A 144,179-nucleotide genomic window follows, 5' to 3' on the forward strand; every position below is an offset into this window, starting at 1 on the left:
AGATTTCATAGCCTGAGGGGTTGGTGGGGGCAGAAACCATTGTTGAACTTGAAAGCACCTTGCAGAGTTGTGGCCCAAAGAACAAAGGGTGGGATGAACCTTGAAAAAGGAGTGAAATATGAAAGTCCGCAGAGGCTGTGATTGTAATAAAAACACCAAAATACTGGGGGAATTCAGCAAGTCTCTCAGCATCCACAGGAGGTAAAAATATATAACCGACATTTCGGGCCTGAGCCCTTCTTCAAGATGTAAGGAAAAAGCAGGCAGGCATCTGAATTAAAAGGTCAGTGAGAAGGAAAGAAAGAGCAGGGGGAGGAATACAGACCAACAGATAAAGGGTGATAGTTGGATGTGGATCAATGGACAGGAGAGGAAAGGTGAGAAAGCTTTTCTACAGCGTAGGAACATGGACCTAGAAGATTGTTGACGATTGGCTAAAACAAGTGCTTTCTGTGCTGTAAATCTGTGTCATTTTCTGCTTCACATTTCCTCCTCATCTTGTGTGCTTTGATAATATCCGATTCTCTAATTTATCATCCATAGAGCTGTCAGCTCTCTTCCTTGGCATCATGCTAAGGCCCTCTAAGGCAGTCATCTCATTCTTAAACAGCAGTGCCTAAAGTTAGTAGACAAACCTCCAGCAGGAGGCAAACTCTTATTTTAAGAGATAAAAATTTCCAAAATTTCTTGTCTTTTCTACTGTGTGGCTCTATTATAATGCACTTTAGTGACTGTTTGTGAACAAGCACCCTACATCTTTATTTTCTTGCACTGCCTTTACAACGAGATGATTTAACACGTGTTCCTACTAAAATGTATTCCCCTACTGCATTGAGTTAAACATTCCTGTCTCCTTTCCTCACCACCCCTTCCCCTTCTAATCCTATCAGAGAGCTGGCCTCTCCCCATCACTCCTCAGCCTTTTTCTCATCTGTCTTCTCACCTGTATCTACCTATGACCTCTTATCTCTTAGCCTATGTTCCTCTCCCTGCCCCTTCCTCCCTCGTCTCCTTCCCCCCCCCCCCCCCCACCATACTCAGGAGCCTGCCTGTTGTTACTTGTACCTGATGAAGGACCCAGGTTTGAAACGTTGGATACCCTTTATGGATGCTGCGTGACCAGCTGTGTCTCTCCAGCACTTCTGCGTATTTTACCTCAATGCACTAAATTTGATTTGTCACTCACACCAACAACTGGCCTTTGTTGTCATGGGAATTTATTACTATCTTTGTCTAACTTTCCTCCCAAATCTCACATCAGCAGAAAATTCCAGAGCAGTGTTAAGCAGGTCAGAATGATTGGACATTGTTAAAAAGAGCAGCTGTAATGGCATTCGATCTAGTACAACCCACTAGCCATTAAACAGCATAGAAATACATCATTCAGCCCATCAAGTGCCTGCCTGAAAGAACTTTCTGCTTAATGCCCCTTCCTTTCTCCCTTGCCTTCCAAATGTTTCCATTTCAAGTTTATTTTCAAAGTACTTTTGAAGAGTCTGCCTTTTCAGGCAGTACATTCCAGATCATAAGGAACATAATAAAAGCTTTCATTATAAAGTTTGAAAAAGTTGATGATTGGAGTCTTTCTGCATTCCTTAGGTTGAAATATGGACCTTGTATCACCTAGCACAGCAATGTTCTCTACTGGAGGATTGATTAGTCCAGCACTTCTCCCAGAAAGGGAGGTGCACCTATAGACAGTGCACAGTAAATATTTAAAGTGAACGTGGTTTAGACAGATGCTTTAGTTCATCCACATGTAATCCCTGGAGAAATTAGCTGAAATGAGCAAAAAAACACATAAGATCAGTAGCAACAAGTTTGTTATTTTTATATTTGAACATCCCACTGCTTTGTGCTGCAGTGCCTCTACTTTCTCAGGAGTATGTGGAGGTTCGGTACGACACTGGAAGCCCTGCTAAAGCTAATGGACACAGCCCAAGACATCGCAGGCAAAATCCCTCCCCACCATCAAGAACATCTATAGAGAACGCATTTGTTGGAATGCTGCTGTGATCCAGGATTTGATTTTATGGAGTGTTGTATTCCAGGTCGAAGAAGCACACTGAGTGGATTACTCTCCTCTCTAGTGAAATCCTCATTGTGTACAGAGATCGCCAAGTTCCCTTATTGCTTTAAGAAGAAAAAGAGACAGTAAACCAGAAAGATCTAAACATCCAGCATTTGACTGATAAATGACTGGGAAGCCCTGACTTGAGCCAGTCACAGTCATAAGGGATAAAACAGACTAAGATTTATGGAGGGGTATGTCCACATCTGCTGCAGGCTTGTTGGTGACTGACAAGTCCGATGCGGGACAGGCAGGCATGGTTGCAGCGGTTGCAAGGGAAAATTGGTGGGTTGGGGTTGGGTGTTGGGTTTTTCCTCCTTTGTCTTTTGTCAGTGAGGTGGGCTCTGCGGTCTTCTTCAAAAGAGGTTGCTGCCTGCCGAACTGTGAGGCACCAAGATGCACGGTTGGAGGCGATATCGGCCCACTGGCGGTGGTCAATGTGGCAGGCACCAAGAGATTTCTTTAATCAGTCCTTGTACCTCTTCTTTGGTGCACCTCTGTCTCGGTGGACGTGGACATACCCCTCCATAAATCTTCGTCCGCGAAGCCAAGCCAAAGAAAAGAAAGTCAGTCTAGTTAATATATTCATCTTGATTTTTCTTTTGAGTGAAGAAAACCCTTTGCACCTATTGGAGAAGCAAAAACAACTCCTTTTGGTATTTGTTTTAGGTGTGTTTAAAATAAAACTTTCTGGCGAGTGTGATTGATGGGAGGCAGCTGTTGGTGGGTGGACCAGTGCTTGTTTGAGAGCACAGTTAAAGAAGGGGATTTGGCATTGGTCGAAGCTGGAGCATTCCATTCCCTTGGTCTCCAAAGGGGCTCAACAAAGCCCCTTGTTGATTTAAAGCAGGAGTTTTCAAACTGCCCCCCAAAACTCACATTTCACCTTAAGCAATCCCTATGTCAGAAATGCTCTGTGACTAGTAAGGGAGTGAGTACTTAAAGTAGGATGTGAGTGAGAAGGGAAGGTTGAGAACCACTGCCTTAGACCCAATTGTTACTAAAATATTTTGCTGAGAAAAATTGTCATTGGCCCATTTCCTTTGGAGTTGTGAAACTGCATGTAGTGAGTCAATTAGGTATGATTAAAACAGTGGTTTTCAACCTTTTTCTATCCACTCACATACCACCTTACGTAATCCCTTACTAACCACAGAGCACCTATGGCATAGGCAATACTTAAGATTGTATGTGAGTGGAAAGAAAACGTTTGAAAACCACTGGTTTAAAGCCACATTTACAAGGGGAGAAACACATGGAGAGTTTTACCGGCTGGAGTAGTCATAAAGCAATCAAATCTGGAGGTGCTATGAACAGGCACATTCTTGTTATCCATGTTGATGACTTCAGACTCCATAAAACAAGAGATTTAGTTCCTAAGGGACCAGTTGAGTCATTTGTCTGGCTTGTGGGCTGCTTCTAATCCCACATCCACAGCCCATTGTCCTTCTCTAGATGCTTCTTTTACAAGAGCAATTCTCTTTATTTTTAACTTGGCCTTCTCAATAAGTAACAAGAACATCCACAACTACTTTTGGACAGCACCGTTCCTTTTCACTTTTAATAAATCTGTCAAGTCTCTTGACTTTGAGCAATGATGTGATAACTAGTTCTCTCCTGGTCCTAGTGGATGAAGTTGGTCCTTGATGGGAGAATCAGGAGTGAAGCAATTTAGGCACAAAAATATCTAAGATTCTGATCAGATTTTAGATCTATTGTAAGAGTACATATAACACTGATATTCTTTTTACCTGTGAGGCAGAATTATCACTTATTGGGCATGGGGAAAAAAACTGTACTCAATGTATACATGTAAATAAAGAAAGAAATGTAAACAAACTGCTATACAGAGAGAAAATATCAATAAAGTGGAAAAGTAAGATTCCTTAAATTAATTCCTAATTGAGTTTGTTGTTGAAGGGGGGGGGTAGTACCTGGTGGTACAAGTCTTGTGGCACCTATACCTCCTTCCTGATGGCAGCAACGAGAACAAAGCGTGTGCTAGGTGGTGTGGATCCTTGATGATTGCTGCTGCTCTCTGACAGCAGCGTTCCCTGAAGATGTTCTCGACGGTGGGAAAGATTTTTACCCGCAATATCCTGGGCTATGTCCACTATATTTTGCAGGGTTTTACACTCAGGAGTATTGGTGTCCCCATACCAGGCCATGATGAAGCTGGTCAGCACACTTTCCACCACACAGCAGCAAAAATTTGCCAGAGTTTCTGATGTCATACAAAACCTCTGCAAACTCCTGAGGAAATGAAAGACCTGCATCACAAAGCAGATGCATGTTGAAATATAAAAATAATAAGTTTGTTGTTACTGATCCAAAGTTACCGCATCCTGGATCCTTGATGAAGGGCTCAAGACGGAAATGTTGGTTATGCGTCCTTATCTTTACTATATCAAATGCACTGTTTGACCTGCTGAGTTTCTCCAGCATCATGTTCTTACTTCACAGTGTTTGGAGATTTTTGTGTTTTACTCACATCCTGTATATTCAGGATTAGAATTTATTGTCATCATACTTGCTCATTCATTTTATACCATCCTACTACATCACTAAGAAAAGAAAATAATAGTCCTCCAGAAGTAAGACGGTGTCTTTGGTTCATAAAATTGTTTATTCAGGAATCTGATGGCTGCAGGGAAGAAGCTGTCCTTGTGCCATTGAGTGCTCGTCTTCAGGCTCCTGGACCTTTTTCCCCGATGGTAGCAAATTAGAGGGCGTGGCCTGGATTATGGGGGTCTTTGAGGATAGAGGCTGATTTTTTAAGACACCTCCTTGTGCAGATGTCCTCGAAGGAATGAAGTCTGGTACCAGTGATATCGAAGGCCGCGTTAAGAACACTCTGCAGTTGATTCTCGTCTTGAGAGTTGGCTGTGATGCAATTGGTCAAAATACTCTCCACTGTACACCTGTAGAAGTTTACAAATTTCCGGTGACATGCCAAATCGCCTCAGATGCCTAACAAAGTAAAGCTGCTGGCGAGCCTTCTTTGTGATTGCATCAACGTGATTTTGAGCCCTCAATTATTATTGTAGTGACCAAAACTGCACACAATACTCCAAATGTGGCCTAAAGTTTCATACTTGAATTGCCAACTTTTACACTAAATACACCTAACAGTGAAGGCAAGCATTTTGCACTCCTTCTTTACCACCTTATCGATTCATTTTACCACTTCGAGGTGCTATGGAATTCCATCTCAAGTTCTATCTGGACATCCCAAATGCATCATTTCACTTGTCTGGATTAAACTTCATCTTCCATTTCTCTGCCCAAATGATAAAAAATATTTTATGATGAGGAAGACATCCTATTTAATTTACAAAACATACAATGTACAACAGTCTTTCTTTACAGCTGGAGAGAATATGGAGAGAATAGGCAATGTGCAGCAATGTTTGGCAACAGTAAATGGATTGGGATAGTTTGCCACACAATTAAATTTGCTGGAACACATGCAGATTTGGCAAACCCATCCATTCCATCTTTAGAATTAAGCTACACATTATTTACTCTTTTTTCCAATTCACATTATATCTACAATGGCAACAATTTGGATTATAGGCGCACTACTTTGGGTTCTTGATAAAATGAGAGGGCTGCCAGATGCAGCAGAATGAAACCAATTCAATTCCATGATATTTATTAAATAATCTTTATTTCATGAACAAGACATTCTGCATTGAATTACATGTACCATATGATCTATGACAAAATACCGCTTTCTTAATGAACTTAACCATAGAATATCTACAGCCATGAACAATGGTATGCTGACTGCATTCCACAATCATTTACACTTTATCAACACAAACAAAAATAAAACACATGCTGTGTAAACTCCAGGGAAAGTTTAACTAGCAAGATTGTAAAGCGAATAGGAAGGAACATCAAGAAGACAGTATAATTTGAATTGTACTGCAATGTAATCCTGTACTGACATTATAGGTTTAAAAAACTCACAGAAAATGTATTGGACAATACAATAAAAAAAGGAGCAGGTTATCCTCCCTGAAGTTCAATGCTTAAAATATCCGTTCCACTTCTACTATGGTGACAACATTTACAAATGCAAATTAGAGTCAATATCCACAAGAGGACAATTGGCAATCAGGAACCGGAGTCTTCATCCATTAACCCAGTTGGAGAAAGCCAGAAGGAAATATGGTAAGAATGAAAGTGCAGAAAAGAACCATTTTGCCAGTTTGATTATGGAAACCAACAGGCTGCTTGATTAACTGTGCAATCTGTAAATGGGTAATAGCATAATTAAAATTGATTTGACCTAAGGACTTTTTTTTTGGGTTAATATTGAGATGGCTTCATCTTCTACAGGCGAGTTAAAAACAAATGCTGCAAATACAAGTACTGTAATAAACAGAATAGTTCACCGACACAGATTGTGGCATGTAATAAGGGCTGCTCAGTACCTTTATCAACAAATTTAACTGTATAGATTGAACTAAAACAATGGTCCCGAGATTCAGTAGCTTTGGGGTGCAAAGGGTCAGCAAACCCGATCATATGCATTTTGTAGAAGTTTCTGCAAGGGGTAAAATACACAATGTGGGGAATATTTGTTTCCTTGTGTCACCCAAGTTAGTATCAACTTGACAAATTCAGATCATACTTGCATGAGCTAACGTGGATATCTTCAAAATTCTCCCAACAAATTTAGAAGATAGGTGTTTGTGGATAACTGAAGATTTTATTAATTAGCAGTAATCCATTCAATGTGCAGAATTGAAAAAAAATTGAAATGAACAGAAGGTCAGTGACATCCAAGAGCAAAGTGTGTTTTTCTAATGGAATTCCCCAACAAATCCACTTATCCCATTTCTTTTTGGTGGTCTGGGCTTAGATTTCAGGTTTTCAACATTTACAGACTAATGTAATCTACACCCTTTGATATCAAAGACCCCATTGTTATTGCTTTGAAAAAAGTTGAGTAATTATTGAATTTATACAGCATTTGCAACCTTCAAAAGATAGCTTATTGGTATTGATGATCACATTAGTGTTGGGTGCTTTAATGATATTGTTACCGTTGACATATGGCAATTTCTGGCACCACGGTGTTCCCTTTTGCTATTAAAAACTTTCCAACACCAAACTGATTAAAACTTGCAAACATCCAAACTAATAAAAGAATAAAGCAGCTGTGTTTCACTGTGAAAAACAAGTTCCTTCTCAATGAAATAGAAAGTCTTGCCTTTGAATATTTTTTAGTCGCATGAAAAACAAGTACAAAAACCTGTGCATGAAACATTCACTCAGACAAATATGGTGCAGAGGACAGACTTCAATTAAAAATAGTTGAGACAACGCAAAACAGCTCTACAACGATGTGTGAAGTACCATAACAAGCAGAATAGTTTAATAGTGATCCAAAGATGAAAAACAGCTGTTATCATCTATTATTTAAGCCTATTTCCAGGGGAACAACCTTTTCTTTTAAATCATAAAAACTAATTTAATACTGACAGGAAAATACCAAGTTAAAGCTCAGACTGTGCCGCCACAGAGAGCTTTTACACAAATGTGTAATAATCATGTAACATTTATCTAATGTTACAACAATTATCTAAACACTGAAAATCTAGGTTGAACAGACCCGTGACTGTAACACTGACTGTAAGTTCCTTGAGACGTGTGCATCCACTATCATTTCCCAAAGGATAAAATGAAAGTTTGAACAATTACTGGTGCCATCCTGAGCCTCACTCCAAAGATTCGGGGCTTTGCATTTTCTTCATAAAAATCAAGCAGAGACAGAAATATATTGAAGTCAAAAAAGATCTGCATGATGTTGAGAGAAATCTGCAATGTCAAGGTAATCCAGGGAGCATTTTGGCTACTACAACAGCTCAATTTAGGATGATGCAGCTTCAGAAATACACAAGAATAAACAATCCGTGGACTCAAACAAGATATCCTTACCTACTGGGACAGATTTAAGAAGTATTCCCAACTAAGAGTAATAATTAAAACCCGGAAAATTTATCTTACAAAGAGGACAGATGAAAATTTCCAGCAAATCACTGTTGCAACCTGCACAAGGCAACTCTTTTTATTTTACTGAACACAACTGTAATAATATTTTAAACTTTCCTTTAATTGTGATCTTAATTCTTCATGAAACAGCTTCCTTACTAGTTCAGTGGTTCTCTACTTTTTTCTTTCCACTCACAAACCACTTTAAGTAATCCCTATGCCATTGGTGCTCTGTGATTAATAAGGGATTGCTTAAGGTGGGATGTAAGTGGGAAGGGAAGGTTAAGAATCACTGCTCTAAGACCCAATTGTCACTGAAATATTTTGCTTGAGAAGCATTGCCATTGGCCCATTTTCTTTGGAGTTATGAAGCAGTGCAAATAATGAGTCAATTAGGTACGATTAAAAGAATGGTTTCCAAACTTTTTCTTTCTACCCACATACCACCTTAAGCAATCTCTTACTAATCACAGAGAACCTAATGGCATAGGGAATATTAAAGTGGTAATGTGAGTGGAAAGAGAAAGGTTGAGAGCCACTGCAGATTCCTTCATTGACAATGAGGTGTGTTACTACAAGCAAAAATAACTTTAGTTCTTGTTTGCAGGCAGGCTATCTGTTGGATGCCAAGACTTGTGCAGCTGAATGCTTATTCCACTTCCCTAGTGTTTAAATGCCTCCAGCTCTCCTCCTCCCATATCATTTGACATATCATTTACTCATCAATAAAGTTGGTTTAGTTTAATGCACTAAATGGGCATTCAAAGAAACCAACATTCATCCAAGAAAAATGTTCCAGACACTGGATATAAAGTATTCTGCCTCATCAAAAGGAATTGTCAAAATTAAAGCAAATAAATTATGTCAAAACATGTAGGTACCTCCACCAACACAACATCAAGAACTTACCTTATGCCAGGAAACATTCCCCGAGTCCCTTAGCAATAGCTTCCCTATTATATTTCGAAGGCTGGGTTGCGGCTTCCTCTCCAGCCCTTGAATGACAAATCTACTAGCAGCTTGTTAATGTGGATTTAAATCAGCCAAGCTTCGATGATGTACATTTGCCAATCATCTGCTTTGCTGTTTTCCTATCAGAGATGAAAATAAAAGCTTCGCAAGAAATGATGATTCTATAAACTAAATTTGTAAAAGAAAAACAAGATGACCAAGGCAATTGGTCAGTTGCTTTCATAAATTTAGATAATTTCTGGTTCGACTTGGGTTACAGGAAGTTTTGGAAAATTGTAACCACAGTACTTTTTAGTCTAGATTTATTGGCTCCATAAAAAGCCTGATTCTCACACCAACCCAACCTGAAACCCTCATCTGTCTTGTACCCCACAGATTAAATAAGTGCAGAGTAATAATTCACCAGGGCTTTGAGCATCCAAAAAGGAAGAGAGAGAAATAATTTTTGGGTTGTGTGGCAAAAATAAATATGTAAGTGTACAATGCACTTTAAAGAGCAAAAAAAAACCAGTAGAATTAGAAACATGGAGGACAATTGTTCATCTACATGAACTGTAGAGGAAAGGAAAACAAGTTTTGAAAAGAAACATTAAATTAGGATGAGAGAAAGCAGCCAACGATTATGATTTTATTTTGCAGCTTCTAGCAAAGAAAAGGGCATGTCCCACAAGAGTTATTATCATACATTAGTCCCTGCAGTTTGCAGCACACTGCATTCAGATAGCACAAAATCATGTATTGCAGCAACATTCACAGAACACGTACAGTATTTATAAAAGGATCCTGAAAATTCAGGTAGTGAACTGGAGATACATTACTCCAAAGTTGCTTCTCTGTTCATGGCTAAAATTGTGAATAGTGGAGAATTTGGTCAGAAACAATTAATTATTATCATCAAATAAGAAATGGTCCATCTGTTTCCTTCCTTTGTGCTTGGAGACAATTTCATTTCTTCTTTGAATTGACATTTTTGCAGACCCAATTCATTCCATCCTAGAATAGAAATGCAAGATGTAAAAAAAAATCCTCAGGGACAAGGAAGTTCAATAATCTACCTGGAAAAAAGGCATCACTAGCCTGCGAAAATAAATCTTTTTTTTTAAGTATTAAAACGTGCACCTCAATAAAGCAAATTTTTTTTAAATTAAAAAAAATCAATGGCAACACACCTGTACACCTTCTCCTGTGAGTGCCGAACAAGACTGGATTTGCCAGACTCGGTCACGAATTGTATGCAGGTTCAATCCCTCAGCTATCTCAGACGCTGGAGCAGCTGTCAGCAAATCTTGTTTGTTGGCAAAAACAAGAACAGCGACACCACTCAGTTTCTCTTCATCCAACAGTTCAGCAAGCTCCTGAATGCAAATGTATATGTTATATGAAAGCCAGAATATTTTTCAAACAATATTCCAAAGTGACAAGAGTCCCATTCCAATTCAATCTTTGAAACCAAGTCATCTATATAAACAAAGGGGTTGGCATTTTATCCTGAAGACCCAGCACTGTTAGGTTCAAGAACAGTTTTTTTTTCCCTCAAGTAGCTAACAGGCTCTTGAACTTCCCCTTAATTCACCTTACATTAATCAGACTGTCTGACACAAATAAAAGACCATCTACACTATTGTCATGCCACTGATGTGGCATTATAGTCATTGTGAATATTAACAATCTATCTTTTATATTTATTATCCATTTTTAATTTAATGCATAATATAACCATATAGTCTTTTTTTTCCCTCCATGAAACACCTGTTCAGCTGCAGCAAGAATTTCAGTGCCTATATACATTGTACAATGTATATGCCAATAAACTCACTATCATTATCTTTTGAATAAATATTTACATGAATATTTGCCCTGAAGTGTTTCATTACTCAGTAAAAAAGGAATTCTAAAAGCCATAATTAGAAAGAGGTTGGAGTTAGGTTAATTTTGAATATTTTGGTTATGGAATGCAGCTGTACATTAGAAGCTTAATTTCTTTTTTGGATGTGATATAAAAATTTAGTCTTACAATGTGATAAATTAGTCTTTCATCTTTACCCTCCACTGCTACTGAAGATTCTTCTACTATTCTTTCCACGTTTCTTTCTCCTCGGTCATGCTGAAATCCTCATCCTTCAATCATAGTGCATTCTTTGTTATCACCATTAAAGTGGAAAATAATCGCAAGATACTTTAAAGATCTTTTATATTTGGTGTATTTCAGAAACATAAAAAAAGATAGGAGCAACAACGAGCCATTTAGCCATTCAATATAATTTTTCCAGATCATCTAACCTATCACACTTCTTCCCATCCTCCTTCATGCTGTTTTTGTACAGAAATTCACCAACAAATTAGCCTCTCCAGTCTTTCCACGTTAGTAAATTCCAAATGTTCACCACCTTCAGAAGTGTAGAAATTTCTCCTCACCTCAGCATACAACCTTCTGTCCTGAAACCTTTAGTTATTCCAACAAGATAAAACATCCATCCCATGTTTAGCCCTACCAGAATTTCCCAAGTTTCAATTAGAACCCCTCTGTTCTTTTGAAGTTTAGTGGATTTAATCTCCCTTTGTACTGCAACTTCACCATCCCAGGAACAAGTAGGATAAAGAACTACAAAATCTAACCCGTTTCATTGGTGAATTAGCTATGAAGATTGAAGCTGACTTTGGAATAGGTTTCTTGGCACTGGAATACTGGAAGTACAACTCCCATTTAAGAATGAAAATACTGCATTAATACAGATCAATAATTATCAAAGAGAATCAGAAATTTCTTTGTGACTGATTACTATCGTATTTGCAGCAATCTAGTTTTGTGGAACAGATAGAGTAGTGCATAAGAATTTCAGGTGAATAATTAAGCCATTTACCTGCCCCGTTTCTTCAAACCTTTTTCGATCTGCACTATCGATAACATAGATCTGCAAGAACGATGCAATTAGTAAAATTAAAAACCTGCACTTAAATAGCACATCAAAGACTCTTATCAAAATATTACAAATCCATTAAAAGATAGCAAAGTACTTTCGATATGAAATCTCTATTGTAAGTAGGAATCAAGCATACAGTGAGCTTTGGTTTAATGTGACTTGTTTAATATTTCACCATCACCTTAGATCCACATGGAAGCGCCAGTCTGGTTTATTTTTGCACTCAAATCTGCGGTGTGGCAGTCTCTTCAATCTGAGGCGCCTGCAAGCTCACACCAAGACACAAGAGAAACTTGTCCGTGAACTACTCTTTGCAGATGATGCCGCTTTAGTTGCCCATTCAGAGCCAGCTCTTCAGCGCTTGACGTCCTGCTTTGCGGAAACTGCCAAAATGTTTGGCCTGGAAGTCAGCCTGAAGAAAACTGAGGTCCTCCATCAGCCAGCTCCCCACCATGACTACCAGCCCCCCCACATCTCCATCGGGCACACAAAACTCAAAACGGTCAACCAGTTTACCTATCTCGGCTGCACCATTTCATCAGATGCAAGGATCGACAATGAGATAGACAACAGACTCGCCAAGGCAAATAGCGCCTTTGGAAGACTACACAAAAGAGTCTGGAAAAACAACCAACTGAAAAACCTCACAAAGATAAGCGTATACAGAGCCGTTGTCATACCCACACTCCTGTTCGGCTCCGAATCATGGGTCCTCTACCGGCACCACCTACGGCTCCTAGAACGCTTCCACCAGCGTTGTCTCCGCTCCATCCTCAACATCCATTGGAGCGCTCACACCCCTAACGTCGAGGTACTCGAGATGGCAGAGGTCGACAGCATCGAGTCCACGCTGCTGAAGATCCAGCTGCGCTGGATGGGTCACGTCTCCAGAATGGAGGACCATCGCCTTCCCAAGATCGTATTATATGGCGAGCTCTCCACTGGCCACCGTGACAGAGGTGCACCAAAGAAAAGGTACAAGGACTGCCTAAAGAAATCTCTTGGTGCCTGCCACATTGACCACCGCCAGTGGGCTGATAACGCCTCAAACCGTGCATCTTGGCGCCTCACAGTTTGGCGGGCAGCAGCCTCCTTTGAAGAAGACCGCAGAGCCCACCTCACTGACAAAAGGCAAAGGAGGAAAAACCCAACACCCAACCCCAACCAACCAATTTTCCCTTGCAACCGCTGCAATCGTGTCTGCCTGTCCCGCATCGGACTGGTCAGCCACAAACGAGCCTGCAGCTGACGTGGACTTTTTTACCCCCTCCATAAATCTTCGTCCGCGAAGCCAAGCCAAAGAAAAGAAAAGAAAGAATATTTCACCATCACCTTAGATCCACATGGAAGCGCCAGTCTGGTTTATTTTTGCACTCAAATCTGCGGTGTGGCATTCGAAACCACAACCAAGTTGCTCATTGAAACACAGCAACCATTTTATTCAGATTTTAAAAAGATATTATGAGGCAAGACGATGATAGATGGAATGTATGTGACAAAATTGGAGGTTATTTTCTCTGGTAGAAAGTGTTGCAGAAATTGGTTATGGGCATGGTTTAATTCTATTATGCCCAGTCTCACACAAAGAACACTACCGCACAGAAACAGGCCATTTGGCCCATCTAGTCCACTAATCCCATCACCCTGCACCCAGACCATAGCCCTACAGTCCCCACCATTAATTTAACAGTCTCAGTGGAGAAGTTCACCTTTTTGTCTCACAAAACGTCACTGGAAAAAGCTTGCTTGCATTTACCCTATTTATACCCCTTATAATTACAGAATGTATATCAAATCTCCCCTCATTCTCTGGTGTTCCAGGGAGTAAAGTCCTAACCTATTCCACCTTTCCCTGCAAACTTGGCTCTTCAAGTCCCTACGACATCCAGGAAAATTTTCTCTGCATTCTTTCATTCTTATTGATATCTTTCTTGTATGTAAGTGACCAAATCTTCACCCAGTACTCCAAATGAACCTCACAATGTCTTTTCCAACTTCAATGTAATATCCCAACACCTGTTCTCAATACTTTGATTTACAGTCTAAAGGACAATGTTCCAAAAGTTTTCTTTACAACCCTATCTGACTGTGGTGCCACTTTCTATATTCCCAGATCCCTCTGTTCTGCCATACTCTGCTCTTCCCTACAGTTTACGCCTCACATTCGTCTCTGCATTAAATTCCATCTACCATTTTACAGCTCATTTCCCCAGCTGGTCCACATCCCACTGCAAAATTTGAGAGTCTTCCTCACGGTCCACTCACTCCCAATCTTAGTATCATCTACAAATTTGCTGATCTATTTCACTACATTGTGGGGGACAAATTGTAAATGATGGCACATGGAACAGAAGCTCATTTACCCAAATGCACAAAATTATCAAATTTCTCTCACTTCATTTAGTGAGAGAGGCAATTTATGCTCTTCGTTCGTCATCCAATAACATTAAGGGATTGATCACATTTGTGCGCATTAACAAGAAAAATGGTAGTTCTACTGAATAGGAGTACGTCAAGAGACAGTAGGGCCAAGTGTTATTGTAAACAAGTAAATAAGTAATACTCACCAGAACATCCGTATTCTCAAAGTAGTTCCTCCAATACGGTCTAATTTTTCTCTGTCCTCCAATGTCCCACACATTTAATTTGAAACCTTGAGACTGCACACTTTTGATATTAAAACCCTGGGAAAGAAAAAATGGATTGTATTTTTGAAGACTGTTCCGGTGCAGTTTTAAGTGCACAATATACACTTCCTAAAAAAGAAACATTCTGCAATTATATGGGATTTTTTTTAAAAACAGAAGAAAACCTAAACCCTCTTCTCTGACATGCAAGAAACAAATTGGGATGCTGAGTCAAAAGAGATAATAGAAGACATGGTTTAACAAGCTGCTTAATGAAAAAAAAGATTAAGAAGGTGGTCAGTACGCAGAGGAAAACCACAATTCTTGTGTGTCCAAGCTATGTGAAAGTAAAGTCACCGGCAGAGTGAAAAGTGGAGAACAAACAGGTAGTGTGGATGAGGAGGGCACAAGAGGCAGGAGGAAAAGGAATGCAAGAATCAGAAAGAGGACAAGGGATAGGGCAAGAACAGAAAGCAAAAGAAAGTGAAAACAAAAATTATAATTTTGAATGACTAGATGCAGGTGGCAAAACAAGAGTCAACAGAAATAGCAGTAAGTACATTATAGATATAGAACATTGCACCACAGTACAGGCTCTTCAGCTCATCATATGCCAACCCATTTATAATCGATCAAAGACAAAAATAAACCTCCCTATCTCACAACCCTCTGTAAGGATAGAGAAAACACCTATTTTGAACAAACATGAAAAAGGGAGAATAAAGATGGTGAACACAGGCAAACGAGGGGGTAAAAAGTGTAAAAGATTCAAAGGGATGTTGAAAGAATAAATGTTTGGACCATCATAAAGTGATTTGGTGTCATCACCAGAGTGGACAGCCATGCAAGGACAATGCAGTCAAAATCATCCAGTGGAGAAACAGCCCATCGTGTCTATAATCAATCAGCCTTATCTAAACTAATCCCATTGATCAGCACTTTGTTCTTAACCATGGTAAAGAACTTGGATACTTCTAATGTAAAGCAAACACCACTTCTTGCTATTTCTCCATGTACCAAAATGTAATCGCTTTCTCTGGATCGTTGCAGTGAAAATCCATGATATGCAACTTCAAACAGGAGACAAAAGCCCATCAAATCATCCCTCAGTCTGTACTTATTCCCAGGACTCATCTAGTTCTACCAAAATAGCTGTGCAGGCTATAAGGAGGCATGTCTTGGAAATGGGGCTACCAATTATCAAACTTGAGTTGTCATGTAAATCTAACATTAGACCCTGTTTGGTTTAACAAGATTTGTTTGGTCTTGAAAGCATTTGATTAATAATGAAAATTACAAGGAAGTCTGAAAAAGTATCAAAAATTAAAAGCTTCTAAAATAACCAGGATGAATGTCCAAATCTGAGCAACTCACAAAGGCTTCAAAATACTGGATTCAATTGCTACCTAGATTTTAAAAATAATATTTAGGTGGTTACCAAATAACAGCTTTCCAGAAAGGCTATAATTACTCATGCTTGTGAATGAAGTTCAAGAATGGAAAACACCACAAATGACCTTCAGAATATAAAAGTCAAATGGACCAGCAAATCACATTGTCATTGTGCCAGTTTTTTGTTAGTTGAGAATTTAATTAATTTGCTTTGAACAGCGCCTATTTGGAAATGCAAAGTTGCAGTATTGCACCAGCATTCTCAGAAAATACTAAAATCCCAAAAGTGGTATTATGTAGTTGAGGAAGTAACACTAGAAAAGTAAATACAATTTTCTGACTCCTAATGGGAGGGTAGATTATCCAAAATCTGGCATACAATGAAACTACCTTTCTACCACCATTATAAATTTTCATTATACATGTCAACTTTTAAATTAGTATCCATAAAGATGCACTCACCAGATTCATCAACAGTTTACAATATACCTTTCTTTCTTTCAGTTTTTATACAGTTTTTCTTGTGTTGCAGGTTGAGAGGTGTTGCAGGTTGAGAGGTAGTGAAGAAGGCAAATGCAATGTTGGCATTCATTTCAAGAGGAATAGAATACAAGATCAGGGAGGTAATATTGAGGCTATACAAGGCACTGGTGAGACCTCACTTGGAGAATTGTGAGCAGTTTTGGGCTCCTCATTTAAAAAACGATGTACTGACATTGGAGAGGGTTCAAAGGAGGTTCACTCGGATTTTTCTGTGAATGAAAGGATTATCATACAAGAAGCGTTTGACAGCTCATGACTTGAATTTGTTGAAATTTAGGAGGATTAATGGGGGAGGTGGGGGGAAATCTCATTGAATCATTTTGAATGTTGAAAGGCATGGACAAACATAGAAAGGTTGTTTCCCGTAGTGGGAGAGTCTAGGACAAGAAGGCACTATTTCAGGATTAATGGGCATCCGCTTAGAACAGAGAGGCACAAGAGTTTACCATCTGCACAAGAAGATGGTAAATCTCTGCAATGTGTTGCCACAGGCAGTTGTGGAGGCAGGTTATTGCGGGTATTTAAGGGAGAGATTGATAGTTTCATGTTTAGCCAGGGCATCAAAGGTTATGGGGAGAAGGCCGGGCAGTGGGGATGAGTGGGAAAATGGATCAGATCATGATTGAATGGCGGGGCAGACTTGAGTGGCTGAATTCCCTATTTCTGCTCCTATGTCTTATGGTCATATGGTCTCATGGCATTATGCTTCAATGAGAGGCTCCCTCATTCTTCTAAATTCCAATGAGTACAGGGCAAGAGCCATCAAATGTTCTTCATGTGATAATCCTTACATTCCCACAATCATACTTGTGAATCCCCTCTGAACCCTGTCTAATGTCAGTTCATCCTTCTTAAATGAGGAGCCTGTGGTGTATTGTGCGTGAGTGCAGTGAAAAAACTGAAACAGGCTGTGAGCTCATTTAGCATAACTGATTTACTTTGAAATTCGCACTGCAGCCTTCAAGACCGTCCTCAGCCCACCCCTCTCATTCCTGAACTTATGTCACTTTGACGTAAGCGCGCATGCGCTCTTCCAGTCTGCACTGGAAGAGAAGGACCCGCAACGCCATCTTTGCCACAACTGCCTTGCTGACCATGCGTGACAGGCAGGGCTGGTTCGCCACTACAATTACGTGCATCACCACAAGCCCATAATTGCTCACAATACTCACCAGGGCCTCATAAAGCCTCAACATCACATTCCAGATTACTTTCTATTCCCATGAACACAATATAGATGCCAGTAGCACTTAAACAATACTTCCATGTCAGAAAATACCTTCAAATTATATATTTAATATTTTTTGAAATTGACCTCTGCAAGGTGAAACATATTGTTTTTACAGTCATTCCCATCAGTTTGATTTCATCCACAGGTTATGTATAATATGATTTGATCACAAGTAAAGCTGCAAACATTCTGCCTTAATAATACCAAAAGACTTTGATTCCTTTATCTGTCTTTCCACAACTACTACTTATGTGGTTTCCCTAATGAAGCAGCTTCCACTGAAATGAAGCAATTATCTGCAGTAGGCCCTGTGTTGTTGAGCTCAATCAAGGTGGATAAAATTGATCCATGCTAGACCTTCCATCTATCTCTCAGAAAGAAATTTCTATTCGTCAATCTGGGCTAAATTTTAATCCAGGTTCCAGAAATGTCAGTGCCCAAACCTTTATAACATTTAGTATGCTCTTTTCAAAAAAATTTGTAACGAAAGCTATGAAATTTGTAGCAGTGCAATAATGAACATTACCTGTGTAGGTGTGATGTGACTAATGTCTTCGGAAGCCAACTGTTTGAGTAATGTTGTTTTCCCTGCATTGTCCAATCCGAGAAGGAGAATTCGAACCTCCTGATCAGGGGCACTCTTCAATTTGCGCAGTATTGACAGCAAACCCTAAAAAGGAATGAAAAAAAGCATTGATTCTCAGCTGTACCTATAGATATAGATTTCCACCACTGATGTTTACCAACCCATGGTTTTTCTCTCCATTAACAAAGTTCACAATTATATTTTGCTGAGTAAATGGCTAACTTTTTAAAAAAAAAGTTGCTGAATAGTCTCACATTATTCTATTAGCTGCACATAAGGCAAATGTGAAGGAAAAACAATGACACTCTGGAAAAATAAATTCACACTTGCTTTTCCATAAAGTTAACGTTACAATGAACACCATCTCCTGCAGTCCCCCAATCATTCTTAAAAACCCCAAGTAACACCTTATCCCTTGACTTTTTTTTTGCCAATTAAAAACTATTATCATTTAAGGCTAAGTTTCCCATATTTGGCTTCTCAATGTTTAAGTTCCTTATTTTAGAACATTTACAAAAAAATTCCCTCAGTAAAGAGGCAACAGCCAAGTATCATGCTGTTAAAGTATGGGGAGAAGGATTTCCGCAGGCTTGATAACTTTTTTCAGCCACAGAATGCCAAGGACTTGGACTCTTTATCCCAAAATGGCAGTAGATGTAGAAATTCTTAATGTTCAGTCATGCAGAGAAGATTAATACCTTCAGTTTCTGGGAGTCTACATATCAGTGGACCTCTCCTGGACCCAGCACAAAGAACAACCATAGAGAAGGCACACCAATGCCTCTATTTTTGAAAAGTCTGAGATTAGGTATGTCATTGAACACTCCGTTGAACTTATACAAGTGTATTGTGGAAAGCATACAGACTGGTTGCCAGGTTTGGAAACTTGAGTTCCCAGGAACACAAAAAAATGGCAGAAAATGGCAAACCTAGCCAAGTCCATCACAGGCGCAAATCTTCACAATTAAAGCATTTTCATGAGACACTGTCTCAAAAGGGCTTCTAATATTTCAGAAGACCACCTCCCCCCCCCACCCCCACCATCACCCTGGTCACAATCTCTTGTCACTACTCCCTTCAGTTTAAAGTCCTGTGCCTCCATGTTCGAGGATAGTTTTTTTTATCCAATAGTCATCAGGCTCTTGAACCTCCATGTAATTCTCCAACTCTAATCATAAACTACCCCTGGACTGCCATAAGATCTGTCTGCACTACTGAAACATCACGTTTTATTTCTTGCACTCACTGCAACTGTCCTGAAGTCCAAAATGTTCTGCATCATCCACTGAGCTTCTCCAGCACTTTAGCTGATATTTATCCATCATTTGATATTTATTTTCTCTTTTTCTGTCTTGTCTCTCATACCTGGTGTTTCTTATGTACCTATTTGATTGTAGCAAGTAAGAATTTTGGTGCATCTGGACATGACAATTAATTCACATAGCCATGCAATTAACTTTATTGCCCAAGATTAGAAAGAAGGACAAGGTTTAAAATTTTCTTTTGGCCAGCACAGACACATTAAAATGAAAAGTTTCTCAATTTTTTTTGTCGTGAAGAATTTTGGCCCATGTAGTTTTCTCCCATTTTATCTCAAAAATGATGAAATTTCATGTACAGTGCAATAAATGTTTTAAATATCAAACCCTTTCAAAATCTTAAATTTATATCAAATGTTCTTATTATCATCTTTTCTTGACATCAAGTTTAGAGAATTCAGCTTTTTGATAGAAGTCAGACCACAATTAAATGATACTTTAGATGTGACCACAGGCACAGCTGATGCATTTTTTAAATTATGGTTTTTGCTTATGTTTCGATCTTTGCATTTCATACCAATAATTTAATTGATCAAAGGTTCCAGGTAGTGCCTTCTTGGGACCACCTGCAAGCCTCGGACTATTGGAAACAGTGAAATGCACACCAATATCATAGATGCTCTCACCTGCTCGGATACATTCAGAGTAAATTCTCATTAAATCTCATTTTCTTTTAGCAAAATTTAACTGCATCTACCTCTATCAGTCAGTTAACCGAACACCTAAAAATTATTTACAATATGCATCATTTGTCACTGAAAACATTTTGTTGTCATTTGTAGCTTTAGATAATTACTTAAAGTCAAAAGCTAATTATATTACTTGTATAAATACACAACACTAATTACTGTGATTGGCTGTAGCCAGAACACTGAATCTCAAAATCTCATGGGAAAATCTGTTAACATTATGCTATTGTTCTATGCTTCAAGTTTCATTCATTTATGCCTAATCTTTACCACATTAATTACCAATCCACCATCTGCAACATTTTCTTACATCTGTAAATTTTGTCTCATTCATTGTACTCATAGCTGCTTAATGATGAGCTTTACTGGCACAAGCAATATGTTTAATGCAAATGACACACAACATTCATGTAGAGTATCTTCGATGTTAAATAGAAATATTAGTAGCTGGACTTCTGGATTGTAACTGTGCAAAAGAGCTTTTTCCATTGGCAGATTATAAACTTGAAAATTGGAAACGGAGTAATCAAGTGCTAACCGAGGATTGCTGCATACATACTGAACAATTGGGACAAAGCTCGAAGGAAAACATGGACTATCCGAGATTATCCGAGTCAAGGATTTCAAATCCACCAAGAAAATCCAAATATTCAAATTGAGCTGGGTAAGAACTAAAGAATGTAGCAAAGCAACAATTACCCAAAATATTTGTTGCAAGCCCACCTGTTGACACAGAAATTAGAAGCAGAGATTAGAATCAGTGGCATACCATCTAATATATATTTGTGCATGCTTGTCTGTTTGTTTGTCTGTTCTTCAAGCAAATCAGTGAGGAGCACTCTAGAAATGTCCAAGGAAGTTCAGTAGGGATAACATTTGATGTTAAGTGTCATGACCACATTGAATTTAACCTTTAAGGTCATACGAAGTTCCAAAAAACAAATTGAACTTGCACCAGGGACACCTCAATTAGTTACAGTGTTGTGCATCAATTTACATTCAGAATAAAAACAAGTGGCCAAACCCAGTATGCCCCATTTTATTGAGGTGGCAATACTTTCTGGATGTAGCAAAGGAAAAGCTGTACTAATTCAGAGAATTCCCATCATTCCCACTGATATGCTGTTTGAGTTCAAGAGACTTCAATTTCCCATATGCCTGAGCTTCGCCATGTCCATCAACAAATCTTAATGTCAGACGATGAAGGTAGCTGGACTTTAATTGGAAGAGCCCTGCTTTCCCCATGGGTAGCTCTATGTTGGATGTTCATGTGTTGGAAGCCTGAAGTCTTTATGTAAATCCTCCAGGTGAGAAAAACTAAGAACATTGTTTAAACTAAGAACACCCTTTAACTGAATATGGTTTGTCTATGTTTTGCTAGAAGTCAACTTTGTTTGAACCGTGTATTTCTGTTACAAAGAATATAAATGTTGTATTTGAAAAAAATATATTTATGCAGAATTATCATAAAGTTTTTTGGGTATTTTGTTTCAACCATGTAGTCAACTGGTATTTTATTTCCCAGGCAACGCAGGGTATCCTGCTCGTCTGCAATAAAATGACATCCTACTGTGTGGTGCTGCAACTGTTCCAAGATCTAGCTACCTGAAACAGAGTTGCCAGGAGGTACTGTGAGCTATTAGATGGTGATGATACAGTTCTGGTAAACTCATTACACAGTACAACATTCCATTTTTGATTATCATTAAACCAAGAAATTACAGGTAATCTTGGTTCAAAGTGAAAACAAAAGATCTTTCCAGGTTGTATATCAATGATATCTTGCAACAAAGACTGAACTAGTGTTGCAACTACACAGAGTATTGAATGTGAAACCTTGAAACAATTGTACACAAATAGAATAGTACTGATGGTACACTATATTTTAACTAATAGATCACAAAGCTCTACAGTCCTCCAGCTGAGAATTATGTTAAACAACTCAGAAGGATAAGATTCCCAAACATTCGAGTGGATCACAGCAAGTACTTGAGACACGAACAAAGAATGTACAAACTCCTTCAATCAAATGAATTATCTGGCAATCTTCCTTTACTTTCATTCTGAGTTTTTTTTTGCAGAAATTATTTCAGAGAAAAAAAAACAAAAACTGCAAGTCAAAAAACTCCATGCTGTAAAGATGAATTTCACTCCATCGGTTGCTCAGAAATTCCAGCAACTCCGACCTCAAAGCCACAATATCAGTCCAGGTGTGGCGATAACATCAAGCAGAAACAAGGAAGAACCCAATACGGCCCTAGCTGCTTTCATCAAGATACCAAGGCCAAAATTTTCAAACCGAAACATTGACAATCCCCAACCCCACACCAGAGAGGACACTCAACATGCTCAGTTCCTCCAGTACATTGGATTGTTTTTGCTCCAGATTCCAGCATCTGCAGTAATTTAACATCAAGTTATCAATCATGTAAAGGAAGGTGCCATCATGTTCCACTTCCACTTGGATCCATGATGACAGCAGAGGGAAACACTCAACTACAGCACATAGTCCTTAATGAGTACAAGAAGAATTCATCATTCAAGTTTAATTTAATGAACATCACTGTTAGAATGAGACCAATTTTTAAAAAAACCATTTTGTTGCTATTATCCTAAATATTGGTAATCCAATAAATATTTTATAGACTTATTTTAAAAAGTAAGAGTCCACCAAAATTTACTCTTCATTTGTATATAAAATGTTTAATGTAAAACTTTTGTTCATTAATGAATGCAAAGAATGGTTTCAAACATTAATGTTTATCTACTTCAATCATCAGATTCTCATAAATGAAAATTTTAAATCATTTAGTGTATGGATTGATGAAGACAGGACAGTGGTGGACATTGTATATCTGGACTTTAGCAAAGCTTTTGACAATGTTCTGCATGGCAGGCTAGTCAGAGGATAGTAGAGGAAGCATGTCTTTCTGATGGGAAGCCTTTGATCAGTTTTGGTGGGTATTCTGGTTTCTTCCCACCTTTCAAAGTGCACATGGGTTGCACGTTTGTTGGGGTATTTGGGTGGCACAGGCTCATGGCTGGAAGGTCCTGTATCACGCTGTAAGTCTTTTAATTTAATTTCAAGTGAAATCCAATTATATTACATTCCAACGATAGAGCAGCAACAATAACACTGGACAAGGAAGAATTTGCTTCCTGAACACTTTTGAGTGCATTTTGGGCTGCTGATCGCGAAAATCATTTTAAAATTTTCCCACCACCCATCATTTTTGGATACATTTATGTGATTTCCTGACATTTTAAGTCTACAACTATATTGCCCACAATTCAAGCTGTTTTGATCAGTCCAAGCATGCCTAGTTTAGGTGCTATGAAAATTTAGTCTTAGGACTGGGCATGATTAGTCAGGATAGATGTAGACCATTAAAGCAGCTCAGATATACAGATGCTGTGCATTACATTGTTTATAGATTGAATGCATATTGCAATAGCATAGTAACTTAACAATAGCATTTATTGTCTTCAGGAAGATTCATAGAGCAGAAATATTTAGTCACGTGGTGAAGCTTTCACCAGGACATTGTGACCATGGAAAAGCAGTATCAGGGCAACTGGAATCCATTAATGCTGGCCGACTGTTCTTGGACACTGACACAAGAGGCATCAGAAGCTGAGGACAAAGGAAAATCAGCAACAAAACATTTTTACATCAGTTGACTGAATATGCAGCAAGGTCAGGACAATAAACTGTATAATTCTTCAGAAGATAGATGTTCAGCATGAGAAGAGTCAGCAGAGGCAGCTTTTAGATGCTGCAACCAACCATAAATTCAAAAGAGTTGAGAAGCCAAATCACATGTGGTAGCTGCAAAAAAAATGCTGCAGCCAATTAAGCTCAACATGGACAAGATGTACAGATAATTTCTACACACCTGAGTTCTCCTTTGGCTTGGCTTCGCAGACGAAGATTTATGGAGGGGTATGTCCACGTCAGCTGCAGGCTCGTTGGTGACTGACAAGTCCGATGCGGGACAGGCAGGCACGGTTGCAGCGGTTGCAAGGGAAAATTGGTGGGTTGGGGTTGGGTGTTGGGTTTTTTTTGTCAGTGAGGTGGGCTCTGCAGTCTTCTTCAAAGGAGGTTGCAGCCCGCCGAACTGTGAGGTGCCAAGATGCACGGTTGGAGGCGATATCAGCCCACTGGCAGTGGTCAGTGTGGCAGGCACCAAGAGATTTCTTTAATCTCCGAATCATGGGTCCTCTACCGGCATCACCTACGGCTCCTAGAACGCTTCCATCAGCGCTGTCTCCGCTCCATCCTCAACATTCATTGGAATGACTTCATCACCAACATCGAAGTACTCGAGCTGGCAGAGTCCGCAAGCATCGAATCCACGCTGCTGAAGACCCAAATGCGCTGGGTGGGTCACGTCTCCAGAATGGAGGACCATCACCTTCCCAAGATTGTGTTATATGGCGAGCTCTCCACTGGGCACCGAGACAGAGGTGCACCAAAGAAGAGGTACAAGGACACCTGTGTACTGCCAAACATTTATACTCACTGAATCAGTCTACTTCTCTTCCAATTAACTCCATAACTTTAAAGGCCAAGCTATGTGGATTTTGAGATTCCCTTGTTTATTCTCCCCAGTCATCTTAATGCATACTTGGCAAAAAAATTAAAATCTAATACAATAGAAAATAATGGAAGATTTTCCCTACAGATGCACCCCAACCTGTGAGCATTTTTGGCATTCCCCATATTTATTGTGTAAAAAATAATTCAATAATCTCTTTGTTAAAAAAAATTAATCTTCACATTTCATTTAATTTACTTTCAAATAATTATCTTGTCTAAAAAAATTAAGATATCTACATTGGCCAAAACAGATTCATCAACATGTGTTACTATACTACGAGCAAAGGACTTATTCCAGTACACTGACTAATACTCTCCTTGCCCAAAATCATTCAAAAATATAAATCACTAGGTTGTCATCTGTGGCCATTCTGTAGACAATGTGGCTATTGTATCAAACTAAACAAGTTACTTAAAAATAATTGTTTACGTATTAAGATGCTTAATGATAGCCTTTCAAAGATTTAGTGCAACATGATCAGGCAAAATAAGATGAAATTAAGCTCTTCTGTTCAACCCACATCATCATAAATTTAATTTCAATACTGATGAAAAATTAGTAGGTGCTGTTTCCGTTTTCACTGATAGTGTAGAAGACATGAGACATTGTAAATGCTGGAATCCAGAGCAAAAAAAAAAGCTAGAACTCAGCAAGTCAACCAGAATCAATAATGGGAAAGATACTCAGCCTTTTGCATCAAGGACCTTCATCAGCTTATTCTGTTTTAGATTTGTCATTTATTCTTGCCAACTCTTGGAAAGTGTGAGTTTCAAATCAAGACATATACACAAACAAAAATTCCAATTGAGTGAGCAGCCATACCTGTGGTCCAGTTAATTCTATTTTCCCTCAGATCACATAACCTGAGTGAACTGGGATGAACGTTAGACTGACTGTTTCTACCCATGATCGTAGCTCACCCTCAGAGTTCAAGTCAAGTCTATTGTCATCTGATTGCACAAGTATAACCAGATGAAACAGTGTTCTTTGCCCTTGGTACAAAATACTCATGTAACATACAGAGGAATATGGTTGGCATAGAGGTTAGCGTAATGCCAGCGATCAGGACTCAGGTTCAAATCCCGTGCTGTCTGTTCTCCATGTGTCTGCGTAGATTTTCCCCAGGAGCTCTGGATTCCTCCCACTATTCAAAATGTACCGGGTGGTGGGGGCGGGGGGGGGGGGGGGTGTAGGTTAAATGGTGACTTGTGGGCCAAAATGACCTGTTACCCTGCTGCATGTCTAAATTTTAAAAAAATTAAATATGCAGGACAAATATTCATAAATAAATATTGTTTCATGAGTATGAGAGTCTCAGATGGTTAGTGTGAACAGTTCCTTTGGTTATTCAGCATTCCCACTGTCTGTGGGAAGATGATGCTGGCTCTTATGCTCCTGCACCTCTTTCCTTATGGGAGCATCTGAAAGATGCTCTGTGTGAGGCGGAAGGGTCATCAATGATTTTGTATGCCCCCTTCAGACAATGATCCCAGTAGATCATGTTGATTTTGCAGGTGGGGGGGGGGGGGAAGGAAAGAAAGGGAGATACCAGTGAACACAAGAACAAGAAATAGGAGCAGGAGTAAGCCATCTGGCCCGTCAAGCCTGTTCCTCCATTCAAAGTAATCATGGCTGAACTGATGATAGGCTCCTCTCCAATTACCTGCCTTTTCCCCATATCCCTTAATTCCCTTACTATGTAAAAATCTATCCAAACTTGTCTTAAATATATTTACTGAGGTCACCTCAGTAAATATAAAAATATTTACTCACCTTCAAAGGCCAGTGAATTCTAAAGATTCACCACCCCCTGGGAAAAACAGTTCCTCATCATCTCCATCCTAAATCTACTACACTGAATCTTGAGACTATGTCCCCTTATTCTAGTCTCCCCCACCAATGGAAACAACTTATGTACCTCTATCTTATCTAAGCCTTTCATAATTTTATACATTTCTATAAGATCCCCTCTCCTTCTTCTAAATTCCAATGAATAGTCCCAGACAACTCAATCTCTCCTCAGAGGCCAGCACCTTCACCCCTGGAATCAACCTGGTGAACCTCCTCTGCACCACCTCCAAAGCCTTCCTCAAGTAAGGAGACCAGAACTACACACAGTAATACTCCAGATGCACTCTTACCAGTACCTTGTTCAGTTGCAGTATAACCTCCCTGCTTTTAAATTCAATCCCTCTAACAATAAAGGCCAACATTCCCCTTGCCTTCTTGACAGCCTGCTGCACCTGCAACCTCGGAATCTTCTGCGCGCAGTCGTTGGCCATTTAAACAATATTCTGATCTTCCATTTTTCCATCCAAAGTGGGTCACCTCACAATTGCCAACAATATGCTCCATCTGCCAGACCACTTAACCTGTCCATGATCTCTCTGCAGACAATTTACAGTTGATCCTCTCTCTGGCCCTGTGGATGGACCTCCAGTCCATTTCTCTGCAGGCACCTCCAGCAAGTTCCCAGCTTTGTGTTTGTCTAGGCAATGACCACATTTGTTGTGGAACTGTTCGGAACACGGAATGAATCACTCAGCTCCGACCATGAACACAATGCGAGTGATTTTTTTTGTTGCAGTGTGCATGTCTTAAATTTGAAATTAATATTTAGAATGCAAACTGCGCTGTTTGATCTAACCACTGGGGAGAGGGAGGTGGAAAGAAAGAGGGATTACATGGTGTAAACCGCTGGCTAATCCCCGGCCTTTCTCCACACGTTGCAGTTTGATCCCCACGGCCATGGTGTCACGGCAACCGGGAACTCCACAGTAACTCGCTGGAGGGAGGGGCGCTCAACGTTTCTCTCCCTCCCGATCTACCCCTCCCCGCCCCCCTCCCTTTTTGGTGGGGCGGCGAGCAAGATGACCCCGCTCTCGGCATCCCCTTCCCTATCCCTCACTCACTCACTCACCATCTTCTCCTCACGGCGCCGGGTAACTAGGGGCAGCGGCGTCACCTCGCAACCTACGTCCGGAAGCGTGCGCCCTGGGCGCGAGCTCGCTCCGTCTGTGTGTGTGTGTTTGTGTGTGTCTGTCTCTCTCTCTCTCTCTCTCTCTCTCCCCCCCCCCCCCCCCCGCCGGCAACGGCAGTCTGCGCATGCGTTCCAACCCCTCTTTTTAAAAAAATGTCGTTGGAGCCATCGACGCACCTTTTCCTGACGTCACTACAAGAGGAGCCCCGGAATGATGACGTTTAGGGGGTGGTGGCGGCGGTGGGGAGCGATCTGCGTGCCCTGATTGGACGGAAGCATTTCTTTCAGAGGGAAAAGCAACGACGTTGATACTTGAAGTAAAGCGTAAACTTGTAAACAGTCAGGTATGTTAGTAACTGCGCTGCCATTTCCTGCCTGGTGAGTTATTTCGGACCTGCGCTCTAATTTCCTTGGGGAGATTGTGGGCCTGACGGAGCGAGCGCCCGGGTGAGCTGTCATTCAGGGCTCAGTCATGTTGTACTCGTGTCAGAGCACCTCGATTACTTTTAATTTGATTTAATGCACTTCAATGGCTTGGTTTCTGATGTAATCCATTCTAGACGTTCCCAATCATTCCTGGAGTTTCTGCATCTATTTGGTTTGCTATGTCTCAACTGGACCTTGACTTGTATTTGGAGGATGGTATTGTGAAACGCTGGGGGGGGGGGGGGGACACACACACACACAGCAGGTTAAACATTATATAGCAAAGATAGAAACCTTGGTTAAAGGTTTGGGGCTTGTGCCCTTCATCCAGGTATGGAAAAATGTCGGCAGGCGCCCAAACAAAATGATGGGGGGGGGGGTGGTAGGGAGAGGAAGGAGCACTGTCCCAAAGGCAAGAGGTAGCTTGACAGCAGCCAGCAGGGACTACAGATGGGGATGCAGTGAGAGAGAATCCCACAGATAAAATCTGCAGCCTTATAGTATTGTGAAAGATTGCACCTTTTGATTCTTCTTTGAACCTGTGTGGTTCATTTCTACCTTCTGCGGTATATTTTTCCTTCAATTAACCAGCCTACAATATTTTTTTCTATTTCAAAGCCTGCTTGAAATTTGTCAATATACAAGTGCAAGCTTATTGAAATTTTGACCTCCCAGGAAACCATGAAAAATGAAACCAACATGTTGCATTTCAATTAATCTTTGCACAAGTTTGATGGCAGCTTGATGTGTGGGTGAAAGGCAAGATCAGTTGTAAAATCTTAATATATACCATTCTGATCTTTTTAAAGGGTAGGTGTAAATTTCCATTGATCTTGCAGATTATTTTTCAATTTAATCTACACAAGTGTGAGGTGCTACACTTTGGGAAGTCATAATGGGAGCATATAGAGTCAATGGTAGGACTCTTGAAAGCATTGTTGTGCAGAGGTAGGTTGAAGATGTGTGGAATGTTTGCCTTCATTGGCTGGAACTGAGGATAAAAGTAAGGAGATAATTTCGTACCTGTATAAAAACTCCGGTGAGGTCGCACTTGGAGTATTGTGTTCAATTCTAGTTGCTCCCACGTGGAGACTTTGAAAAGGGTACAGAAGAGGTTTTTAACACACTTTATACACTTGAAATGGAACTTGGAATGCCTGGATCGGGCTTGAGGAGCAATGGTGGAAGCCACATAGTGCTTAAGAGGCTTCCAGGTAGACACATGAATATCATGTGCAAGCAGAAGAGTTTTAGTTTAACTTTGATACCAATCCAGTACCAGCCATATCTTCGCCTTTTCGTATGCATCTGGCTCTCTGAGGCTCCCTGGTCCGCAATCACAAATATGTAAAACTTGCCCCTACATTTCCCCCCTACTCACCTCTATCCGGGGCCAGAAAAAAACCTTCAAGATGAAGAAGGGTTTTACATAAGATGTGAGCTCCCACGATGTGCACCTAGAAACAGACTTAAATTGATAAACTGCCTTATGAGACAAGTGTTCAAATCAAATAAACCATTATCTACATTTCTGTGGCACACAAAATCAAGTAGAAAATAATGATGTGGAGGTGTATCTTCATCACAAGTTTAAAAGTTCATACAAGTCAGACCCTTAATTTTTAACCAATGCCTTGCATCCCTAACAATGTACATGCCACATATAATCCATTTTAAGAGGGGCAAAGTACTTGTCCTGTCTGAAACATAAATGCTAATGCACAGTTGGCAGAATGATGCATACCAATCTCTAGTGATGTTAATAAAGTATTTAATAGGCAATCACAACTGCTTGATTGAATTACTCTGTGCAACATGAAACCAACCATCTGTTAAGCTTCAAGTGTCCTTATAATGTTCTTCGGAGCTGTTGGTAAACTTGCAATTTTTATTTCTGAAAATTACATTTTCTCTTTTTAGAGTCATTGTGTTGTACAGTACAGAATTGAGCCCCTCTGCCCATGACATTCATTCTAACCTTTTTATCCATCCACACTACCCGATTTGAGACAGAATAGACCTGACTTTTTTGTCTTTTAAATGCTCTCTCGCACACTTTTCATAGGCAATTAGGAATGAGAAATAAATACTAATCTTGGTACCAATGGCCAGATACTGAGAAACAAATATATTTTTAAAATAAATCTTACAAGAAATAAAAGCCCTTCTTATCAAGATAAAGCCAGACATATCTTCAACAAATGGAATTGATTCAAGATTCAATTTGTTGTCATAATAATAAAACAGTGTCATATTTCTTTTGGCCTGCTGCAAATCAGGCAGATTTGCCACCAGGTTAAGCATCTCCTACAGTCTGACTTATATGTTTAGGATGCTAAGAATCCGAATTAGAATTTATTGCCATGAACAAGTCATGAAATTTAGTGTTTTGTGCCAGCACCACAGTGCAAACATTCATTTTATAACCATCTTGCAACATTTCTACAGGTATAAAAAAATAAAAACAATAATGCATGAAAAGTAAGGCAGGGTCTATGCTTCATTGATTATTCAGGAATCTGATGGCAGTGGGGAAGAAGCTGTCCTTGTGCCACTGAGTGCTCATTTTTAGGCTCCTGTACCTTTTTCTTAATGGTAGCAGAGTGAAGAAGGCATGGCCTGGCTAGTGGGGGCGGTCTTTGAAGATAGAGGCTGCTTTTTTAAGACACTACCTCATGTAGATGTCCTCGATGGAGTGAAATCTGGTGCCTGTGATGTCACAGGCCGAGTTAACAACCCTCTGAAGTTTATTCTTGTCCTAAGAGTTGGCGCCTCCATATCAAGCAATGATGCAACCGGCCAGAATGCTCTCCACAGTACACCTGTAGAAGCTTACGAGAGTCTTCGGTGACATATCGAATCTTCTCAGACACTCCCAAAGTATAGCGGCAAGCAAACCCTCTGGTCCGGCCCTATTTCGGATAACGATATTTTTGGATCACTGGTCATTTTTCAAAAGCTTCCTAGTAGCAACTGCAAATGACTTGTAGCAGTATTTAAATAACAACAAACAACAAGGGAAGACTTTTAAAGCATGGAATAATGTTTAATTCTCACCAAAAAATATCATGAACAAAATTAGATAAATCCAACACCAAAAACTTAAAATTCTACTCAGAAGTTTTGCCAAAATTCCAATATTTTTTCACCTGTGACATCATTTTGGCTCTGAAAAAAATTCAGATAACTGAGAAACTGATTGTTTCAGATATCCTCATGTATCAGAAAATTTTTGGAGGTGAAATGACATCATTTCAGCTTCGAAATTTTTCCAATAAATGAGGATTTCTGATTTTTCTGAAATCCTCAATTATCCAGAAAAAATTTCAGAGCCGAACAGATGTCACTTCTAGGTCCAAAAACTAAGGATTTTGGATAATCGGAGTTGTATTGTATTTTAATGTTATTTGGAATGAGAACATCAAGATTCAAGATTCCTTTATTGTCATGTGATATTACAGGTACACGATTCTTTATCCAGAATCCTTGGGGAACAGTGTGTTCCGAATTTCAAATTTTTCCGGATTTCGGAAAGCTCACCCGAATTGTGCTGCCGTATCCACCCTCACCCCCTTCCAGTCACCCGGCCGTCTCCCCCAACCGCGGTCCCTCGGTCGCCCAGCTGCCTCCCCTGACCGCTGGTCCCTCGGCCGCCTCCCCCGACTGCGGTCCCTTGGCAGTCTCGCCTGGCAGAATCCCCCGGCTGCCGGTCCCTCGGCCACCCCCCCCCGACCGCCGGTCCCCACTTGCCGGATTTTGGAGCTTTCCGGATTTTAGATGTCCGGATAAAGGATCGTGTACCTGTACACGAAATTGCCTTCTGTCTGCCTTATGGCAGACAAAGAGTTGTCAATAGTATCGCCCGGCACCCCTTACAGTAAGAGACAAAGAGAAGCGAAAGAGAGTCCCTTCGATGTCACTGAGTATTCATGGATTCGCCTCCAGGCTCTGCGGCTGCACAGACTCCTACTTGATCTATTGGCAGCTTGAGCTCCAGATCCAAATCTGTAACCTAATCAGGGTTCAGCACCCTAGGACGTTCCGGAGCCGTTCTTGCTTTCAACACCATCTAAAATCCCAGTTCCGAAACCTGGTTTCCATGAGCCAGTCTCCAGCAGCCCGCAGCCCATGTGGATCCTCCAACCACAAGTCACCCATAGCCTGTGTGGGTCCCTCAGCCACTGGGGCTTTCAGTGGCTTGCAGCGGTGGTCACCTTCCTGTAGGGTCAACTCCTTTGCTTCTCCTTCTCAAAAGGGGGCACTCTCCCTGTATCTAGTGCTCCCTGGAGTCTGCAACCCCTCGAGGCCTCTGCCAGCACAGGCACCACCATCTTGGGCACAGACCCCAAGTTTGCAGGATTTTAGTTTAAAAACACTGTTGACTCTTCTATTAGGCTGTTTCATGCCTGAACAGAGCTGCTGGACTTAGGACTGGGTGATTGAACCATTCAGAGAAACGCTGTGTCTGTGTCTCTCCAGCAGCTCCAGTAGTACCGCCAGTTTTATGGCAGAGCAAAAATGATTAGGCATTGGAAGAAGTTAGCATTTGTTTTTGCATTTTAGGGATTGGGATTCAAATTTAGTGCAAACTTTAAGTAAATTCCTTTTTAAGTTCCTCTGGGTTAAACTTCTCCAATGACTTGCCCTAGCCCATCCATGTCAATGCAATGGCCAAGAAGGCCACCAGAGCATCTGCTTAGCAGTCTGAGAACATATGTCACCAGCATTTCTTAACTTCTACAGACAAGTCAAGTTTATTATTTGGTTGCACAAGTTCAACCTGACGAAACAGCGTTCTCCAGTCATCGATGCAAAACATGCAGACAATGCAACCAGATATAACACACATACAGCCAAACAATATACATGCGGGACAAGTATTCATATATACAAATAAATAAATATTGCTTTGTGAATATGAAAGTCTCAGATGGTTTGTGTGAGCAGTTCCTTTAGTCATTCAGCATTCTCACTACCTGTGGGAAGAAGCTGTTTCTCAGTCTGATACCCCTGTATTTATTTCCTGTGGGGAGCAGTTGAAAGATGCTATGTGCAGGGTGGAAGGGGTCCTCAATGATTTTGCGTGTCTTATTCAGGCAACCATCTTGGTAGATCATGTTGATGGTGGGGAGGGAGACTCCAGTCATCATGATATTGGCTAGTCGCTTTGTCCTCTTCAGTCTCTCAGGAAGTGCAGTCACTGTTACACCTTTCTAACAAGGGAGGAGATGTATGTCCACAATAGGTCACTAGTTAAGTAGACTCCAAGGAAGTTGGTGTTCTCTACTCTCTCCACTACAGAGTTATGGATGTGTAGTGGAGGGGGGGTCATTCCTGGTCCTTCTGAAGTCTACAATCATCTCCTTCATCTTGTCTACGTTGAGACTCATGTTGTTACTATCTCACTATTTCACAAGATATTCCACCTCTTCTCTGTACAGGTGCACCATTGAAAGCACCATCAGAGTGTATCACTGGATGGGATGGGAAGTTTCTACCCGATACTGCAGAAAACTGCAGAGGCTTGTGAGTCTATCAGACATACCCCAACTCCTCCAAAATATCAAAATTATGTTGCCTTTCCTACGTATCAACTGAACTCTCTGTAACTGAACTTTTGTATGATATCTTCATTGTTGTACTATGTATGAGATAGCTGCTGTCTGCCAGCAAAAAGCTTCTATCACTGCATTTTCGACACATGACATTAAACTTGAACTAATAAAATGTATATCTGGCTAGAAGGTGATGGGAATATTTGAATATGGTAGTTAACCTTGTGTGAACCCATGGCAAAAATAAGCAGGTCTCAAAGAGAGGCAATGATGTTGATAGTGGGGGAAATATATATTTGCTTTCGGGTTAGGGAATAAGATTTGCATTCCTTATGCATGATTAGGATTAAGCAGAAGTAGCTTTGTCATCTTCCAAATTCAGCAGTAGCTGGGATTTGTAGTTGCTGCCATTGGGTCATGTCATGGCACTGAAGATGCTTGTACTGCTCAGCCAATTAAAAATAACAGCCAAAAAAGAATTGCTGCTATATTTCCCACAATTATGAGTACTGTCAATGTGCTTTTGAAGTGTAGAGGACTTTAGCACATCCTGAGCTTGCAAAGGGCATATGATAAAGGGGAGTATTTCCATTCCTTCCATCTTGGAGGCAGTCTCCTCAGTAATAAGTATTAATGGATTATAATTATGATGATGAGTTTATTGTCCATATACACAAGCACAATGTACAAATCCACTGAAATTCTTGCTTTCTGCAGCTCCAGGGTATGTAAAATACTTAATCAAATAATAAGTACAAAGTAAATTTCAGCGCAAGAAAAATTAAGATAAATGTAAAAGGCTAATTCAATATTCAGTTGTAGTTAGTGTAACAAGTGTTCTTTTTGCTTTAAAGAAAAGTTGACAACTTGGCAAAAACTCACTGATCATCAAAGATTATAGATTCTTCTCCCATTTCCCCACCACCCTGCATCTTTGGAGGTCTGAGATTCTAACTACAAAAAGTTTGGAACGTGCTGGGGAGGGAAGGGGGGGGGCACTTTGGAGAGTACTCAGCACCTCTGCTGTGATAGTGGTCTACACGTTAGCTGACGACCTGTCTGGGCTGCTAGCATTGGAACCAAAGGTACAGATGTGTAGTTGATTTCTACAGTATTTTCTAGCACTCGGGTCCTGAAATTCACCCTGAATCACTTGTTACTGGCACTGGGAAATGATGCACCTCTAGATGTACACTGTGACATTCATCTGGATGAATGACAGTCTATACCTTCCTGTCCACAGAGATTTAAAAATCCTCACAGCTTGGTGTTTGGTCAACTGGAAACATTACAGACCTGTGTATAGCACGACCAATGCAACATGGAGGAAAGCTCAGAAGAAAGTCAACATCTGGAATAAATATCCAATTTCCAACCCAACAAGAAAGTGTCGTGGTCTTGACCTTGTCCAAAAGATGCATTAGGCAGAATGTGACTGCAGGAAACCTGACCAAAACATGAATTTAACTGACATTTTAAACATGCATTCCCTTTCCACAGGAGCATTGGACTGGTTACTAACCATAACACTGTAGCTCCAAGTTAGCCACATGGAATGAAAGGTGCCAGAGGCAAATAACAGCCCATATGGACCTGATATCATCCTTGGGTGATCTGGTAAAATGGGTTGAGGCTGTAGGATATAGTCACTGAGTTGCTAGACTGGAATTGAAACTTATTCAAAACTTCAGAGACACAAGTTTGAATCGTACTATAGTTCCTAGGAAGTGTAAATTCAAGTAATCATAAACAAAACTCCAGTAATCAGTATGGTGCAATCACTGGCTTAAAGTGAGAACTCCTCTAATTCATTCAAGCCCCTCCGATAAAGGAAGTTGCCACTTTTACCTGGTCTGGTCGACATTTGACACGAGGCCCACCAATGCAGCAGACTGTAAAGTGGCCCAGCAGACACCGGTCATGATGGTAGATAAATGTTGGCCGAGTTAGCAACATTTGAATAAGCTTAAGAGTATATAAATAAAACTTGGGACACTGCTGGTGTCCTTACCAAGTGAATCTTCAACGTTAGCTTGATCTGTGAATGTCATGAGAGGAAAGACAATTAAAATCATTCTGCTATTTCAGACATTTCAAATGTAATTTTGGGAAAGGACGGCTTTTTCTAAAATCAATGCCTAATTTAATTGAAATAAAATACTTAGGAAAACATTTTCTCTTCCAGATTTTGAAAGATGGCAGGAAACACAGTGGATCTGACAAAATTTAACATTGATGCTCCGCAATGGGATCAGAGCACTTTCATGGGCCGGTTAAAGCACTTTTTCAAAATCACAGACCCACGCACAGTGATAGTATCCAATTCAAACCTCGATAAAGCCAAGGACCTTGTCGTCAGATGCAGGTACACAACTTCTTATTCCAGCAGAGGAATGCAGGTACATTGAGATTAGCATGGAGACGCGAGGTGGCAGATACTGGAATCTGGAGCAAAATGAACAATCTGCTGCAGGAGCTTGAGTTAAACAAGACAGTCTGAAAATGCTGGGGTGGTGTGTAATACACAAATGAAGAGCACTGACCCAAAACCTTGTTACCAGGCACTGATTAGCCTGTTGCTGTTGCGAGACCTGCTGAGGTTCTGCGGAACATTTGTTTATTGCGTTGGAGGACCTCTGTGAGTTGAGCAGCACTAGTGGGAGGAAGGAAATTGACTCAAACATTGACCATTCCTTTTCCCCTCACTGATGCTGCGTTCACTCCTAATCAAGGAGGCAAACAGGATGTTGGTATTCATTGCGAGAGGGATTGAATTTAAGAGCGGGGTGGGGGGGTGGGTAGTGTTCTTCTGCAACTGTCTAAGATACTGATGATGCTGCATCTGGAGTGCTCTGCATTTCTGGTTTCTTTACTTGAGAATTTTGTTTACTGACTTTGGAGGTGGCGAGAGGAGGCTCACCGGGTTGATTCTGGAAAATGGGATGTTAGCTTATGAGGAGTTCTGGGACTGTCCTCACTGGAGTTAAGGATGAAGGGGGAATCTTATGGAAACATTTAAAGTTGTGAAAGGAATGAAGGAGACAGAAGAAGGGAGATTGTTTCTACTGGCAGATGAGACTAGAACAAAAGATATAACTACAATATTCAGGGAAGTAGATGTAAGAGAGAGATGAGGAGGAACTGCTTCTCTCAGGATTTGTGAATCTGCAGAATTCTCTGCCCAGTGAAGCAGTAGAAGTTGGAGTGAAACACGAAGGTCTGCAGACCCTGTGATTGTAGCAAAAACACACAGAAATGCTGCAGGAACTCAGCTGGTCTTTTCATCGTCCATAGGAAGTAAAGCTATATTACCGACGTTTTGGGCCTGAGCCCTTCTTCAAAGTATGAAGCAGTAGAAGCTGCCTCTTTAAATATATCAAAGACACATATTAAAAATGTGCAAGGAAATATGCTGAGGAAAAATTTTCTGACCTTTTTTTTCCTTGGCATCTTTCATATCAAGAGTAGTGTCCTATGAAGAAAAATTAATTAAAGCACAATCCTCAAGAATGAGGATGATAGTTTTGTGGGTTAATAAAGCTGAGGCATTGCTAACAAATGAGGATAAAATGATAAGTGGGAAACCATGGATGTCTAGTTCCAAGAAACAATGAATAAATGCATCACAGTTCTATGAAGAAACCTTGGAGGTCAGGCAGCTCACTTTACACTTGTGTGTATAAAACAAGGTGGTGGGGTTGATTTCAAAGGAGATGTGTGGGGAATATATTTTTATACAGAGAATTGTAGGTGGCTGGAACAGGCTACTAGAGGAGGTGGCGGCAGCAGATAACGATAGTAGTGTTTAAAAGACCTCTGACGTTTTAGTTGGAAATTGGAAGTGGGCTTTTATTGTACAAATCTCTCGAAGGCAAAATCTTGCAAATTTGCATTGCTGTATATAAACATTGCTATCATGACCTCATCCTTTCCTCCGGGAGAGAGAGACTAACTTGTTTCCCACACTGTACCAGAAAATAAATTTAAAAAGCTGAAGATGAGTCAATTCCAGTCAGACTTAAAGGCTGTTGAAGTACCAAAAACATTTGATAAGGATGCAAAACAGACACCACAATCACCAAGGATATGTCTGAATCCCTCAAGGTTGTTGAGCCAATAAAATGTACATCAAGGATAGGAAAAAAGTGACTTTGTCGCAAAACCACTAAAATATTCTCGCACAGAAATTTTAGGAGGTAGGAGGGCCTTCGGCCCCTCAAGTCTGTGCTGTTGATACACTGGAGACTGCAGACACTGGAATCGAGAGCAACAAACAATCTGCTAGAGGAATTCAGTGGGTCAAGCAGCAGTGTTTTAAGAAGGACCCCTTCATCAAGATTAAGTGTGTAGAGTATTTAATCACCTTTTTACTGTTTCACTTAACTCTGTGAACATGACCAACACGGTACAGGGGTCATTTTCATCCCAGTACTTATCTGCCAAGGTAGGTAGTATCCGAGCTTTTCTTGGTTCAGTATGGACTCTCCAATCTGTCCCGTCCCGGCTTTAAACACAGGTCGTTGACATGCCAATTTACTGGGATCTCAGTGTGAAAGCACCTAATGACTCTATAACTGTCTTAGTCCTAGTCTCAGAACTTCATTCTTTGAACTTTCCTAACATTATTTTCTCTTTGTAATGACTTGCCACTTTTTGTCCAAGCTTGCCCTAATAGTTCCTCCTTTAATATAATTTTTTTTGTTTAATTATACGTTAGTAAAGTGTCTAGAAATGTTTTACTGCCACACAGGCATGATGAAATTGCTGTGTCTTCAGAGTTGGGAATTGAAGCAAGGTTTGTAGAGCTATCCATTCATTTGAATAGCCTGACAATAAAAAAAAATATCTGATAGAGAACTATGTGCTGTTTTATTTTCCAGAGCTGGCACTTTACCTCCTGGAACAACCAGGGAGCAGTTGCTTTATGCAAAGCAACTCTATGACTCTGCATTTCACCCAGACAGTGGAGAGAGGATGAACCTGATTGGGCGGATGTCATTTCAGGTCCCCGGAGGAATGGCAATCACTGGCTTCATGCTGCAGTTTTACAGGTACAGCTGTAGGATCTGGTCCTGGAATACAATTTCTCTTTAAGGCAATCCCTGTGCTGGGGGTTGGGGAGGAGGTAAGACATAACTTGCTTTCACTCCTGTTATCTGCACTTTGAAATGCCCAGTATGAGATCCACAAAGTCTGCCACTCCAATTCCTGATGGGACAGGTGAGCTCAGGGCATCTGTAGACGAGGTTCTCCAAGCTAACCCAAATACTCCTTCTGCACCTTGAGTCATCGTGGTCGTAGGATTCCCATGAGTCGGAGAGAATGCTACGTGTTTCACAGAGGCGTCAAGAACATTCTTGAGTTTTTTCTTTTGTTCAATGAACTCTTGCCTCGTCAGGGTTTGGAGCCGAGTGTCTGTTTCTGGGAAACTGGTGTTGAGAATATGAATATCTGGACTGACCAGAAGGCAATTTCCTCTTCTTTTTTTTTTTTTAACACCTTCTTAATTTTTTATTTTTCACACCATAAATCACAATAGCCATGATATACACTTTTTCTTTTCCACACATTTACAGTGACTTTTTCTCTCCCCCCCCGCCCTCCCTCCTCCCAAGCCACCCCCCCACCCCCCCCTCTCATCCATTTTAGGTATACAATCTAGGTTGCATTAATTCAGTCAGACAATGTTGTCATTCAACAAAAATACACCAGAAATTCTACTGAGTCCATTCTTTTCTTTTCTTCTCCTTCCATCAACTTAGGTAATGTTTGTTCCCGGTAGGTTTTCGCTATTGTATTTAATGTAAGGCTCCCATACTTGTTCGAATATTTCAATATTATTTCTTAAACTATATGTTATTTTTTCTAATGGAATACATTTATTCATTTCTATATACCATTGTTGTATTTTCAAATTATCTTCCAATTTCCAGGTTGACATAATACATTTTTTTGCTACGGCTAGGGCTATCTTGACAAATCTTTTTTGTGCATCTTCCAAGTCAATTCCAAATTCTTTATTTTTTATGTTACTTAGGAGAAAGATCTCTGGATTCTTTGGTATATTGTTTTCTGTTATTTTATTTAATATCTGATTGAGATCATCCCAAAATTTTTCTACTCTCTCACATGTCCAGATTGCATGAATTGTTGTTCCCCTTTCTTTTTTACATCGAAAACATCTATCAGATACTGTTGGGTCCCATTTATTTAACTTTTGCGGTGTAATGTATAGTCTGCTGGATGGGTCACGTCTCCAGAATGGAGGACCATCGCCTTCCCAAGATCGTATTATATGGCGAGCTCTCCACTGGCCACCGTGACAGAGGTGCACCAAAGAAAAGGTACAAGGACTGCCTAAAGAAATCTCTTGGTGCCTGCCACATTGACCACCGCCAGTGGGCTGATAACGCCTCAAACCGTGCATCTTGGCGCCTCACAGTTTGGCGGGCAGCAGCCTCCTTTGAAGAAGACCGCAGAGCCCACCTCACTGACAAAAGGCAAAGGAGGAAAAACCCAACACCCAACCCCAACCAACCAATTTTCCCTTGCAACCGCTGCAATCGTGTCTGCCTGTCCCGCATCGGACTGGTCAGCCACAAACGAGCCTGCAGCTGACGTGGACTTTTTACCCCCTCCATAAATCTTCGTCCGCGAAGCCAAGCCAAAGAAAAGAGAAGAGTAACCAATTATATTGTATCATACGCAGCCTCGTATTTATTGTATTTCTCGTCGTTCCAGAACATAATTTCTCCCATGTTTCCTTTTTTATCTTATATTTAAATCTTGTTCCCATTTTTGTTTAGTTTTACCATTTGTTTCCTCATTCTCCTTTTCTTGCAGTTTGATATACATATTTGTTATAAATCTTTTGATTAACATTGTATCTGTAATCACATATTCAAGGTTACTTCCCTCTGGTAAACTCAAATTGCTTCCTAATTTATCTTTCAAGTAGGATCTCAGTTGGTAATATGCCAGCGCTGTATCTCCAGTTATATTGTACTTATCTCTCATTTGTTCAAAGGATAAGAATCTACTTCCTGAAAAACAATTTTCTATTCTTTTAATCCCTTTTTTTTCCCATTTTCTAAAGGAAAGGTTGTCTATTGTAAAAGGGAGTAGCTTATTTTGCGTCAATATTAGTTTTGGTATTTGATAATTTATTTTATTTCTTTCTACATGAATCTTCTTCCATATATTGAGGAGATGGTGTAATACTGGAGAAGTTCTATGTTGTACCAATTTTTCGTCCCATTTATATAATATGTGTTCAGGTATCTTTTCCCCTATTTTATCTAATTCTAGTCTCGTCCAGTCTGGTTTTTCCCTTGTTTGATAAAAATCTGATAGGTACCTTAATTGTGCGGCTCTATAATAATTTTTGAAGTTTGGCAATTGTAAGCCTCCTTGTTTATACCATTCTGTTAATTTATCTAGTGCTATCCTCGGTTTCCCCCCTCTCCATAAAAATCTCCTTATTATTTTCTTTAACTCTTTGAAGAATTTTTCTGTCAGTTGTATTGGCAATGCCTGAAATAAGTATAGTATCCTTGGAAAAATGTTCATTTTAATACAGTTTATCCTTCCTATCAGTGTTAGTGGTAGCTCTTTCCAATGCTCTAAATCGTCCTGTAATTTTTTCATTAGTGGATTGTAATTGAGTTTATATAATTGGCCTAGATTTTTGTTTATTTGCACACCTAGGTATCTTATTGCCTGCATTTGCCATCTGAATGGGGATTCCTCCTTAAATTTTGAGAAATCCGCGTTATTCATAGGCATTGCTTCACTTTTATTTACGTTTATCTTGTATCCCGACACTTCTCCATATTCCTTCAATTTCTTATATAGTTCTTTTATTGATAGTTCTGGTTCTGTTAAGTACACTATCACATCATCCGCAAATAGACTGATTTTATATTCCCTGTCTTTTATTTTTATTCCTTTTATATTATTATCTATTCTTATCAATTCTGCTAGTGGTTCTATAGCTAGCGCAAACAATAATGGTGATAGTGGGCATCCCTGCCGCGTTGACCTGCTTAAGTTAAATTGCTTTGATACATGTCCATTTACTGTCACTTTCGCTAACGGTCCCTCATATAATGCTTTAATCCAATTAATATACTTCTCCGGTAAACTGAATTTTTGCAATACTTTGAACAAGTAATTCCATTCTACTCTGTCGAAGGCCTTCTCTGCGTCTAAAGCAACTGCTACTGCCGGTGCTTTATTTCCTTCTACTGCATGAATTAAGTTAATAAATTTACAAATATTGTCTGTTGTGCGTCTTTTTTTGATAAATCCAGTTTGGTCTAAATTTACCATTTTCGGTACCTGTTCTGCTAATCTGTTTGCTAATAGTTTAGCTATGATCTTATAATCTGTGTTTAGCAGAGATATTGGTCTATATGACGCTGGTGAGAGTGGATCTTTCCCTTGTTTTAGTATCACTGTAATTATTGCTGTTTTACATGAATCTGGTAAGTTTTGTGTCTCATCAATCTGGTTGATTACATCCAGGAGGGGCGGTATTATTAGATCTTTAAATGTTTTGTAGAATTCTATTGGGAGTCCATCCTTTCCTGGTGTCTTATTATTTGGTAAATTTTTTATTATCTCTTGTATTTCTACTGTTCCAAATGGTTCTGTTAATTTATTTTGTTCCTCTATTTGTAGTTTTGGTAGTTCAATTTTAGTCAAAAATTCATCTATTTTCCCTTCTTTCCCTTCGTTTTCAGTTCGGTATAATTGTTCATAGAATTCTCTGAAGTTTTCCTTAATTTCTTTCGGATTATATGTAACTTGTTTGTCTTTTTTCCTTGTTGCCAATACCATTTTCTTAGTTTGCTCTGTCTTAAGCTGCCATGCTAAGATTTTGTGTGTTTTTTCACCTAGTTCATAATATTTCTGTTTTGTCTTCATTATATTCTTCTCCACCTTATATGTTTGTAATGTTTCATATTTTATTTTTTTATCCGCCAATTCTCTTCTTTTGGTTGTATCTTCCTTTATTGCTAATTTTTTTTCTATGTTTATTATTTCCCTTTCCAACTGCTCTGTTTCCTGATTATAGTCCTTCTTCATCTTGGTTGCATAACTTATTATTTGTCCTCTAATGAATGCTTTCATTGCGTCCCATAGTATAAACTTATCTTCCACTGATTCCGTATTTACTTCAAAGTACATTTTTAATTGTTTTTCAATAAATTCTCTAAAATCCTGTCTTTTAAGTAGCATGGGGTTTAATCTCCATCTATACATTCTTGGAGGGATGTCCTCTAGCTCTATTGCCAATAACAGGGGTGAGTGGTCCGATAATAGTCTAGCTTTATATTCCGTTTTCCTAACTCTCCCTTGAATGTGGGCTGATAACAGGAATAGGTCTATCCTTGAGTATGTTTTATGTCTAGTCGAGTAGTATGAGTATTCCTTTTCTTTTGGGTTTTGTTTCCTCCATATGTCCACAAGTTTCATTTCTTGCATTGATTTAATTATAAATTTGGTTACTTTGTTCTTCCTGTTAATTTTTTTCCCCGTTTTATCCATATTTGGATCCAAATTCAGATTGAAATCCCCTCCTATTAGTATGTTCCCTTGCGTATTAGCTACCTTCAAAAAGATATCTTGCATAAACTTTTGATCTTCTTCGTTAGGTGAATATATATTAAGTAGATTCCAAAGCTCCGAATATATCTGACATTTTATCATAACATATCTCCCTGCTGGATCTATTATTTCCTCTTCTATTTTAAATGGCACATTTTTGCTAATTAATATAGCCACTCCTCTTGCTTTTGAATTATACGATGCTGCTGTTACATGTCCTACCCAATCTCTCTTTAATTTCTTGTGCTCCAATTCAGTTAAGTGTGTTTCTTGGACAAATGCTATATCTATTTTTTCCTTTTTCAGTAAATTTAGTAGTTTCTTCCTTTTAATTTGGTTATGTATTCCATTAATATTTAGAGTCATATAGTTCAGCGTAGCCATTTTATATTTTGTTTATCTTCTCTTTCCGTTTTTCCATCATTACCTTTCCTCCTTTTCCATTTCTGTTTTCTTATTTTCAACTCTTTACCAGACAACATTCCTACAACATCCAACATTTTCCTTATTCTCCTATTTCTATCTTCTTTATCCCCAATCTCCCCTTCCCCTCCTGAGTTGTCCTTTATCCCTTGTCGGACAACCACATCTCCCCTCTCCATTTGGATTTGCGAATCCACTCGCAAGCGTCAACTGATTTTGCAGTGACCGCTCTTTTCCCCCACCCAGCCCCCCCCAGAAAAGATTTCACTTTTTATATGTCACAAAGGTCACTCTTTTAATTCCCTCCTTATTCTCTCTATTCCATTACCTTCCCTTATTAATTCTTGTCTATACTATGTATGTTTTCCTCTAATTACAGATACTTTCACGTATGCCCATTGTCTCTATTCACTCTTATACCTCTTTACCCGCATACATATCAATCGTGGTCATTTTTACCCTCATTACCCGTCTTCATCCCTCAGTCTATTTTTGTCTTTACCCACATACATATCAATCGTGATCATTTTTGCTCTCATTACCCGTCTTCATCCCTCAGTCTATTTTTGTAATTGTTCTGCAAATTTTCGTGCTTCTTCTGGATCCGAGAACAGTCTGTTTTGTTGTCCTGGAATAAATATTTTCAATACCGCAGGATGCTTCAGTGTAAATTTATATCCTTTCTTCCATAAAATCGCTTTTGCTGTATTGAACTCTTTTCTCTTCTTTAGGAGTTCAAAGCTTATATCTGGATAAATGAAGATTTTTTGCCCTTTATACTCCAGTGGTTTGTTGCCCTCTCTTACTTTTTCCATTGTCTTCTCCAGTACCTTTTCTCTTGTAGTATATCTTAGGAATTTTACTACAATAGATCTTGGTTTTTGTTGTGGTTGTGGTTTAGGGGCCAATGCTCTATGTGCCCTTTCTATTTCCATTTCTTGCTGTAGTTCTGGACATCCTAGGGCCTTAGGGATCCATTCTTTTATAAACTCCCTCATATTCTTGCCTTCTTCATCTTCCTTAAGGCCCACTATCTTTATGTTATTTCTTCTGTTATAATTTTCCATTATATCTATTTTTTGGGCTAGTAATTCTTGTGTCTCTTTAGTTTTTTTATTAGATTCCTCCAATTTCTTTTTTAAGTCTTCTACCTCCATTTCTGCTGCTATTGCCCGTTCTTCCATCTTGTCCATTTTTTTCCCCATTTCTGTTAAGGTCATATCCATTTTATTTATTTTCTTTTCTGTGTTGTTTATTCTTCTTCTTAAATCATTGAATTCCTGTGTTTGCCATTCTTTAAATGACTCCATGTATCCTCTAACAAGAGCAAGTATATCCTTTACCTTGCCTTTCCCTTTATCTATTTCACTGTATTCTTCCTCTTCTTCTTCCTCTGGGTTGGCCATCTGTTGTTTCTTTGATGCCCTTTCCTCCTCTTCTTTCTTGTTTCCATTGTCTTCTGTGGTCTCTTCTTGCTGCAGGTGTTCTGCAGCTGTCGTTGCCGGCTGTGTAGATCGACTCCCCAGCTGGTCCCCCCTCCCGTCGGTGTGTTTTTTTTCATGCGCATCGCGCATGCGCGAGGAGTCGCGCATGCGCGGTTGCGCACTTTTACTCGGCTCTGTGAGCCATTGTTGTAGTTCTTTTTCTACCGACCTGAGGTAGTGGGGTCCTCTCTCCACAGCGGGCCTCTTCGGACAGGTAAGGCCTTCACCTTTTTCCTCCGTTGTCTTCTCTTCCTCTCTTCTTTCCGTTGATTTTGATTTTTCTCCTTTTGTCTCCATCTTCTTTCCACCTTTATACTCACTTTTCTTTAACTTGTATTTCTGTGCCTTTGTATTTTCTCTTGTTTTTCCCGACTTTTCTGGAGAGGGCTGGAGTTCACCGTCCGGCCACTACTCCATCACGTGACTCCTCCCAAGGCAATTTCCTCTTCGAAGCCTTTTGTCTTAGGAGAGGACATTGAATATGAATCAGAGCTCGATCACAAGAGTTTTTGTTCAACAGCTGTCGGGGTCTTGAACCTTCCCAAACTTCGGGGCCACACACTCCAATGTTGCTGCGATCCCTGTCCCCTGCATTTTCCCCACCTCCCACTGCCTTCTTCTCATGCTCGCCTTTAATCCAACTGCTCATAGATGTCAAGAAAATAATTCTATTAAGATCTGCTACCCTTCCCAGTGATCCACTGCTCTCAATGGGAACTCAATGAGAATTCTGGTTGCAAGCCACCACTGTTCTCAAAATAGTAAAAACACAATGATGGAGAAACTCAGAAGGTCAAACAATGTACTTTATATAGCAAAGATAATGATAAATAACCAATATTTCAAGCTTGAGTCCTTTATCAAGGTATGAGCAGGTGCCTGAACAAATGATATGGAGGGGAGGGGCACAGGCAGGAGGTAATAGATAAGGGAGAGAGGGCACACCAACAAACAGAGACAAGGGGGATGCCTCTGAATGGAGAGGGAATGGGGTGGAGAGCTTGAGGAAAAAAGACAGAGATAGGGAAGAGAGGGAGAATGGGGAGTGGGCGAGCAGGAACCAGAGAGGTCGATGTTAATGCCATCTGGTTGGAGAGCATCCAGTTAGAATATTAGGTATTGCTCCTCAAATTTAAGGCCCTCCCTCTCTAATCATCTATTACCTCCTACCTGTGGGAATCATCAAAGACCAGCACACACTTTGTCCTTGCTGCTGCCATCAGGAAAGAGATATAGGTTCCACAAAACTCGCACCACCAGGTTCAGGAATGGTTGCAACCCTCTTCACCATCAGACTCTTCAAAAACAAACTCAAACAGGGACTCATTTGAGGACTCTTGTGTACTTTATTGATTTAAAAAATTCTCTCTGTATTGCACAGTCAGTTTGTTTACATTCATTATCTGTTTACAGTTCTTCATTTGTTCTTCATGTGTACATTATGTACAGTTTTATTTTTGCCCAACCAGTAAGTGGTAATTCTGCCTCGCCCACAGGAAAAAGTATCTCAGGGTTGTATGTGATGTCATGCATGTACTTTGACAATAAATCTGTATTCACCTCCTCACCCTGCCCCTCCCTCCCTCATATTCTGTTTGGGCGCCTGCCTACATTTTGCTCAGACCTTGATGAAGGACTCAAGCCCATAATGTTGTTTGACCTGCTGAATTTCTCCAGCATTGTGTTTTTACTTCAGTCATGGTGTCTGCAGACTTTTGTATTTTACGACTGTTCTCAACATTTTTTTTGCCAATTTCATGATTTTTCTGGGAGATCCTCGGGAATTATTGCTTCAACACAGGGAAAAAAGTGTTGATCCAAAACTTGGCAAGTGTAGCCCTTGTTGTACAAGCTCCCAATGGGGGAAATGGCCAGGTAAGTTATTTTGTGGATAAATATTAAACATTGTCAAAGGGGAAGGTACATGAGAAATAGTGATGCACAACTGTGCTTGCGATTACTTAATGGAAACTATTAGTAGATTTATCCATTGAAGCTGCTACATTTGTGTTGTGCTGTGAACCTGCTCTTGTTCAATTGCCATGTTCACCCTCCAACTTTAACAAAACCATTTCAGTCAATTAAACATTCCACTTTATGCCCTTGGATTTGCTCATGGATAACCAGTGGGTCAAAGCACAGTTACTTAGCCTGGAATCCATGCACATCCCTGACACCTCACTCTGTAATCAATGGTGCAGAAATCATTAAGCAAGTACTAACACAACTATTCTGAGCTAGTTCAGGGGGAGATAAAGAAAGATCACTTCCATTGGCCAGCAACCATTAACTTTGGGACCTAACCTTAATGTTAATATGAAAATTGTGAAGATGAGAAGGACTTCTTTGCACAAAAGATCATTAGTATTACCATGTACTCTACCACTAGTGACTATTAAAGCCAAATCGACCGCAGATGTGGGAGACGAGGGAGATAAAACATTAAAAGAGCAGGTCCTGGACCAGAGGTTTGTGACCCTTTTTCTTTTTGGGCAATTTAAGTTTGTAGACCAGTGCCTTGAAGGTCAAATATGAAATCTAAATCTATACCCCTGGGAATCTCATACAATACAGGCTGGTGATGCTAATGGATTTTGGGCTAATGAGGCAATAGTTCTTTCTAAATCTCCAGACTTGCACAATTGAATCATGAAATCATACTGCACAGCAAGAGGCTATTCAATCCATCATGTCGACTCTGACCCTGTGAGTTACCAATTAGTCCAAATATTCAGTTTCCCCCAGCCTTTCAACTTTTTTCACTTGATTTGCATTTATTTTCAAAAGTTAATATCGAATCTTGCTTCATTGTCCTTTTTAGCAGTGTGTTTCAGTCCGAAGCATCTTTAGGTGTAAAATTATTTGTTTTCCCTCTCTCTCATCTTCTCTCTGCTGAAAAATAAACCAAGAGATGGGGTGGCTAGCACAACACTATTACAGCACCTGCAACCTGGGTTAGGATCTGCCACTGTCTATAAGGAACTTGTACATTCTCCCTCTGTGTGCTCTGGTTTCCACCCATGTTTCAAAGACGTAGTGGGTTAGTAGGTTAATTGGATATGTGGGTCTAATGGGATGGTGTGGGCTCGTGGGCTGGAAAGACCTGTTACCATGCTGTATCACTAAATTATAAAATAAATTTTCTGCCCAGTGAAGCAATAGAGGCTGCCTGATTAAATGTATTTAAGGCACAATTAGGTATTTGAAGAATAGGAGAATTAAGAGTTGTAGGGAACAGGTGGGTAAGTGAGCAGAGTCCATGGCCAGAGCAACTGTAAGTTTGTAGAATGCTGGAGCAGGCTCGATGGGCCAGATGGCCAACTCCTATATGAAGACCAGAGAGAAGGGGTTGATGTTACAGAGGGAATATGATAAAGGGGGAAGGAAGCTGGGGAGAGGCCCCTGAGGTAAAAGGACTGAAGGTGTGAAGGTGGAGAGGCTGCCCTTAAATATACCTGGACTGCTTCTGACACCCCTCTTCCCTTCCTTGGCCTCTCTGTCTCCATTTAAGGAGACAAACTATTCATAAACATCTTTTACAAATCCACTGACTTTTCATTCAGCCCCTTGGAAGAATGCCATTCCTTTTTCACAATTCCTCCACAACATCTGTTCCCAGGATGAAGAGCTGGAGGTCTTCCACTTCAAGACATCTGAAATATTCTCTTTCTTTAATAAACATGGATTCCCCCTTACTGTCATTAATAAAGCCTACATCCATAATCTCCACTATTTCTCGTATTCCTGCCCTTACCCCAAGGCAGAATGAGGACATTGCCTCTGGTCCTTACTTTCCACCCCACCAACCTCTGCATCCATCACATTATCCTCAGATACTTCTGCTAACTTCAGTGTGACCCCACCACCAGCAACATCTTTTCTTCTCATCTCATCTGCTTTTTGCAGGGTTAAGTAGCTCTTATGTGTGAAAATCATAAGGTAGTGATCATGGGAGATTTTAACTTCCCACACATTGATTGGGATACCCATACGGTTAGAGGGCTGAATGGGCTGGAGTTCGTTAAATGTGCTCAGGATTGTTTTCTATATCAGTTAGTAGAAGAACTGACTCGGGACGGTGTAATACTGGATCTCCTGTTAGGGAACGAGTAAGGTCAGGTAGCGGACATTAATACTGGAGAACCAATTGGGTCTAGTGATCATAATTCTGTTAGTTTTAGGGTAGTTTTAGGGAAGAGCAAGGAGAGGCCTAAAGTTGAGGTTCTGGATTGGAAAAGAGCAAATTTCGAAGGAATAAGAAGGGATTTGGGGAGTATTGAGTGGGACAGGATATTTTCAGGTAAGGATGTTAATGAAAAATGGAGGATATTCAAAAAAGAAATTTTGAGGGTACAGAGTAGTTATGTCCCAGTGTGGATCAAAGGAAAGGCTGGAAGTCATAGGGAGGCTTGGTTTTCGAGGAATATTGGAAATTTGGTTAGGAGAAAAAGGGATGTGTAAAAGAGGTATAAAGAGCAGGGAGCTGAGAAGTTGAAGGAGGACTACAAGGAGTGTAGAAGGAATCTTAAGAAAGAAATTAGAAAGGCCAAAAAAAGGCATGAAGAGGCTTTGGCTGACAGAGTAAAAATAAATCCAAAGGGTTTCTAAAAGTACATTAAAAGTAAAAGATTAGTGAGAGATAAAATTGGACCCCTTGTAGATAGCGAGGGTTGGCTGAGTGAGAAGTCTGAGGAAATGGGGGAAATTTTGAATGATTTCTTTGCCTTGGTATTCACTAGGGAAAAAAATGTTGAACCAGTTGAAGTAAAGAAAAATAGTGGGGAGGTCATGAAGCATATAAGGATAACCGAGGAGGTAGTGATGGCTGTGTTAAAAAAGATAAAGGTGGATAAATCTCCCGGACCGGACAAAATATTCCCTAGGACACTCAGGGAGGCTAGTGGACAGTTAGTGGGGCCATTAACAGAGATATTTAGGATGTCACTGGCCACAGGGGTGGTGCCAAAGGATTGGAGGGTGGAGCCTTTCCTCTGTTTAAGAAAGGGTCCAAATGCAAACCTTGGAATTATAGGCTGTAAGTCTGACGTCTGTGGTGGGCAAGTTGATGGAAAGTGTTCTGAGGGATGCTATTTACAAATTTTTGGAGGTACAGGGATTGATAGGGAGTAATCAGCATGGTTTTGTCAGGGGTAGATCATGCTTAACAAACCTGATTGAGTTCTTCGAGGGGGTTACAAAAAAGGTTGATGAAGGGAAAGCTGTGGATGTTGTCTATTTGGACTTTAGTAAAGCTTTTAACAAAGTTCCCCACAGGAGGTTAGGAAAAAAGGTGGAGGCATTAGGTATAAATAAAGAGGTAGTGAAATGGATTTAGCAGTGGTTGGATGGGAGGTGTCAGAGAGTAGTGGTAGAAAATTGTTTGTCCAATTGGAGGCCGGTGACTAGTGGAGTTCCTCAGGGTTCGGTCCTGGGTCCACTATTATTTGTTATATATATTAACGATCTAGATGTAGGGGTGTAGAATTGGATAAGCAAGTTTGCGGATGACACAAAGATTGGTGGTGTTGTGGACAGTGAGGTAGATTTTACCGTAGATTAAAAGGTGATTTAGGAAGGCTGGAGGTGTGGGCTGAGAAATGGCTGATGGAATTTAATACAGATAAATGTGAGATGCTACATTTTGGAAAGGCAAATTTAAATAGGTCATATACATTGAATGGTAGACAATTGAGGAGTGCAGAGCAACAAAAGGATTTAGGAGTTATGGTAAATGGTACCCTCAAGGAAGGTGGGGATTTGCTACGGCATGGACTAGTAGGGCCGAACTGGCCTGTTCTGTAAGTGGTTATATGGTTATATGGAGTCTCCTTAGTCAGCTCTTCCCTCCCCACCCACCCTTCCACCCTTTTAGGCACTTCCCTCTGTAACTGCAGACCATGAAAAACATGACCCTACCTCCCCCTCCCCCTCCCCCCTCTCCTCCATCCAGGGCTATAAATAGACCTTTTAGGTGAGGTAGAGCTTTTCATACACATTGTCTGGCCTGACCTGATCAGTGTGGTCTCCTGTATTTAGGTGAGACCAAACACAGATTGGGTGATTGCTTTGTTGAACACCTGCATTCTCTCTATGGGTTTAAACTTGATCTTACTGTAGCCAACCATTTCATCTCCACCAACCATTCCTACAACAACGTGCCTGTTCTTGGCCTCATCCATTGTCAGGGTGAGGTCAAATGTAAATTTGAGGAAGGCATGAACATTGATTTTTCTAATTTAAAATTACCCCTACCTGCATCTGGTTTCTTTGTTTCCATCTCTTATTTCCCTATTCTTGTACATATTTTTACCCCTCTTTTCTTGTCCACTCTCCCCCTTTGGAATGGTCTCATGTTCTACCTGTCTCTCCACCTCTTACATCTCTATCCTATCACCTCTGGGCCTATTCTCCCAGCTATTTTACTCCTTTATATATGTAACATCACCCTTCCCTTTTGTGTTCATAAGGATCCTGACCCGAAACATCGACTGACTATTTCTACTCTTGGAAACTGTCTGAACTGCTGAGTTTCTCCATCAGTTCTTTGTTTATTCTCCTCACATTTGCTTGTGGTATGCAAAACTGTCAAGTGTCTTTAGGTAAGTAACAGCAATCATTCTGTTTTAACCCATCACCAAATTCTGTATTGTATACAGTATATTTTGAGATATCGCTGATGTCCTTTTGCAGGGCATGAAGCCACAAATATCTGAGTTTATGCACAGCTCCAGTCTGCTGTTTCGTGTTGAACTCGCAGCTTTGCAGAGTTGCAAATCAAATTGTTCCTCCAGATGTTGTGGGCTACTTGCATGGCCTTACTTTGTCACTGTTACATTGTCTCTACATTATGTTGCTTCTCCTCTGTATTGGAGAGACTGGACGCAGATTGGGTGATTGCTTTGTTCAGCATTTCCGCTCTGTTGGCAGTCATAATTAGGATATCCCACTAGCAACCAATTTCAATTTCCTCCCCCAGTCCCATGCTGACATGTCTGTCTATGGTCTTATGCACTGACAGACTGAGACCTCCCATAATTGGAGGAACAATGCCTCTTGTTCTGTCTGGGCACCCTCCAACCAGATGACATTAGCACTGACTTTTCTGATTTTTTTTAGCCCTCCTCCTGTCTCTCCTCTTCCCCATCCCTACTTCTCCTTTCCTCTGTCTGTCTCTTTCTTTCTCTTTCCCTCTATCTCTTCATTCACAGAGCCACCTCCTCCCCTGATCAATTCTCGCCTTCATTCTCCTGTCCTCTCATCCATATCCAATTATTGTCTTTTGTCTGTTGGCCTGTGCTCCTCCATCCCTCTTTTGCCAATTCCTTCCTTCTCCCCAGCCTCTTTATTCAAGCACCTGCTCATACCTCATGAAAGGACTCAGACCTAAAACGTCAGTTATATATCTTTACCTCCAATGGACGCTGTGAGACCTGCTGAGATCCTCCAGCATTTCTGAGTTTTTATTACAATCGCAGCATCTGCAGGCTTTTGTGCTTCACTTCTCATTCTTATGTTGTTCCTTCATTAATTTCAGAACTGTTCCAGCTGTTGTGTTTTGGCAATGGGTGAATCAGTCCTTCAACGCCTTGGTCAACTACACCAATAGGAATGCTGCATCGCCGATAAGTGCAAAGTAAGTGTTTTAGTTCTTCTTGTGTACAAAATCTGTAGTTTAAGTTGGTGTAACTTATTCCCTCTTTGTTAATTCTCAAGCAGCCAGCAAAATAGTTAATTTTATTCATTGAAAATAGGACATTTTGTGCCGCTATTATTGAAACTGGCAACCCTGTTTGATTATGGCGGTGCTGCTGGCATGTTCCTTGTTGAAGTGGAAGAGTTTTCCAATTTGTTTCTTCCTTTCCTACTTCTTGGGTGAAAGCACAGAAATACTGGAGGAACTCAGCAGGTCTTGCAGTGACCATACGAAGTAAAGATGTATAACCCACGTTTTGGGCTTGAGCACTTCTTCAAGGTAGACCAGCTGAGTTCCTCCAGTATTTATGTGTACTATAATCACAGTGTCTGCAGTCCTCTGTTGGGTGACCTTATAAATGTGGTCATGAGATATCAGATTCCTTGGCCACTTGGTCATTCCTCATTTTGAGGCGACAAGGTGAATGGGCTCTTTGACAAAGGAAGTGTTGCAAGGAAAATCCTATACTCTTCTCTGAAAATCCCCACCCCTCCCCTTCATCAACCCTACTCCAAAATAGTATCCAAGCTCAATATTGAAAATGCTGTACAGTATGAGAGGAACATGAGGCATTGCAAGAATGCCAATAACCTGGGTCAGTATGAATATAAAGGAATATAAGAGGAGCAAGAGGAGAGAAGAATTTTAACCATTGACTTCCTATGAAAGGGAAGAGGATTCAAATTCTAGAGGGAAGTATTTTTGGAAAGGAAAAATGCAGAGACAGTGGATCTATATGTAAGCCAATGGTCATCTCCTGGGTCTCATGATCTTGGATGTCAATTGAGGATCATTAAAAAGCATTCAGAGAGGGGGAATGCTGTGTTGTTTTCCTTTCTCCGGTTGGGAGTGGAGGGTTGTGATATACCCTTCCACAATCCATGTTGGCAAAAACCAACTTACAGACTGGTATGCAGACCTGGATCTGTTCCAGTACTGCTCTCCCTTTACTGACCTTGACATTATGTGGCTAATAGTTAAATATTTTTAAAGAATTTTGTGCTTTTTATAGAAGGTGTACTTTCATCTGGATTAATGCATCAATAATAGGGCAGCACGGTTAGTGTAGAGGGTGGCACAGGTATTGTAGATGGCGGCTTGGTTAGCGTAGGTTACAGCGCCAGCAACCCGGGTTTGAAGTTTGAACGTCTGTAAGAAGTTTGAACGTTCTTCCCATGTCTTTGTGGGTTTCTTCCATGTGCGCCTCTTCCCTCTCACCCTTCCAAAAACATCCCAGGGGTTGTAGATCAATTTGGTGTAATTGGGCAGCACAGAATCATGGGCCCAAAGGGCCTGTTACCATTCTGTTTGTCTAAATAAAAATTAAAATGAAAAAAATTAATTTAAAATTGTGCTTTATTTTACTTGTATTTTTGGCTTGTCATCACTGTATTCATTTGCGAAGTTTGAAAATAAACAGATTAAAGGGATAGAATACTTCGGTACCTCTTTTGGTGTTCCTGGGTTTCTGAGGTGCCCCAGACTTAATAGAGTTCTGCAAAATTAAGAAGCATAGATAAGGTGGACAGACAGCACCTTTATCCTGGGGCAAGAGTAGCAAACACCAGAGGATATCTGTACAAGGTAAGGGGAGAAAAGTTTAGGGGAGACATCTATGTTTTTACATAGAGAATATTGGGTGCTTGAAATGCATTGCCAGGGGTGGTGGTGGAGGCTGGTACAATCGGTACATATAAAAAGGCAGATGGATACAAGAACAAAAGCAGGTTATGTTGTGAAGGTTTAGATTGTTGAGTAGGATTATGTAGGTTGACACACATCATGGGCCAAGGGCTGTAATGTTCTATGAATCTATGGACCTTAGGTATTATGTACAACCTGTTCATGTTTGTATGACAAAACCAAGGTATAGGCATGGAAGATGAAATATTTGCATTTTATTTGGTTTTAAATAAAGTAAACTTTTGAACAAGCTTTCTTTCTTCTTCATTGTTTAGACAACTAGGAGTCGCATACTTGACTGCAACTAGCACTGCACTGGCAACTGCAGTTGGATTGAACCTCTACACAAAGGTACAGTGATAAGCTGTTTTAAATTTTTAAATTTAGACATACAGCGTGGTAACAGGCCCATGAGCCCATGCTTCCCAATTACACCCAATTGACCTACAACCCCCAGAAGGTTTTGAATGGTGGGAGGAAACTGGAGCACCTGGAGGAAACCCATGCAGACATGGGGAGAACATACAAATTCCTTACAGACAGCGTGGGATTCTACCCTGGTGCTGATTGCTGGAGTTGTAGCAGCATTGCGCTAACCTCTACTCTTACCGTGCTGCCTGTTGTTTGTAGAAATTTGCCTCAAGGTTTCAAAGAATTGTAGTTTTTTCATTTTTCCTCCCCTACCAACACAGTATAAATAGAATAACAACATGGTTTTGCAGAAGTGGCAATGGTGTAAATAAAAATGAATACATCAACATAGTGATGAAAATGTATGGATACAAAACTAAGGGTGGGAAGAGACTTCGAACGGTTTTCCTTTTGAGAATTGAATTGAATTTCAGATTTATTGTGAGAGTGCATACATTATATCACATATAACCCTGAGGTTCTTTTTACTGTGGGCGAGGCAGAATTATCTGACAGGTAGTGCAAAAAAAACTGTGCACAATATACACGTAAACAAATAAAGGAATGCAAAAAAACTGCAATACAGAGAGGGAAAAAAAAAATAATAAAATGCAAAAGTAAGAGCCCTTAAATGAGTCCTTGATTGAGTTAATGTTGAGGAGTCTGATGGTGGATGAGGAACAACTGTTCCCGAATGGATATTGTGGAACCTATACCTCTTTCCTGAAGCAGCAGCAAGAACAGAGCATATGCTGGGTGGTGTGGATGATTGCTCCGACGGCAGCGTTCCTTGTAGACGTTCTCAATGGTGGGGAGGGTTTTGCCTGTCATATCCTGGGCTGTGTCCACTACCTTTTGGAGGGCTTTATGCTCGGTGGTATTGGTGTCCCCATACCAGACCATGATGCAGCTGGTGAGCACATAGTAAATAATATATTGTGAATAAAGTTTATTTTTGGTTTTAAAAAAAAGTAGAAATAGAAATTATTCTAGTGCAGTGGAATGTTGTTGTTGGGTGTAGCTGTGGACTTGGATTTTTTTCTGCAGTGTCTTTTTGAACATAGAACAGTACAGTGCAGGAACAGGAGTTAAATAAGGTAATCTGCAGATGGTGGGGTTGAGTACAATACACAAACCTGCTGGAGAAACTCAGCAGGTCACACAACATCCATGGGAAGTAAAGGGAAACCAACGATTCGGGCATAGGAACACCCCCTTTGGCCCATGTGACTGTGCTGATCATCGTGCAAAAGTTAGGCTAAAACTTGTTTACTGAACATAATGTCCAAGTTAAACTAAAAATTGAGCCGAAACGTTCTCTGAAATGGGGGCACAGAAGACTTGAAGGATTGTTGTGGTATATCTTCAAACTTACGTTACAGAATGGTGAGAGCAAGATAGTCTGGATTAAAACATACCTTGATGAAGGGCTCAAGCCCAAAACTTTGCTTATGTATCTTTGCCTCCTTTGGATGCTGAGTGACCTGCTGAGTTTCTCCAGCACTTTTGTGTATTTAACTAGATTAAAATTTCTTTCCCAATCATTCAACTCCTCTGCTTTACTGTTCTTAAGACCTTGCACACCAAGTAAATGGTGTTTATGCACTGGTTTCCATGTAATTTATTTACAAATCTACAAACCAGGAACAGACTACTCAACTCCTTGAGCCTGCTCTGCCATTCAATTGTATTGCGGCTAGTTTGATAGTAATTTCTACTCCTCATTCCCATTTATCCCTCTGTAACCTTTTAAATCTTGCTTCTTAACAATCTATACTCTAAATCTAATTTATTGCTGAAGTATATTCTAATGTTCTATTATGGTTAATTGGTTGCTTAACTCTCATACCAGCTCATATATATCCATTTTAGGACTCTTCTGATGAATTGTAGGGAATGGTGCGTTTGTCAGTTTTTTTCCCCATTTCTATTTGAATCACTGGTCAACAAGTTGATTGGGCTCCTAATGCTATAATAGTTTAATGTTTACTGACCAAACTAGACATTCAAAACCTGAATAACTGATCCTTAGAAGATTTCAATCTGACCATGCAAGCTTCAGAACTGAAGTCCATTTAATTAAATAAAATCAGAATATATCAGTTATTGTCTATAATGTGACTATTGAATAACTGAATTATCCGATTCATCAATGACCTTTTAGGGTGGTGATACACACTATCAATGACTCTAAAGACTGAGCGAGGAATGATAGGCTTTAATACACATTAGATTTCAACTGGCCCAACTCCATGTGCTCGAATGAATGGAAGGGGGCAGGGAGGTTGACCTCTATGGCCAGGTCACAGGGGGAGGGGTTACATGGGGTCGAGTCATCAGTGGGCGGGCCAGCCACTTATGTACAGAGCAGCAGCAGTATATACATACATACATACATATCACTACAGGTGGGAAATCAGTTTTCTTGCCAAATTGGGTTCTTTACCACTCCAGAACCTCTGAAACAAGCAATTAGGGGCTTATCCGCTGTACAAAAAAAAACTTCATAAGTGGCAGTGAGCTTCACTGTTTGTAAAGACTTCACTGAAACATTTGATGAAGAGCTATGGAAATGCAAGTTCCGATTTTGCCTAGTGGTTTCCCGTTCAGAAATGGCCTTCCTTTATGCAGCTAAAACACCTGTAAGGGTTTCACTGGAGTTTTGTCAGGAAAAAGCTGCCATTAAGGATCCTATTAAACAATAAAGTTTGCAGATGTTGTGATTGTAGTTCAATACACAAAAGTGCTGGAGAAACTCAGCAGGTTACGCAGCATTCTTTTTTGAATATTTTATTTTTCATTTTCCATAAATACATTCACACAATCTTTAAACTTTTATACAGGCAAATATATAAAATATATTCAAAATTCACGCCCCCCTCCCTTCCCCCTCCCCCCCACAAATACAAAAATATAATTTCAAGTACCGTCAGAGTTCTCATTTTTCATAATTCTTTTTTAGGGATATCATATCATTACATTCATTGGAAGGTCAAATTTATAATCGGATCCCTACATTATACAAATTCAGTTGCCAGAAATTAATGAATGTGTCATATTTATTCAAGTTGTAAGTAATTTTCCCTATGGGTATACAACCACGTAACTCCACGGCCCATCAAGTAATAAGAAGGGGAGAGTTGGATTTCCAAGTGATTGCTAATTTGAAATTTAGTCAGTTTATGGCTCACGTCCATAAGGTTTTCCAAAAGGTACAGCTCTGGGTTGCTTGGGAAAGTCATTCCTGATACTCTTATTAGTGTTTCAGCAATATCATTCCAGAATGGTCTTAACTTTGTACACGACCAGGTAGAATGTAAAAAGGTTCCAATTTTAACACCACATCTGAAACACATTTTGGATATTTCAGATTTTGACTTATGTCCTTTTTGTGGCGTGAGCAATAATGGATGTAAAAATTTGTATTGATCCAGTCCATATCTCACATTGATTGTTGATGTCATACTATCCAAACACCAATCAGACTAACACACCTCTGGTATTATAACAGCCAGGTCTGACTCCCGCCTCTCTCTCGTCCTTTGTAGGCCTGGCTTCGCACTTTTGCCTTGGAGAAAAAAATATATCCTATAGTTATAAATTTAGGTGTATTTCCCAGCCTAAGCATCTCTTCCACTTCATTACTTGAAGGTGGGACCATTGTGGGACCCCATCTTTCTTGCAAGAAGGACCTTAATTGAAGAAAGCAGTGGAATGTTCTCTTTGACAAGTCATATTTCTGCTTTAGTTGTTCAAGGACACAAGTAGCCCTTCCTCATAAGAATCTTCAATATGCCTAATTCCCTTGTCATACCAGTATTTAGAATTTTATTACTCAAATTCATGGGCAGTAATTCATTCTGGCACAGTGGTGCTTTTGGTGGTATCTCCACTTTCTTTTTCAATACATTCATTAATCTCATACCAAATCTTAATCATATGTATTAAAATGGGGTTTTATAAAAATTAATTTAACATTCCATTTGTAAATCCTTTATTGCCATCTCCCTCACTGTATATAATCCTATTTAGATCCCTGAGGAGGGCTCTCCTCTTTAAAAAAGGATGAAAGGAATCTCACCTGGGCTCCTAGATAATATTTTTTAAAAATCTGGCAATTTAATCCCCCCCCAATTAATATTTCTATGTCAATTTCTCCATGGAGATCCTAGGCACTTTATTATTCCAAATAAATTGTCTTAAATGACCATTGAATACCTTAAAAAAAATTCTGAGGCAAAGGAACAGGCATCGACTGGAAGAGGGGTTGAAGTCTCGGCATTACTTTCATTTTCGCACAATTAACCTATCCAACTAAACTAATAGGCAAGTTTTTCCATCTTTGTAGATCGTCTTCTAGCTTTCCGAGCATTGGGAGATAATTAAATCTTTATAAATTTTGTAAGTTATTATCTAATATTATCCCTAAATGTTTAATTCCTTCCAATTTCCATTTAAACCCACTTCCTTTTTGGTATCTTTCATGATCAAAATTTGTTAATGGCATAATTTTGCTTTTTCTCCAGATTAATTTTGTAACCAGAAACTCTTCCATATTTCTCCAGTGTGGTCTGCAGTTTGGCCAAAGACTCATCAGGGTCTGATAAATACAACAGCACATGGTCTTCCTAGTCAATTTTGAATCCCTTTATGTCTGGATCCTTCCTTTTAACCTCTAATGGTTCTATTGCCAAAACAAAGAGACCTGGTGACAGTGGGCACCCTGCCTGTTGGACCTACTCAAAGGAAAGATCAACAACATTTGACCATTAGTTATAATTTTGGCCCATAGTTTGTGATGAAAGGTTTTTATCCAGTTAAAAAATATTCGGTCCATTCCAAGCTTTTCTAATACTTTGAATAGAAACAGCCACTCTAACCGATCAAATGCCTTTTCTGCATCCAAAGATACAGTTATACTAAGGTTCACTTTATTTTTTTAATATTTAATTTTTTTTTACCAAACAGAGATAACGACAAAGTTAAAAATACAAGTACAAAGGTACATTCAGTATTTACTTCATGTTGGCATTAACCCAACCCCCACCCCCCAAAAAAAGAACCCCAAAGTCAATGAAAAAAAAGGAAAATACAGAAAAGTAAGAAAAAGTTAGTAAAGAAAGAAAAAGAAAACAGATTGGACTCCTGAAAAGTGACACACTTCACCAATCACAAATTCATATTCTATTTAATTTTTCTTTGGAGAAGATCAATGCTGGTCTTAGGGTTGGGAAGAACTTATCTAATTTTACCTGAATTTTGTAAATATGGTTGCGAAATTTGTAAGTAATCTTCTCCAGGGGAATACATCTATGTATCTCTGCGTTCCAACGAGCCAGACCTAGATGTGAATCAGACTTCTATGCAACAGCTACACGTTTTCTGATCACAGCCACCACAATATTAACAAATTGTATTTGATATATGGACAGTTTCAATTTGTGTCTTATCCCTGTAATGTTCCCAAGTAAAAATAATTCTGGATTTTGTGGAAATTGAATTCCTATAATTTCCTAAATCTACCCAAAAAGGTCTTAGTTTAGAACATGACCAAGTTAAATGTAAAAAAATTCCTATCTCCTCACCACACCTAAAACATCGATGTAAAAGATTTGGATTTAATTTGTGTTGTATGAGATATAATTGATGCAAAAAAATTATATTGTACTAATCTATATCTTACATTGATCGTATTGGTTAAATCGAGTGCTAACACCACAAAAAGAGCAGTGTTAAAATCTGGAGGAACTCAGTGGGTCAGGCAGCATCTGTGGAGGTCAATATTTTGGGCCTTGATGCCTTGTCTCAACCTGAAAGTGTCTTTCCCACCTGCCTGATCTGCTGAGTTCCTCCAGCAGTGTGTTCTGTGTTCCAGATTGCAGAGTCTGCAGTCTCCTGTGCCTCCCACTTTTAAAGATATGACAGAAATCCAGCTGACTTGCTTCCACTTTGAAAGCAAGAGCTCAACTTCAAAGCAATGTGGGAAGAATTTAAAGTGATGGGTGGTTGGGCTGCAGTGAGATGATAAAAGTTTTCGCCAGACTTTTCAGTTTAATGTGCTGAATATGTCTCTTTTCTCTTTGGCTTGGCTTCGCGGATGAAGATTTATGGAGGGGTAATGTCCACGTCAGCTGCAGGCTCGTTTGTGGCTGACAAGTCCGATGCGGGACAGGCAGACACGGTTGCAGCGGTTGCAGGGGAAAATTGGTTGGTTGGGGTTGGGTGTTGGGTCTTTCCTCCTTTGTCTTTTGTCAGTGAGGTGGGCTCTGCGGTTTTCTTTAAAGGAAGTTGCTGCCCGCCGAACTGTGAGGCGCCAAGATGCACGGTTTGAGGCAATATCAGCCCACTGGCGGTGGTCAATGTGGCAGGCACCAAGAGATTTCTTTAGGCAGTCGTTGTACCTCTTCTTTGGTGCACCTCTGGACAGATTAAAGATTAAAGCAATGTACCCATAAATGGATTAATAAGGCAAAACAAATTGAAATAAGGAAGAAAAGCAAACTTAACAAAGCCTTGAAGAAAAATGTGAGGTAAACCATTGGAATGTTGGAAAAACTTGTCAAAAAATGGTAGTGAAAGGCGCTTTATTGTTGAGCAGTAAAGGGGTTCTGTAAGTCTTTCTGAGTTATTGTGGCATTAAATATACATTAAGTAGTAGTGCAAGCAAATTCAGTTGTAAAATTCAGAATAGAAATGGATGAATCTTTAAAAGGAGGAAAAATATAGGGTTATGGGATATGTATTAACTTTACAACTGAGCATATACGATGTGGTGATGCCTTTCTGCACTTTATTCTATGAAGGGTTTAGGAAGTAAGAGGGCTATGTACTATAGGTAATTTTTCCACTGAGGTTATGTGAGACAAGATCTAGAGGACATGGGTGAAGGATGAAAGGAGAAATGTTTAAAGGGAACATTAGGGAGAACATCTTCACTCAGTGGATGGTGAGGCTGCCAGCTGATGTGATGAATGTGTGCTCGATTTTGACATTGAAGAGAAATTTGGATAGGTTTGTCAATGGTAGTGGTATGAAGAGCTATGGTCCAGGTTCAGGTCAATGGGACTAGACAGCACCAATTAGATGGGCCAAAGGGCCTGTTTCTGTGCAGTTATTGTTCTAAATGGGATAAGCTTTAATTGAGTAACAGTCTAAATGATTACTTCATGCAATTATTCACAAAAATAGGCAATGGCTGCATGAAAAAAATAGAAAGTTCTGCAGCTTAATTAATTTATATTATTAACAAGAAGAATGATAAAACACATCCAAGTAATTACAGATGTATTTGCTTTTCCTCAGTAATTAGTGGAACTGGTTATTAGGAACATAGTTGAGAATCTAAATCAAAGCAGGTTAATAGCCAACATCAAGGAAGTAACCAGATCTCGTGTTGCCAATTTTGAGGTTGTGAGATCTGAACTGATTGATGAGAAAACCCCCTCAGGTTAACTTCCGCCAATTCTTTATGTTCTGTTTGAAAAATAACCTTAAGGCAATGATTATCCCAGATAAAATTTGGCAGCTGAGGAATTAACTGCAAAAGGAGAAAGCAAAACATTTTTTATTGTGATAAATTATGCTGTTTGTGACTTTTCGACTCTTATTCTCCTTCAGTGGGTAAGTCACAGCCAAATTAACTTTTGCTTCTGTTTCAAGTATCTACCTCTGGCAGACTGAATAACCCAAGTTATTTATTAATTGGAGTAACTTTAGAGAAGGAAAGTCACCAGTTAATGTGCACCAGCACTTTTGATGCAGAAACATAACCTTTTCCAGAGAAGTGATAGTATAAACTGCCCAAATGACAGCTGTGATTTGAAGTTAATATACAGCATTTACTTAGCACATCAAGTAAAGTGTGTGATTAAAGAAATTGAGATTAATGTGATGAATTGTACCTGTGCCTTCTTTCTCCTCCGACTGTCAATGTGACCTTCTTCCACCATGTGGCACCTAAGGATGAAATCAAGAGTTCCATGGGGAGCAAGTAGGCCTCAAGCAGTGGACCTTGAGACTTATGCCACTACTTCCCTGAAAGGGTTTAGCTTCTGCATCAAAAGGACTGGTGCACAAATTGTACACCTCTTTCAGTATTGATGATTATCTCTGACATAGTGAATATATTTGTTTAAAGCAATAAACAACACTTTAAAAGCAAGTAGATTCATCAAGCATTTCATATGTGTTTATAAATGCAAGAAATAGAAACCCCTCTTTGCTTCTCTTGGTTTTTCAATGAAGCAGTCAACCCCATCCATGCAGCATGGAGCAGAGGGGCCAGATGCAAAGTGCATCCAGCCCCTTGGCTCAGTCGCTTCAGGACCTGCCCCTGGAGCCTGTTCTGAGCATTCCATTCTTTTGCTGCAGAAATTCAGATGATCCAATTCACTCTTTCGCCTCGTGGCTTTTCACCAGAACCGAGACAAATGAGCTCATTGTTTCTCTGGACAAATAACTGGAGAGATTCCAGCTTGATTTTTGATTTTCTTTCCCCAGAGAGCTCCACCCTTATTGGCCCGCTGGGTCCCTTTTGTTGCCGTGGCAGCTGCCAACTGTGTAAATATTCCAATGATGAGACAGCAGTAAGTCTAATTCTTTTCCTTTCATTGGCTGGGTTTTTTTTGTCATTAAATGTTGGCTTTTTTATAATATATTTGTGAAAGGTCCTGAGAAGAGCCTCATTAGTCAGATGAGAGATCCAGAGCTGACTTTTTGTTTGTGCCAGCCTCGGACTAGTGAAGGCCCGGGACTGTCAGATGAAGGGAAGATTGAAGCAGATATTCAGAGTCCATATTTTTTTAGGTTCTAGGAAGGGCTGGAGTAGTTGAAATTTCAACAGGATCTTACTTTAAAGTCTTACATTTGGCTGTCCACCATGTCTACTTTGCAGACCAATGCTCATATTCCCAGAGAGAGTCCAAAACTCTTAACTATTGCAGCGTTGAATTGACTTTTCTGAAATGCTGTGAGAATTGGTCCATCCCATTCAAACTGTCCTTGTGAAACAAACCTTATACCCCAGGAATCAACTGAATTACTCATGTGACGCTCCTTCAAGAATTTTGCCATTTATTAAAGGAAGAAAGAGAATATATGCATGTACCTGAGGAATTGCGGCAGAGAAATTCAAAATCCCTGTTGACCAGTATAATATCTATTGAAGAAGAAAGATAGGCAAGAAAGAATGGAACCAAAAGATTTCTGAGGCTAGGATATGTTTACTGTTCTTGTTTGCAAGTACCTCTTGCCTCAGAGGTTCAATAAATGTATCCAGTGATCAGAGGCTGTACAAAGCCAGGAAAGAGGTAAGCTGAGAACCATAGATCACCACAGCACAGAAACAGGGCCTTTGGCCCATCTAGCTTCTCAAACTATTAACCTGCCTAGTCTCAATAATCTGTACCAAGTCCATACCCCTCCCATCCATGTACCTGTCCAAATTTTTATTAAATGTCAAAATTGAGTCTGAATTCACCACTGTGTGTTCAGCACTGGTAGGCACAGTTAGTGTAGCGGTTTGAATCCAGCGCTCTCTTTCAGGAGGTTTTATACTCTCCCTATGTCCGTGTGAGTTTCCTCCAGGTGTTCCAGCTTCCTCCCACCCTTAAAATAACGCAGGGAGTGTAAGTTAATTGGTATACTTGAGGCCACAGACTCATAGGTTGGAAGGGCCTGCTACCTGGCCTTTGGCGAGGAAGGGGGGGGGGGGTGGTGGAAGCAACTGGGACTGGGATTCTCATGTCTGCATGGGTTTCCTCCGGGTGCTCCAGTTTCTTCCCATTGTTCAAAATGGGCTGAAAGGCCCTGTTGCCACACTGTAGGTCTAGATTTCAATCTATTTATTTATTTATTTTAAAGCATTTCAATTTAAATTTACTGTGCTATATGTCTAAATTTAAAATTCAGCTGGCAGCTCATTCCACACTCCCATCATTCTCTGCGTGAAGTTGTTCCCTGTAATATGCCCCCTGAGGTAAAGTTTAAAGATGATACAATTGGTAAAAGGTTAGTAAATAGAAAATTAAGCTCAACTTTATCATGAGCCATTTTAACTATATGTTTTTGGTATATGAAAATTTATAATTCTTTATTAATAAATACACAAAGATTCAGGATTTTATTTTGTGCCTGACCACCCCACCAAGATCAACAGGTATTTCTTTGGATGTTTCCTGAAGGCACATCTTCACTGAGATATGTAAAGTGTGAATTAGACACTGATGGAATGTCTTATGTAGTGAAAAAATCTTTTCAGAGGACAGCTGGAAAGAAGTCGAGAGTTTCAATAGCAGGAATGAGATTTGAGAGGAGAAGGAGGATTGCAAAAAATCAGCAAATGCAGGAACAACAAACAGTTTGAGATGCCAAGAAATTAAAGGTTCAAGGTTCCTTTTATAATAATATATAAAAACGTAACATACTTAAAAAACAGTACTTCAATTTTTGTCTGCTGTAAGGTAACCAAAGAGTCGCTATGAGCATTGCCTTGCGCCCCCACAATAAGAGAAAGAGAAGCAAAAGGGAGTCCCTTCAGAATCACTGAATGTCTGTGGATTCACCTCCAGTGCCTCTGCAGCCGCACAGACTCCAGTTCAAACTATTGGCAACCCAAGCTCCGGGTCCAAACCTCCGATACGATCAGGAAGCCTTCAGCGCCCAAGGCCCTTCGGGAACCCTGCTTGCCCTCAGCATTCTCTTGAATCCAACTTCCGATATCTAGTTCCCCCATGAGCCAGTTGTAAGTCCCTCAGCTGCTGAGCCCATGACAAAAGCATAAAATGAAACACCACGAAAAATTAGGACAATGAGCAAAGAAAGCAGAGACCAGTAAGGCTTGAAAGTGGTAAGATTTAAAGAGTATTGGGTCCAGCTGCATGAAAATTCAATCAACGTGGAAGAGCAGAGGGACACCAGAGCCCTAGTTTCAAAACAAAAATAAATTAATTGCTACCCAGTGCTGTATTCTGCTCATTGTTGCATGAGGTCAGGAACAAGTAAAGATGTTCAGTCAGATAGTCCTCAGTTCTTTCCTTAAGAGCAACCTCTGAAATAAGGTTGAATTGGTCAATACATGCCAACACCCTTGATTGGGGAAGGTGGATAAACCTGACGAATGGGAGGGGATGGGTTTGGGAGGGGGAATCTATTTTGCTACTTCATTCAATTTATGTTGTTGAGCAGCTGAAAGGTTATTTGCTGTTTTGCCAACCATTAGAAGTCAAGGAACTGGTATACATTATGTTCAGCTTAAATCTTCTATATTTTAGGGAAATTATAAGTGGAATCGCTGTGACTGATGAAAATGAGAATAAGCTGGGAAAATCCAGGGTAAATATGCACTTTAATAAAACAATATTACAAGGCAGACTTTTTGCACTGGGGACTGTTTTATCAACAAATTTGATGTACTGGCATTGGCAGTAAAATATTTCCTTTGAACTCTGCAATATTTTATATACATAAATTTTAACCCACATTATTTGTGTGTTTTTATTTGAAATGACATAAGGCTTGAATTTTTCAGTAGTATTTCACTATGATTCTACACGTGGCTTTTGGACATTTGTCATGTGAACTTGGAGGCCATTTTGGATATAGCAAGATCAGTGGAATGAAATTAATGAGTGGTTAATCTATTCAGTAGCAGAGACATGTTGTGGCCAGGAAAAATTCTTCTTTGAATAGTGCTGTAGGATATTTAACTTCAACCTGAAAAGAAAGGGAAGCTTGGTCTTGTCCCAGCTCAGTGGATTATCAACATGGATGACATGTCCAAGAAATGTGTCTTTAAACCATAAATATTCCGAGTAAGGACGAGATTACTATCAGCAAAATGAAGCGGACACCTGTATGTAGTAGATTGCTGGAAGCAGCTTCATTTGCTTCATTAACCTTCTTTACAGAATGTCGAACATGAAATGAATCCATTTCTAGAAAGAGCAGGAATAGAAGGACACAGAAATGCTGGAAGAACTCAGCCGGTCTTTCAGCCCGGTCTCACAGCGTCCATGGGAGGTAAGGGCTCCGGCCTGAAATGTCGGTAATATATCTTTACTTCCTACAGAGGCAGTGAGAGTGGCTGAGTTGCTCCAGCATTTCTGTTTGCTTTTACCACAATCACAGACAGCATCTGCAAATTTTCATGTTTCACTCAGGAATAGAAGGAGCCTGTCTACCTCCTCCTAAAATATCCCTATTTTAGTGGACAATGAGGTTGTGGCTCAGACAGGGTTCTGGCCCGAAACGTTGATCATCTTTTGCCTTCTCCAGATGCTTACTGACCTTCAGCACTTTGTGCGTGGCTTCAGTTTGCCAGCATCTGCAATCTCTCTCATTTGCCTTTGAAAAAGACATCACTGTTGCTTTTGAGAATAGCCACTAGGAGGGGCACTAGACTGCTCCTACACATGTCTTTCCGTCTTTGTGAGGGTTGGAGCCTGGTGTCAGATTTGGTCTCAGGAAATATCTTGAGTATAATTATCTGTTTCCAGATTAAAAGACAAATTGCAGTCATTGCATTTACCTCGAAAAGTGTTTATAAATTGATGTAAGTGTAAAACTGCTTTCTAGTAATGTGTGTTTCCAGAGTGAATTGTCTTAATAGTAATTGGTTACATACATTTTTTTCCGTTTGAAAGGGTTGCTAGTGCCCAGAGACTAAGCGTTGCTCAAATTTCCCCTGTGGTTTTTTTCAGCTAGTTTGATTGCTAATGGGCTTCAATGTAAATGCTCTTCAGTCGCCATTACTTTCTTTCCTTGCTATTTCAAGTTCTATATTTAAGATGGAATCATTCTGCAGTATCATTAAGTAGTGTCATAACTGCAGAATAAAGGCTCTGCCATTTTGCACTGAAGTGAGGAGAACATTTGTTTGAGGGTAAACAAGAAAATCTGTAGATGCTGGGGTCTAGTACTATACACAAAGGTGCTGGAGAAACTCAGCAGGTCATGCAGCATCCAAGGGAAGTAGAAGGGAGCTGACGTTTCGGGCCTGGGGTAGGGGGAGGGGGACAGGCTAACAGTTAATAGGGTAGAAGAGAAAGAAGTTGAGAAGTGATGGGGGAGAAGGCAGAGGGCTAAGAAAGATGGCTCTGATAGGAGAAGAGAAAGGGGTGGGAGCTGGAGGAAGGGAGACAGAAGGATAGGGAAAGAGAGACTCTGGGGATGGAGTTAACAAAGATTGGAGGTCGATATTGATGCTGTCTGGCTGGAGACTGCAAGACGAAGCTTGGCAGTGCATGTGGCCATGTACAGACATGTCAGTGTCACCAAGGGCTGTAGAATTAGCTACTGGGAGGACCATTGCTGTTGCAGTGGGCAGAGTGAAGTTGCTTAACAAAACGATCTCCCAATCTCTGATGCACCGGATACATTAAATGACCCCTGCAGATTCACAGGTGAAGTATTGCTTCACTTGGAAGGGCTTGCTGCATAGATTGCTCTACATATCCAATAAAAAGGCAGGTATAGCTGGGACCAATGCAAGTACCCAGAATCTTTGGAGAAAGTGGGATGAACCAAAGGAGATGTTATTGAGGGTGAGTACAAGTTCTACAATTGTTTGTTTTGAAAGGATTATGAGTTTTTGGAATTCCCTAACTTGGAGAATTGTGGATTGAAGTTTCTTTTATTGTAAGGTATACAAAATGCATGGGATTTATTTTCCTTTGACTGCCCTGTAAAGGTACACAGAGTCGCCACTAGTCTAGCGCTAACTATCAAGACAAGACAGAGAAGCAGAAAAGACTCCCCCAGAGACATCTAGTGCACCTCTGCTTATTATTGAACATGAAGGCAACCGCTCGCTGATCCATGAGGAGGAGTGATGTACTGCCTCCACAATGGCCTAGGCCTCCTTTTTGACTGAGGAATGGTGGACTTCAGGTCCTTGGAGGATGTGTGAGAAGAAGGCAACAGGCCTGCCTGCTTGGTTGAGTCTGGCATCCAGGGCAAAGTCAGACACATCACTCTCTACCTGGAACAGCGTGGACTCATCTGTAGCATGCATTGTTGCCTTGGCGATGTCGCTGAAAGCTGTGTGGACCTCTGCCGACAGGGGAAAGAGGCAGTTTTGACCAATGGACAAGCCTTCTCCGCATAGTTGGGGACCCATTGAGCGTAATTCAAGAAGAAACCCAGGCATCTCTTCAAGGCTCTGAGGGTGTGGGGAAGGGGTAGCTCCAGTAGAGGGCGCGTGCAGTCAGAGTCAGGACCAGTGATGCCGTTTTTGACCACACAGCCGAGAATGGCTAGTCGGGTTGTCCGGAACACACATTTCTTCTTGTTATAAGTAAGGTTTGGGAGCTTCGTGGCCCGGAGAAATTTTTGATGGCTGACATCATTGTCCTGCAGGTCGTGGCCACAGATGATCACATTATCGAGATATGGGAAGGTGGCCTGCAGTTTATAGTGGTCCACCATGCGGTCCAACTCCTGCTGGAAAACTGACACCTGTTGGTGACACCGAAGGGGACCCAGAGTAAGTGGTAGGGTCGACCATCTGCCTCGAATGCAGTATACTGGCGGTTCTCCCAGTGGATCAGGTGCTGGTGATGGGCTGCCTTAAGGTCGATCGTGTAGAAGACATGATATTGCACAATCAATTAACCACATCAGATATGTGGGGAAGGGGTTGGACATCAAGCTGTGTGTACTGAAAAGGAGCATAACTACGTTCACAGTCGCGTCAGAAAGTCCTTGAAGCAGCATAGCCAGAATTCGAGCGTGTTCAGGACAGCCGGTCAAGGGTCAATGTTGAGTCTCTCAGGTTTCACATATTGCTCCATTTTCTTGAAAAACATTATAGTCAATAAAATTAATGCACCATCAATTACCACAAAAGACTGAAGATGTGAAATTGATAGGCTGGAGTTATCAACTGATCATGGCAGGGTGAATGGGGAGCATGCAAAGGGATTATGGGTAGAATCGGTCTAAGGAGGTGTGGCCAGCTGGCAGTAGCCAATCACAGTATAATAGTGGTTTATCACGTGGAATTATTCTCCTGCTCTGGTGATTTCACTGGCCATCAGAACAGGCTCAAGCATGTCAAGTAACCTATCCACCTATCTCCTTTCCTCCAGTTCCCCACTCCCTTCCTTTCCTTCTCCCTTCGGAGAGCTCCCCTAGACCTCTCTCCCCCCACTACTTTAGCTTCTTTCTCCTCCCCTCCCACCTATATCCACCTTTTATATTAGTCTGTGCTCCTCCCCTGCCTCTTTCTCCCTCCCCTCCTCCTCTGCCCCTCCCCCCCCCATCTTTTTATTCAGTTGGAGCTTCTTTTTGCTTATGCCTGACTAAGGGCGCAGACCTGAAATGTTGGTCACCCTTTACTTCCTGAGATGCTGCATGACCTGCTGAGTTTCTTCAGCACATTTATGTATTGCACATAGAGCCAGGTAGCCTACTGATGATGTTCTCAAACTTGCTAGATGTTCATTCATTTAATATTTATGAATTTTCCTCATGGAGAGTTTGTTGTTATTTGTTACACAAATCGCAGGATACTGAATAAATTCACTCTATTGTTCCTTTTTGCCTTTCTGCCAACTCATTTGCCTCAATTTGTTTATGGGGAAGTGCTAAGTGGACAAAGGAGCTTCCCTGTAGTGGGATGAAGTGGTGGGGTGGGGGGGGGGGGTGGGGGGTGCTGGCTTCTGAGTAGTCACATCAACAAAGTCTAGGGACTGCCCACAGAGTAAACTCCCTTCCCCACAAACGACACACTGGTTCTGAACTGAAAGTGTGAGCAGTTGGGTGATGGCAGAAGAAGTGTGGAGTGCTTTATTGGGCGGAGAAGGAGAAAAAGCAGTCGGAACATCGCTTTAGAGGGCATTCAATAGATAGAGGACCCTGTCAAATGGAGTCTGTTCCTTCAGGGGAAGGAAACCCACATTTGGAGGTGTTTTTTTTTCAGTGTTAGTGCAAGCTGTTGTTAACCCCATTGAGTGAAACACAAAAGTCTGCAGATGCTGTGATTGTAGTAAAAGCACACAGAAAAGCTGGAGGAACTCAGCCAGTCTTACAGTGTCTCTGAGAAAGTTAAAGATATATTACCAACACTTCAGGCCTAAGCCATTCTTCAAGAGACAAGCAAAGAACAGGAAGGCATTTGAATAAAGTCTGAACATTAGCAGGGGGAGGAGTCCAGACCAACAAAAGGTGTTAATTGGATATGATTAACGGAGAGGTGAGAATTGATTTTGGCTTAGTGAAAGGAGAGAGAAAAGGGAAGAGAGAGAGAGAGACAGTTGGAAAGACGGCTGGGGAAGAGGACACTGTGAGACCGGCTGAGTTCCTCCAGTATTTCGGTGCGCTTTTGGTGATTAATAGAGGCTCATTCTTATTGATATTTAAACTACTTGCATTCCTCGAAGCTTCTTGGCAGTTGTGACTCCAACTCTTGCTGGGCAGTATGTAGTCAATCCACTGGGGGAGCTCATAACAAGGTGATACTGCAGTTAAAGCCTGCATCAAGGATTTTATTCTTTTTCAAATGACTAAACACGGCAGAATCACCATCCTACTTTCGTAACAATGGTCTAGTGTCAAAGGGCAGACAAGCTGCTTCCTTACATAAGAAAGTAAATAAGCTCTGTTCATAGAGATCCTGTAGTTGGATTTTGTCTTATAATAGGACACCCGTTAATTGTCTGAACATAATGTTAATTCTCCTTGAGCTTTTAATTTTCATGTTAAGCCAGTGTGTTTGTAGAGTTAACACTGGCATTTTTTTCCTATTCTCCCAGTTCACTTGCTAATGTCCAAACCACGTTGTCCATCGTGAGGGGAAAAAAACCTTTGGTAATCGTTTAGAAATGATGTCTTGGGAGGTTGTGAATAAAATGCAAATTCCTTCCCCTCTGATGTACCCATGTTGTGTGTATGTTGGTGTTGTAGATTGCAGCTGTGAAGGGTATCACACAAGTAGTGATCTCTAGAGTTACCATGGCCGCTCCAGGAATGAGTAAGTATCTAAATAAACACCCTTTGAATCTGTAGATAGCTCCAAACCATCTTTGGTTAGACAAGAAGCCAGATCACAGATGAGGTAATGGGCCAAGATGGCAGACTGTATAGTTATGAGATAAAGCGTTCCTGCCCCATTGGTGCACTTATTTTGATATGTAGTCAACACTGCCTTGTTTTTATTGCCTTTACTTTCTCAGAGTTAAACCTTTTGATCCATTTCTAAATTTGGAGTATGACTATCCTTTTGAACAATTCAATAAATTTAGTGATGCAATGATACATAATTATTTGCAAGCAATGAACTACTGTAAGTCGTTTAATTAAGATAGTGTGATCCAACCTTATTATGCGTCAACTATTCCTTTATAATTTTAAGTGTTTGGGGCACTGCTAATATCTCTTTGTCATCTTTTCTAGTTTTTCTGAGTTAAAGATCATGTATTAGTGCCAATAAATGATGGGCTTTGTGACTGTGTCCTACTGTTGTCATGGATACCAGATGATTGTCATGCCTTAGAAGATCTCATTTTGCATTAACTTGCAAAAATGCCAACCGAGTTAAGTAATAAAGGTGCAAGGCTTGTAATGGGGGCATTTAAAAACCCAATGTGAAATTGAATTTTAATGAACCTCGTTATTTGTTTGCTGACCTCTTGGTGTAACATAAATGAAATGTGATGCAAAATGCTCAATCAGTTGCAAGGCATGGGAAGTTGTCATTTTCTTGTGCTTGTTCCATTCGAAGTTTGCTCCAATTTTAATGGTGCCTAAGATGGTGTATAAACTCAAAGAGAATGAGGGACATTCAATGGATAATCACTTTAGCACTATCTAGCTGGTAGCCCTTTGTTGCAGCCCTGATAATTCCCATGTGTTAATTATTAATTCCTGGTAGTCCTGAATTATGATCAGAAACCAGGGCCATCTAGGTAAAGTGAAAACCTTTGTGCAATAGGACCAGCAAATAAACAAGGGAAGATTTTGTCTTTTCACCTCTTGCCACAAGCCTAGGATATTTCACAAAGGCATTACCAACCAGAAATAAAAGTGGTTCCAAGCAGCATAAATGAAATATTAGGACCAAGGGATTGGTCAAGGAGTATGGTTTGAATTGGGGGAGGAAAGAGTTCTAGAGCTTTGGAGCTTGATGGTTGACCACATTGCCACTAATACCGGGGTAATTTCAGAATGCTTGATACCATACAGGAAGACCTGTCTTCCAGTAGAAGAGTTGGAGGAGATGGAGACACATGAGACCTTGGGACAGATTTGAAAACGAGATGACTTTTTAAAATGTAAGAATTCTTAAGGTCAGTGAGCAGTGGGGTCAATGAATGAATAAGACAACAAGATTCGGGGCCTGGCCAGTTGGATTTTAGACGTCCAGCCTACGAAGAGTAGAATTATGGAGGTAGGGCAGGAATATGTGAACAAGTCATCGGATTATAAAGTGTGGTTGTGAGTGGGAAGTAAAAAATCTCCAAGAATGTTTGAGACTTCTGCAATTAAGCTCCACAAACTGTGGGAAGGACTTGCACACCTGAAACAATTTCAATGTGGATGCAGAGAGATGGGAACAAAGTGATCGCAACAATGGTTTCTTAACTATAAACTCTCTTTTAGTAAAAATAAAAGATAATTTCCTCCTCAGAGCTGCCTGCTGCAGACAAATGGTCTGTTTACGAAGCAGGTGAATTTGGTGGCATGCCCAGATATTTTTTGCTGTTGGGCATCCTTGCGTCTTCTCTCGGATGTTGTCAGTCTTTGGAAAGCCTCTGCTCTCTGGTCTTGACCAGTCAGCTGACCATTCACCTTCTTACTCTCTTTGATGCAGAAGAAGCTTTTGTAAATCAAATTGTACTTGCGTGCAAGGAGGAAGCCACTTAGCTCCTCAAACCAATTCCACAATTCAGTCAGACCATGCTGGTCTTCAACGTCACAGAGGAAATAATACTCAGAGATAGGATTGTAATACACAAACATACTGGAGAAACTCAGAAGGTCATGCTGAGTAAAGGGTAGCCAATGTTTCAGGCCTGGGCCCTTTGTATGATCAAAAAACAGACAGGTGCCTGAATAAAAAGGTGAGGGGGAGGAGAGGAGACAATGAAGGAAGGGTCGGGGGAGCACAGGCAAACCTAAGAGGTCATAGGTGGATACAGATGGAAGGGTAGAAGAAAAAAAGCTAATAGGGGAGAAGGTATACTATGGATTCTTACCTGTTGCAAATTCTCCTGTCCATTCCTCTCCCCTCTCCTGCTCCCCCCTCACCCCAGCTTTTTATTCAGGCACCTGCCTGCTTTTGCTTATACCTGACAAAGAACCATTGGTTATCCTTTACTTCCTATGAACACTGTGTGACCTGTTGAGTTTTTCCAGGATGTATGTGCACTGGACTCGACCCCAGCATCTACAAACTTTCTGTTTAACTTGAGGATAGGATTCATGTACAGTTGGAAAGTCATGGTCAGATTAGAGACACAATCACATGGCTTTCTGATGGGCAATTTAGTAGAGTAATACGAGACTTAGGAGAGATCTGATGGAAATTTATAAAATCATGGAGGTGGACCATCAAAATTTTCCCCCTATGGTAATAGCTTCACACAATAGATGACGTGTTTATGGTGATGAGGAGGAGGTTTGAGGGAGATGTCCAGGAACTGGCTGCTCAATGTCATGGTGGAAGCAGATACAGTAATAACATTTAGAGGCTTCTAGATAGATACATGAACATTAAGGGGTGGAGGGATATCTATCAGGTGCAAGCATTGGAGATTTGGTTTGATATGTGTTCAGTTTCTCATTGTGTTCCTTAATATGTTTTTGGTTATTCAAGTTAAACACCCTGATTCAAAATTAACAATTGACCTGGCATCAGTTACATTTTGTGGAATAGGTTTCAAATTTTGGATGCCATGCATGTCAGAAGGTTTCCTAACCACTTTCAAAAGGCCTTAGTCTAATGTTTGGATCACACCCTGTGATTCTAGACTTCCAAAGCTAGAGAAGTAGCTTCTCTATTCATCAGAAACATCAGTGTCCCACCTGAGTAATAGCACTGGTGAAGGACATAAGTGACACGTTACCTTGTAATGCGAATCTCATGGAAACTATGAAAGGCATAACTAAGATAGAGATAGGTAAATTGTTTCCATTGGTTGGGGAGACACAAACTAAGGACATAGCCTCAAGATTTAGGGTAGTAGATTTAGGATGGAGACGAGGAGGAAATTCTTTTCCCAGAGGATGGTGAATCTGTGAAATTCACTGCCCATCGAAGCAGTAGAGGATACGTCAGTAAATATGTTTAAAATAAGTCTGCAGACTTTGGTGTTTTATTTCTATTTACTACAAAGAAGGAGTGAAAGAAACCAAATAGCTTCTATCCTTATTGTAAAACTAGAAAAGTAAATTGAAAAGGATCAGGCAGAAGGCACAGAATCCACAAGTAAAGCACCTTCAAGTACAAGAATAATGTTTATCTTATAGTGATCAGGCTATTAACCCTCCTCATATTACCACAACCCTAAACCCAAACCACTCTACATTTTAAAGACGGCCTTTTCATTTTAGTAATCAATCTAGTTAACCTTCTCTGCAATGTCTCCATGACATACATATTTTAAATGGGGAAGCCAGAGCTGCATGCACTGTGGTTCCACCAAAATCCCATAGCGTTTCAATGCTTTTATACTCCACCCACGTGTAATAAATGCCTATATCCCACATGTTGCAATACTTGCTGTAGCTCTGTGCTAACTTTCTGCCATTCTTGGACAAGGGTGTTGTCAGCAAATTGCTCTGTGCCCTGGCTAATATCCTTCAGGGGATGAACTCTTTCATCCTTACCTAGTCTGGCCTCTATGTTACTCCAGACCCAACAATACAGGTTGACTCTTCAGTGCTTTCTAAAATGGGTCAGAGAGCCACTAAATTCAAGGGAAATTAGTTATGGACAATAAATGCTGGCAATTCCAGTCACAGACTTTTGGTATGGCCTAAAACTCATGTCCACTGCAAAATGAAAATGGATTGACTTATTGTAACCTCTTTCTTGTTTATAGTTATTTTGCCCATTCTAATGGAAAGGCTGGAGAAGTATCCTTTCATGCAAGTAAGTGGACCTTGTCTATTAACACAAACCCAAAAAAGTAAAATACAACAATTTTTTTCAAAAGGTTTGTTTCCTGAAAAAAAAATTGGGAATTATGATAGACAACATCAAGGTGAACACAAAATAATTTCAGATTTGCTGTATCATCCAGGAAGTTGGAGAAACATTGAATTAACTTTATATGAATGTAGCATGTTTAATCACTTAATAGTGCTGACTCATTGCGTTAGTTCAACTGACCTAAAAATGATTTGCCGTTGATTTTCATTTGTACTCAGCATCTGATGCCTCTTGTGTCACTGTCCAACAATAATGGCCAACGTTGATGGATTCCAATTGCCTTGGTACCGCTTTTCCATTGTCACAACGTTCTGATGAAACCTTCAGATTTCAGATTTATTGTCAGAGTGCATACATGACTATCACTTACAATCCTGAGATTCCTTTGTCCTGCGGGCGCAGCAGAATTACCACTAATTGGTAGTGCAAAAAATAAAGTGTACACAGCGTAAAACATGTAAACAAAGAAAGAACTGTAAACAAACTGACTGTGTAATGAAACCTTTCATCACGTTTGTCAAGATCAGCAGGGAAATATTGCACTTCATGGTTTTGTATTCGAAGTAGACTTAAAATGTGACAGGAAATCATAAAAATAGGTTATATCTAAAAATGGTATGTGATAGGAACTTTTTAAGGTGATTTTCGTGATCAGCAGCACAGAATCCATAAAATACACCCAAAAGTGTTCAGGAAGTAAAATCTTCATTGTCTTTTGTTCTTGGCGCTGAAATGAAAGCCGTTTTCATGTTGTGGTGGCTCCCCTAGTCCTTGCTGTTAGAGGCAATGTTTCACATTTGGTTGAAAGGAAGGAAGTACTGATGCTGGAATCCAGAAGTAAAATAGAACACAAGAAGACCTCATCAGGCCGCGCAGAATCTGTGGATGCAAAAAGGGATGAGTCAACATTTTGGGTCATCGCCCTGCATCAGGACTGAGAGGGAATAGGAATATGCAGGAGGGGTGGGAAATGGGACAGAAGCTGGTGAATAATGGGTGGAAACTAAGGGGAGGTGATGCTGGGCAGATGGAACCAGGTGGGGGGGGGTGGTGTAGGTGCGCGAGGACGGGCAAGATGAGCAAAGGGAGAATAAAACTTGATTGATGGATAATTGTGTGAGGGAATAAACCAAATGATAAAAGACGTCTCGTATTCCATTTGGATAGCTTGCAATCCAAAGGTATGAATATTGAATTTTCCATTTTTGTGCAACTAGCTCCCTGGTGCCCTACCACACACATTCACATATCTACCTAGTTGTTTCCCCCATGTGTTTACGTTTCTCAATCCCCCTCCCCTCCCCACCCTGTTCCATCTATCCATCATTCCCATCCCCTTCTGGTTCCACCCATTATCTACCAGCCCCTCTCCCATCCCTTCCCCACCCTGTTTCATCTGTCTGTAATCTTATCCCCATCTGGTTCCACCCATTATCTACCAGCCTCTCTCCCATCCCCTCCACTTCCCCACCCTGTTCCATCTGTCTGTCATCCCATGTTGCCAACCTTTGACCCACATCCATTCCCTATCTGGACCCATCTGTCCATCATTCCCACCCTATCAGGTTCCACTTATCAGCTTCTGACCCCCCCCTCCCTTCCACCCAACATTCTACTATACATAGAAAATACAAAATTACAGCACATTACAGGCCCTTTGGCCCATGATGTTGTTCTGGCCTATAAAATGTATACTTATCACAAAAAAAATCTGTCAATCTTTCCTATTCGAACTCCGTCTCAATGCAGGGTCTCAACCAGAAACATTAACTGACACCATTTGCTTTCACAGATGCTGCTTGAGCTGGTAAATTCTTCTAGCGTTCTGTTGTAATTTCATATTTGGTCCAACCTTCTACAGTCTGAAGCTATCAATTGTATCGCCGTTTAATCAGTGATGAGGAAATTTGCTTTTTTTTCGGCATCTCTATTAATGCAATGGCAAAATAAATGTTTGGTATCCTTACCATGTGGATTTCCTGCAGGTGATCCAGTTTAGAGTTATGGAGGTTAGCAGGTTAGTTGCTCACTATAAATGAACTCTAATGTGGTAGAGTCTGGAAGGAGTTTATGAGAATTTAGGATCAATGTAAATGTTGGTTGATAGTCAACCCAGTCTCTATAGGCCAAAGGGCCTGTTTTTATTTTGTGTCTCTTTAACTCATCAGTTCAATTGCCCTCTTGTTTGAAAAGCAGGTTTTTATTTCCATGTGAATCTTGTTAACTGATTTATTTTGAAAATAAAAGCAGAAACACTTTTACGAATAAGTGTTTATCCTTGAGCAGCAGCTGCATCTGCCATTTATTGTCAGATATTCACCTATATTTAATTCTTAATTTAGATTTTCAGCACGGTAACAGGACCTTCCAGCCCATGAGCATGTGCAGCCCAAAAACACTAATCAACGTACAAAACCCACAGTTTTGGAAGGTGGGAGGAAACTGGAGGAAACCCACACAGAGAACGTTCAAATTCCTTATAGACAGTGCTGGATTTGAACCTAAATTGCTGGAACTATAATAGCGTTGCAATGTAATAGCATTGTGCTACTGCTACACTGACTATACTTGCCCAATTCACCATGAAGGAACTGAGATAGGAATGGTATGCATTGGAAATTAGATGTTGAGATGGAAAAGATAAAGAATTCAACTTTACCCTGCCCTATGGAATGCCAGCAACTCCATGCTTCAGGGCCACACCCTGACCTTTTAGTCTGGGAAACAAAATCAAAATGCTGTAGATGGTGCCTATCTGAAGTAAAACCAGTTATTTAATTAACATTTCACTTCAGTGAATTTTCATCCAAATTTCCGAATGGTAATTGGACTCAGGTGAAAGGTTATTCGACCAGAAATGTTGACTGAATGTCGGCCTCCACAGATGCTGACCAACCTGGTGAGTTCTTTTGGCATTTCCTTTGTATCTGTTCTCTATAACTCACTTCTTTCACCCATCAATCGTATCAACTCTACAACATTCCCATGGCAACCCTGGCCTCACTTTATCTTCTTTGTCCTGTTCATCCCATAGTTTGAACTTAGATTTGTATTTTTCAGTTTCTGCTTTTCAGTTTTCTATCTCCCTAACAATCCTTTATTGCTCTATAAAACCACATTCTTTCATTCTAAAATGTCCACTTTTCTGCCATTTATCCTTGAGCCAGCGATCACCCTCCTGGATATTTTCCCACTATTTCTAGTCTTTGCATGTCAGTCTTGTTTCAGGATATACTCAACCAGAGTTGGTGCTCCGTATCTGATATGTATGCTTATGTCCCCATGGTACAGCGTTTTGTTGGTTGTTACCCATACTTATTTATGAATCAATGCCAGTCTTCACTATTCAACATGCCCCAGGGGCCCTTTGCCTGCTTGTGGAGAACAAGTAATGAGAAAAATAAACCTGCAGATGCTGGAATGTGGAGCAAAAAATATACAAGTGGCTGGAAGAACTCAGTGAGTTGGGCAGCATTTATGGAAGGCAATTGATGACCTCTTGGGTCGAGACAAGGCCCAGCTGGCAAAATAGGTAATGTTTGACCACTTATGAACATTTTTGACATTACTCTAAAGAGAATCAAGAAATGCTACAAGAGATTTGGCCCAAAGCCATGCTTGACACAATTGTTATTGGAAACACAATGAAACGGATGAAAGCTGATGAAGATTCTGTGAGGTGTTTTCAAAAGAGTTGTAAAAACATGTGAGATAAGGGGAACTGAACATTCAGTGATGTTAGCATCATGCATTCTATGCGGTGATGAGATTTTTTGTGTTAAATGTAACCACTTCCAACATCAAGAGAAACAGGCACTGTGATTGCAGTGCAATACACAAAATCACAGGTGATGTAGCATCTGTAAGAAGTTTCAGGCCTGATTCCTTTGTCAAGATATGAGCAAAGAACAGGCAGGCATCTGAATAAAAAGGTGGGGGGGGGGGGGGGGGGGAGAGGAAAGGAGGGAGGAAGGGAGAAGGAGAGGAACAGTGATTAACAGGTAAGAGGTCATAGGTGGATATAGGTAGGAGGGTACATGAGGAAAAAGCTGCAAAGTGAAAGGGAGAATGGATAATTCTCTTTTTAATATCTTTTTTATAGAGTTTAACAAAAACCCTTTACACAAGGTATACTAATGATAATATAAATATATCACTTATCAATTGTAAATTAGAAGCAGAACCACAATTTATATAACTTATTTTGTTCAGGACATCAAATTCTATAATTATAATAATTAAACAATTAAATCATAACTCATACTATGTCCAAAAATAATACTGAATACAAAAATTATACAAATATAATACACGTAAAATTCCCTTATACAGTGAAACCTCGTTAGAATACGATTTGGTAATCCACAGAATCGCTTAGAGCGCAGGTGTGTGTGGACCCCAAACATTGATTTTAGGAGGCCAGGCTAACAGTGGCTAACAGCCACAAACTCAAAAATGGGCACTTATGACTCATTTACTATGTTAATATGTGGAGTTTAAAGGTCTTAAAGGTCTTATTATAGGGTTTGAGTCACAGTATTCTGTTTTCCTGCTTCCTGAATCATGACGTATATGCATCTGTTCCGCAACTCGGCTGTAACGCGGAATGAAATCTTGGACCCCAACTACCGCATTCTAACGAGATTTTACTGTATAAGATATTTTATACTTCTCTGATTTGATCATGTTGTTCTGTGATATGATCCATGATCTGTAGTCTTGATAATAAAAAGGAAAAAAGAATTTTTAAAAATTCCTACTCATCTACCCCTCCCTCTAAACAAGGTTCTCTGTTCATATTGTAAATATGAATTGAATAATGGCCCAAGATACCAGACAGGAAATCCCCAGAGCAACCACATCACTTAATCCACGAATGTGCCCCACATCTTATCAAATTCAGGGTAATTCTCTGAATGGGGAGGAAAGGAGACTGAGGAATAGGGAAATGGGGAAGGGGTTTAACAAAAACTGGAGTAGACAGTGTTAATTCCACCTGGTTAGACAGTGCCAAGACAGAATGTAGGGTGTTGCTCCTCCAATTTGAGGGTAGCTTCTGGGAGCAGATGCAACAGAGGTGGAGGAATTGAGAGAAAGGAATAGAATCCTTACAGGAGTCTGGCTGTGGAGGTGTGCTCAAGGTAACTGTGGGAGTTTGTAGAAAATATCAGTAGAGAGAATGTCTTCCAAGATAGAGATAGAGAGATCGTGAAGGGGGAGAGTGTTGCTAAAGATGAACCAAGTGAATTTGAGGTTGGCGTGAAAATAAGCCGCAAAGTGGATAAACTTGACTACCCTGTACTCCTCCTACCTGTTTCTCCCACTCCTTCCCCCACCCCCCCACCCCCAGTCTTTTTATTCAGGCACCTGCTTGCTTTTTGCTCATACCTTGACAAAGGGCTCAGGCCTGAAACGATGGTTACCCTTTAGTTCCTTTAGATGCTGTGTGACCTACTGAGTTTCTCCAGCACTTCTGTGTGTTCTTCTTTCTGATTTGGCTGTGATAAATGAGGTGATACTGAGAGCAGGTAAATTCCTTCAGAATCTCAGTGGTGTACTGCTTTTACTTTAAGATGGAACTGTGCCAAATCAACTTGCAAAGGTCACAAAGGTCACAAGATGCCTTTGGGTGATAATAAATTTGGGTGGAGATCTCTACTGACAGCGTCACACCAGTCACCCCACCAAATGAATTCCATGGATCTCATTAGGCGTGTTATATAACCGAAGGCAAACATGATCCTCCTTGTTCGGCAGTGTTTCATTTCACCTCCTGTATTTCTCCCTTAAGTCTTGAAGACACTGTTTTGCTGTAGTATTCCTGGTATTGGATGTGCATATACAGATATAGAGCCACTGACAGAGAGCCAACAATACTGACACAAGGAAGCATTTAGCCATCTCTGACTCCCCTATTTTACCTCCACAACAGACTGACCGTCTCCAACTTTATTTGGACTCTTAATTATTTTCACCTACTTTTATGATATAAAAGGTCAATGAGACCATACTGGCTCAGTGCATTCCGATCCCTTCCTATTTTCCTGTATCTCTTCTCTCATGTACATAGAACATGCATTGTTTATTCGATATATTAATTTTTGGGTATATTATTCTCACAAACCTGAACGCCCTCTTTGGATAGATTTGGAATTGAAATCTGTACAGAGGTATTTATTATCTTCCTTATTGGGAGCTGCTCTTCCTTTTACAATTTCTAAGATTAGTAGACACATACTTTTAACCCAATACTTAAACATACATTACAGGTTTGGTTCAATTTCACAAATATTTTTGATTTAAATTTTTTTAGTTTATCTGGTACTATCTATCTCAGCTGTTTGTTTCATTGTCTGTAATGGATCAAGCCTTTTCTTTTTAGAAAAGCAAAGCTACTATCTATTTTTCAGATCTGTTTACAGATGGACATTCAATGTCTTTTGATATAATATCTAACAAATATAATATATCTAAGTCACGTCTTTTAGATATTTCCAATTTAGAAGATTTTTGAATAAAATATTACCTAACTTGGCTATATCATATCAACCTGATTTTGTTGATACTCTTTTTCTTTTGAATCTTTCCCATAAGGTTTTTAATAGATAATATTTACAATAATTTATTCAAATTGCAATCGATCTCAAATGATAAAATTAGAGGAACTGGAGAATTGGAACTTCAGTCACTTCTCCCAGAGGAACTTTGGGAAAAGATTTTTGGAATGGTTAATACCACTTCATTATATATGTCTGACACACATTGATTCAGTTTAAAGTGCTACATTGGATTCATATATTGAAAGGTGAATTGGCCAGTATGTTTCCTAATGTTAGTCCTATGTGCGATAGATGTAAATGACAAGTGTATAGGAGAAGTATTGGATAGATACAGTACAGATCTGATTATCTGAAATTGGATTCTCCAAAATTACCATTTATCCAAATTTTTTTTTTAATTCGGATGAATGAGGATATTGGAAACAATCAGAAATCTTTATTTATCCGAAATATTTTCAGAGCTGAAGTGACCTCACAGGTTGGAAAAAAATGCACTCAATATGAAATTAGAACGATGATTGTCCTTGTTTCAGGTAACTCCCTCCCCTCTCTCTTTCCAATTCTTCTTTACCTTCCCCTATTGACTTTTCTCTCCAACACTCCCTCTCAAACTGCGTGCCACTGCAATCGGTCAGAAGAATCCCTTGTCCTGGTGTCATCAGGGAGAGCAGCCTCCCAGGCAGGAGTGGGACCTTGGGCTCCTGGGTGGGAGTGGAGATCTCAGGCACCTGGGTGGGAGTGGGACCTCGGACTCAGTGGCATTCTGTCCCCTCCCCTCCCCTCCTAACCTCTTTCCTCCCTCCCTCCTCAGCACACGAGAAGCTGATGACGACTCCAAATCCTCTCCTCATCCTACTCCCCGGAGTGCGTGTACCATGTTGTATTGCTAATTAATTAAACATTGAAAATTACAGATAAGGTCTTTCAGCCCACTATGTTGTGCTGACCTACTCCATAACAATCTAATCCCTCCCTCCCTCACACTCATAACCCTCCATTTTTTTTACACCCATATGCCAATCTTAATGTCTTTTGCATGTTCCTATTGTACCCGTCTCCACCACTCACCCTTGCATTCATTCCAGACACCCACCACTCTAAGTTTGGGGAAAAACCCATCTCTGACATCTCCCCTAAACTGTCCTCCGCTCACCTTAACTACACCCATCAAGTTCCTCTGTTCTCCTGCATCCCACTATTTGTACCCTAAATCAATTAGCCTACTGGCATGCCTTTAGTAATTGGGTGGAAGCTGGAGCACCCAGAGGAATCTCCTAGGTTCAGAGGGCAATCTCCGCACAGGGAACAGGAAAGATCAGGCTGGAAGCCAGGTCACTAGCTATAACTAAAGGGCAGCATGGTTAGCGTAGTGGTTAGCATGTTGCTATTACAGCGTCAGTGATCCAGGTTCGAATCTGGCGCTATCTGTAAGGAGTTTGTATGTTCTCCCTGTGTCTGCATGGGTTTTTCTCTGGGTGCTCCCATTTCCTCCGACCCTCCAAAAAATAAGGGGTTGTAGGTTAATTGGCTGTAATTGGACATCACAGGTTTAAATGGTCAGAAATTGAGTTCTACTGTGTTGTAAATAAAATTTAAATTCAACTAGTCTTTCAACTTTAAAAATATGACAAATTGAATGGTGTTAGAAAGGTTTCCATTTCAATGAAAGGAATTGAGAAGGTGGGAGAAGCACCCTAGCACATTGTGCAAGAGGAACTCAGCAGGTTGAGCAGTGTCAGTGGGAGAAAAAGAATTATCAATACATTGAGGTGAAACACTTCATTGGGACTGAAGGGAGTCCATACAGAAGTCAATGTAACGAGGACAGGGTGGCACCATGTGAGATCAATGAAACTGAAAGTCCAGAGGAGGAGGATCAATTCCAAGAGGACCAGGCCTCGAGGCCCTTAACCCTTTGGACTCTGTATCCTGGTTTTCAGGGACTACCAACAAATGCATATACTCTGCGTCCCCGTTTTCAGGACTGGTTTTATACCCAACCACCAGCTGGTTGGTATTGGTGTTCTTATTTTTGTTAACCCATGGACCCAGTCCAGAGTATATATTATGAAAGGTTAAAAGTAGGTTTGAATGCAAGAAATTTCAAATTGAGAGCAGGAAGAATTTTTTACACGGAGCTGCTTTCATTTGAAGCAGATTATTGAAGTACTGTGTCAACATTAGAGATTAGGTTGGCTGAGTAAGAGACAAGGAAACAAGATGGGTAAAAATAATCAGGACTGTTTGCTTGCATGTAAAAGTACTATGCTGGAGAAACTCAGCAGGTCAAACTGTGTAATATAGAGCAAAGATAAAGACCCATAACCAATGTTTTGGGCTGAGCCTTGCATCAAGGTTTTTACTACAATCATGGTGTCTGCAGATTTTCTTGTTTTACTCTTGTCTACTGCAAAACTCAGCAAACTCTCTTCAAGGGGTGCCTACCCGGAAGAAATTTTCCTTTGCTCTCCGAAGGAAGTTCTGTGGGAATATCTATCACTCCTCCCCATCTGTAATCCTAGATGAAGGGCTTAAGCCTGAAATGTTGGTTCAGTATAAAATACACTGACCTGCTGAGTTTCTCCAGCATTGCGTTTTTACTTCAATCACTGTCTGCAGACTTCCGTGTTTTACATTTTGCTTGCATGATACAGCTAGAAAGATTGTCTCGAAATTGTATGTTTGTGCTCTAAAATGTTCCCACTTTAATTACCGAACTCTCGAGTTTTCTGCAGCCCAGAGCAATGTGATCTTTTCCCAATTTATTCTTACCCACTAATAACACATGACATTCCTCCTGGCCACTGAAGCCCTAATGATCATACACCCTTGATTTGATTACCTTCAACCCCCACTTGAAATGACATCATGGACTTCCCCACCCCCCCCCCCCATCACCAGAGAAGGTCTCACTAATGTCAGGCCTGTTCACTGGCCAGAGTTAATGCTGAATTTCCAAACAATCTGCGAACACTCAAAAGCCACACCCAGCAGCGGATTAATATATCTTTGCAAATGACAATCAGATTTGAGGCCATTGTATATGCTTCCAGCTGAGTGAAATTCCCAGATTTATTATCCCACACCATCTCCACTTCTCCAGACGAGAAGCATTAAGGTTCAAGATTCTTTTTATTGTCGCCTAATAATATACGTGATATACTTCAACATTGTCTGCCATAAGGCAAACAGAGAGTCCCCATGAGCCCAGTGCCCCTAACAATAAGAAAAAGCTAAGCAACAAAGAATCCTTTCAAGGTCCCGATATTAGGATCCATCAGCATTAACATCTTTCTCGTGGAATATTTAAAGATAAAACATTTCTTTCTAAAGTATTTTCTGAGAAGCAGCTGCCACTAGTCATTTTTTTCTTCATGTTTGGTTCCTGTGGCTGTGTTTATGTTTTTATTTATGCATTTATTTTTATACTTTTCATTTACAGAGAATTAAGTTCCTTCATGCCCCACTACAAGTGATGCTGGTTGGATGCTTGTAAGTAGATGTTCACTTATCTCTAAATACTTTTGATGCTTTCCCCCTTTCATCCCATTCGCATTTATTTTATAGATAACTAATTTGGAAAATCTGCTCTTTATTTGCACAGTCAGGCAGTGTTTTAAAATGATTTTTAAAAACCCATATTTCAGTAAAATATCTTAATGTGATAAGTCCATCCAGCAGAATTTCTTGAAGCAATGTGTAGATCGGCCAATCAGTTAAGGTTCTATATAGACCTTGTATTGGCAAATGATATTGCCCAGGTGATTGGAGTTTCAATGGGGGAATGTTCTGAAAATAATGATCATTCTTCCTTAACTTTCAAATTAGTTATGGACAAGGATGCACTTGGACCTTGTGGAAAAGTATAAATTGGGGGAGGGCAAATCATGACAGAATTGGACAAGAGGTGGGGGGGAGTAAACTTACAAGCCCACAACTGTCATGAGGGAGCTTTGGACAAATCATAACATAATTGGACAAGAGGTGGGGGGGAGTAAACTTACAAGCCCACAACTGTCATGAGGGAGCTTTGGACAAATCATAACATAATTGGACAAGAGGTGGGGGGGGGGGAGTAAACTTACAAGCCCACAACTGTCATGAGGGAGCTTTGGACAAATCATAACATAATTGGACAAGAGGTGGGGGGGAGTAAACTTACAAGCCCACAACTGTCATGAGGGAGCTTTGGACAAATTATAACATAATTGGACAAGAGGTGGGGGGGAGTAAACTTACAAGCCCACAACTGTCATGAGGGAGCTTTGGACAAATCATAACATAATTGGACAAGAGGTGGGGGGGAGTAAACTTACAAGCCCACAACTGTCATGTGGGAGCTTTGGACAAATCATAACATAATTGGACAAGAGGTGGGGGGGAGTAAACTTACAAGCCCACAACTGTCATGAGGGAGCTTTGGACAAATCATAACATAATTGGACAAGAGGTGGGGGGGAGTAAACTTACAAGCCCACAACTGTAATGTGGGAGCTTTGGACAAATCATAACATAATTGGACAAGAGGTGGGGGGAGTAAACTTACAAGCCCACAACTGTCATGTGGGAGCTTTTAAGGTGCAAATAAGAGTCAAGGTTTGAGGGAAGGATAGGGATCGCAACCTGAGTAACCTTAGAAGACGAGAGAGGTCATACACATAGTCAAAAAGGAAAAGGCGGCCATATGGAAGGTTAGGAAGCTACAATGAAATTGGACTTTGGAGGAATATAAAGATTGCAGGAAAAGACAAACACATCTCTTTTTAAAAAAAAATCTATGCCATGTAGATGCAGGGGCTATTTCTCTTGCCTCAGACTCAAACCTACCAGTGGCTAACCATTTCAATTCCATGGCCAACTCCAACACCAACATGTCAGCCCGAAATATTAGTTACATATCTTCATCTCATCGGGAATGCGGCATTAGTTTCTCCAGCACCATCAGTGCCTGTAGACTTGCTTGTTAAAACCCAGACTCAAAACTGTGTTTTCCTAGAAATACAAAACTTCCACTAAATATTTCATTGGCTTATAAATTGTGGATTACCTAAGAATCAAGAATTGGAAGGATTGCTTGCCTTCCTGTTTTGTATGTTTCTCTGAATACTGTACCTCAATTCACCTGTTCCATTGTTTTGTGTCATCCTGCTTGTTGCTGTGTGAGAGTGCTAGAGGTCCACTGCACAGAAATAGGTCCTTTGGCTCAACTCATCCATGCTATCAAGCTACTCCTATTTGCCTGCATTTGGTCCATATCCCTTGGAACCTTTTTTATCTATTTACCTGTCTCTCTAATTGTCCCTGTCTCTACTGCTTCCTCTGGCAGCTCATTTCACCATCCTCTCCCATTAGCTCCCTTTGAAATCTTTCCTCTCTCACCTTAAATCCATGCCTTCTAGGTTTAGACTGGGAAATATACTGTGACTGTTTCTCTTGGCCTTCATTCAGTTCATTCAACAATATAGCTAGAAAATTATTCTGCAGTCACAATCATTTGAATTATTTGCTCAGCTTCCACAACCAAATGGCATTGGCAATTGTATGAGAATTAGTTTTACTTGATGGTTATTTTACTCACTCAATCTGCAGAGTTGAGCTGCAACCTTCTCATTTGCTGTGTAAAATGTTTGGTTGGTGATAGTCTGCTGTGAACATGGACCATTTGTCTTTCCTGAAAATCTAATATAGGAAAACACAGGAACTGCAGTTAGTGAGAACAGTGAGAAGCTGGAGGGAGTTGGCAAGTTCTGACCATCTCTCTCTATGGATGCTGCCTGACCTGCTGGGTTCCTCCAGCTTCACGTCGTTTGCTCTGCAATCCTAACCTTTTGTTTCCTTGAAGCTTTAAACACCCACAGCCACTTAACATTACAGTGCCTTGGCTTTTAAAACACAAATCCAGAGGGATCTTGGTCTTCTTGTGCATGAATCACAAAATGTTGGCAGGCATAAACAACAAATGTAGTTGGAATGTACAACACAGGTAGGCCCACAATGTTGTGCTGACCTATGTAAACCCATTCCATGATCAATTTTATCTTTCCCTCCCTCACAGCCCATAATCCTCTATTTTCTGACGTGATTTTGCCTATCTAAATGTCCCCATTGTATCAGCCTCCTCCACTACCTCATGCAATGCCTTCTGGGAACCCACCATTCAGCGCAAAAAAAACCTACCTCTAACACCTAAACTTCCATCACTCTCTTTCAAAGGATATCCTCTTGCCTTGGCCGTTGACATCCTGGGGAAAAGGTGCTTGTAGTCCACCCAATCTATGCCTTGCATAATCTTATACACGACGATGAAGTGGTCTCTCAGCCTCCATTACTCCTAAGAGAAAAGCCCTATATTGCACAACCTTTCTTCATAAGATCCTCACACTCTCCAAATTGCTCTTGCACTTTATTGCGGTTGAGAGATGGAGAAGTATTTGTTTCGATTGTACAGAGAGTTGGTGAAACCTGCTCCTGAAGTATTGCAGATGCTGCAATCTGAGGCAGAAAGGAACTATTGAAGGAACTTAGTGGGTCAGACAGCATCTGTGGAGGGAAATGGACAGTCCCCCTTTTGGATCAAGACACTTCATCGAGACTAAGGGTGGCCAAACTTTTAATTTTTAATTTAGACATATAGCACAGTAACAGGCCATTCGGCTCACGAGAACGTGCCACCCTTTTAGCCTACATCCCCCAGTATGTACTCGAGGGCCAAAATGGCCTGTTTCTGTGCTGTATGTCTAAATTAAAAATTAAAAGATTGGCCACCCCTAATCTAGACCATAGGTGCTTTGTGGTTAGTAAGGGATTACTTAAGGTGGTATGTGAGTGGGGGGGGGGGGGAAAAAGGCTGACAACCACTGAACAGGACTGAAAGGATAGAGGAGCACATAAGGCAGGAACTGGCAAGTGATAGGCGGATCCAAGTGAGGAAGGTGGAGCCAGGTTGGAGGAGGGAAGGGTGAAGATGGGAACAGAGGTTTCAGAATTATGAGGGGTACAGATAGGGTAAATGCAAGCAGGCTTTTTCCACTGAGTTGGGTGAGACAAGAACTATAGAACGTGGGTTAAGGGTGAAAGGTGAAATGTTTAAGGGGAACATTGGCGGGATGTCTTCATACAAAGAGTGGTGGGAGTATGGAACAGGAACATGAATGGGAGGGGTATGGAGGGCTATGGTCCACGTGCAGCTCAATGGGACAGAGAATAATAGTTTGGCACAGATGGCATGGGAGGAAGGGCCTGTTCTTGTGCTGTAATGTTCAGTGGTTCTAAAGGAAGGTGAGTGGAACCAAATAAAGGAGGGATGGTGGAGAGCTTGGGACAATGGGGGAAGAAACAGAAGTACATAGTCTCATGTTGCTTAATATCTCAAGTAACAAAAATTTGAAGTCAGAGTTGGACCCCAGACCTTGAAGGAATCTTTTGGGAAGTAACCTCCACAACACTGTGTCTGAAGATTCTGGCACCTGCCTACTTTTTGCTCATACCTTGACAAAGAGCTCAGGCCTGAAAAATTGTTTATTCATCTTTGCTACGTAAAGAACGCTGCACGATCTGTTGAATTTCTCCACCACTTTTTTGTGTATTAAACTGTGTCTGAAGAACTCTTTTCTGATCTCTGCCTGGGATGGCCTGCTGTTCTGGACTTATCCAGAGGAGCTGGTTTCTTCCAAACAGGGAAGTTGATTTTTCATTTTCTGCTTTATCAGCTTGAACCTCATCAGCTCATCCTTGATGGTCCTTGTAACAACTTGTGTCCATCCAGTGACATAGTTGATGACATGGCATTTCGTTTGGGAATGGGAATTCTGGCCAATGTTCCTCTTTGCAAATAGAAATTCTGGCCATTAAATCTAGTTTGCCATTTGGAACTTTTAATAGTTTTCAAATTTTTTACCTGACAAACTGCCCTAAGGAGGTAGTTCTCCTTGTGTTTATACATGTCAGTGATCACCAGATTCCTTGAAATGTTGTCGAGGTCTGAATCCATTTTAAATACATTCTTGGCATTGTTCACAGTGGGCTCTAATTGATATAACAATAGGATTTTTTGTCAAAAGATAATGGACTTACTGTGAGATAGTACGATGGAAAGGAAAGAAGTTGCATTGTTATGGCACCTATCACAAATTCTGAAGAACTGTAGCCAATTAACAATTTCTCAGGGTGCAGTTACTTGTAACTTCAATCAAACCAACATTTCAGGCTTGAGTCCTTCATCAAGGTATGAGCAAATTCTAAGCAGGTGCCTGCCTACATTTTGCTCATACCTTGATGAAGGATTCAAGCCTGAAATATTGGTTACCGGTATGCATCTTTATCTTTGCTATATTAAGTGCACTGCTTGACCTGCTGAGTTTCTCCAGCATGTAGTTTTACTTTAATCACGGTGTCTGCAGACTTTTGTGTTTTATTCTGGAATATAGGTCAGCTCCTTTGTGCACAGCAAGATCTCACATACAGCAATGAAATGATGATCAGATGATAATAATGATGTGTGTTTGGATCATTAAATAGCCAGAACCTTGGGAATTCCCGATTCTTTGGAGCAGAATTAGGGCCTATCGAGTCTACTCTGTATTTTGAATCATGGCTCATGTATTTTTACTCTCAACTTCATTCTTCATTCTCCTTTGACACCCTTGCTAATCAAGAACCTATCAATCTCCGTTTAATATCTCCATCTGGCTGAAGAAACTTCTCCTCACCTCTCTTCTCAAGGGACATCTTTTTAATCTGAGGCCATGCCCTTTGGTCCCAGACTCTCCCACTATTGAAAACACCTCCACGTCCACTCTATCTATTCAGTAAGTTTCAATGTCTTCTTTCTAAATCCCGGTGAGTACAGACCCAGAGCATCAAAAGCTCCTCATGCATTAACCCTCTCATCTCTAGGATTATTCTCATAGACAGAGTTCCAAGATATGATCAGAACCAAAACCATACTCTCTGTCTTATTAAAATCCAATGAAGGTACCTTTGCAGCCCATTCCTCGTTCTTAAAAGGAAACTGTTAGATGTTCTCTGGTGAAAGTACCAAAATACCAGTTCTGGCAGTTCTAATAGTTCCCTTTTAAGAAGTCTCATGAATAGCCACCTCAACTCATCCAACTTGTAATCACCCTCTATGAAATGAAATATGCAAAACATAGAAATCTACAGAACAACACAGGCTCTTGAGCCCACAGTGTTGTGCCAACCTAATAACCTATTCTAACAACTGCCTAGAATTTTCCTACTGAATAGTCCTCTATTTTTCTCAGTTCCATGTACTTATCTAATAGTCCCGTAAAATATCTTATTGTACATGGCTCCACCACCATAGCTGGCCATTTTGATGATCCTCTGTATAGACTTCTGGACTGATGCATTGCAACTACCATCCCACACAATGATGCAGCCGGACTGGACACTCTCAGTTGTGTTCCTGTAAAAGGAAGTCGAGATTGGGGCTGATAGCCCTGTAATCCTCAGCCTCTTTAGGAAGTGTGCTACTGTGCCTACCTGACTGAGGAGGAGGAGTTGAGTCCAGGATAGGTCATCCCTTATATGCTCACCAGTGAATGTTCTGCTCTCCATGACGGAACCAATGATGCTCGACCTTCATCTTCCTGAAGCCCACAATCATCTCCTTTGATTTGTCCACGATGAGGTGGTTGTTCTCGCACTATTTTATTTAACCTCCTCTCTGAGGCACGACTCATCATTGTGGCCTGATGAGACCAACTACTGTTGTATCATCCTCAAATGTGATGATTCCATTAGAACTGAATCTGGCAGTGCATTCATAAATCAGCAGCGTGAATAGTAGCAGGCTGAGCGCACAGTCCTGAGGGGTGCCAGTACCCAGCGTGATAGGGCTTGAGGTTTCACTGCCAACCCAGACGACTGTGGTCTTTCCGTCAAGAAGTCCAGAATCCAGTTGCAGTACTGTGTGGACTGTAAATTCAGTCAATAATTTCCAGCAGTGTGTAAATTGCTCCTCTCTTTTAGGAAGGCACTTGTACATGAGTTTAAAACATTTTTTAGCTCATGCCTTGAATATTTCAGGTCAACAGTGAAGAAAAATTAATTCAAGGCTTGAAACTATGTAAATTCCATTAATAATGTTCACTATTTCAGCGCTTCAAGTACAATTTAGTTTAAAATAAATGTGAAAATACTAATATCAACAAAGCCTTTTGAAAATTAAATGTTAAACTCTATCATCTGGTGCACACCTTTTATAGCTGCTTTACCGAGGAAATTGACTTGTAGAAGAGTATTCAAAAATGTTACTGCATCAAATGAATTATGCATTTCTTCACAGCTTAATCTTCATGGTGCCTGCTGCATGTTCACTTTTCCCCCAGAGGTGGTGAGTGAACTGTTTCACATTCTGTTGATTGACATGTGAAAGTTGTTGCTTCTCAAACTCCAGCATCATGTTTGCTAACAGTGGTCTGTAGAGAAAAAAAATAAAAGAACCAGATGAGATAGTGAAACCATCCACAGAACAACCTAGAAACATCAGAACTTGATTTATCCTGGCTTCTGGAGGTCTTTTACTGAAAATACACAGGGCATGTGGGGGTGGCAGAAGCATGAGAAATGGAGGAGATACGGGTATGGGCTTGATCAATGACCAGAAAGAGCTTATAACCAGTATTACAAGTAATGCAAAATATCAGAAATGCATAAATGTGCAGATTTATTGGACATGAACTTTACGTATCAGTTCAGTAGATTAAGGTTCTTACTAATACATATAAGATCCTAAGTCCATAAGATATAGGAGCAGAATTAGGCTATTCAGCCCATCGACTCTGCCCCACCATTTAATCATGGGCTAATCCATTTTCCCACTCAGCCCCACTCCCTAGCCTTCTCCCCATAACCTGTGATGCCCTGGTTAATCAAGAACCTATCAATCTCTGCCTTAAATACACCCAATTACCTGGCCTCCACAACCACTTGTGGCAAGAAATTCCATAGATTTACCACCCTCTGGCTAAAATAATTCCTCTGTATCTCTGTTCTAAGTGGACATCCTTCAATCCTGAAGTTGTAAGGGGAACAGCATTAGTTTTCTGGGCTAGGCTGGATTGGCAGTCAGGTTCAGAGGGAAATGCAAATATGATGACATGACTGAAGGGTTTTCTTGAGCTTGTATTTGAATTGTCTACAGAATACTGAATAGAAAAAGGAATTTAGAAATAATTCCTCAGTGAGTATGCATGCTCATGGTTAGATAGGATTAATTTAATGGCATGTGTGTATGTGCGCACGTGGACAAATGGGCTTGTGGGTCCTTGAGGGTGGGTGTAAAATTGTGGTTGTGTCGGTGGATGCGAGGTTGTGTTTAGGTGAGTGCGTGTTGCGAACAGGGCAATGTGGATGGGGTGGATGTTGGGGCAGAATGGGGTGTTAAGTGGCCAAGGGGATGAATCAAATCTGGCAGAAATGCCAACAAAATTTACACAACTGGAGTACTTCATGCTTCGTACTGAAATGTTGATCTGTTGCTGAATAACTCATATGACTGCATGCATTTTATCCACAGTTGAAGACTCCACTCAGAGAGTGGAACCTTTTAATTCTCATCACCATTATAGGAACAGCTGCTTTCTCAAAGATTTTCTTTTTCCACTTTTTCACAGTTGTATGGCAACTTCTAAATTGGAACCAGAGCTGAGGGATTCAATAAACACCAAATATGGAGACAAAGTAAAGTGCATCTACTTCAACAAGGGGCTGTAGGTTTTAGGAGTTGAATCCCTGGGAAGAGCTGAGGACTAAATGTCGACCTTGTTTCTACACAATCACTGATACCAAAGTCAATCGAAAAATCTCCCACTATGACCTTGTCCATGGGTACCCCATCACATTGAACTGTGGTGTAAGGGGATTTCACGCTAATGTGTTGAGCATCTGTTAATGTTTTTCTGCTCAGTCACTTGGCAGGAAAGAAAAAAATCCCTTCACATGCACAAGAAGGGTGAGGAATTTGAGACTAAATTGAACCCAATCGTGGTATGATTACGCACAGAATACATACACTGTTCTTGGAAATCAAGTCATGTTAAATGTTAAATGTGTCTGCTGGCATTTTCCCATTTGAAAGAAGATGAGAGTTCATTGAGGGAAATAGAGAGGATCTGGGCTGGGTACAGTTACCCAAATCTCATTAAATCAAAGAATAGTTTCCTTCTGTTAATTTTAAGTGCATAAAGATGGAGTTGTGATGAACTGAAGATTTGATCATCCAATGTCAGCATCAGGTGTCCCCAAGTGAAGTGACACCCACTCAGGAGAGAGCATCTAACTATGCATTTACTGAGCCAGTGATATTTTTGACTTGCGTTTCATGTACTGCCATAAGGTGCCAAATTAAAAATGGAAAATGCTGGAAACTTGAGATGCATCATGGACCTGTGACAATAGATATGGAGTTAACCTTTTATCAGAACTGGAAGACATTAGAGATTTAACAAGCTGGGAGAAATATCAATAAATTCTGTTTGAGACAGTTAAGACTTGAATTTGTACCTAATTTTTTGATGCCTTTCAGACATCCAAAACTGCTTTCCTCTAGTGTGGAGCCTAAAGGATATTGTGATGAAAGTGGATGGCCAATTCTTGTTAGAAAGCAGTTGCAGGGTTGTGTAATAGCCCTCTCTGCTTCTCAGTATCTCCCTGGGCTTCCAGTCTTACTCTTAAGTTAATACAGCACGACAGAAGGCCCTTCCGTCCCATGAAACCCATGCCGCCCAATTAACTACCAACCCGTACACCACCTTTCCACATGCACCTGACCACTGCCTGTTTCTCCTTTAGTTTGGCAAGACTGGAGCCAAAGTATTTCCATTCTTCACCCTGCTGTTTCCAAAGCTCACATTGAAAACCTGTTGTTTTTTTTAAATCCATATGTTGATTCTTGGAGTCAACTTGCACAGTATTTTGGTTTGAATTCCCTACAGCTGCTTTCAACTGCTTGTCCTCCAAGCTTCAAACCCATGTAGTTGCACTTTTCTCTTCCAACAAGGTTTCTTTATTATTATCTAATATTTCCACCTTAGTCTCCAAAACATCCATGAAAAGCTTTGCAAATATTTTCCACAATAAAGGTAGTTCGGAAAGAAATTTTAAAAATGCAGAATGTGGAAGTTTGAAATAACACCAAAAATGTGGGAAACGTTCATCAAGCCAGGCAGCATCTGTGGAGGGAGAAACAATTAATGTCAGCAGTCCAAGAGCATTCTTCAGTACATCATCAGCAATGTCCAGGGTCCTTCCTCAGCATGTCATTAAGTTCTGATGAAGGATCAATGTTTATTGTCATACACATTGTACAATGTACATAGGCCCTGAAATTCTTACTTGCAACAGCAAAATAGGTACTTGTAAAGAAACACTTTAATAGTAAACCAATTGAATTAAATTAAAAGAAACAACAAATACATAAGAAATATCATAAATATTCACAGTAATCCTTGGGCAATAAAGTGAGTTGCATTAGTGCAGACATATCCTCTTTTGGTGTCAGAGCAGTTTATGATTAGTATACCAAGGGATGGTTCTGGAGTCTGTCTGCTGTTGGAAATGAACTGCTCTTGTTTTCAGCCTTCTATACCTTCCGCCCAAAGGTAGCAGTGAAAAGAGGTTGAGACCAGGATGGTGAGGATCTTTTATGATATTGGGTCTGCCTTCTTGATGCAGCGCCTCACATCACTGTTGGAATATTCCATTCCCCTCCTGTAAGACGGATGCTGCACAGTGTGTGTAGCTTCCTTGCTGCACGTCCCAAGGTGCAATGACCACACGTACAAAGTCCTTTCTTTTACCACATCAAATTCAGTGGATGTTCTTGGACCACAGGTTGAACATCAAAAACATTACAGATGTTGGAACTTTGAAATAAAAAAGAAAATGACAAGGAGTCTCAGTGTGGTAAAAGGTCTTCTTTGGGTCATAGAGACTGTATCAAAATTGGGAGAAAAACAACCGCCAGTTGTCAGCTGCAGAGAAAGTGGGGTAAGAATGGGTTTCATGGTTGAGTGAGAACAAATGACTTGGTTACTGTCAGGTTGTGTTCCTTCATGTTTGTTGCAGATAGGAAGACTTGGGACATGCCCAGAAGGTCAGACTACCCAAATAGAAAAAGGAAAAATGGAACCTCAAATAAAGATGGGCAGAAGTAGCCAGTTCTGATACAGGCAGAAAGAAAGACCAAATTACCTGAAGTTGGAAGATCTAAAATCGAGTTGGGAAGACTGCTCTTCAGACTTGTGTTGGCTCTTACTGCGACAGTGCAGAATGCCACAGACAGGTAGGGGAGAGTGGATGAAGAATTATCTTGGCCTATAGGGGCCAATGGAGGACATCTGCTTTTCATTTATTATCCACCATTAAGTAACGTCCTCTTGTGCAATTTTTATCTTAAGTGCCATTTTGAGACAAAATGCTATGAAGTACACTTAAAATCTGTGTGCTTACAAATCCCCATTGAAATATTTCACCCAGAATCACCATGTCAGATTAATGTGACTGCATTAGTCCATGATGAATAAAATTAGTCTGGGGTGTCAGCATTTTAGCAAGTGGGCATCACACACCCTCAACTCCAAGAAGATGGCGTATAACAGGTCTCCAAACATATTTTTAAATTCCATTCATGTATTAGCATGGGTATCACAAGCATGACCGATGTTTATTACCCATACATGGAAACTGATCCTGGAACTGCTGACCTTTGATTGTCACACAAAACAAGATCTCCCCGTGTAACGCTGCACTATGTCACACTTCTGGTGTGATCTACTGCCAGATTTAACAGAATAATAAAAATAAAATGGGATTAATGCAGGATTAGTGTGGATGGTCAACATGGACACAGTGGGCCAAAGGGCCTATTTCCATGCTGTAATTCTCAATAACTCTGACTGATCATTGTTATTACCATAAGACATAGGAGCAAATTCAATCCATTTGGCCCATCGAGTCAACCCTACCACATGGCTAATTCACTCTCCTCTTCAACACCATTCTCCTGCCTTCTTGTAATCCTTGATTCCCTTCCTGAACAAGAACATATCTAACTTTGCCTTGAATATACATTTTGGATGCTGATGGTTTGAAATCCTGCATGAATTTTCTATGGCTTGAAACTATATCAGATAAGATGCAATTTTTGTCATATAATAAAACAGAAATATAATATTACATGAAATTGCCTTTAGTCTGCTATAAAGCAGTTTTGCCATTAGCATTGCCCAGCGCTCCTTACAGTCAGAGAAAGAAAAGCAAAAGAGAGTCTCTTCCCCCTGCAGTCACCGAGTGTCTGTGGTTTTGCCTCCAGTGCTCTTCAGCCACACAAGACTATCGTCAACCTGAGCTCCATATCCAAACCTCTGACATGATGAGGAAGCCTTCAGCACGCAGGGACCTTCGGGAGCTGTTCTTGCCCCCAGCATCCTCTCAAATCCCAGTTCCAATACCTGGTTCTCATGAGCCAGTCGCCAGCAGCCTGCAGCCTGGTGTGAGCTGCAGGGGTTCTTCACCCCCAAGTCACCAAAAGCTTACTGATTGTGTGTCCTTCAGCCACAGAGCCCCTTGTTAGTCCATCACTGTGGTCAACATCCTTAGGCCCAACTCCTCTGCTTCTCCTTCCCAGCAGGGGTTGTTCTCCCTGTTACTGATGCCCTGTGCCAGTCAGCTGCTTCCCTGGAGGCTGCAACCCTTCAAGACCACCACTGGACACAGGAGCCAGACCCTGCGATCACAGGATTTTAAATAAAATTCCATCAGCTCCCTTAACAGGCCGTTTAAAGCCTGTACGGAGCTGACAGCAGTAGGACCCTGCAGGGGAGCACTGTCTCTCCGCTCCCTGCTCTCCCTGGTTCCAGCAGCGCCACCATATATTTTTGTACTGTAGCACAGGCCTTATAATAGCATTTGTCTATATTAAATATAGGAGAGCTGCCCCAATATTCCTCTAGAGGAATGTGCTGTTGCAATGACATTCATAGATGGGTTATATTGGCACTAAAGAATGAACATGCTTGGTTTTTAGAGAACTTTTAGAGATCTATAAGAGAAAGAAGTGATTCAACTGAATGGATATACCCACCATGCCACTTGTTGGACAATCTACCATTAAAGGTTATAACTTACTTGGTCATTAAAAAAAATCAAGTGTAAAATTCAGGAGAAACTTCCTTATTCTCAAAGTGCTTAGATCATGAAACATACTCCTCCACGTTGAGACAGTTAACACAGTTGCCTTTGAGGGGAAGTTAGGCAAAGTGCTTAATGGAGAGAGAAGTGGCTGGGTGTAGACTGACAGTCGCTGCAATTTACTTCACATAGGATTAACATAGGAGGGTCATTCATGACATGAGAAAATGCAACCTCAATGGTTTTACAATGAAAATAACCTACAGGAAAGTTGCTCTGAAGGCTGTTTATTTATTCCATGTAGAGAATTGAAAGGATTATTGTCTGTAAGAACACAGACCAGATTTAAATCTACATATGTTCGTCAAATTGTTTGAGTTTCAAAGAGAATTTGCAACCCAAACCTTCAGAATCAGAATCAGGTGTTTTGCATCATAGGGCAAACATACATATTATAACCATCTTTTGTCATTACTATAAAAAATAATAACAATAAGAGAGCACAAAAAGTAAGTTTTTGTTTCATTGATCATTCAGGAATCTAATGGCAGCGGGGTAGAAGCTGTCCTCATGCTGCTGAGTGCTTGTCTTTAGGCTCCTGTACTTTTTTCCCGTGGTAGCAGAGTGAAAAGGGCATGGCCTGGGTGGTGGGGGTCTTTGAGGATAGAGGCTGCTTTTTTAAGATGTCACCTCTTGGAGTGAAGCCTGGTGCCTGTAATGTCACAGGCTGAGTTAACAACCCTCTGTGTTTTTTCTTGTCTTGAGAGTTGTGCCTCCATACAGGCAGTGATGCAACCCGCCAGAATATTCTCCATGGTACACCTGTAGAAGTTTTCGAGACCCTTCGGTGACATACTGAATCTCTTCGAACTCTTCACAAAGTCTAGCTGCTGGCAAGCCTTCGTCATAATTGAATAGGATGGGCTGAAGGGCCTGTCTCTGTGCTGTCTGATTCTACGATGAAATTAGGTACTGAGTGTGCCACTGTGCTGACTTTTGTGGCACATGTTTCTTTGATCCAATGAGTGGGAGGTGAGAGGGACTGAATTGATTGAGTTAAACAAGAAAAGCTGCAGATGCTGTGATTGTAGTTTAGACAAAATTGCTTGAGAAGCTCAATAGGTCATGCAGCATTCTTTAAGCAACAAGCTCTGAAAATGGTGGCACAGACTTGCCTGCAGCAGCTATTTCTGATTATGGTGGTTACAAGAACGTAGATGTTTGGAACCATGAACAATTTTGATGAAAATGGACATAGGACTACAAGGAGTCGTGTGTTGCCAGTGGAACAGGCCGAATGGGAGCGGATCCCAGTGGATGCTGCAGAGTTGTGGAACTCACCAACGGAGGTGTGGAGCTTCAGACATGGCTGAGAGGAGAAGGCCAATCCGTCCGTGTCGTTGGAGGTTGATGGTTCTTCGGAGAGTTGTTGGAGGCGACTTTTGTTGGGCTGAGTGGAAAGGATGAGAGGCGGAGTCAGAGATGGCATCCAGTGCGACGAGTGTTGCAGAGCCAGGCTGGGTTCAGAGGTCCCCTCAGATTCGGGGAACATTCTTCTTCACCTGAAACTGGTGGACTTGTTATAACATCTACCTGTAACCTTGTGCCATTGCCTGGTTTCTGAAAATTGATTACATGTTGCATTGTATTGTTATGCAGTTTTTGTACTGCGTTAGGGGAATGCTGTTTGGAGTTAATTGCAATAAATAAATGGTACCTGATACCTGGCCTGACCTGATCCGAAAGATATATATAACCAATGTTTTGGGCCTGAGCCCTTCATCAAGGTATTAGCAAAATGCAGCCAGGCAGTTGAACAAAATGATGGGGGAGGAGAATCACAGGCCCATAGGTCAGTGGGCATAGGTGGATATGGGTGGAGGTGTACAAAATAAAAAAGCTGAGAAGTGAAAGGGGGAGGGGCTAGCTCTCTGAATGGAGAGAGAAGGGGTTAGAGAGCTGGATGAAAGGAGACAGAGGGATGGGGCAGAGAGGGAGACAGGGGAGTGACAATGGAAACTGAAGGAGTCAATGACAGAATATTAGGTGTTGCTCCTCCAATTTATGGGTGGCCTTGGTTTGGCAGTGTGTGAGGCCATGGACAGGCATATCAGCACGGGAGAGAGATGCATAATTGAAATGGTTGACCACTGGGAGACCCCTACCATGGCTGTGGACAGAGTGAAGGTGCTCAGCCAAACGATCTCCCAGTTCTGCATTTAGACTCTCTGATGTAGAGGAGGTCAGATGCAGTAGATGACCCCTGCAGATTCACAAGTGTTGCTTCATTTGGAAGGACTATTTGGAGCCCCAAATAGTGGTGAGGGAGGAGGTGAGGGCGCAGGTTGCAGTCACAAGGGTAGGTACCAAGGGGGCAGTTCGTGGGAAGGGAGGAGTGGACGAGAGTGTCATGGAGGGAGCAGTCCCTGTGAAAAGTGGAGAGAGGAAGATAGTAGGATCATATTAATTGAACTGGTTGTTGACATGAATACCAAGATATCATGAAAAGCTTTGTTTTGCATGTTATCCAGGCAAGTCAACTTATACATAAGTACAGGAGATAACGCAATAATAAAACAGAAGTGCAGGATTTTGTGAATATTGTGGCTAAAAGAAATACTACTAGAGTAAGGAACAAGTACCAAATCAGTATTAAATTAGAAGAATGACTAGTGACACTGAATGGACAAGAATTACAGTGCAAACTACACACCAGAGGTCAGGATGGTATCTGGGACAATCACAGAAGCATTATTAAAAATTTAAATTTTGTCAATTCATGCAAGTTAAAGGAAATCATGGATGTGGCATGAGTGTGAGGAAGAAACCATGGAGAAAAAAATTATCAGCTATCAAATGACAAGGCAGATCCAAGGACCCAAATAATCTTCTCTGCCTCTACTTTTATTTGTAACAGATATCGGGTCGGACACCCAAAAGCTTTCAGAAGAGACAGGAGTTAGAGCAGGTAAGCCAGAGAAGTGCTGTAATTTGGGGAGGGATCTTTAAACCTCTCTCAAGTGCAGGTATGGCTTCTAGTGATGGAACAATTAAGCAGAGGAAAGATGAAAAGAATGGAAGGGGGAGGGGAGATATCCCAGTGAATGGAGATAATTACCCTGATAGTAATAACCCAGAGGGATTTGAAAGCAAGACTGAGAATTTTAAAACTTCATCAAGAAATCAAGAGAAATGTAAAACCATAAATATGTTTCTTCCTCTCTGATGTAACTCAGAAAAGCTCCAGGATATTGCACAACTGGTAGAGATTGTGTAACACTGTCAGTTCTCAGTCATAACTTTTGAGATCATGTATAATCACGTCCAGTATTTCACTCTAGCAAAGAGAAAATGCGTACTAGTGGTGGGATGCAAAAATTACGTGGCATTGTTTCACAACTGAAGATGGAAAAGTGGAGGAATTTCTCCTCTGAAGGTTGTGACTCCTTAAAAGGTCGCCATTCCCGAGAGCCATGGAGTTGGAATCAATGAATATAGTCGAGGTGGAGAACGACAATGATTTGTTTTATATCAGTGGTGTAGAAATCAGAACTCCGAACACCAAATTAGACAGAGCATTTTTGGTGTTGACATATGTTTAAACTACAAGGGGAGCGGGGAGAAGGCAGGAAAGATGTCGAGGAGGAGATCAAAGGGTGATGCAGGCATGAGCTAATTCACCCTTCCCACTCCTGCTGCTTATGTGTGCAGTGTGGAGGGGAATGCCCAGGTGATGGCCTTACTCTTGATTCAGAGGTCATGGGTTTGTGAGTAGACTGGGTGAGTAAAAGCAGAGCAATTGATCGATGATGCACACTGCAGCCACTGTACGCTGGTGGTACAGAGAATAAATGCATTGGACAACGTGTAGGGAAACTCAACAGGTCACGCAGCATCCATAGGATGTAAAGAATAACCTATTCGTCCTGTTATACTTGACCTCAGTATCTACAGATTTTCTTGTTTAACAACATGAATTGGATGGGGTGTCAGTCGAGGTTGTAACTTCCTCCTGGATTATGTCAACTTCTGGAATTATGCTGGTGCTGTTCTCCTTCAGGCAAGTGGAGAGTATTCCATCAGATTCCTGAAGTGTCTTGAAGATCGTACAAAGGCTTAGGTATGTTGAGATTGAACCATTCACCACTGGACATCCATCCAGAACTTGCTTTTGTAATGACACTACTTGCTGGTAACGAATAATTCTAGGATATTGATGGGGGAGTGAGGGGGGGAGGGCGATGTCCAGGCTATGGTACCATTGTTCAATGTCGAGGGTAGATGGTCAGTTCCTCCCTTCTTGGAGATGGTCATTGCCTGAAAGTTGATTGTTGAAGACAGGGAAGTGCTTGGAGTCTCCACCTCCCGTTAGTCATTTATTTCTTCAACAAAATACACAAGATATGGCAGGACTCCGTAGGTTTGCTCTGATCAGTTGGATGTGAGCTTTCTCTTTTACATACCGTTCTTAGGTTGGCACCTTCTTTTTTAGGTGCCTGGTATGTGGTCCATCCGCATGCAAGTGTGCGGCTGGTTCTGCCCATTCATCACATATTTTTTCCATTGATTGCCATTAAGTATGGGGATTTTTAGAATACAAGGTGGGACAACATCAGTTTGTCTCTCTGCTGAAAATGAAAACACTTCATTCCATTGCATGTTTATTTTTCCAAATTTCTCCTCCCACCCAACCAGGGATTTGCTTTCTTTTCCCCTTTTCTGTTTGAATGAGTTGAATCCATCTGTTGTTTCCAAGTTCCATTCCTGCCATACCCTGCCCCCAAGGTAGTAGGTGAAAATTCACCCCCTGCCTCATGTCACAGGCAGGTGACGGTTGCTGTCTGGAAAAGTCTTCTGGGTCTTATTCAAAACCAGTAAACAAACTACCCATGGATAAATTGTTGGATCTATTGCACCTTTTTTCCTAATTGGATAATCAAAATGATTTAGATTAACTATCAATGTTACGTGTAATTTTCATTGGTAACTGAGTGCTGGTGTATGTATTTCAACTGTTTAAAACAATGAGTAAAGATACCAGAATCAGAATTTATTGTCATGAACATGTCATGAGATTCAAAAAGAAGAGAAAGTGAGGTAGTTATCTGTGGTTCATTGTCCATTCAGGAATCCGATGCCAGAGGGGAAGAAGCTGTCCTTATACCGCTGAGTGCTTGTCTTCAGGCTCCTGTACCTCCTTCCCGATGGTAGCAGTGTAAAGAGAGCCTGGCCTGTGTGGTGAAGGTCCTTGAGAATAGAGGTTGCTTTTTTTTTAAGACATTGCCTCTTGGCGATCTCCTCGATGCAGTGAAGCCTGATGGTACTGGTCAAATTCAAAACTCTGTAGATTTTTCCTGTCCAGTGCATTGGCACGTCCATACACAGTAGTGATGCAGCCAATCAAAATGCTCTCCTCTGTACACCTGTAGAAATTTTCAAGTCTTTGGTGGCATACCAAATCTCCTCAAACTCTTCACAAAGTACTATATAGCCGAAGTATCGGGAACTAGCTTGGGTTTGTAATCCCACAGGAGAAGAATTTGTTTGACATCATGGTGTAAAAATCAGAACACCCAACATAAAATTGGACAGAGTGCTGATAAGTGTTTACTTGTCTGGCATTTTCCCCATGTCAGATGTGCATGAGAAAGTGTTGCTGTTGGTTTGGTCCCTATTCCTACCATCTTCGATGTGAACGGGGGCAGAAAGTTTTATACTTTCATGAAACAGGATCATTTGAATGATCACACGTCCGTGGGAAAAGTTGCCCTTCAGGTGCCTATTTAACCTCTCAGATTAAGCCCTCTAGATTTAGACTTCCCTGCCCTGGGACATTCAGCTTAGCCCTCTGTCAATCAAATCAGGGCTAATGTATTTTTTGTCTCAACTCCATTGTCTCTGTAACGGTTAGTATAGTGGTTACTACAACGCTGTTACAGCCCAGGTTTGAACTCAGCACTGTCTGTAAGGAGTTTGTAAGTTCTCCTGTGTCTGCGCAGGCTTCCGCTGGGTGCTCCGGTTTCCTCCCAATTATAGGATATTGATGTACAGTGATTTTAGGTTAATTGGGTGTAATTGGGCAGCATGGACTCGTGGGTTAGAAGAGCCTGTTACAGTGCTGTACGTCTTAAAAAAAAACCTTTGACACCCTTACTCATGAAGAACCTATCAACCACTGCTTTAAATATACTCAATGACTTGGCCTCCGCAGCAGTCTGTGGCAACATATTCCACAGATCCACCATCTGGCTGAAGAAATTTCTCCTCATTTCACTTCTACAGGGACATCCTTTCATTCTGAGTCTGTGTCCTCTGGTTCTAGACTCCCAATCAATGTCCTCTTATTCAGATGTATGGCCAGACATACAAACTGCAAGGCGCATTAATCAAAACTTGAGCTTGTTTCTCATTCTTTTCACCAAATGGGTACAGAATGTAAAATGGAAAACAGTCATTTTCCTGTTATATTGCACTTGGTCTTTCTCGGAGCCACGCTTCTCTGCTATTGGAAGGACAGGAAGAAGAAAGCATGAGGAGCTCTGGTGGATGCAGGAAAATAAGGAGAAGAACTGGATGGGGAGAGGCAGAAGTGGAGTTAAGCCATCTATCTAAGAGTCCTTTCTGTTTGGATGGATATTTAAAAAATGAGCTACAAAATCTTTTTTTTTCTCCAGTGTCCTGGTCAAAATCTTTTGATCACCATGTACAAAGTGACATCAGCTGCTGTACATCAGAATGTCCCAATTACAGTAAGTAATTACAATAAGAAAGGATCTGGTATTTCTTTAGTGATTGTGTAGTGCTTTTTCTTTTTACAGTTCGGTGTAGCTACACCTGGTTCCATTTGATAGTGTGCTAGGTGAAAAGATAATAAACATGTTAGGCCATTAAAGTAAGAGCAGAAATCATTTCAGTTGGCACAGCAATGGTTTGTTTAAACACACCAGAGTAACCTTTCATATAACCTGAGGTTTATCTGTTGATTTATTTTTGGACTGATGTGCATTAAACTCTGGGGTGAACTAGAAAAATTGATGAGAGGCGGGAGGTTGGCAGATGCTGGACAGACTGCTCTGCCCATAATACTTCCCTCCTCATTGGTTAAACAAATTACACGTGGGCTCCTGTCCCATTTGCCCCAGTCCTGTCTTCTTTGCACAGGCTTCTCTTCTCCCCATGGCCTTCATGAAAGGCTCCAGCCTGAAACGTCTTTTTCTCCCACTGATGCTGTTCGACTTGCTGAGTTTCGCTGGAGTAAGAGGAGTTAGTCTCTGTTGAGCGAGCAATGGTGGCCCGCACTGTGGAAACCAGAAAGAGCTGTGGTAGGAATGAGGCAATTTTATTCCTGATGTCTTGTACCTATAGCCCTGTTGTGGTCCATTCGGATTTAAAACACTGATCTTATACTAATCACAGGCAGCAATAGGTTGGGATTGTGAGGCTAGGTCAAATGATTTGATGAAATAAAAGGAGAAATTAATTTTAAAAAGGCTCAGCAGGTCAGGCAGCATCTGTGGAGTACTACCATTTCAGGTCAGTGATCCTTCATCTGAACTCGAGATTTAGCGGTGAGCAACTTGGCTATTGAGCTTACCCTGTAACTGTGTAACAATAGGGAATTTTTATTTTGTGATGTAAACATGGAAACTCTTTTTCATTGACTTTCTCATTGGTGGAGAAAATTGAGAGTGTACATCTAATTGCTGTTTATTCTGATGAAAGGTTATCTTCGAGGATTGTTGACTATTCCTTTGTCCGCAGGTGTCACCCGACCATCCTGTATTTATTGAAGAATTCTAGCAGCTGCGGGATTTTGCTTTTTCCTTCACTGCTTTAATAGGTTACATCAATTGAGTTAACGTCACCTGGCAATAGACTCTGACCTTACTCTGGAATCATTTCTTTTTAAATTTAAATTTAGACCTCAGCACGGTAACAGGCCATTTCAGCCCATGAGCCCATGACCCCAGTATGTTTTGAACGGTGGGAGGAAACCAGAGCCCCTGAGGAAAATCCATACAGACATGGGGAGAACATACAAATTCCTTACAGACAGGGAGGGATTCGAATCCCTGGTCTTGAACAATGTTGCACTAACTGCGAGGCTACCTGTGCTGCCCCAATCAGTCAGGCGAGTCCATGCTGGGAATCTGAATGTCAGGTTTACAGGGTGGGTTGAGATGACACGATTACTTTTTTTTAAATTAGAAGGCCACCATTCCAAAATACATTCAAGATGTGGTCATCCGGCTTAGCTTTTGGTGCTGATCTTCATGTGGGCTACCTCACCAACCCAGGTGAGGAACACAGTATGGCACTAAGTGGGTGATGACGCCACTGCACCAGTTTCCAGGCCTCCTGCTTTCCAAGGGCAGAAACTTGGAATGTCAGAGAGCTGCTGGTCTGTGCAGAGCTCTTGGTATCAGGGAACATTTTCTCAGCCACCCCACTGCTTGTGGACTTTTAAAACTTGTTCAAAGATATCCATGGTCAAAAATCCTGGGACTGCATTCAAGGTCAAGCTCATAATCATCTGATTGTACATATACAACCAAGCAAAACAGTGTTTCTCCGGACCACAGTGCACACACATCTATACACAATATACAGCAAATAATAATTACACGTATACATAAAGATATAATGTAAAATAAGTATGTATTGTATGAGGCAGCATAGTGGATAGTGCAATGCAGGGTTAGCAAACCTGGGTTTGAATCTGGCACTATATGTAATGAGTTTGTATGTTCTCCCGTGTCTGGGTGCTCCCGTTTCCTCTCATGCTCTAAAAACCTGTGGGGTTTGTAGGTTCATTAGGGTATTTGGTGGGCCCAGGCTCATGGACTGGAAGGGCCGGTTACAGTGCTGGTTCTCTAAAATATGTATGTTCTGGAATAATTTACCCATTTCTTTTATAAGATCCTAGGTTACAGGATACCATTCATCAATCTCACAGCCTGTGGAAAAAATGCTATTTCCCAGTCTAGTAGCCCTGATTTTGATGCTCCCGTACTTCCTTCCTGATAGTAGTGGGTCAAAGATATTGAGGTGCATGGTAGGGATCCTGAATAATTCTTTGAGCCGCAGTTAAGCAATGCTCCTGCTGAATGTAGATATTGGAGGAAAGGGAGAACCCAGTGATCTTCTAAGCTGCTTAAATGATCCTCTATTGATTCTGATCCATTGGTGGCCACTCATCAGGTTCAGGGTCATCCATGCCCCCTTGTCAGAGTCAAGGAACCTGGAATAGGAATCATTCTGGATCCATTATTTTCCTTTTCAAGTGACCTTTCACTGAAATTGGATCACATGACACAAAACAGTACAGCGGAGTACAATTTTTAGCCAAACATCTTTTGGCCATTCAAGTGTTTATAATGGATACATATAAAGATGTTTATAAGAGTTTTACAGCATGGAAATAGGCCCTTTGGTCCAACTTGTCCCTGTTGACCAATCTAGTCCCAATGATTTCCCTTCAGCCAAAATCCAGCTGAATCTATGAGTGTGACAGTCGTCCCTGTCTCTACCTCTTCCTCTGGCAGCTCATTCCACATACCCTCCACCATCTCCGTTGAGCATTTCAAGGTGAATATGATCTTCAGGCAATATGATGAATATGATGTTCAGTAAATGTCTCAATAGCCCGTTTATAGAGAAAAAAATTGCAACTGTAAAGGTGGATATTCTCCGCCCTCATGTCACTGAACCTACCTCCATAGATCGTCCAAGATGCCAAATCCAATCTTTCCTCAGGCTGGTCACACAAGTGGAGCGGAACACTCCACAAATGAGCTGCCGCTGCGAGCGGCTGGCTAGGGGCGGGTTGATGACATTGCAATGACATCGTCAGCCTGAGACACAGAATTTAAAAACCCTGGCTGCGTGCACGGCAGGGAAAGCATTAGATGTATGTTCTTATCATTAGCCCTAGAATTCACTGCCCTACGAATGCCAGTTTCTGATATAGGGCTCTTTCCCACTCGGCACGTATGTATGATATCATGTTGATGGGCGGCGCTACGGCACCAGTCGACCCACCTCCATTGGCTCCGGAGGACACAGTGAGGCGCTGCAGTGATGCTGCAGCAGTCTTTTAGGCCTTAAAGGTAAGTGCAGATTTTTCTCCACCGATGGTGCTGGCCTTGAAGCGGTGCCCCTCCAATAATATATCAAATATGAAATCTCATTAATTATTCACTACTTGGTGAAGTCGCAGGAGAGGACCTTCCCATTTCCTTTGTAGCAGTCATCATCAAAGTATTCTGAAAGCTGATTTTTTGTCAGCAATTCCAATGCAGGCTCTGTTAGACCAGAGATTACACGATTGGGTAGAAGTGCGTATCTGTGTAAGATTATGTTTGGGGACAACTTTGTAGATCTGGACAGTAAAATGAGACTTTTGATTTTCTCATGTTTGGCCGCATGAGCACCAAAGCATTGCAAAACACAAAATGCTTTGTGGCACCATCCTGTATCAGATCATGGCACCATCTTGTTAAGGTCAAAGTCCTCTGGAATATTGCTGATGAGAAAGATTGTGTTGTCAATTCAGTGTGCACCACTGATTTAACGTTAATGCTGTTATTTTGGAATTCATAATTTCAAGTGTAGTCCTGCCATGACCTTGCACAGTAAATACATGTTCAGCAGTGGTGCTATTTAAAGAGATTGTTTATCATTTACAGGTTAGTTACTGATTGATTTCTGCAGACAGTTGTAGGCATTGTGTTATTCTTTGTTGCTTTTATAAAGTTTTTTTTTCGAACTTCCTGGTCCACAGGGAGTAGTGTGGCAGTTGAGGTTTAAACACAAAACCAATTGTTCTTGATCAGGCACGTATTTGTTCATTGAATGCATCATACCTGGAAGATTAAGCAGAGGGTAGACAGAGCTGTATATGGTATTGAAATGGTGACACAGTTGGCGTAGCGGTTAGCGCAATGCCAGCGATTGGGACAGGGGTTTGAATCCCGCACTGTCTGTAAGGAATTTACATGTTTTCCCTGTGTCTGCATGGGTTTTCCTCAGGGCTCCAGTTTCCTCCCACTGTTTGAAATGTAGCGATAATATTTCAGCCTTCCTGGCTGCAGTCCAGATTTGATGGACCTGTCTGGATTTGTGTTGTCTGGTTAATGTGAAGCATATATGTGTTATGCTGACTTTGTTTTCCCCAAGACTTATTTTGTTCATCAACTTATAAAGCACAAGGATAGGGCCTTCATCCCAAAATATCCACGCTGACCTGTTCGTCCACCCACATATTCGACTGTATTAAGACCATGTCCTTCTATACCCTGCTCAATGTCTCTTAATTAGTGATTATATCTGATTCTACCATCTCCTCTGGCAGTGAGCTCCAGATATCAACCATAACCGTGTAAAAAAATTAACTATTATATCTCCTTTAAAATTCTTTCCTCTCACCTTAAACCTTTGCTGCCTTGTTTTTTATACCCAATTATGGGAAAATTCTGTGCCCCTCATCATGTTGAATACTTATATTGGATCATCCCACTGCCTCTTTCACTGCAGGGAACACAAGCTCAGCCTCTCCAACCTTGGCCCAAAAGTCCTCCAATCCTGACAATCATCTGTTGACTCTCCTCTACACTCTCTCCAGCACAATCATGTGTCTTCCTACAGGGTGATGACCTGAACAGCACACAGCATCCAAGAGTGACCAGCCATTGTCTTATAAAGTTGAAACATAACATCTCAATTCTTATATTCTATGCCCTACCATCTTACATGCCTTCTTCACCATCCTACTGACCTCTGTTGCCACTTTGAGAACCATGGACTTGGAGCCCCAAGGTCTCTGTTCATCAGCATTCCTACCATTTATTGTATATATCCTACTCTCATTTGACTTCCCAAAATATATCACCTTACATTTGTTGGGATTAAATAACATCTGCCAATGCTCTGGCTAACTTTCCATCTGATCCATATCCTGAAGCAGTCGTAAACAACATTCGTCACTAAACACATCATTCTGGAAATGGGAAAGGATGCAGAAGAGATTTATCAAGATATTGTGAAGATTCAAGGAGAGGTTGGACAAACTTGAGTTATTTTCTCTGGAGCATCAGAGGCTAAAGGGAGATCTGATAGAAGTTTATAAAATTATGAGAGGCACAGATAGGGTAGAAAGTCAGAACCCTTATCCCAGGATAAAAATATCACACAAGAGAGGACGCGTTTAAGGTGAAAGGGGGGGGGGGGGATGGTGGTGCGGGGGAGAGGTGGGAAGTTTAAAGGAGAAGTCTGGGTAAGTCTTTTACACAGCAAGTGGTGGGTGCCTGGAATGGGCTGCCAGGAGTAATGGTGGACACACATACAATAGTAGCATTTAATATGCAGGGAATAGACAAATACAGTATGTACCATGTGCAGGCAGCTGGTGTAGTTTAATTTGGGAACAATGTTCAGGGCAGATATCGCACGCAAAAGAATCTGTTCCTGTGCTGTTCTGTTCTGTGTTCTATTTCTTTGTATCATTTACGTCTCTTACATTAATATCCAAGTCTTCCATATCCATCACAAACAGCAAAGGAGCCAGCTCAAATTCCCATGGTTACAAATATCCAATCTGAGAAACATTCTTCAACCACTACCTCTTGTCATCAAACCAATCTTGGACCCCAAGATTATCATCATTCATTCTACTAAATGTACAATTGCATTTGCTTACAATATTTATGGCATCAATATATGTATAATTTCATCACTGATGTTATTTACTACACAGGACCTAGCTTCTTCGTGTCCGATGATGGGGTACACAATATTATGATCTCCCCTGCTTGTGGCAGCTACACTTCATTTCTTATCTCAGCACGTGGTCCACACATGCGAATGAGCCAATCTGTGGAATTCTGCTGTGGACATCTCCGTGCCCTGAGAGTTTTTTCACCAAACTGATGGTATTCTGCAGTTAAACATAGAATATTACAGTATTGTACATCCCTTCAGCCCACAATATTATGCTGATTTATATAACCTAATTCACAAAAATCCTATTTTTCCCTATCTCACACCCATAACCTTCTATTTTTCTAACATCCATATGCCTAAGACTTTTGAATGTCCTAATTGTACCAGCCTCCATCACCAGCCCCGGCAATGCATTTCATACACTCACCACTCTCTGAATAAACAAAGTACCTCTGATATCTACCCTAAATCAATGGTCTCAATCTTTTTTTTCCCACTCGCATACCACCTTAATTAATTCCTTACTAACCACAGAGCACCTATGACATCCTATACCATAGCTGCTCTGTGGTTAGTAAGGGATTACTTAAGGTGCTATGTGAGTGTAAAAAAAGTTGAGAACCACTGCCCTAAACTTTCCTCCACTCCACTTAAACAGATGTCCTCTAGTATTTGCTTTGTTACCCCAGGAATAAGGTGTTGGCTGTCCACTCAATTTAAGCTCCTCATAAACTTATATACCTCTATTAAGGCATCTCTCATCATTTGTCACTCTCAAGAGAAAAGCCCTGGATCTGTCACCCTTGCTTCATATGTTCTCCAAACAGGCAACATCCTGGTAAATATCCTCTGCACCCTCTCCAAAGCATCTATAGCCTTCCTTTAATGAGACCACCTGTTGTTAATGTTTGCCTTTGTATACATCCTGGGGTAAAGCCTTTGGGACACAGGATCCCTATTTTATGCTGATGTTTAGAACAAACATCAAAAAGGACCATTGCATCTCTTAACAGACATTTTTATCAAACACACACACCCCACATAGAGATGCATGGCACCTCAGGTTCAGTGTGCAGTAGTGTATGAAGGATCTGCCCTCACTGCCAGCCAGGTTCGCTTTTTGCAAGTGTGAGTAAACATGAGAGTTTATCGTCAAACACACAAGTACCATGTACAGATGCACCAAAATTCTTGCTTGCTCTTCAGCCACACATGAGCGTACGATACCACAATATAGATAATGTTGATTTTCATGATGTACATATGCATTCGTTGCTCCCTGTGTGGCCTCTTCTGCGTCAGGGAGACCGTATGCAGATTGGGGGATCACTTCACTGAGCACCTCTGCTCCATCCGCTGTAACATCATGGATCTCCCAGTGACCAGCCACATCAATTCCTCTTCCTATTCCCACACCAACATGTCTACCCATGTCAGGCTGGGGCCACTTGCAAAATGGACCATGGTAGTCTTCAACCAGATGGTATCAATGTCAATATTTCCAATTTCTGGTAATGTCCTCCTTGTTTCCTAACCTCCCCACCCCTCCCCCCATTCCTTTCTCTGGCCACATTCCTCCTTTTGCTTTTTTCCTGCAAGTATTCCCAAACTCACAGAACTACTACCTACAGATTGAATAGTTGCTGAATTAAGATTGGAATATAACTCCAGGGAATGTGTGGCATGAGCATTGCATTTTTCCATTCTTAGATTAGACCCACTTGTCATCCATATCCTGTTTCGATGTGGTAATGCAAACAATTTCTAATGTTCCAACAATTGCTCTTGTTTATTTTACTTGATCACTTGCTAACTCTGGAAATTTTGAAATTTGAATATGGTGGAATTTTATCTTTTGTTTTCTTGACATATAAATTTTAAAGAAATTCAAACTCTTCCTTCATAAATAAGTTCTGGGTTAGAAGTTTAGGAAAATAAATATGTCATCTTTCAATTCAATATTGCTTGTTTTCAATTGTTTGATGATTCAAAATATTTTGATGTTAGATTCTCATGTTGTTTGTGTATGAAACAGTGCACCACAGGGACAGGCCCTTCGGCCCAAATTAAATTATAACTCTGCCTCTTGCATGTGATATCCCTTTATCTCTTGCATATTCATATCTATCAAGAAGCCTCTTTAATGCTGATATCATACTTGCTCCTATATCTACTCCAAGCACCCACCATCTCTTAAACATGTGAAGCTCTTTGTTTTTAAATGTAGATATACAGAACGGTAACAGGCCCTTTCGGCCCATTAGCCTGTGCCACCCAATTTACACCCATTTTAAAAAATATTTTCTTTTTGTTTTTTTCTATAAATATACATAGTAAACTCTCCAATATCAAATTTTATGAAACATTTTCTTACCAAAAAAAAGCAAATCAACCCTTCCCCACCCATCCCTTCCTTTTCACAATATAGATCCACACACCATCAGGGCTCACATTTTTGTTGACCATAAAAAAAATTCTGAATGGAGAAGTTACTTGCATTTATACTACAGCAGCATCTATTATTGTTATTTTTATTATTGTAATTATAATTTTTCCCCTATATGATCCAGATATGACTGCCATATCTTGATAAATGTCATATTTGTTCTTTTTTTTTCCATAGGTATACAACTATTCATCTCAGCAGTCCCTCGTGCGATATGCAAAGGGGAGTTGGACTGCCAAGTAATTGCAATACATTTCTTAGCCAATGCTAAAAAATGAAATTTGGAATTTATTTAGTTTATTGCTTATTTCAATAAAATTCCCCAAAAGGGTGCCCGTGAAGGCCACCCCTGGTATCCTTGTTAATATGCCAGTAATATCCTGCCAGAAAGGTCTCACTTTCACGCATGACCACATTAGCGTGTAAAAACATTCCCATTTCTGTCCCACACCTAAAGCACATCTCAAATATTGCAGATTTTGACTTATGCAATTTCTGTGATGTGAAAAGTAATTGGTGTAGGAAATTAAATTGCACTAATCTACATCTTGCATTTATAATTGATGTAATGCAATCCAAACACCGATCAGAGCAACATCTTTCCATTATTGCAACACCTAGATCCGACTCCCACCTCTCGATCTCTGTAAACCTGGTTTTGCACTTTCATTTCTGGAGTGCATAATACATCTTAGTTATAAATTTAGGTGTATTCCCCAGGCAAATCGTTCGTTCCATTTCACTAATTTCAAGTGGGGCCATATTTGGCCCCATCTTTCTCTTTGGAATGATCTTAACTGGAGAAAACAAAAGAAATTCCCATTAGCTACTCCATATTTATTTCTTATTTGTTGAAAAGACATAAGGGATCCCTCCACATAACAATATATCATTCTTTTATCATATCATGGTCAATATTTTGTTACCCAGCTTCATAGGTAGCAAGACATTTTTACATAATAGTGTTCTTAATGATATACCTGCTTTTTTTTTAATACACTCATTTATTTATTTCCATATTCTAAATCATATGTTTTTTTGGTTATTAACTTAACATTTTACTTGTAAATTTTACTTGTAAATAAAGTCCTTTGCTGTCTCCTCTTTTATTGAATTCAATCGTATTTGGATCCAAGAGGGGGGAGTGTCTTCTTCAAAGAAGAATGATAAAAATCTTGTGCTGATAAATAATACTTAAAATCCTGAAGCCTAAATCGTCCATCTTATAATCCCATGTTAATTCTCGGCACTTTGTATTTCCATAAGAATTGCCTTATGTAATTATTTAATAATTTAAAGACATTTTTAGGTGGTACAATAAGCAGTGAATGAAAAAGATACTCTAATCTTGGCATCACCTTCATTTTAGTACAATTTACTTTTCCCACTAAAGTAATCAGCAGGTCTTTCTCTATATTTTCTAAAAGAGGAGTGTAATTAAATTTATATGTTCAGTAAATTATTATCTGTCATTATTCCTAAATATTTGACTCCACCTCTCTTCCTTTTAAATTTACTACCTTTTTGATATCTTTCATAATCAAAATTTTTCAGTGGCATTACCTTATTCATCCATATTTATTTTATAACCTGATACTCTTCCATATTTTTCAAATATTGTTTGTAATTTTATCAAGGATTCAGCTGGGTCAGACATATATAACAGCACATCATCAGCGAATAAGCTAATTTTATGTTCTTGCTGTCCAACTTTGAAGCCCTTAATATCCGGGTCTCTCCTTATAATCTCTGCCAGTGGTTCAATAGCTCAGATAAAAAGCACTGGGGACAGAGGGAATTCTAGGAAAGACTATTCTAATTGGTCGATAACTTTTTATGCATCTAGGGAGATGGTTATACTTGGATTCAACTTTGATTTTGCCACATGTATTATATTAAATTGTCTACCTAAACTATTTGAAGACTGTCTTCCTTTAACAAATCCCACCTGGTCTGTAGGTATTAATTTTGGTAGATATTGCCCCAATCTATTAGCTAGAGTCTTTGCCAATATTTTATAATCAACATTCAGAAGTGCTATAAGTCTATATGATGAAGTTTTTAATGGGTCTCTTAACTTTGTTCAGTAGCACTGTAATTATAGCAGTTGAGAAAGATTCTGGGAGAGTCTGGGTCTCGACCAATATATCCATCATAAGAGGGCATCAATAAATCTTTAAATTGTCTTTAGAACTTGGGAGGAAACCCATCCTTCCCCAGGAGATTAATTGTAAAGTACCCAAAGCTTTCTCAATTTCTTCTCTTGTGAAATCAACTCATTCTATATCTTCTAATTTTAGAAGTTCAACATTTGTTAAAAATTCATCCATCTCATTTTATTCTCCTAATAATTCTGATTTATATAGTTTCAAATAATATTGTCTAAAATATTATTTATTTCTTTTTGATTATATGTTGTAATATTGGCTTCTGTTTATATTGCATTTATCATTCTAGATGACTTCTCTGCCTTTATCTGCCAAGATAAAACTTTGTGTGCCCATTCTCCTAATTCATATTTTTGTTTCATTTTTGAATTTTTTTTCTAATTTATATATTTCTAATGTGTTATATTTCCATTTGTATCCTTTAATAATCTATATTTTTCTTGTAACCCTGTTCTCTGATAGTCTTTTTCCAATTTTGTTATATCTTTCTCTAAACCATCCAACTCTGTAGCATATTCTCTCTTAAGATTTTTTGTATAAGATAATTTTTCCTCTCAGGTAAACTTTAAGTGTATCCCATATTAAAAAGTTGTTATCAGTAGAAGAATGATTAGTTTCACAAAATAATTCTATCTGTCTCTTAATAAATTCATGAAAGTCCTTCTTTTTCAACAAGTGTGGCATTGAGGCACCATCTATACACATTTACACACTAATTAAAGTTAATGGTGAATGATCTGATAAAAATCTTGCCTAATATTCTGCTTTTACCATTCTTCTTTTTAACTAGGCAGACATTAAAAACAAATCAATCCTTGTACGTGAGTCACGTACCCTTGAGTAGAATGAATAGTCTCTTTCTACGGGGTTAACCTGCCTCCATATATCAATCAAATTTAAATACAGCTTTTGCCCTTGTTACTGTTCTGGGTGATTTATCCAATCTTGGATCGAGACAGAAATTGAAGTCTCCTCCAACCAGTATATTTTGTCTTCCCTCTGCTGTTTTTAAAAAGATATCCTTCATAAAGGCTTCATCATCATCATTCAGTGCATATTTATGCATAAAAATCCATGATTCCATATACATTTCACAATGTGCTATTACAAATCTTCCAGCTTGGATAGTCAATGTCTCTTCTATTATTATTGGTATATTTTTATTAATTAAAATCATTACTCTTCTTGCTTTTGAGCCAAATGAACATGAAAATACTTGCCCCACCCATCCTTTTTTTAATTTAGCATGTTCTGATTTAGTTAGATGTTTTTTTTTAGAAAGACTATATCTGCCTTTAATTATTTAAGTGTGCCAAGACCTGCTTCCTTTTTATCTTTCCATTTATCCCATTAACATTAAAACTAATAAATGTTAGCATTCTATCCATATCAATTTTCAAACAAATATTGTTTTACAATAAAACTTTTCCAATTGTTTAAATAATAGAGATCTTTCCCCTTTAAAAACACACACACAATGTTCTTGCCCTGATGGTGATGTAAACAGGAAACCCCAAAAGCCCACAAAAAAAAGCCCGTGGAACCTCTTGAGGAAGAAGAACCCATCCCTTTAGTGCCATATTTTATAGATACTCCTCTCCAGGTGCCATTCTCCCCCGTAGACCAGAGTCTTCATCCTGCTACTACTTTTCCCAGGTTTTCACTCTTTACTGAGCTCTCTGGGAAAATTTAAATAAAATTTACTTTTCAACAATATCTACAAGATGGTTTAAAAAAAAAAACAACTTTTACTTAGGCCCATTGTAAACATTCTTCACAGTCCTCTTTAGCAACCTTAGTTTTTTCATAATCCTTGCAGGAAGTCTTCCACCTCGTTCTTATTCTTGAAAAATCACCAATTACCTTCTGCTCCTTCAACCCTTAGAGTCTCTGGGTATATCATCGAATATTTCAAGTTTTTGGAACACATTTGTCTTTTTACATCATCGAACTCCTTTGCTTAATCAAAGTAGGACTAGACTCTTGAAAAAATATCACTTTTTCATGGTCAATCTCAGGTGGCTAATATTTTGTGTAAGAGTATTTATATACTGTTCCCAGAATTGTCTCCCGTTCGTAACTCAAAAGTCTTACCAGGACAGGTCGTGGTCGCTGATCGCCGGCTCTCCTGGGCTGAGGGTCCGGTGAGCCCTTTCATTATGTAATTTTTCTCTGAATTTGTTTTCTCTCACCACTCGTGGAATCCATGTTTCACCAGATCTCTTCCCTCAATTCCTTCTTTCAGTCCGATAATTCGAACGTTATTTTGTTTGGTAAAATTCTCCATGTGGTCAATCTTGTCCAGCAAACCTTGTCTGTCCGACTCCCATTGCTTCACATTTTTCTCCAAAGCTTTTAGCTTATTTTGTGTTTTTACCAAGTCTACTTCTGCTGAGTTCATTCTTTCTATTAAGTCTTCAAGAATTTCCTTAATTTCAGTCATCCTTTCAACCATGACTCTCTTTACATTTTTGATGCCTGCAAATCAATTGCTCAGGCTTTCCATTTTCTCCAGGATAATATTTTAGTTGTTATCCTGACTCCCCAACTCTGTCGGGGTCCACCGATCCCCAAGCCACTCATACGCCGCTCCCTTTCAGACTTTCGCTCGATGTTCCTGGCTGAGAAGAAACTTCCTCAATTTTTGTTCTCGGCTGCCTTGGTTTTTTAGTATTTATTTTGTCCATTTTTGGTGAAAAAAATTTAAGATTTTAACTGTCTTTTTGATATTCCTCATGAAGAGCTCGATTAAAACACATGCAAGTCCTTAGCATGGCCACGCCCCCAATTACGGCCACGCCCCCAATTACACCCAATTGACTTATAGCCCCCAATACACGTTGAATGGTGGGAGGAAACCTGGAGGAAACCCACGCAGACATGGGGAGAACATACAAACTCCTCACAGACAGCATGGGATTCGAACCCCAGTCCTGATCACTGGTGCTGTAACATCGTTGTGTTAACCACTACACTAAGCATTTTTGTACCCTTTCCAAAGACTCCACATCTTTCCTGTAATGGGGTGACAAGAACCACAAATATTATTTATTTATGTTCATTCAAATTGTTTGATAATTAAGATTTGTTTGCACAAAAAGTATTTTGAATTATAATATTAAGAATGGGCTGTCAACTAATATGGATCTGAGTCCATTTTGTTGGTGGGTTGATATTGGTGTTTTTTGGAATAAATGGAAGGAATGTAGGGATAAATACACAACTTAGAAGTCTGGTTAATCACCTAAGGGCTCTCTTTTATATGGAAGATTAAGCATGAGGTACAGGTAAGGAGGGGGAAATTAAGGTATGTTTGATCCTCCATTCACAAACAAATGTTTCTGAAACTGGGGGAAAACTTTGATATAAATATTCAGCCTATTGAATTTTTGTTTGTAGTTTGAAATGCTAAAAAAGATAATATAACTTTAATATAAAGATGCCCCTGGTTACTCTGTGCAAAACAGGTTAGAAATAAAGTTCTGTCCACAGTTTGCATTAAGCTTTACTCTTACATGCTGTTGACTTCAGATGTCGAACACTTAGCAGTTGGATAAGTGCCATGACTACCAGCCCTCCCACATCTCCATCGGGCACACAAAACTCAAAACGGTCAACCAGTTTACCTATCTCGGCTGCACCATTTCATCAGATGCAAGGATCGACAATGAGATAGACAACAGACTCGCCAAGGCAAATAGCACCTTTGGAAGACTACACAAAAGAGTCTGGAAAAACAACCAACTGAAAAACCTCACAAAGATAAGCGTAGACAGAGCCGTTGTTATACCCACACTCCTGTTCGGCTCCGAATCATGGGTCCTCTACCGGCATCACCTACGGCTCCTAGAACGCTTCCACCAGCGTTGTCTCCACTCCATCCTCAACATCCATTGGAGCGCTTTCATCCCTAACGTCGAAGTACTCGAGATGGCAGAGGTCGACAGCATCGAGTCCACGCTGCTGAAGATCCAGCTGCGCTGGGTGGGTCACGTCTCCAGAATGGAGGACCATCGCCTTCCCAAGATCGTGTTATATGGCGAGCTCTCCACTGGCCACCGTGACAGAGGTGCACCAAAGAAAAGGTACAAGGACTGCCTAAAGAAATCTCTTGGTGCCTGCCACATTGACCACCGCCAGTGGGCTGATAACGCCTCAAACCGTGCATCTTGGCGCCTCACAGTTTGGCGGGCAGCAACCTCCTTTGAAGAAGACCGCAGAGCCCACCTCACTGACAAAAGGCAAAGGAGGAAACACCCAACCCCAACCAACCAATTTTCCCCTGCAGCCACTGCAACCATGTCTGCCTGTCCCACATCGGACTTGTCAGCCACAAACGAGCCTGCAGCTGACATGGACTTTTAACCCCTCCATAAATCTTCGTCCGCCACCTCACTGACAAAAGGCAAAGGAGGAAAAACCCAACACCCAACCCCAACCAACCAATTTTCCCCTGCAGCCGCTGCAATCGTGTCTGCCTGTCCCGCATCGGACTTGTCAGCCACAAACGAGCCTGCAGCTGACGTGGACTTTTACCCCCTCCATAAATCTTCGTCCGCCACCTCACTGACAAAAGGCAAAGGAGGAAAAACCCAACACCCAACCCCAACCAACCAATTTTCCCCTGCAGCCGCTGCAATCGTGTCTGCCTGTCCCGCATCGGACTTGTCAGCCACAAACGAGCCTGCAGCTGACGTGGACTTTTACCCCCTCCATAAATCTTCGTCCGCGAAGCCAAGCCAAGCCAAAGAAAGAAGAAGTAAAAATAATACTCGTTTAAAACTAAGCTATTTTTATTAATAGATCAATGAATGGGTTGTGCAAGCTGGCAGCATTATTCATTAGTTATGGGCCATTGCACAACAAAATACAAAAGGAGAGAAACAGAACATCAGTGGAGAAAAACTTGTCAATAGTTTTTGCAAATGAAAGATACTTCTAGTTTGAAGATAACATCCAAAATTCAAAGTTGAAATTTATTGTCAGAGTATATACATGACATCACATACAACCCTGAGATTCTTTTTCCTGCAGGCTATGTAGAATGACCACTTATTGGTAATGCAAACTATACTCAAGAAATGATAGGTAGACAAACAGAGAAATGTAAACAAACTGATTGCAATACAGAAAATAAATAAATATTCAGTAAAAAAAAACCGTGCAAAGTAAAAGTCCTTAAAAAGTCCCTGATTGAACTTGTTGTTGAGGAGTCTGATGGTGGAGAGGTAGCAACAGTTCCTGAACTTGCAGGTACGAGTCTTGTGGCACCAATACCTCTTTTCTGATAGTAACTGTGAGAACAAAGCATGTGCTGGGTGGTTTGGATCTTTGATGATTGCTGCTGCTCTCTGACGGCAGTGTTCCACATAGATTTTCTCAATGATGGGGAGGGTTTTGCCTGTGACGTACTGGCTACGTCCACTTCCTTTTTTCAGGGCTTTCCTCTCCAAACTAGGCTGTGATGCAGCCAGGCAGCAACTTTCTACCACACATCTGTAGAAATTGCCAAGGTTTTCGATGCCATAACAAACTTCTGCAAACTCCAGAGGAAGTAGAGGCGCTGATGTGCTTTCTTCATGATGCCATTCATGTGTTGGGTCCAGGAAAGGCCTTCCGAGATAGTGACTCCCAGGAACTTAAATTTAGAACAAAGAACATTACAGCACTTTGCAGGGTTTTTGGCCCTTGATATTGTGCTGACCTATATATTCCTACCAAATAAAAACTAAACCCTTCCTACTTTTTAACCCTCTATTTCATACATGTTCTTGTCTAAGAGTCTCTTAAATGCCCTAATACTTCAGCTTCCACCACTATCCCTGGTCTTTGCTCACCCTCTCCACATCTAATCCCCCAGTAACATACCTACTGTAATGAAATGCTTTGAGAGATTGGTCATGGCCAAAATTAACTTGTACCTAACGAAAGACCTAAACTCACTGCAATTTGCCTAGCACCTCAATCATTCCACAGAAGATGCAATCTCACTAGCTCAACACTCAGCCCTGGATCACCAGGACAACAGAAATACCTATATCAGGCTGCTTTTCATCAATTTACAGCTCAGCTTTCAACACCATCATCCCTTCAGTACTGGTCAAAAGCTTCAAAGCCTGGGCGTCTCCACCTCCCTCTATAATGGAAGACCACAGTAAGTGCAGATCGGTAACAACATCTCCTCCTCACTGACATCAACACAGGAGCACTCAAGAATGCCTTAATCTTGATGCAATCATGAAGAAGGCTCACCAGCGGCTATATCACATGAGGAGTTTGAGGAGATTTGGTATGCCAGCAAAGACTCTGCACATTTCTACAGGTGTAGCATGGAGAGCATTCTGACTAGTTGGATCACTGACTCACATAGAGGTGCCAATGCACAGGAAAGGAACAGGTTACAGAAGGTGGGAAACTCAGCCATTGCCATCATGGGCATTAGTCTTCCCTCCATTCATGGCAACTTCAAGAGGCGGTGCCTCAAGAAAGCAGCATCCATGCCCTCCACTTACTGCTACAATCAGGAAGGAGGCACAGGAGCCTGAAGACAAACACCCAATGGTACAAAAACAACTTCTTCCCTTCCAAAATCAGATTTCTGAACAGACAATGAACCAATGGACACTACCTCACTTTTTTCTCTCTTTTTTGCACTACTTATTTATTTTTAAAATTTTGTACTGTATTTACGTAATTGTAATTTTACTGCAACTTTGCACCTTGTTCCGCCGTAAAGCAACAAATTTCATGACACATGTTCTTGATAATAAACCTGATTCTGATTCTGATCACTGAATCGTGCACCTGTGGTTTTCCCTTCCTAAAGTCCACAATTAGCTTCTTGTGTGAGGATGTTGTTAGTACATCACTCAGTCAAGTTTTCAATCTCCCTACTGTATGCTGACTCATTCCCCAACCCCTCCCCACTTTTTTATACAAGTCACTACTGTGGTATCGGCAGAAAATTTGTAGATAGTGTTGTTGTTGTACCAAGTCACACAGTCGTTGGTGTAAAGTGAGAAGAGAAGGAGGCTAAGTATGCGACCCTGTAGTGCTACATGCTAATTTAAACAAGCTACATGGTTAAAAATATTTTCATGTTATTCTTGCAGAGAGCTAAAACTATGCACATATCTGTTAACACTAGACCAGTAGGTCGAGTTGTGAGAGTGGAAAATTATCATCTCCTGTTTCACTGCCTCATCTCAATTTTCTAAATGAGCTAGCTTATTGTCTGGGTACTGGACGCCATGTGCCAATAACATGGAAACTCGCAAACTTTCGGGTAATTAGAACTTCGTGACCAAATTGTGTTTATGCCAGAATATGTCCAGACCTGTGCTGCTCTCCCTGCTCAACCCCATACTACACCAGAAAGGTATTATGTTTATTTGAGGGCTGACAGCCAAGCTGCCCCACCCTGCACTGCAACCCATCCTCTGCACATCCTACACTTCAGGATTTTGCTGGGAAGTCCTGTTACAAATGGCCTGAAGGGAATTCTACATTGGACCAGTTCCTGGTTGCTTTGAGGTACTTGTCTACAGCAGAATGTCCCTTCTTTTATCAAAAGTGATGCACTCCCCATCATTCTGCCATCAATCTCCTGTAAGATACAACTGCAGTTCCAATTAGAACATAGAACATTACAGCACAGTACAGGCCCTTCACAGTACATCACTACAAGGAGGAAAGCTCTGTCAGCCTTGCTTCATAAGACATGTTCTCCAATCCAGGCAACATTCTGGTAAATTTCCTCTGCACCCTCTCTAGAGCTTCTATATCCTTCCTATAATGAGGCAACCAGAACTGCACGCAATACTTCTCAGGGTGGTCTAACCAGGATTTTATAGACCTGCAACATTACCTCATGGCTTTTGAACTCAATCCCTCAATTAATGAAGCCCAATACACCATACAGCTTCTCAACCACCCTATCTGGTTGTGTGACAAACCTAAGGGATCTATGGACTTGGATCTCATGATCCTCTTATTCCACTACACTGTTAAGAATCCTGCCACTGACTGTTTACTCTGCCCTTAAGTTTGACTTGCAAAAGTGCATCACTTCACACTTAACCAGATTGAATTCCAGGTGCCATCCCACTGGATATGGGATCTTCCCAGTGCCGTGGAGCACAATGCAATATTGGTGTCATCCCGTCTTTTGGTACAATCTTGCAGTAAAGATAAAAGGCATAGATTTAAGGTGAGAAAGAAAGAAGAAAGATTTAAATTGAAAGTGAGGGGTACCTTCTGCACACAGGATGGTGGGTTGTGTGGAATGAACTGTTAGAGGAAGTGGTAGAAGTGGGGACAGTTGTGACTTTCAAAAGATATTTCAGCAGCTATGTGGATAGAAGGGGTTCAGAGAGATATGGGTAGAATTCAGGCAAATGGGTCAGCATGGACAATTTGGGCTGAATGGCACATTTGAATCCCATGCTGTCTGTAAGGAGTGTGTCCATTCTCCCCATGTATGTGTGTGTTTTCTCCTGGGGCTCCAGTTTCCTTCCACCATTCGAAACGTCCCGGAGGTTCTAGATTAATTGGGTGTAATTGGGCAGCACGGGCTTGTGGGCTGAATGACCTGAAACCATGCTGCATGTCTAAATTAAAATTTAAAATACACCTGGCAAATTTTCATGAACTGTCCAAGCTTGATAGAAACAACGTAATAAGACAAAATGTTTAAGGCCCATTTTTGTCTTCATGTTGTATAATTCTACAGTTGGATAAAAGAAATACCAATACTAGAAATCTGTTATTTTTAAAAAAAAAAGTATTCTGTGGGTATTTGGCAAAAGACAGCAAAGGTGTTGGTTAACAAATGGTATCACTGGTTTTTCAGAGAATGACAACCAAGAATAGTACCTTCAGATATTCTAACGAGTTTCCAAGGAATGAAATCAACCATATACAGAGGTATGAGGGAATATGATGTGTATAATATTTTTAAGATACACTGTAAAGGAGAGAAGAGAGATGGAAAAGCATGAGAAGGGAACTCAGGAGTTTTGGGCCTTTGCAGTTAAAGGAATATTCAAGAGAATCGGAGGTGCAGACACCTCAAAGCATCATCGGATATGATATTGGTGTAGAGACCATGGAGGGAATTAAAAGCAAGCATTGCTTAACTAAGAACTAGTGCAGGTCAGCAAACAGAGGAGTGTTGCGTGAAGAGAAACAATATGTTAGCATGTGGGCAGCATTGTTTGGATGACATTTGAGTTTACAGATGATAGAATGAAGGATCCAAATAAATGTATGATTCATTTCTGAGGCCTAACAGGAATTTGGGATCTTGCCGTACAACTGTACCACCATTAATTACACATTCCAATGTTTTTATGTGGCAGTGAATGCAATTACAGCACCAGAAACCTAGGTTTGAATCTGCCACTGTCTGTAAGGAGTTTGTCCATTCTCCCCATCTCTGCATGGGTTTCCTCCAGGTACTCTGGTTTCCTCACACTTTTCAAAACATACCAGGAATTGTAGGTCAATTGGGTGACACGGGATGATGAGCCGGTGGGCCTGTTACCGTGCTGCATGTCTAAGTAAAAAAATTTTTAAATTAAAATTAAAATTATGCAAATAGTCATCTGTGAGACTGTACACTGACCAAATGATACAATAGGAAATTGACAACACCACCTCCACATTAATCCTTAACAAGGCTGTGGCTAAATACTGCTGTAACTCCATTGACACCACTGTTAGAGGCTGGATCTCAAACAATGACTCGATGGAGTAAGGGAGGTTGAGAACCATGTGCCCTGGTATCAGGAAAACAACCTTTCCCTCAATGTCACAGAAGTGAGGGAGCTGGAAAATGGAGGTGTTATGGACAAGCAAGGAAGGCTTGCAGAGGGATCTGGACCAGCTGGAAAAATGGGCTGATAATGGCAGATGGAATTTAATGCAAACAAGTGTGAGGTGCTGCATTTTGGAAGGACAAACCAAAAAAGGACATGCACAGTCAATGGTCAGACACTGAGGATTGCGGTCGAATACAGATAGACCCCCAATGTAGATATTCTGACATACAATATTTCAAAGTTACGGATTAGAATCTGTTTTGAATAAAGGTAAGTTGGGGTCTATCTGTATCAACGCGGTTGCTTTTCCTTCACTGAAGGAAATGCTTCCATCCAATCACTGGACACAGATCACTTCCCACTGCCACCTCCCCTTCCCCAAATGCTCCTCTTGTAGTGAGGTCAAGGAAATGTGCTTTGATGGACCCAATGCCGTGTTTTTAAAAAAGGTAATTTGGAACGCATGCTGCGGAGATTGCTGTTGCTGGGGAGGGAGAGAGAGCGACAGCAATCTGCGCGTGCTTTCCAAATGACAACATCAGTTGCAAGGTGGCAACGCTACCCCTAGTTACCCGGCGAGTTGCACGCAGCCTTCTCCATGCTGTGGAGTTGCTGGTTGCCATGGCCATGGGGATCAAACTGCAACATGTGAATAAAGGTTTTCCATGCTAAGACTGTCACAGAATGTTTTTATTTAATCTGTACATGTAGACCCCGACTTACAATAATTTCAATTTATGGTGCGAGTCGCAAAACTGAACCCCATCGAAAGTTGGGGTCAACCTGTACAGATCATTGAAAGTGACATCACAGGTAGATAGGGTTGTAAAAAGAGCTTTTGGCATATTCATAAATAAAAGTTATAAGAATAAGATTTGGGATTTAAAAAAAATTAGACATACAGCTCAGTAACAGGCCATTTCAGCCCATGAATCCTTGCCGCCCAATTTACACCCCATTAAACTACAGCCCTGGTATGAATGGTGGGAGGAAATTAGAGCCCCCAGAGAAAACCCACACAAAGATGGGGAGAACCTACAAGCTCCTTATAGACAGCATTGGATTTAAACCAAGGTTTGGTCCCGATCTCTAGCACTGTAAAGGCACTGCGCTAACTGCTACGCCAACCAAACTGAATTATGGGGAAACAGTACAAGACATTGCTCAGGCCAAATTTGGAGTATTGTGTGCACTTTTGGTCACCTAACTACAAGAAAGAGTCCAGAGAAGGTTTACTAGGATGTTACCCAGACTTCAAGAACTGAGTTACAGGTGAGGATTTTATTCCCTGGAGCATAGAAGAATGAGGGGAGATTTGATAGAGGTATTTAAAATTACGAGGGGTCGAGACAGAGTAAATGTAGTTAGGCTTTTTCCACTGAGGGTAGGTGAGATACAAACCAGAGGACATGGGTTAAGGGTGAAAGGGGTAAGATTTAGAGGGAACATTATAGGGAACTTCTTCACACAGAGTGGTAGGAGAGTGGAATGAGCTGCCAGCTAAAATGGTGAATGGGGACTCAATTTTTATTTTGAAGAAGAATTTGAATAGGTATATGGATTGGAGGGGTATGGAGGGCTATGACTGGGATGCAGGTCAGTGCGACTAGGCAGAATAATAGTTCGGCACAGACTAGAAGGGCCTGTTTCTATGCTGTTCTATGGTTCTAAATGGGAGGGAGGGGCGGGGTGCACTAGTAGTAATAGTACTGAGGTGGAGATGGTGGAGAGGAAATATCACCAACAACCTGTCCTGGCCTCAGTTGAGAAAACACATCAATGACTCAACTTCCTCAGGTGCTTAAGGAATTTTGGCATGTGCCCAATTTTTACAGAGGCACCATAAAAAGCATCCTATGCCAGCGGTGTGAATGCAGTTCTGGCTATGACACTAAACAATCTCCCTCCATGAACTCCATCTGCACCTCCTGATGTCTCAGGAAAGCTGACAGTATATTAAAGAACTCATCTCATTCCAGGTGCACTCCCTTCTGCCCCCTACTGTCAGGCAGAGGATTTGCGGGTTTGAAAACACCATCCTCCAGATTCAAGGAAAGTTTCTTTCCTGTACTCTTAACTGGACCCCACAACAGATATGCCAGTACACTGTTTAACTATCTTTATTCAAACACAAATTTATTTATGTCATACAACATGGTAACGGGCCCTTCCAGCCTACAAGCCCTTGGCGCTCAAATACCCCAATTAACCTACAACCCCGTATGTTTTGAAAGGTGGAGGAAATGGAGCATCCAGGCAGACATGGGGAGAATGTACAAACTCCTTGCAGACAGCACTGGAATCAAAACCAGGCACTGGCACTGCAATAGTGATACACTAACTGCTATATCAACCATGCTGTCCTTGGAACGCATGACAATATTCAATTCAAAAATGAATTTGCCATAAATATTGTTGCTTACAGTAGTAAGGAAGACAAATGCAACATTTGCATTTGTTTTGAGAGGACTAGACTATTAAAGCAAAGATGTAAAGGCATTGTTCAGACCATATATGGAGTATTGTGAGCAATTTTGGGCCCCATATCTAAGGAAGGATGTGCTGGAAAGGGTCCAGTTGGGGCTCATGAGAATGATCCCAGGGATGTGAGGGGCATTTGAAGGCTCTGGACCTGTACTCACTGAGGTTTAGAAGGAATAGAGGGGATCGCAAACCAAATATTGAAAAGCCTGGATAGAGTGGACAGATTTTTTTTCCCCACATGTAGGAGAGTCTAGGACTAGAGAGTACTGCCTTGGAATAAAAGGACGTCCTTTTGCAACGAATTTCATGATTATAAGGTTCTGATTCTAACAGAGATGAAGTGAAATTTTCGAGTGGTGGAGGGCAAGTTATTGGGTCAACTTAAAGTAATATGCTGATGGATATTTTTGATTAGCAAGGGTGTCAAAGGTTATTGGGAAGAAGGCAGGAAAATGGGGTCGAAAGATTGAAGACGTCGGCCATGAATGGCCTGAATCTGCTCCAAACTCATGGTCTTCAAGCAATGCAAAGTTCAATATCCCCCTCTGATAGGAGATGATCAGTTGCATCAAAATCTATAAATGTATAAATAGCAAGGTTCCACAGTAATTTTGATGCTGTAAGATTTTCATCCTGATTGAATGTTGTTTTCCTGGAGAATAATGGAGAATATTTTGGAATAAAACTGCAGCCGTCCCCACCTGAAAGGTTTTCTGGGCTGACGTTTGAAACGGGACCCAGGTCTAACTCGCATTAATACGGTTCACAACCCCCAGGGGAGACGAACAGGATTTTATGTGCTTGCTCATTGCATTGCATCTTGGCCGAATCTGAGCTCTTTTTAAAAAAAAAGAGAGCAAAAGGCTGTGTGCCATGGTTTCCCTGCGAAAACAAGCCCACTCGCTCGTCCCCACCCTGTCCAAACGCGAGAGTCCCTGTTGGCAGGCGCATGACGCCAGGCTCCGGAACCGGCCCGAATGACAGGCCGGCCGGCCAATGGCGAGTTGGGAAAGTTTTGAATCGGGAGGCGGAGAGCCAATGGCACGGGGGAAGGAGGTGGGACTGCCCGGCGGCGGCGGCGGACGACTCGGCGGCGAGTGTTGGAAGTCTCCCCGGGAGCCGGGGAGGGTGGGAGCCGTCGGCGGTGGGCGCAGGGTGAGCGATGGACAAGGTTCTGCTCACCATGGTCGTTTTGTTGCCGCAGATCTTTCCTGTCCAGCTGGCCGGGGTGCAAGCCCAGGTAAGCGGAAACAAAGCGCTGGCCTTTTAAATATGTTTCCATTTAAATCACCAAGCCCCTCAGTTGCTCAGTCATCAATGGGCTCCAGGACATTGAAGCCACCCCAGGCTTCGGGTGCATGACAATAATGGGACATTTTCACTCCTCAAATGCGTCAATCCGGTCTCCCCGATATTTATTGCAAAAAAAAAACCCATTTTATTGACATGCACTTTGAATTTCCTTTCATACTTTCGATTTGGGGAAAATGCACATTTTGCAGCACAGTTTTCACCATAATATTTGTCTCATCTGAATGTGTTTTAAGTTTGTGTTGGCGTTGGTTTTGTCCCCAATGGTGCATGTTTGGGGCTAGTTTGTAACCCTATCAATTCAGAAGGTTTGGGGTTGTTTCAGCTTCCTCTTCAATTTGCTGGAGGTTCTACTGCCAATTATTAGATATACTGTACTTGTAATGGACATTGACAATTGGCAGTGTTTGGGGTTGGTGAGGGGGAGGGTGTTCATCCTCTTGAGGTGGGGGGTGGGGAAGGGAGGCTTCATTACTCTCCGTTCTGGTAAATCAGGTGGTTGCAAGAACAGGGAAGTTCATCTGAGATTGCCCAACTTTTTCCACGTTAATTCATTTCACTTTTAATGAATTTGCAACGTGCAAAATGGCTGCTGTACTCTCCCCTGAATTGTTAGACTGGAAGGAATGTATTCACTGTATGACAACTATTTAAAGTTGACACAGGTGATTGGCCTACTTTTATGGATGTGATTTTTTAAATTTCTAGCATTAAGGCACTGTGGTAATAATGTATTAATTTTTATGGTTGGGAATATTTTGTAAACTGTTGCGGTCTGTTTCAGTTAAATGCATACTGAATACTTAGGAATAACCAATACAGGATATCAGAATTTATTGTCATTAACTTATCATTGCAGCACCATTACAGGTGCAAATATTGCTATAAATTACATTTCAAAAAATAAATTGGTGCCAAAGAAGAGAAAGTGAGGTAGTGTCTGTGGGCCATTGTCCATTCAGAAATCTGATGACGGAGGCGAAGATGCTATTTTTGTACCATTGGGTGTTTGTCCAGGCTCCTGTCCATCCTTCCTGGTGGTAGCAGTGAGAAGAGGGTTTGGCCTGGGTGGTGGGGGTCCTTGAGAATAGAGGCTGTTTTCTTAAGCCACCACCTCTTGTAGATGTAGATCAGTGAAGACTGATCCCCATGATGTCTGAGTTCACATCCTCTGTAACCTTTTCCTGTCCTGTCCATGGGTACCTTCTTACCAGACAGTGACACCCAGGAATTTGAAGATTCTTATCCCTTTCCACTGCTGACCCCTCGATGAGGGCTGGTGTTTGTTCTTATTTCCCCATCCTGAAGTTAACATGGTTCCTTAGCTTTGCTCATGTTGAGTGCAAGGTTGTTGTTGTGACACCTCTCAACCACCTGATCTGTCTCCCTCCTGTTCGCTTCCTCATTGCCGTCTGTGATTCTGCCAATGACCGTGGTTTTTTCAACAAATTTGTAGATGGCATTTGAATTGTGCCTAGCCCCATAGTCATGGGTGTAAAGCGAGTGACTTTCTACTGTTTTTTTTTTGCATTATTTGGGGGTAATTTATGGCTGAAATCAATAAGCTGGAGATGTATGAAATGATAGCAATTTCTGTACTGAAGAATCATGAACACCTGACTATGATGTAACCCTGTTGGATGTTCAGAGCTATGTTTTGAACTGTATCATGAAATTCCAACTCTTCATTTATCTTTTGTTACTTTATACCTGAAGCTGTGTGGTGATTTCCTTTGTATGCCTTATATGCCGGGTTTTGAACTTTAAAAATGTCTTTCACACCAAGTATAAAATCCGAACCCTATCAGCGAAGTCTCAGCACTCCCCAGCGTGGTCCATCCGCCCAGTCTGACTCCCGTTGGCTCTGTACAGGTTTTAAATGACCTGTTAAGGGAGCTGATGTTTGTTATTTTAATAAAATTTAAATATTCACTGGGTAATTTGAAAGTACCATGACAGCATCACTCCACTATTCAATGGGTTATTGGGGCAGTAAGACTTGGGATAGACTTATACAGTGAGTATAGCTCAAAACCTACATTTTGGGTGAAATTTGGGGAGGTCATCTTACACACACATCGTCTTATACACCAGTATATACGGTAATTGTAGGTCAGTATTTTTTTGTTGTTGTCCTTCCCCAAAGTTTTAGCGATTTCCTCACATAATATGACGCAAGGATTGGGAAGCTGGAGTGAACCATTTTAGCTGAAGTTTTAGCACGTGTAAAAGGCCAAGTGGCAGTTGGATATATTGTCATTTTCATTGAATATGCAAATTATTGAAAATTTAACCTGTGCAGCAGTGGTGCTTGGAAATAATGCAATTAAAGATTTCTTTCAGGATGCATTTTTTGAGCAATTGGATGTTGGTTTATGACTGTTCCTCTTCAGAGCAGCACTGGGACCTGTGGTTTCCAAAGTTCTGCCCCACAGGTGGTTTAGAATCAGAATTTATTGTCCTGAACAAGTCACAAAATTTATTGTTTTGCAACAGCATCACAGTGTAAACATTCATGTAAAACCATCATACAAAAATAAATTTAAAATAAGAAGTGCACGAAAAGTCAAATTAAGGCAGTGTCTTCATTCAGGAATCTGGCAGTGGGGGGAAAAGCTGTCCTTGTGTTACTGAGTGCTTGTCTTCATCTCCTGTACCTTTTTCTGATGTTAGCAGAGTGAAGAGGGCATGGCTTGGGTGCTGGGTGTCCTTGAGGATAGAGGCTGATTTCTTAAGAGACTGCCTCTTCTAGATGTCCTTCATGGAGTGAAGACTGGTGCCCGTGATGTCATAAGCTGAGTTATCAGCCCGCTGGATTTTTTTCCTTGTCCTGAACGTTGGCACCTCCATACCAGACAATGATGCAACTAGCCAGAATGCTTTCCATGGTGCACCTGTGGAAGTTTTGGAGAGTCTTCGGTCACATACTGAATCTTGTCAAACACCTTACAATGTAGAGCCACTGGTGACTCTTCTTTGTGATTACATCAGGACAAATCCTGATATATTGACACTCAGGAACCTGAAATTCTTGACCTTCTCCACTGCTGACCCCTTAGTGAGGATGGTTCGTGTTCTCCTAATTTCCTCCTGAAGTCCACAATCATCTCCTTGGTTTTGCTAATGTTGAGTGCAAGGATGCTGATGTGAACCACTCAACAAACCACTCATCCCTCTCCTGTACACCTTCTCATTGTCATTTGTGATTGTGCCAACAACTGTGGGGTCATTGGCAAATTTCAGTCCAGTTCAAGTTTATTATTATTTGACTGTACGTGTTCAACCTGATGGAACAACATTTCTCCAGACCAACACACACAATACATACTCGCATATATAATACAATTTCCAATAAAGGCATACTAATATTTTGGGATACTTCATTACAGGATACTGTTCATCAATCTCACAACCTGCGGAATGAAGCTATTTCCCAGTCTGTTAGTCCTGATTTTGATGCTCTTATACCACCACCTGGATGGTAGTGGGTCAAAGATATGGTGTCGAAGATGGAAATCATTGCGAAAAGTCACCATGTTCATTATTCTATCATGCATCTCTCCATATTATAAGTTAATGAGCTGGATAGTTGGGGCCTGTTTCCATCGAGCATTTTCTATGTTCCAACCTGTGGAGAAGTAATTATTAGGTAGTAAAGCACCAGGCATTTCCAGATAATCACATTAAATAAAATAAGCTGTTTGAGAACATGCTCCTGTAATGTATATAGGCTGATACACAAACCAATTGTTCTTCTGTCCTTGATCTGCGAGGCTATAAACAATTGTGGATTATGTTGCAATAGACACAGGTGGGGTAGTGATGCTGGAATGTTGGTCTAGATGCAGCAGTATCTGGATGGGTAAAGCTGAAAAACACCAAAGATCAAAACCAGTATGGGAGTTCCATACAGAACAGCCCTCCCACCCCCCCCCCAAACTTTACCATCTCCTCCCACGCAATGTCCTTTTTCTCACCATGCCTGTTGCCATTTGCTCATGTGGTTCTGTCTCTCAAATCCTCTCCTCCCCCTCCTGGATTCTGTCCATCTCCCCTCTCCTCTTTATATTGATGTTATCTCCCCCTTCTCCACATTTGGTCTCAACCCGAAACATCGACACTGCATTTCCCTCCACTGTTGCTGCCCGACCTGGTGAGTTTGTCCACCCATCTGTATTTCTCCACAGTTTCTTGTCTGTTGAGGGGGATTTCCTAGGGTGAAAAGGGGACCAGTACGTCACGGAACTAACTGGAGAGGAAGCCATGGAGAGAAGTGACCATGAACTAAGAGAGTGCTGCACTAGATTGAGTGTGGAGTCCTGAACTGAAGTATGGTATGTGACAAGAGTTGGCTAAGGTGGATTAAGCAAGTTTAAAAAAAACTTATATGATCTAGTCTGGTGAAAGGCCCTTTTGGCCCATGAAACCAGTGCAGTCCAATTACATCCAAATAATCTAGCAGCCCTGTGCATATTTAGAGAGTGGGAGGAAACCAAAACACCTGGGGAAAACCTACGAAGGTCACTGGGAGAATGTACAAACTCCTTACACCTGTGTCACTGGTACTGTAATGGCGTAGTACTAACCATGCTGCTCCTTTAGGGTGGACGTTGGATCGATGATGGCAAATATTTAAGAAGCACACAAATATCACCCTCTACAATTTTTTAAATATAGTATTGAAGGCTAAACAGATCAAGAAGTGTATGGAGAAAGGAGGAACAGGTTACTGATATGGATAATCAGCATCGTTGTAATGGATGGTACAGCAGGCTCAAAGGGCTGAATGGCCTACTAATTTGTCATGGTGTTATGGTTATTGAACCATTATTGAATGGTTAGTGCTATCTGTGCTTTCTTTAGAAGTTGCATACTGAGCTGTCATTAATTAGCCATGGGATACATTAACAAGGGAATAAACAAGAGAACCTGTTCTTCAGATGGTGATGTGTTTGTTCCAAGATGTTAAATATCAATGGAATCGCCCTGGTGAGGTCGAAAGGTTACTTTGGGATATTTAAATAGAATGAATGCAGATGGAGAGGAAAATGGAAAGGCATGGTGGGAAAAGGGAAAATACACCTGGTTTTTGACGATGAAAGGGAAGATGGTGGTCTAACAGCTCTTCTTGCATTTTCAAAAGTTGGCGTTGTGTAATACTTGAGCTTAAAAGAAACCACCTGCATGGATAGGAAGGATGTAACGATTGACAAGGAAATCTGAAAGAGGAGTAGGAGCAGGCCGCCTGTCATAAATTGGGTGACCACTTCACTGAACACCTGTGAGCCTACAGCAGCCATTCTCAACCTTTTTCTGACTGTGCCCCCCTCCCCTTATTGGAGTATTCAATAGGAATATAGGGCCTAATTCTGCTGTCATGCTCTATAAAAGATTAGATGCACAAGTAGTTAAGTAGTCAAGGACTGATAGTCAAGATGGCTTTGTGTGTGGTAGGTTGTGTTTAACCAATCTTGTAGAGTTTTTAGAGGAGATTACCAGGAAAGTTGATTAAGGAAAAGCTGTAGATATTGTCTACAAAGGCCTTTGACAAGGTCCTCATGGGAGGTTAGGAAGGTTCAGTTGCTCAGTATTCGCAGTGAGGTAGTAAACTGGATTCAATTTTGGCTTTATTTGAGAAGCCAGAAAGTGGCAGTGGATGATTACCTCTCAGACTGGAGGCCTGTGACTAGTGGTGTGCCTCAAGGTGCTGGGTCCACTGTTGTTTATCATCCATATCAATGATCTGGATGATAATGTGATAAATTGGATCAGCAAGTTTGCAGATGACACTAAGATTGGAGGTTTAGTGGACTGTGAGAAAGGTTTTTAAAGCTTGCAGAGGGATCTGGACCAGCCGGAAAAATAGGGTTGCAAAATGGCAGATGGAATTTAATGCAGACAAATGTGAGGTGTTGCATTTTGAAGGACAAACCAAGGTAGTAAATAACACGATAAATAGTAGGGCAATGAAGAGTGCAGTAGAAAGAGGGATCTGGCAATATAAACATATAATTCCCTGAAAGTGGCATCACAGCTGGATAGGGTTGCAAAGAGAGCTATTGGCACATTGGCCTCATAAATCAAAGTGTTGAGTATAGGAGTTGGGCTGTTACAGTAATGTTGTATAAGACAACAGTGAGGCCAAACTTGGAGTATTGTGTGCTGTTTTGGACACCTAACTAAAGGAAAGATATCAATAAGATTGAAAGAGTGCAGAAAGGACTTGAGAAACTGAGTTACAGGGAAAGGCTGAACAGGTTAGGACTTTATTCCCTGGAGCATAGAAGAATTATGGGAGAATTTTGATGGGGATAGATAGAGGAAATGCAAGTAATCTTTTTCCACTGAGGCTCAGTGAGATGCAAACCAGAGGATATTTGCTACCATCGGGTAAAAGGTACTAGAGCCTAAGACAAGCACTCAGCAGCACAAGGACAGCTTCTTCCTGAATAAGCAATGAACCAAAGACGCTGCCAGACTTTTTGTGCGCTAATATTGTAATTATTATTATTGCTAATTTATTTTTATAGTAATATTATAAGATGGTATAATATGTATGCTTGCCCTATGATGCAGTCACAAAACACTGAATTTCATGACTTGTTCATTTCAATAAATTGTGATTCTGGTAAAGGGCTTAAGCCAGAAACATTGGTGATTTATCTTTTCTATGTAAAGTACACTGTTTGATCTGCTAAGTTTCTCCAGCATTGTGCTTTTACTTCACCCACAGTATCTGTGGTTTACATGGGGCAAGGGTGAATGTTTAAGGGGAATATTAGGGAACTTCACACAGAGAGTAGTGGGAATATGGAAGAAGCTGTCAGCTGAAGTGGTGAATGTGGGCTCAATTTTAACATTTATGAAACATTTGGACAGGGTGGAAGGGGCATGGATGGATATGGAGTTGGGTGCAGGTCAGTGGGACTAGGCAGAATATAATAGTTCAGAAGAGGCTGGAAGGGCCTATTTCTACGCTGGAACAGTCTATGGTTCTATGTTGTAAGACAAATGTAATCAGACAACTTGATGAGAATTTCCACTGGCTGAAGAAGATGGAATGAAAAAGTAATAATGACCGTATTGGAAAATGTTATGGATGAAGATTTTGGCAACGTGCTGTATTCATCATATTTGTAACCAGCAAAGAAGAAGACCTGGGATTCTGATTGGCCAGTTCAGATCTGGGACTGAATTGCCTGTACTGCTCTAAAAATCTGTATATAGCTTCAAATGTCTGAAACATTTCACTCCACCTGTTTAACAAATACTGTAGCTGCTGGAAGCCTGAAATATCACAAAGTAGTGGAAACAATCAGTGGGTCTAGCAGTAGCTGTGGAAAGGGTCTCTGCTCAAAATGTCAGCTTTCCCTCTGCCTCCACAGGCATTGCTTGACCTGGTGAGTTCTTCCAGCAGTGTTTTATTTTGAAACCGTTAATATCACTGGATTATTCAAAAGGTTTGTTTCTGGTACAAAAAAAGAATCATGACAGACAACTTCGAGGTGAACACAAAGATAATTTCAGATTTGCTGTATCACGAAGGAAGTGGGAGAAACATTACATTAACTCTTATCGAATGTAGCACGTTTAATTGCATAATAATGCTGACACGTTGCATTTGTTCAGCTCACCTAAAAATGTTTTGCCGCTGATTTTCATTTGTACTCATCATAGGATGGCTCTTGTGTCAGTGTCCAACAATAGTCAGCCAGCATTAATGGATTCCAGTTGCCCTGATGCTATTTTTCCATGGTCGCAATGTCCTGGTGAAACCTTTCACCATGTTGGACACTGACTGCACCAAGATCAGCAGGGAAGATGTCCAAGTGCGAACGCAGAAAATGAATGTTCAATGGCATGTTGCACTTCGTAGTTTTGCATGCTTGAAGTAGACTTAAAATATGACAGGAAATCACAAAAATAAGTTGTATCTTTTTTAAAAAAAAAAAGTTGTGTGATTGAAAATTTTTAAGGTAAAGTACACCCAAAGTGTTCAGAAAGCAAAATCTTCATTGTCCAATGCATTTTAGGTTGATGATCCTGGATTGGAACATAGTAAGTCACACTGAGGGTCAGACACTGTCATGTAGGTAAACAAGGCAGTTGATTTGTATGCAGCATTCTCATCAACAATAATGTGGATAAATAGCTAAATTTCTTGGGCTCTTGTTAGGAGAGGGAATGTTGGTCGGACATTGAGCATCCTGCTTCTTGATCGTGCCAAGTTTTGCTGATGGTTTAGTGAGTAGGTCCATTGTCCATTGTAGTCCCTGATCTTAGACCAGAGCAATCCATTTTCAATCTGCAGTCTGTACTGCTTTGACCAGTATAGCCATGGGGCCAGGTGGAATGCATTAACTCTGCAAAATCAAATCAACAAAGACAATACTTTTGAAAGCTTTTGGATGATAATGGACACCTCACAGAGAAAGGAACATGAACATCACGAACATTAATAAGAACCAAAGTAAGAGAGGGTGTTGGCTGTATGGTTCCTCATCCCTTCTCCATTGTTCATGGCCAGTCTCATCATGGCTTCAGCTCCACTCTCCTGTTTGTTCTGCATGATCATTGGCTTTTAAAATGTTAAGACCACAAAATTTAGGAAAAGATATAGGCCATTCAGACCCATCGTGTCTGTCCTGCCATTCAAATCGTGGCTGATGCATTTTTTCCTTTTAACTCCATTCTCTTGCCTTCCTCCCCATAATCTTCGATGTCCTTGCTAATCAAGAATATATCATTCACTGGTTTAAGTACACGCAATGACTTGGCCACCACAGCCCCTTGTGACAACAAATTCCACAAACTGAAGAAACGTCTACTCATCTCTGTTTTAAAAGATTGGCCTTTTATTCTGAGGCTGTGCCCTCTGGTCCTCAACTCTCCCACAACTAGAAACATCTTCTCCACTCCATCGGAATATTTTGATGAGATTTCCCCTCAGCCTTCTAAACTCCAGTGAGTACAGTTGCAGGGCTATCAAATACTCCTACATTAACCCTCTCATTCCCAGGATCATTCTTATAAACCTCTGGATCCTCTCCAATGCCAGCATATTTTCCTTGAACTGCATGCAAAAGTCCAAATCTGGTCTGACCAGCACCTTATAAAACCTCAGCATTACATCTTTGTTTTTTATATTCTAGTCTTCTGAAAATGAACACTAACATTACATTTTCCTTCCTTATTACTGACTCATCCTGCAAGTTACCCTTTAGAGAGTCTTCCCAGTCCCTTTGGTCCTCCGCTTTCTGTATTCTCCCCCATTTAGAAAATAGACTTCTTTATTCCTTCCCCCAAACACTTCAGTACGCTACATTCTATCTGTTACTTCTTTGTCCATTCTTCTAACCTATCGAAACCCCTCTGAAGATGCCCAACTTCATTAGCACTACCTGCCCCTCCACCTATGTTCATGTGATCTGCAAATTTTGCCACAAAACCTTCAATTGCATCATGTTGTAATTCAACCTCCATAACTTTTGGGATAAGTGTTCCAAAGATTTGTGATCCTCATTTCTAAGTAAAATAGACAGCTCCTCATTCTGAAACTGATCTTGAGTTCTGCAAACTGATCTTGAGTTCTATGTTGCCCCTTGATGGAAAAGACTCTCTTGGTATCTACCCTGTTCAGCCACTTAATATCTTGTGCTTAGGGTAGCTGATCTTAAGATCAGCCAAAATCACTTCTCATTCTTCCAAATTATAATGAATATAATTTCAACGTTTCAACACTATAAAACTCTCTTATCTCAAAAACTAACCCGGAGAGCCTTCTCTGAACTCGAATACAAGGATAGTCCTCAAATGAGATGATCAAGATTGTGCATAGTACTGCTTGTGTGCTACCATGTACAATTGAGCAGGTTGTTGGCATTGGTTTTAAGAATGGTCAGATAGTTGAACATGCTGCTGCAGAAGCGTCGTTGGCACTTGCAGTGTCGTGACCTCAACCTTGTGCATTGCAAAGAAGGCACGGGCATAGATTGGCAAGAACATTATTTTAATCTGTTTGTTGCAACTTGCCTTCAATGTATTTGTATAAACAATATCGTTGCGGGAGAAAACTTCAAGTTTATCCAGTCATCCTTCAAAGGTGTCTCATCGTATCTGATTCAAGAGGTGATTCTTCCTGCTTCAGAATTTCTCTCCTCTCCTGCTTATACTACACAAACCCTTGATGAAGGGTTCAAGCCCAAAATGTCAGTTATATCTTTATTGTTGCTATATTACACTGTTTGACTTGTTGAGTTTCTCCAGCATGGTGTTTTTACTTCAACCACTATCTCTGCAGTCATTTGTGTTTTACTCCTCTGCTCTACACTGACCCTTGGCTCCCCATGCACCAAAAGTGTGTCTGCTTTTCCCTCAAATATATACTTGCAGGATGAGCTACATTTCGCTGTTCTATACTTTTGTTCCAGCAAACTTTTTTTTAAATAGCAAAACTTCCTATTTAGACATCTACATCCTGGAATCCTCTGACAGAGGAGCTGATAGAAGATCCCAAATCTTCATGAAATTGAGAATTTTATTCAGCCTCCAAACCTTTTCATTGTTCAAGTCCGGTGTGTGTAATCTTTCCTTTCAACTCAAATTGTTATTACCACCATCCATGTCGGCAAAACTTCTTCCAGTAGTTCTGTTGTCCTTCTGCAATGCAAAATATAACACTAGACGCCAGCTATTTTTTTGATAAAACCAAATGCAGACTCCTTGACCTTGATTTTTAGCTCACATCCTTAGCTGCACAATTAGTTTTGACTTGTTTACTTGACTGTTAATGAAACGTTGAGCCAACAGTTTATCAATCCATCCACTAAATTCCTCGGCAGCTTTCCCAATCTTGGCTCAAACAAACTTACTGAGTAACATGTTACATACTCTAGGTTCCAGTTAATTATAGTTTTATCCTTGTGTGTGTAGATCCTGGTGTATAATGCTTCCTGTGTATTATTGAATATTGATTAGTGCTACTGGTGGTGAGAATCAGAATTTATTGTCATGAACATGTCACAAAATTTGTCATTTGCCACATGTATGTAAACCAGTCTTTTTCGACCTTTTTCCTTCCACTCACATCCCACTTTAAGTAATCCCTGTGGCATCAATGATCTGTGATTAGTAAGGGATTGCTTAAGGTGTTATGTGAGTGGGAAGGGAAGGTTCGGAATCACGGCTCTAGACCCAATTGTTACTAAAATATTTTACTTGAGAAAAATGGTCCTTGGCCCATTTCCTTTGGAGTTCTGAAACCGTGCACATCATGAGTCAATTAGGTATGATTAAAACAGTGGTTCTCAACCTTTTTCTTTCCACCCACATATCACATTAATCACAGAGCAACTATGGCATAACTTAAAGTGGGATGTGAGTGGAAAGAAAAAGGTTGAGAACAACTGATGTCAACCAAAATAAATTTTAAAAAATAGCGCAAGAAAAAAAAATCAAAGTTAGGCAGTGTCTCTGGTTCATTGCTCATTCAGGAATCTGATAACAGAGGGGAAGAAGCTGTGCTTGTGCCGCTGAGTGCTCGTCTTCAGGCTGCTGTATCTTTTTCTGACGGTAGCAGAGAGAACAGGGCACGGTCTGGGTGGTGGATGTCCTTGAGGATAGAGGCTGCTTTCTTAAGAGACCACCTCTTCTAGATATCCTTTTTTTTATTAATTTTTTTTTATTTTTCACACTATGAACCATACTGACCAAAATACACACAAACATTTCCCTCTTGAATATACACAGTGTCATTTTCTCCCCTTCCCCCCCCTTTCCCCCCCTCCCTTCCCTCCCTCCCTTCCCTCCCTCCTTCACCCCCCCTCCCCACCCACTCAATGTTCAACATATATGATACATTAAAACCCATTAAACAATGTCATCACACAATGAAAATAAACAAGAAATTTGTGTCATCTACTTTTACATACTGGGTCAGTTCATTTTGTCTTCTTCTCATTCTGTCATTTTGGGTGGTGGAGGTCCATGGTAGGCCTTCTCTGTTGTGTTCCATGTATGGTTCCCAAATTTGTTCGAATACTGTGATGTTATTTCTTAAATTATATGTTATTTTTTTCCAGTGGAATACATTTATTCATTTCTATGTACCATTGCTGTATTCTCATATCCTTAATGGAGCGAAGTCTGGTGCCCGTGTTGTAACAGGCCGAGTTAACAACCCTCTAGAGTTTTTTTCCCGTCCTGAGTGTTGGCACCTCCACACCAAACAGTGATGCAACCAGCCAGAATGCTCTCCACAATACACTTGAAGAAGTTTTCAAGATTACCCATCCCTTCTCCCATTCAAAGCTGCTTGCAAAAGAAAGGCTATTTTTCAATAACCTTTTCCAAGAATTAGATTAAAAAATACAGTGCATCGACCCTGGTCTTCCCCACTGGAGCTTCACCGGAATCGGCTTCCACCATGATCAGAATCAGGTTTATTGTCTTGAACGTGTATTATGAAATTTGTTTTGCAGCAGTAGCAAATAGTGAAAAACAAGATGCAAAAATTACTATAATTTGCAATTTCTTAAATACCAGATTTAAAAGAAGGGGCAAAAAGAGAAAAAGTGAGTTAATGTCCATGAGTTCATTGTCTATTCAAAAATCTGACAGCAGAGGGGAAGAAGCTGTTTTTGTACTGTTTGGTGTTCGTCATCTGGCTCCTGTACCTCCTTCCTGATAGCAGTAGTAAGAAGGAGGCATGGCCTGGGTGGTGACCATCCTTGATGATAGAGCTGCTTTCTTGAGGCACCGGCTCTTAAAGATGTCTTTAGAAGAGTGAAGACTAATGGCCATGATGGTGCTGGCTGACTTTACAACCCTCTGTAACCTATTCCTGTCCTGTGGATTGGCACCTCCAGTCAGAAAGCTCTCCAGGGTACATGGTTCACCTGTTCTAACTTTTCTTATTGTCTTAACACAATTTACATGCTATCCCTTCCATGGAGTTTGAGCAACAGCCCAGTGATTACTGTTCATGCTGTTGTATAGGGTGAACCTCGAAATTTAATAATGTCCTCTTAAAATGGATCGTCTTATTCGCTGGGTCTAAAATCCGAACCTTGACAGTGAAGTCTCAACACCACTGCCATCTTCCCACCGGTTCTGATACAATCATGTACATGTCCAGTTAGTTATCAATGAAGCCTCAGTGTTCCCCCATCCATCCAGTCTGACTGCTTTCGACTCTCTACAAGCTTTAAATGGCCTGAAAAGGAGCTGAAGATGGTTTATTTTAAAATATGCTAGTAAAATTAAAACCTTTACAAGATAAATTGGTATTAAAATATTGTGATTTGCTTTTAACTGCATTCTATGGTTAGCTGTAAGTGCCAGATTTGGGGTCATATTATACAAAGGGTATAATTCAAAAACCTAATTTTTGTGGAAATTCTGGAGGTTGTCCTATACATGAGTCATCCTATGTGCTGGCATATATGTTACATTAGAGTCCATAGATTAATGTTTCCTGTGAAAACTGGGTCTGTAACTACTGAAAGAATTCGTCCAAATGACCCATATAGATCTGGCCATACAGTTACTTCATACAATCTATTTTCTTAGATGTTCAATGAAGCCATTTGGTCCTTCAAATCAATTATGTTTGTGCGTGTGTGTTTGGGGAGGGATTTGTCCTTCCATGTTGACTGCCGCTCCAAGGAATTGGACGGGAAGGAGGACTGCTGAATGTTGAATTTTCAACAAAAATGTCTCTGGTTTGAAAGTGACATGGGAGTGTGCAGATTGATCTCTGGGACTTGATGTGAACAGCATGCAGTTGTTCCGAAACTAATGCTGCTCTAAGATGATTTATTTAAAGGTTGGGTCCCATTGGCCATTACCTGGGTACAAAATGTGCTTTATTTACTATACTCTTTCTAACTTTCTATTCCACGTCAAAGAAAAAAAACTAAAGAAGGCTACTTCTTCATTCTTTTTGCCTCGTCTTAACTTTTCCGAAGTTTTCTCTTTGCTGAATCATGGGTGCAATTCCGCGAGGAGTGAAAGTTGTCCATCAGCAAATGGCCGACTATTCCTTGACGTGTGAACCTGAGTGGTGGTGGCAACTAAGCATTGCAGCAGAACTGAATGGCAAAGCCAAGATCAGTTGTTGGGTCACTAACAAGTGCGTT

At 40.7% G+C, this 144,179-nt stretch overlaps 3 protein-coding genes across 20 annotated transcripts in view; 2 read left to right on the forward strand and 1 right to left on the reverse strand.

The window, feature by feature from the left end:
• Positions 1 to 5,724: 5,724 nt before the first annotated feature.
• arl3b (ADP ribosylation factor like GTPase 3b) lies at positions 5,725 to 28,004 on the reverse strand. 2 transcript variants are annotated; one of them, XM_069900184.1, is made up of 6 exons: positions 27,879 to 28,004; positions 18,290 to 18,433; positions 14,538 to 14,654; positions 11,911 to 11,961; positions 10,219 to 10,404; positions 5,725 to 10,042 (listed from the first exon to the last, which is right to left on the reverse strand). In XM_069900184.1, exons 1-6 carry the CDS (start codon positions 27,879 to 27,881, stop codon positions 9,995 to 9,997), a joined length of 549 nt encoding a protein of 182 aa, XP_069756285.1. In that variant the 5' UTR covers positions 27,882 to 28,004; the 3' UTR covers positions 5,725 to 9,994. The 2 variants fall into 2 exon arrangements, with proteins under 2 accessions (XP_069756285.1, XP_069756284.1); XM_069900183.1 differs by lacking the exon at positions 27,879 to 28,004 and adding an exon at positions 19,596 to 19,643.
• sfxn2 (sideroflexin 2) lies at positions 20,078 to 120,358 on the forward strand. Of its 15 annotated transcripts, none has more exons than XR_011345428.1 (15): positions 28,122 to 28,282; positions 36,105 to 36,284; positions 38,800 to 38,970; positions 52,973 to 53,071; positions 55,090 to 55,165; positions 63,725 to 63,810; positions 65,135 to 65,233; positions 66,496 to 66,556; positions 67,132 to 67,243; positions 76,267 to 76,316; positions 86,379 to 86,428; positions 93,246 to 93,293; positions 105,766 to 105,840; positions 114,435 to 114,496; positions 119,957 to 120,358. XR_011345428.1 is itself a non-coding variant. In XM_069900173.1 (14 exons), exons 3-14 carry the CDS (start codon positions 36,115 to 36,117, stop codon positions 94,673 to 94,675), a joined length of 1,122 nt encoding a protein of 373 aa, XP_069756274.1. In that variant the 5' UTR covers positions 20,078 to 21,021; positions 21,883 to 21,983; positions 36,105 to 36,114; the 3' UTR covers positions 94,676 to 95,457. The 15 variants fall into 15 exon arrangements, 11 of the variants coding, with proteins under 11 accessions (XP_069756274.1, XP_069756277.1, XP_069756279.1 ...); XR_011345430.1 differs by lacking the exon at positions 119,957 to 120,358 and adding an exon at positions 102,009 to 102,059 and having other exon boundaries at positions 114,435 to 115,252; XM_069900173.1 differs by lacking the exons at positions 28,122 to 28,282; positions 105,766 to 105,840; positions 114,435 to 114,496; positions 119,957 to 120,358 and adding exons at positions 20,078 to 21,021; positions 21,883 to 21,983; positions 94,576 to 95,457.
• A 9,446-nt stretch (positions 120,359 to 129,804) lies between these two features.
• Positions 129,805 to 144,179, forward strand: part of wbp1la (WW domain binding protein 1-like a) — an 88,800-nt gene continuing 74,425 nt past the window's right edge. For 2 of the 3 annotated variants that reach the window (XM_069900164.1, XM_069900165.1), the window contains exon 1: positions 129,805 to 129,970. In XM_069900164.1, the coding sequence (XP_069756265.1) occupies positions 129,893 to 129,970 (78 nt within the window). In that variant the 5' untranslated portion in view covers positions 129,805 to 129,892. Of the gene's footprint in view, positions 129,971 to 130,652; positions 130,707 to 144,179 lie in introns of those variants that run through there. The other variant, XM_069900167.1, reaches the window with a different exon arrangement.

The sequence above is a fragment of the Narcine bancroftii genome, chromosome 10, assembly GCF_036971445.1.
Source record: "Narcine bancroftii isolate sNarBan1 chromosome 10, sNarBan1.hap1, whole genome shotgun sequence".
Taxonomy (NCBI): domain Eukaryota; kingdom Metazoa; phylum Chordata; class Chondrichthyes; order Torpediniformes; family Narcinidae; genus Narcine; species Narcine bancroftii.

Excerpts from the sequence above, each read along its gene's own strand:
- arl3b (XM_069900183.1), bottom strand. The coding sequence starts at position 19,631 with ATGATGCAGAACATTTTGGACTTCAGGACAGTTGCA. Across the intron at positions 14,655-18,289 it reads GTCACATCACACCTACACAG|GGTTTTAATATCAAAAGTGT; the intron begins GTAATGTTCATT and ends TTTCTTTCCCAG. Across the intron at positions 10,043-10,218 it reads TCACAGGAGAAGGTGTACAG|GATGGAATGAATTGGGTCTG; the intron begins GTGTGTTGCCAT and ends TTTCTATTCTAG.
- sfxn2 (XM_069900173.1), top strand. The coding sequence starts at position 36,115 with ATGGCAGGAAACACAGTGGATCTGACAAAATTTAACATTGATGCTCCG. Across the intron at positions 36,285-38,799 it reads GACCTTGTCGTCAGATGCAG|AGCTGGCACTTTACCTCCTG; the intron begins GTACACAACTTC and ends TTTATTTTCCAG. Across the intron at positions 63,811-65,134 it reads ATTCCAATGATGAGACAGCA|CTGGCAGCTCATTCCACACT; the intron begins GTAAGTCTAATT and ends TTTAAAATTCAG.